At 45.2% G+C, this 144,179-nt stretch overlaps 3 protein-coding genes across 5 annotated transcripts; 2 read left to right on the forward strand and 1 right to left on the reverse strand.

Annotated features, from left to right (window-relative positions):
* The first annotated feature begins 19,839 nt into the window (after positions 1 to 19,839).
* LOC137543695 (all-trans-retinol 13,14-reductase-like) lies at positions 19,840 to 109,890 on the forward strand. Of its 3 annotated transcripts, none has more exons than XM_068264815.1 (12): positions 19,840 to 20,261; positions 27,284 to 27,466; positions 32,656 to 32,885; positions 35,547 to 35,742; positions 44,660 to 44,854; positions 54,652 to 54,771; positions 79,046 to 79,184; positions 81,154 to 81,260; positions 88,602 to 88,768; positions 92,813 to 92,972; positions 108,348 to 108,682; positions 109,771 to 109,890. In XM_068264815.1, the coding sequence occupies exons 1-12, from the start codon at positions 20,096 to 20,098 to the stop codon at positions 109,786 to 109,788; spliced, it is 2,016 nt and encodes a 671-aa protein (XP_068120916.1). In that variant the 5' UTR covers positions 19,840 to 20,095; the 3' UTR covers positions 109,789 to 109,890. The 3 variants fall into 3 exon arrangements, with proteins under 3 accessions (XP_068120916.1, XP_068120917.1, XP_068120918.1); XM_068264816.1 differs by having other exon boundaries at positions 108,348 to 108,531; XM_068264817.1 differs by lacking the exons at positions 108,348 to 108,682; positions 109,771 to 109,890 and adding an exon at positions 93,831 to 94,112.
* Positions 94,825 to 99,135, reverse strand: LOC137543697 (uncharacterized). Its single transcript, XM_068264819.1, has 3 exons — positions 98,733 to 99,135; positions 98,098 to 98,199; positions 94,825 to 96,504 (listed from the first exon to the last, which is right to left on the reverse strand). The coding sequence occupies exons 1-3, from the start codon at positions 98,918 to 98,920 to the stop codon at positions 95,652 to 95,654; spliced, it is 1,143 nt and encodes a 380-aa protein (XP_068120920.1). The 5' UTR covers positions 98,921 to 99,135; the 3' UTR covers positions 94,825 to 95,651.
* LOC137543696 (uncharacterized) lies at positions 94,948 to 98,595 on the forward strand. The gene is made up of 3 exons (XM_068264818.1): positions 94,948 to 95,297; positions 96,548 to 96,710; positions 97,215 to 98,595. Exons 1-3 carry the CDS (start codon positions 95,012 to 95,014, stop codon positions 98,026 to 98,028), a joined length of 1,263 nt encoding a protein of 420 aa, XP_068120919.1. The 5' UTR covers positions 94,948 to 95,011; the 3' UTR covers positions 98,029 to 98,595.
* Positions 109,891 to 144,179: the final 34,289 nt, after the last annotated feature.

A 144,179-nucleotide genomic window follows, 5' to 3' on the forward strand; every position in this document is an offset into this window, starting at 1 on the left:
AATCACCTGCTCCTCAGGTTGATAGCTGCAGTACACTCTTAATAACCTGCTCCTCAGGTTGATAGCTACAGTACTATATGAATCACCCGCACCTCGGGTGATAAGTTCCTTCTGTTCTACGGTGCACCACCCGCTCCTCGGGTGATCTGATCACTAATTCATCTGTGTCTCCAGCCTGCTGGAGTACTGATTCTAGTGTTCTATAGAGATACCTCACTCTACCAGCTCCTATGGGATAGTGGGTATCTCTATCCATATTTACTGTTGCACCAAACACTTGTCTTACACCTGGTTCAGAATCAGAATCAGAATCAGAATCATTTATTTCACCAAGCACGACTAGGTCGAACCTGGAATTGGTTTTGGCATGCACAGGGCTATGTGTAGAATAAAACATACAATAAAATACAGTACAAAAAACAATACAGTAAACAGTACAGATACAGCGATTAACCATACATGTTAACACAAGTTAGAGCTCAATTATGTAAGGTGTAAAGATGTGCGTCAGTGCAGTCATGTGCTACCGAATGCTGCTTGAAGTAAGAAAGTTCATAGAGTTCAAAGAGTTTACAGCTGAGGGAAAGAAGCTATTCCTGTGTCTTTCAGTCTTGGTGTAGATGCACAGCCGTCTCAGCCATTAGGCAGCTATAAATTTTTGCCTAGGGTGACAGGAGGAGGGAAGAGCGCTGTTGCACTGAGTAGTGAGATAAGAAATGCCTCTCAGCTCACTCAGGGGTCAGATTACAACAGCAGCTAAAAGCAGCGCCTGACTCCACTCATAGCTGATTTAGGGCCGGTTCACACGGACGGCAGGCGGCGTTGGGGCGGCCAGGAAGTCGCGTCGTCCTGTGACGTCCCATTCGGTGGCGGCAGTACAGAGATCGTCGCGATCGGCATTTCTCGTCCCCGCAGGGGGACATGAAGCCGCGCCGGCTAGCCGTCCCTGGACGTTGCATTTAGCTAAACTTCTAGGGACGGCCGAAACGATGCGTTAAATCGGGATCAGAACACCGCGTTTATGCAATCAACGGTAATCGACGGTAACCGCGCAATGCTAAACGCTCCTATTCACTTGAATGGGAGAGTTTAGCCGATGGGTCCTGAACGCTTGACGGTAGACGCCGCCAAGCATCCGTGTGAACCGGCCCTAATTCAGTTCCTTCAGCTCAATGATTCAAAGAACCACAGTAATGAATGAGTCAGTGAGAGAAGGCACTGGTCCCAGCTCACTCAGTTCCAGCTCACTCAGTCAGGGATCCATCGGAGTCCAGCATCAGCTTCTGAGTCCCGACTGATTAAGTCAGTTCCTCTCTCTCTCTCTCTCTCTCTTTCTGCTACTGGTAACTCCGTGGATTTAGAGAGACTTAGTGTAGCAGCCAGGCATGGACTGCCCCCCAGGTCGCCTTTCATTCAGTGATTTAGGGCTGGCCCAGTGCCTGGTGTATTCAGGTTTGTTGTTGTAAGGCAATGTCAAACACTAAGCTAGCAGATAAAAGTGCAATTAGAGGGCAGGCAAGCTGGTAAATATATATAACATAATGCAGAGCTTGCCTGGAGGGTCTGTGGGAAAACATCTGTCTGGTCTCTCACCATTGTTAAAATGACTGCCTGTGCAGATAAGGTGTTAAATAGAGTTGGGCCGAACCTCCGATTTTAGGTTCGCGAACCGGGTTCGCGAACTTTCGCGGAAGGTTCGGTTCACGTTAAAGTTTGCGAACCGCAATAGACTTCAATGGGGATGCGAACTTTGAAAAAAAAAAATTTATGCTGGCCACAAAAGTGATGGAAAAGATGTTTCAAGGGGTCTAACACCTGGAGGGGGGCATGGCGGAGTGGGATACACGCCAAAAGTCCCCGGGAAAAATCTGGATTTGACGCAAAGCAGCGTTTTAAGGGCCGAAATCATATTGGGCTTGATTCACAAAGCGGTGCTAACCTACTTAGCACGTCTAAAGTCTTTAGACGCGCTAACCAGCGTGCTAAGTAGGTTAGCACCGGATTTCTCAATCAGATCGCGCGCTAACTTTGCGCGCGTAAAGATTTACGCGCGCAAAGTTTTACGCGCGCTAAGTCCCATAGGCTTTAATGGGCACTTCGCGCAGTGCGCCCTGCGCTCTGTGCAGTACGCGCGTAAAGTTTTACGCGCATAAAGTTTTGCGCGCGTAAAGTTTTATGCGCGAGAAGCTTGTTTAGACGTGCTAAGGGGGTTTTCACAGGCGTGCTAACAGTTAGCCCTGCTTTGTGAATCAAGCCCATTGAATGCTAAATGACAGGCCTAAAGTGCTTTAAAACCTCTTGCATGTGTATACATCAATCAGGTAGTGTAATTAAGGTACTGCTTCACACTGACACACCAAACTGTTCACTGAACAGAACAGGTATACAGGTATACCTGAACAGAACAGGTATGCAGTGGCGGGTTCACTGAACAGAACAGGTATACAGTGGCGGGTTCACTGAACAGAACAGGTATGCAGTGGCGGGTTCACTGAACAGAACAGGTATACAGTGGCGGGTTCACTGAACAGAACAGGTATGCAGTGGCGGGTTCACTGAACAAAACAGGTATACAGTGGCGGGTTCACTGAACAGAACAGGTATGCAGTGGCGGGTTCACTGAACAGAACAGGTATACAGTGGCGGGTTCACTGAACAGAACAGGTATGCAGTGGCGGGTTCACTGAACAGTACAGGTATGCAGTGGCAGGTTCACTGAACAGGTATGCAGTGGTGGGTTCACAGTACAGGTATGCAGTGGTGGGTTCACAGAACAGGTATGCAGTGGTGGGTTCACAGTACAGGTATGCAGTGGTGGGTTCACAGAACAGGTATGCAGTGGTGTGTTCACAGAACAGAACAGGTATACAGTGGCGGGTTCACTGAACAGAACAGGTATGCAGTGGCGGGTTCACTGAACAAAACAGGTATACAGTGGCGGGTTCACTGAACAGAACAGGTATGCAGTGGCGGGTTCACTGAACAGAACAGGTATACAGTGGCGGGTTCACTGAACAGAACAGGTATGCAGTGGCGGGTTCACTGAACAGTACAGGTATGCAGTGGCAGGTTCACTGAACAGGTATGCAGTGGTGGGTTCACAGTACAGGTATGCAGTGGCGGGTTCACAGAACAGGTATGCAGTGGTGGGTTCACAGTACAGGTATGCAGTGGTGGGTTCACAGAACAGGTATGCAGTGGTGGGTTCACAGAACAGGTATGCAGTGGTGGGTTCACAGAACAGGTATGCAGTGGTGGGTTCACAGAACAGGTATGCAGTGGTGGGTTCACAGAACAGGTATGCAGTGGTGAGTTCACTGAACAGGTATGCAGTGGTGGGTTCACAGAACAGGTATGCAGTGGTGGGTTCACAGAACAGGTATGCAGTGGTGGGTTCACAGTACAGGTATGCAGTGGTGGGTTCACAGAACAGGTATGCAGCCAGGGACAAGCTAAGCCTAACTAATCTTTCCCTATGAGAGAGAGTGTGCAGCAGCTCGCCCTACTCTCACTAATGCAGGCACACGAGTGACCATAATGGTCGCCGCTGCCTGCCTTTTAGTAGGGGGGGAGTGGCTCCAGGGGCTAGTGTAGCCTAATTGGCTACACTGGGCCTGCTGACTGTGATGTAGAGGGTCAAATTTGACCCTCATGGTGCATTATGGGGCGAACCGAACTTCCGCAAAAGTTTGCCTGCGGGACGCGAACGCGAACCACGGAAGTTCGCATGGAACCGTTCGCAGGCGAACCGTTTGGCCCAACTCTAGTGTTAAACAAGTGGAAAAATGTTGACAGTCCCTGGACTCCAGGAGGGCTGCTTTCTGACTTGTGTGAGAGACCGCCAGGGACAGGAATCCTATTACAGGTAAGTAGTCTCTGTGTAATGTAGGACTGCAATACAGATAAGCTCTCTGCTCCATCTCAGGCTATTCTAAGTTTCTCCACTCCGCCTCTCTCTGGGCTAGTGCACGACAAAATCGCAATAGCAATCGCTAGCAGTTTGCGAATGCGACTTTGTGAAGCGATTTTTGAAAGAATCGCTCCAAAAAATTAGAAAAAATCCCAACGCTGCTGTGGGAACACCGTCATAGGGTAACAATAGCCCAGCGCTTTTCAAATCACTGTCGATTTGAAAAGCGCTCAGAAGCACTCTTGGGGCTTGATTCACAAAGCAGTGCAAACACTTTGCACGCCTGTGAAAACCCCTTTATGATAAGAAGAAACTCGCGCGAATTTTCCGCTTCGCGCGAAGCTCCCATTAAGCCCTATGGGACTTTGCGCGGAAACTTCGCGCGAGTTAGAGCACAAAGCGGTGATAACTTTGCTGGTGCAAAGGTTATCACGCCTAAAGTCTTTTAGGTGTGATAACTGAGTTATCACCGCTTTGTGAATCGAGCCCTTGGTGTGCACCAGCCTCCTTCATTCACCTTTGTTTCCCTCTTCCCCTAGTGCTGGCTGGCTGTGTCTTCTTGTCATACAGGAAAGCTAAATAAAAGTGCAATCCTGGTGAGGCAAACATCTTCTTCTCTCTCTTTCAGCTTTTCTCTCCTCATTATTTCTCTGCATAAGGGATCAGACACACTATAAGGTAGCAAAAGCAGGGATTAGTAGAGATGGTGGTGAAGGGGAGGACATAGGTAGGTGTGTGTGTGTGTGTGTGTGTGTGTGTGTGTGTGTGTGTGTGTGTGTGTGTGTGTGTGTGTGTGTGTGTGTGTGTGTGTGTGTGTGTGTGTGTGTGTGTGTGTGTGTGTGTGTGTGTGTGTGTGTGTGTGTGTGTGTGTGTGTGTGTGTGTGTGTGTGGTGTGTATAGTGTAGTGTGCAGTGTGTGTGTGTATAGTGTGTGTGTACTGCGCGTGTGTATAGTGTGTATATAGTGTGTACTGTGTGTGTACGTGTGTATAGTGCTGCGTAATATGTTGGCGCTTTATAAATACAATAAATAAATAATAAATAGTGTGTGTGTGTGTGTGTATGTATAGTGTGTGTGTGTTTGTATAGTGTGTGTATAGTGTGTGTGTATGTATAGTGTGTGTGCGCGTGTGTATAGTGTGTGTGCGTGTGTGTATAGTGTGTGTGTGTGTGTGTATAGTGTGTGTGGTGTGTGTGTATAGTGTGTGTGTGTGTGTGTGTGTGTGTGTGTGTGTGTGTGTGTGTGTGTGTGTGTGTGTGTGTGTGTGTGTGTGTGTGTGTGTGTGTGTGTGTGTGTGTGTGTGGTGTGTGTGTATAGTGTGTGTGTGTGTGTGTGTGTGTGTGTGTGTGTGTGGTGTGTGTGTATAGTGTGTGTGTGTGTGTGTGTGTGGTGTGTGTGTATAGTGTGTGTGTGTACTGTGTGTGTATAGTGTGTGTGTGTGTACTGTGTGTGGTGTGTGTGAGTGCATGCCGCAATAAGTATATTTTATGGTGAAACGCTCTGCTACATTACAACTATTTTCTGGTGAACCCATGCCGCAATAAGTGTATTTTCTGATTTTCTGTCCACAATCATCTCTACTGTTTTTGCAGTATTGAGGACTAGGCCATTTTCCCTGCACCAGAGGCAGATTCTGTCAACCTGCTTGCAGTATTCTTGCTCGTCATTTCCGGAGATGAGGCCCACTATTGTTGTATCATCAGCAAACTTGATGACTTTGACAGAGTTCCCCGTGGACCTGCAATTGTTGGTGTATAGGGAGAATAGGAATGGGGACAGAACACATCCTTGAGGGGCACCTGTAGTGGTGGTCCTTGGCGGCGAAATGATAGTGTCCAGCTTGACGGCCTGGGATCTGTTGCTCAAGAAATCTGTGATCCAATGGCGTGGTGTGGGGTGGACACCGAGGCCAACCAAGTTATCCTGGAGCATTTGGGGGCTGATGGTATTATACGCCGAGCTAAAGTCGAGTAGGAGGATCCTGGCGTAGGAGTTTGGTTTGTCAAGGTGTTCGTTAACGAGCTCCAGGCAGATGTTTATGGCGTCATCGGTGGACTTGTTCGCTCTGTATGCAAACTGGAATGGGTCCAGCTGTGCCTCAGTGGAACGTTTTGTGAGGGGCAGAACCAAGCTTTCAAAGGTTTTCATGATGACGGATGTGAGAGCCACTGGCCTGAAGTTGTTGAGGTCAGAGACACCCTGCTTTTTGGGGACAGGGATGATGGTGGACCTCTTGAAGCACGCTGGAACTTTGCCTTCCTGGATGGATTTGTTGAAGATGGAGGAGAGAATAGGGGCTAGCTGCCGTGCACAACTTTTCACACTGGTTGTCCTGTGTCTTGCTATACTTGAATTATTGGTGATTCTGCAGATCACCACATAATCAGGTATAACATCTGTATTATTGGTGATACTGCAGATCACCAATAATCAGAAAATCTGTTCTTGCTGACACCAATCGTTTCAGAACAGCAGACCAAACATTATGGATGCACTGCGTAGTCAGGTTGAAGCCCTGACCACCGCGGTAAACAATCTTACCGGGGTGATCAATATCCAACAGATTCAGATCTTTCAACTGTCTGGGACAGTTCAGGTACTTCAAACGACTATTGATGCAGTGCGATCCCCTTTAGTCACGGACCTTCGCATGTCCGTACCCAAAAAGTTTTCTGGACATAGATCTGACTTTCAGAATTTTAGAAATCGTGTGCTATCCTATTTTGAGTTGAGGCCTAATCTGTCAGGATCTGAGAACCAGAGGGTAACGTTTATAAAGACCCTTTTGTCAGTAGATTCACAAACATGGGCATATCGTCTGCATGCAGAGCATGAGGCTTTATCCTCAGTTCAGGAATTTTTTAAAGGGGTTCTGTGGGGGTTGTGGAAGAGAAAAGCGGACACTTACCTTGGGCTTCTATCAGCCCGGTGCAGCGGTAATGTCCCATGCCGTCCTCCTCCCATCTGCTGTTCTCCGCCGCCGGCCCCGGTCTAAGCGGCATGGGATCCAACTGCGGCTGCGCTAGAGTGGCCGCGCACCCGCTCGCTTCCGCCTGCGTCATTGGAAGCTTACTGCGCAAGCGCAGTACAAGGCTTCATTGTACTGCGCCTGTGCAGTAAGCCTCAGATGACGCAAGCGGAGGCACGGCAACGCGCATTATTCATTTGTATGTCAGACGAATAATAGCCCGTTGCCGGCTGCGGGGAACAGCGGATGGGAGCAGGACGTCGTGGGACATTACCGCTGCACGGGGCTGATAGAAGCCCAAGGTAAGTGTCCGTTTTTCTCTTCCACAACCCCCACAGAACCCCTTTAAGGCCATGGCCATTATTTACGATGATCCGGATGTTGCTATCACGGCTGAGAGGAAGCTAAAGACTCTCAGGCAGGGTCGTAATCCGGTGGAGATTTATGCCGCAGAGTTTAGGAGGTGGGTTGTGTCAGCTAGATGGGGAACGTATGCGTTATTAGATTGTTTCCTGTCAGGATTGTCCGATGTAGTTTTTGATCTGATGCTAGGGCATCCTGAGCCTAAATCCCTAGACGAGGCAATTTCATTAGCAGTGCGAGTTGATCGCCGCCTTCGCTATCAAAAACTAACCCGTGGGAAAGACACTGTAAGATCTATTTCCTACGCCTCTTCTCCACCCTCGTCACCTCAGGACGAACCGATGCAAATCGATCATTCTAGGTTAACGCAAGTGGAGAAAAATCGCAGAAGGTCAGAGAGACTCTGTCTATATTGTGCTGAGGAGGGTCACATTGTACAGAATTGCCCTAAAAAGTCGGGAAACGCTGCCGCCTAGGTGTAGTCAGAGGTAATGCCCTAGGCGAGCAATTGGTACCTCTAAATAATAACCGCTTGCTCCTCCCTTGCTCCATTACCTGGGAAAGCCGGGCCACACCCACAGAAGCATTTGTAGACTCAGGTTCTGCAGCCAATTTTATAGATTATGACTTTGTAAAAAAATTGGGGATTCCCTTACTCCCGTTAGACCGTTAGATTCTGAACACAGCGGTACATGACTCTCCGTTACAATGGAGACAGCCTCTTTCCCAGACTCCCTTGTTGTTGTGTGAAATAGGGGTTCTACATAAGGAGAATCTACAGTTCTTTGTCCTGCAAATGGCAACTTCTACCCTAATCCTCGGTATGCCCTGGTTGCAACTATACTCCCCTCAGATCGACTGGGCTTCAGGTCAGCTACAGAGCTGGTCAGCCCATTGTCATCATCATTGTTTGGAGAAAGTTGCTGTTTGCGCCAACAAGGTTCAGGTGAAAGGGTTGCCAGTGCAGTACGCAGAATTTTCTGACGTTTTGTCCCAAATCAGCAGAGAAACTCCCACCACACCGGAGTTTCGACTGTCCCATAGAGCTAAGATCAGGCTGTATGCCCCCAGAGGTCATCTTTATAATCTGTCGTGGCCAGAGAAGCTGGCGATGCAGGAATAAATTAAGGAAAACTTGGCCAAGGGCTTTATCCATCCTTCCCGGTCACCTGCAGGGGCTGGGTTCTTTTTTGTACAAAAAAAGGACGGTGGGCTTCGACCTTGTATTGACTATCGGGGGTTGAATAAGATCACCGTAAAGAATCATTATCCACTGCCGTTGATTGACGATTTGTTTGCTCAAGTGACCAATGCCAGTATTTTCTCTAAGTTGGACCTACGTGGGGCATACAACCTTGTACGCATTAGGGACGGTGACGAATGGAAGACGGCATTCAACACACCCGATGGGCACTACGAGTATCTGGTCATGCCCTTCGGGTTGTATAATGCCCCTGCCGTCTTCCAAGAGTTAATCAATTAAGTCTTTAGGGAAGTTCTAGGAAAATTTGTGCTAGTGTATCTGGATGATATACTGATTTTCTCACCCAATCTGACAGAACATCGGAAACACGTGAAGTTTGTTTTAAGAAAATTGAGGCAGAACTCATTGTATGCGAAGTTAGAGAAATGCCTGTTCGAAGTCACTAAAGTCCCTTTCTTGGGATATATTATTTCCACTTCAGGTCTCTCCATGGATCCTGAAAAAGTCTCTGCTGTATTGGAGTGGCCTCAACCTGTAGGATTGAAGGCACTCCAAAGGTTTCTGGGCTTTGCCAATCACTACAGGAAGTTCATCAAAGGGTTTTCTTCTGTAGTGTCACCCATCACCAACCTTACCAAGAAAGGGGCTGACACTTACCATTGGTCAGCAGAGGCACAGTCTGCCTTTGCTACATTGAAAAAGTTATTTTGTTCTGCTCCCATTTTGAGATACGTGGATGTCACCTTCCCCTTCATTGTTGAGGTGGATGCATCAGAGATTGGGGTTGGGGATGTGCTGTCTCAGCGCTCTGGCCTTCAAGGCAAACTACATCCCTGTGCCATCTTTTCTCGTAGGTTCTCTCCAGCTGAGAGGAACTACGATATCGGCAATCGGGAGCTCTTGGCCATTAAGTTAGCCTTTGAAGAATGGCGCCATTGGCTTGAAGGGGCAGAACATATGATTACAGTCTATACTGATCATAAAAATTTGGAGTACATCGAGGGGGCCAAAACACTTAGCCCCCGACAGGCTCGCTGGTCCTTGTTCTTTTCAAAGTTCAGATTTGTCATAACGTATACACCGGGAAGTAAGACTGTCAAAGCAGATGCATTATCTAGGTGTTTTGAGCCCGAGACAGTTCAGCCATCAACCCCTGAGATCATCTTTCCTCAAAGACTGGTGGTGGTAGCCACGGAAACCTGGCAGGATTGGGCGTTTACCCTAGGCAGGGCCGGCCCTAGACTTTTTGCCGCCTGAGGCAAATTTTTAAAAAATTGTCACCGCCGCCCCTCCCCCCCCCCCCTCGGGGGGGGCGCTCTGGGGGGCCGCCGCGCTGGAGGGGTAGCTGGCAGGACGGGGTATTGGGCCAGCGGCGGGGAGGGGGGTCGGACCCCCCCCTCCCTCGCCTGGGTCCCCCGTCCTCCGCTCCCCTCCAGCCTAAATAGAAGCAGCCGTATGTGTAAGAGGCACGGGCGGGGAGGACACTCACCTCTTCCCAGCGTGCGCTCCACTGACGTCACTTCCTGCAGCAGGAAGTGGTGTCAGTGGAACGCACGCTGGAGCGAGGAGGAGGTGAGTGTCTCCCCGCCCGTGCCTCTTACACATACGGCTGCTTCTATTTAGGCTGGAGGGGAGCGGAGGACGGGGGACCCAGGCGAGGGAGGGGGGGGTCCGACCCCCCTCCCCGCCGCTGGCCCAATACCCCCGTCCTGCCAGCTACCCCTCCAGCTCGGCGGGCCGGCTCCCCGCACCCACGGACGGGCGGGTGCCGCCCCTGGAAATTTGCCGCCTGAGGCAAAAGTTTCACCCCGCCTCATGAGCGGGCCGGCCCTGACCCTAGGGCCTTACCACCAGGATATCCCAGAAGGGAAGCCCGAGGGGGTTCTGTTTGTGCCACTTCCTTTTTGCTTGCAACTCCTACAGTTGTTTCACGCCCATAAGAATGCAGGGCATCCCAGGGCTGCTCGAACTCAGGACCTACTGGCCAGAGGTGTATGGTGGCCTTCCTTGGCACTTGATTGCAAAGAGTTTGTGAGAGAGTGCTCTGTGTGTGCCAGAAATAAGCCCTCTCGTCAAGCACCAGTAGGGACGCTACAACCGTTGCCAGTGCCAAGTGAACCATGGATTCATTTGTCTATGGACTTTGTAGGAGAACTCCCCAGGTCTGAGGGCAAGACGGTCATCTGGGTGGTAGTTGATAGGTTCAGTAAAATGGCTCATTTCGTCCCATTGAAAGGACTTCCCTCAGCCCAGCAATTGGTTGATCACTTCATTCAGCACATTTTCCGTCTGCATGGCATTCCGGAGAATGTGGTGTCAGATTGGGGAGTCCAGTTTGTGTCTAAACTCTGGAGAGCCTTTTGCCACCAGCTTGGTATGGACCTGTCATTTTCATCAGGCTACCACCCACAGACCAACGGACAGACCAAAAGGGTTAACCAGTCCCTGGAGAAATTTCTTAGGTGTTAAGTGGCAGATGTACAGTCAGATTGGGTAAAGTTCCTGCCATTTGCAGAATTTGCACATAATAACCTAAAGAGTTCCTCTTCAGGTTGTTCTCCTTTCCAGGTGGTTTCGGGGAGATCTCCCAAATGTTCTCCAATACCAGTGGCATCTTCTCCTTTTCCGGCTCTAGAGGATTGGCAAAGGGCATTAAAGGAGATTTGGGTGCTAGAGTGGAGGTTTTCCCCAGGAGACATGGTGTGGGTGTCTACTCGGCATCTGGCCTTAAAGCAACCATCACCTAAGTTAGGACCCAGATTTGTAGGCCCATATCCTTTGTCCAGAAAGATTAATGATGTGACATATGTGATTGATCTCCCAGCTAGCATGAAAGGTGTGAGATCATTTCATGTTTCTTTGCTGAAACCTGCCTTGCATGTGGATTCCTCTCCCCCCCCCCCCCTGTGATAATTGACGGCCAACCTGAGTATGAGATCGAGAAGATTTTAGATTCTCGGTGGGTGCAGAATTCTGTACAGTACCTGGTCCATTGTAAGGGGTATGGCCTGGAAGAGAGAATCTGGGTGCCAGATTGCCGCATGCATGCGGAGGAGCTAAAAAAGAGTTTCACGAGTTACACCCTGAGAAGCCGTGTAAGAAGTGTCCGGAGTCCACTCCTCAGGGGGGGTACTGTAATAGATAGCGGAGAGGCCGCTGCGGCAGTGAGCGGCATGGCGGCCATATCCGCGTCTCAGCCGGCAACCTCCGCCGCGCAGTTACATGTTGGAGTTTTGCCTGGTCCCTCAGTTGCACATAGACTGAGGGCTACGCGCGCGCGCCAGGCGACATGACCTTTATGCATGTAGAAGGGGAGTCAGCTGATCAGCCAGTCAGCTGACTCCAGTAGTGCTCCGGATTGGCTGTGTGACTGGGGCGACGCTGTGGAGCGCTCTGAGTATATATAGGATCTGCCTGTCAGTTGCTCTTTGTCTGCTGTTGCAAATGCTACATGTTAGCACTCAGACCGTAGTCAGATCCGAAAGTGTGCTAGAACCAGCAGGAGCTGGGGATAAACACTTAGCCAGATTCTGTTGATAGCTTAAAGTACTAATTGAATTTTATTATTTGTTATGACCCTCTGCTAGCCTTGACTACTCTTCTGCCTTCTGATTCTGTGCCTATGCCTATCTGATCTTGTTGCCGACTCAGCTTATACCTCACTCTGATTCAGTCTTCTGTCTTTATACCGTATCTGTCCATGTGTTGCCGATCCTGCTTGTCTGACTCTTCTACCCTCACCAGTGAGCTTAGTTCTGGTGAGGGAGAGCTTAGTTCTGGTGAGGGATTCTCAGTTTAGTAATCACCTGCTCCTCAGGTTTATAGCTGCAGTACAGTCTTAATCACCTGCTCCTCAGGTTGATAGCTGCAGTACAGTCTTAATCACCTGCTCCTCATATCGATAGCTGCAGTACAGTCTTAATCACCTGATCTTCAGGTTGATAGCTGCAGTACAGTCTTAATCACCTGCTCCTCAGGTTGATAGTTGCAGTACAGTCTTAATCACCCCTGATCCTCAGGTTGATAGCTACAGTACTATCTGAATCACCCGCTCCTCGGGTGATAAAGTACATTCCGTTCTACTGTGCATCACCCGCTCCTCGGGTGAACCGATCACTAATTCATCTATGTCTCCAGCCTGCTGAAGTACTGATTCCAGTGTCCTATAGAGATACCTCCCTCTACCAGCTCCTCTGGGATAGTGGGTATCTCTATCTATATCTACTGTTGCACCAAACACTTATCTTACACCTGGGTGTCCTGTGTCTTGCTATACTTGCATTATTGGTGATTCTGCAGATCACCACATAATCAGGTATAACATCCGTATTATTAATGCAGATCACCAATAATCAGAAAATCTGTTCTTGCTGACACCAATCGTTACACGCTTCTATTTTTCAACTACTCACTTTGCAATGCATTGATTTTTTTTTCCCCTTTTCACTAAAGTTTCTCTTTAAGCTTGGATTTCTGGATTAGATTGAACATTGTACTCCTAGTTACAGTACCCTTTGTGCACAGTGGCTGTCATTGTGGTGAAAGAGTGTAACACTATATATACTCCCTTTCAATTATGTGTGCAATGTCATCATACTTATTACAGTTGTGATGTGGGTTTTATATGTAGGAATTATTTGCCATGTGGTAGTGGATTTTAGCAATGCTTATTTGTAATGATTGGTTATATCATAATTATAGTACTAATTCCCTTCCTTTTTTTTGAATCAGCCCCGGACCAATGAACCTTTTGAGTTTTTCCTACTTAATGTGGGTTCGACAACAATCACTGACTGTATATGATTATTGATATCATAGCTCCCAACTGACTTTCTTTCAGAGGGACAGTCCCTCTTTGGGATCCCAGTCCCCCTGTTACCTTTTTTTTTTATTCATTTGTCCCTCTTTCAGGACTGATGTACAAACCCGTATATATATATATATATATATATATATATATATATATATATATATATATATATATATATATATATATATATATATATATATATATATATATATATATATATATATATATATATATATATATATATATATATATATATATATATATATATATATATATATATATATACAGGGAGTGCAGGATCATTGGGCAAGTTGTATTTTTGAGGAATAATTGTATTATTGAACAACAACCATGTTCTCAATGAACCCAAAAAACTCATTAATATCAAAGCTGAATATTTTTGAAAGTAGTTTTTAGTTTGTTTTTAGTTTTAGCTATTTAAGGGGATATCTGTGTGTGCAGGTGACTATTACTGTGCATAATTATTAGGCAACTTAACAAAAAACAAATATATACCCATTTCAATTATTTATTTTTACTAGTGAAACCAATATAATAATAATGGCAGTATTTGTATAGCGCCTTTCTCCTGTCGGACTCAAAGCGCTTGCGAGGCAGCCACTAGAGCGCACTCAGTGGGCAGTAGCAGTGTTAAGGAGACTTGCCCAAGAAACTCCTTACTGAAATAGGTGCTGGCTTACTGAACAGGCAGAGCCGAGATTTGAACCCTGGTCTCCTGTGTCAGAGGCAGAGCCCTTAACCATTACACTATCCAATCACAAATGTACATTTCTGACATTCAAAAACAAAACAAAAACAAATCAGTGACCAATATAGCCACCTTTCTTTGCAAGGACACTCAAAAGCCTGCCAGCCATGGATTCTGTCAGTGTTTTGATCTGTTCACCATCAACAATGCGTGCAGCAGCAACCACAGCCTCCCAGACACTGTTCAGAGAGGTGTACTGTTTTCCCTCCTTGTAAATCTCACATTTTCTCAATGGGGTTCAGATCAGGTGAACAAGGAGGCCATGCCATTAGTTTTTCTTCTTTTATACCCTTTCTTGCCAGCCACGCTGTGGAATACTTGGACGCGTGTGATGGAGCATTGTCCTGCATGAAAATCATGTTTTTCTTGAAGGATGCAGACTTCTTCCTGTACCACTGCTTGAAGAAGGCATCTTCCAGAAACTGGCAGTAGGACTGGAAGTTGAGCTTGACTCCATCCTCAACCCGAAAAGGCCCCACAAGCTCATCTTTGATGATACCAGCCCAAACCAGTACTCCACCTCCACCTTGCTGGCGTCTGAGTCGGACTGGAGCTCTCTGCCCTTTACCAATCCTGCCACGGGCCCATCCATCTGGCCCATCAAGACTCACTCTCATTTCATCAGTCCATAAAACCTTAGAAAAATCAGTCTTGAGATATTTCTTGGCTCAGTCTTGACGTTTCAGCTTGTGTGTCTTGTTCAGTGGTGGTCGTCTTTCAGCCTTTCTTACCTTAGCCATGTCTCTGAGTATTGCACACCATGTGCTTTTGGGCACTCCAGTGATGTTGCAGCTCTGAAATATGGCCAAACTGGTGGCAAGTGACATCTTGGCAGCTGCACGCTTGACTTTTCTCAGTTCATGGGCAGTTATTTTGCACCTTGGTTTTTCCACGCGCTTCTTGCGACCCTGTTGACTATTTTGAATGAAACGCTTGATTGTTCGATGATCACGCTTCAGAAGCTTTGCAATTTTAAGAGTGCTGCATCCCTCTGCAAGATATCTCACTATTTTTGACTTTTCTGAGCCTGTCAAGTCCTTCTTTTGACCCATTTTGCCAAAGGAAAGGAAGTTGCCAAATAATTATGCACACCTGATATAGGGTGTTGATGTCATTAGACCATACCCCTTCTCATTACAGAGATGTACATCACCTAATATGCTTAATTGGTAGTAGGCTTTCCAGCCTATACAGCTTGGAGTAAGACAACATGCATAAAGAGGATGATGTGGTCAAAATACTAATTTGCCTAATAATTGTGCACTCCCTATATATATATATATATATATATATATATATATATATATATATATCTATATATAGTGGGTTGCAAAAGTATTCTAACACATAGATATCTTTTGTTTTAAACCATTCCATTGTTGCCCTGGCTTTATGTTTAGGGTCATTGTCCAGCTGGAAGGTGAACCTCCACCCCAGTCTCAAGTCTTTTGCAGACTCCAAGAGTTTTTCTTCCAAGATTTCCCTGTATTTGGCTCCATCTATCTTCCCATCAACTCTGACCAGCTTCCCTGTCCCTGCTGAAGAGAAGCACCCCAGTGCATGATTCTGCCACCACCATATTTGACAGTGGGGATGATGTGTTCAGAGTGATGTGCAGTGTTAGTTTTCTACCACACATAGCGTTTTGCATTTTGGCCAAAACTTTCCATATTGGTCTCATCTGACCAGAGCACCTTCTTCCACATTTGCTGTGTCCCCCACATGGCTTGTGGCAAACTGCAAAAGGGACTTCTTATGTTTTCTGTTAACAATGCCTTTCTTCTTGCCACTCTTCCATAAAGGCCAACTTTGTACAGTGCATGACTAATAGTTGTCCTATGGACAGAGTCTCCCACCTGAGCTGTAGATCTCTGCAGTCCGTCCAGAGTCACCATGGACCTCTTGACTACATTTCTGATCAGCGTTCTCCTTGTTCGGCCTCTGAGTTTAGGTTAATGGCCTTGTCTTGGTAGGTCAAAAAGTAGGGATAATAAAAATTGCACCCTGCAGGAAGAAAACACAGAGACAACAGGAGCCCAAATGGTGCAGTATGTCACAGTACCAGAAGCCTGTAAAATATGCAAATGTATTATACTCACAAAGGTGGGTTGCAGAAGGGCAACCGACTACTAGAAGCAGGTGGAGATGTATAACCCCGACTCCACTCGGGTGACCAGACAGAGCTGGTGATGGTCGCACTCTTGATAAAAAGCAAACCTCAAATGACCTAAACTGGTCAAAGAGGGTTGATCCCCCTCCAAAAGGAGGGTGAAGGCACAAGGTAAAGGGGGAAGAGGCGCCCAGAGCAGATAAAATACGTTAAAAACAAATAAAATGAAAAAAGTGAGGTGGCTTACCTCAATGAAGACAAATTCACGTATTAATAGAATTTTATTGCACTGGCAACGCGTTCCGTGGGTGCATACCCACTTCCTCAGGCCAAATAGCAGTGCCTAATAGTGCTTGTGGCTACAAGCACTATTAGGCACTGCTATTTGGCTTGAGGAAGTGGGTATGCACCCACGAAACGCGTTGCCAGTGCAATAAAATTCTATTAATACGTGAATTTGTCTTCATTGAGGTAAGCCACCTCACTTTTTTCATTTTATTTGTTTTTAACGTATTTTATCTGCTCTGGGTGCCTCTTCCCCCTTTACCTTGTCTTGGTAGGTGTACAGTTGTGCCATACTCCTTCCATTTCTGAATGATCGCTTGAACAGTGCTCCGTGGGATGTTCAAGGCTTTGGAAATCTTTTTGTAGCCTAAGCCTGCTTTAAATTTCTCAATAACTTGATCCCTGACCTGTCTTGTGTGTTCTTTGGACTTCACTGTGTTGTTGCTCCCAATATTCTCTTAGAAGACAACCTCTGAGGCCCTCACAGAGCAGCTGTATTCGTACTGACATTAGATTACACACAGGTGCACTCTATTTAGTCATTAGCACTCATCAGGCAATGTCTATAGGCAACTGACTGCACTCAGATCAAAGAGGGACGAATAATTATGCACACACCACTTTGCAGTTATTGATTTGTAAAAAATGTTTGGAATCATGTATGATTTTCATTCCACTTCTCACGTGTACACCACTTTGTGTTGGTCTTTCATGTGGAGTTCCAATAAAATTGATTCATGTTTGTGGCAGTAATGTGACAAAATGTGGAAAACTTCAAGGGGGCCGAATACTTTTGCAACCCACTGTATATGAAAAAGTGTTTAATTCACTTTACCTCCATCCTTTACATTTATATTTTTTCTTATTTTAAATGAAATTTCTTATGAAATCTTTATGGTATGCGTGTCTGGAGGTGTGGTTAGGGGTGTGGCAAGGGCACGGATTAAGTGTCCTTCTTTTTTATTTCAAAAACTTGGGAGGTATGTGATATTGATTTATAAAGCGGCAGCGTATTCCATGGTGCGGTGCAAAGTAATAATAATAATCCAAACATTTATATAGTGCTTTTCTCCTGTCGGACTCAAAGCGCTCAAGAGCTGCAGCCACTGGGACGCGCTCAGGAGGCCACCCTGCAGTGTTAGGGAGTCTTGCCTTGGACTCCTTACTGAATAGGTACTGACCCTAGCCAGTGGCGTAGCTAAGGAGCTGTGGGCCCCGGTGCAAGTTTGACAATGGGGCCCCCCCAAGCACTCTATACATAACAATTGATACGGCGCACCAAAACCTGCCAATGGCAACTACAGGTGCAAGAAAAGCATGGGAAACAGTTTCTTAAGGATTACCAGTATTCAAAGTATCTATAGAAGTCATTATTATGGGCACAGGACCAATAGAGAGCTAATACTGTACTTGGGGGAGGTCCCTTCGGGGCCCCTCTGGCCCAAGGGCCCCGATGCGGTCGCTACCTCTGCAACCCCTATTGCTACGCCCCTGACCCTAGCCAAGATTCTGAACCCTGGTCTCCCATGTCAAAGGCAGTGCTCTTAACCAGTACTCTATCCAGCCACTTGTACTCTATTCAGCCACAAGTAAGAAACAAACATGGGGTACATAATAAATGATCATTACAGTGACAAATGTAACATAATAAAAGAAACTGTATAACAAATTGCAAGACACAAAAGGGGGAGAGAGCCCTGCCCTTGCAAGCTTACAAACTAAAGCAATGGGCAAGAGGTAGGGTATTATACAATATGCATTCCTAGAGGCAGTGTGTTTTTAGGTTATCTAGTAAGGAATACATTTTGGCCGGAGGTTGAATGGGGAATGGCCTAAGTTAGGGCCAGTGCACACCAAAAACGGCTAGCGTATCCGCAAACAGCAGCAGTTTTTGAAGCGTTTTTTTTCAGAGCGATTCTAGGCATGTTTGGGGTGATTTTCTAAACATGCCTAGCATTTTTTGGAGCGTTTCGGTGTAGCAGTTTTTATATTTTTGTTACAGTAAAGCTGTAACTGAACAACTTCTGTAAAAAACACGCTTGAAAAATAGCTCTGATCTAGCGCTTTTCGGGGCGATTTTTCACTTTCCTATACTTTACATTGAGGCGGAAACGCCTCAGAAAATCCACAAAAATGCTGCAGGACCCGGACAAGTTTGCGTTTGGGGAAGAAAATGAACTGCTCTGGTGTGCATCATCCCATTACAATACATTAGCTAGGCGGTGTGTGTTCCCCTCCCCCCCACTCCGCAAGCGTTTTTAAAAACCGCTCAGAACTGCTCTTGGTGTGCCCTATATGCGTGTCGGAAAAAGTGAGTTTTGAGGGAGTGGTTAAAGATTTTAAAGGTTGGAGAGTGACTGGTGTGTTGTGGAGGAGAATTTGAGAGAAGGGGTGAAGCACGTGAGAAATCTTGTATACCTGAATGCAAGGAGTTGATTCTAGAGGAGGACAGAAGAGGGTCATGTGCAGATCTGAGATTGCGATTGGGTTGGTAGCTAGACAGTAGTGAGGACTGCGGAGATGTACGGGGGAGAGAGATCGTGGAAAGCTTTGTAGATTAGAGTTAAGAAGCGTGTATAAATAAATATATATATTATTTTTTTTTAAGGGATTCTGACTGTTACATCTTTCTCTTTGCTAGTTTGAAGTGGATCAGAGATAAACTTTTACTCATTGCATAATTGTGTTCCTTTCATATAGTTTGTAGGGCATTCCTCAAGCCAAATACTTTTTCTGTTTTGTTTTAATACTCTAATTCTCTATAAACTAAACAAGCCTCGTCCACAGCTCCTTTTGTGCCTTGGCGCTGTAGCAAGGGCTTATGGGTACTCAGTCTGGGCAGGAGGAGGAGGAGGAGATTACTAGCCATTGGTTTCAGAGGCAGAGGGGAGGAGAGGAGACTGAATTTACACACAGGCAAGCTGATAGCATCTCCAGCCCTCAGCCTGTGACAACGTGACAAACAGAACATGGCTGCCCTCATTGTATCACATGAATAAATAATCATAAACTGTTGAAGCTGTTTGCAGCTAGATATGTTATCTAAACTTTAGATGAGATATATAGACAAGTTACTGTTTATAGTTAGTTTTTCATCTCGGATCCGCTTTAAGTTCCATTCTGTGAGGTTTTTTTTCTATATGTTCAGCTACTTTCAGGCTGCAAAGCAACACAAATGTTAATCTTACGATGGGGGGTGACTCCGTTCTGTACCCACACTGCACAGGGGCTTTCAGGCTCACTGGATTAGTTGTGGTAAGAAAGATCCTTTGTACTGTTTAATTCCCAATCATTTACAAGTGACAGGCATGTGCAGCCAGTGTGTGGCAATTTCCCTGCCCTCTCTACAGTACTTGGGTGTGAACATATCTGACGTTTGCCTGCTGCGTAGGGAAATATCAGTGTGGATCCAAAGTCTCTGTTCTGTAGGAACACTAACCTTTTGAGCCAAGTGTAAATAATATATTTGTGGCGAGCAGGGTTGATTTAATATGGTTTTGCTTTGGATCATGTGCATTTTTGAGTGATTGCTGCCTGTCTGTGAAGACTTTAGTCTGTGATCACATTTCTGTTTAGTCTTGTGTTGTCTGTGTTGTAGCTGAGCACTCCACATTTGCTGCCTGTGCTGCTGGTAGTGTGCAGTGTGTACGTAGCTGTTTGGTAGGTGCGCCCAGTAATGACACTGTGGACAGCGTGTGCCCTCCTGGCCGGAGCCGTGCTGCTGCTGTATCTCTACCTGCGCTTCTATTGCGGATGGGGCGCGCTGTTCCGGGAGGATTGCGTGAGGCCACCAAAGCCGCTGGTCACCGACAAGAGGACGAGAGACAGAGTGCTCAAACAAGGTGCGTACAGGATTGCCTTCCCCTCTCATAGAAGGCTGGATTTATACTTTTTGCCTCCAGGTCAGTAATCTTGTGGCAGCCCCTTTCCATCTGCAGTCTGAGTTAAATGTAAAGCATCAACCTTCATTTACAATAGGGGCGTCGCTAGCCCCAAAGATTGGTGGCACGTGCCCCGGATCTATTCTGGGGTGCCCTGGATGTCCCCCAGGCAGAGTCAGCTGTGGTGCTTCAATGGCGAGCATGCTGGGAGCTGTGGTGCATCAGTCGGGGGTATGCTGGGCACTGTGGTGCCTCCATGTAGGCATACTGGGTGCTGTGGTGCCATGCTGGGTGCTTTGATGCCTTTATAGGTGCACACAGGGAGCTGTGGTTCTTCTATGGGGCATGCTTGGAGTTGTGGTGGGGTGGGAGAATGGGAAGGGGTCCACCAGAAGGTCAGGGAATGCTATGGGGGAATTGCTAGATAACCTGGTGGCAGGCCAGCCCGCCCACCAGAAAGCCAGACTAGCCAGCACAGAGGCCAGGTAATTCTGCCTAGTTATATTTAAGTGACTGACTATTTATGTGATACGGTGCATTTTTTTTTATATTAATGGAGAAGGGGCTTCATCCAAAATTAAAATTGCTGGGCAGGCTTACTTAGACCGCTGTTAAGTTCATGTAGATTTGGCTCTACCCTTGACCACACCCACATTATGTTGTGTGGCCACACCCACATTATGGTGTGTGGCCACACCTATTTTCCGACAGTACCCAAAAGTGCCCTGGATCTCTTAGGATCCTAGCACCGCCCCTGATTTACAATATACTGCAGTCACCCCCTTCCATGGGCAACCCCCATTTCAGCACCGTTTCAGATGAGTCTGACAATCAGCATGTTGCTCTGTGCATAGAGAGGGAACGGGGAGGATAAGTGGGAGTGAAAGGCTGGCGTTGTCAGTGGTACATAACATTAGCGATCGGATGTCTATATTTATAGACTGCCTCCTACTTACAAACAGGGTCTGTTTTGGGAGATTGTAAATTAAATTTGTTTGTAAGTTGAGTCCTGTGCTAAACATGGTGAAACATGGATACATTACTTTCGGACAACTCTGGATTTGGATGTACAGGTAGAACGAAAGACTCGCCCTTCAGTGTTTCCATGGGAACATGCCCACATTTTTTTTTCAATTTAGACTTGTAGTTTTTGAAAAAAATGATTTTAACCACTTCACCCCAAAGCGTTTTTTACCCTAACGGACAACAGCGATTTTCACCTTTCAGTGCTCATCCCTTTCATTTGCCAATAGCTTAATCACTACTAATCACAATGAAATTATCTATATCTTGTTTTTTTCACCACCAATTGAGCTTTTTGGGGTTGATATTTGTTTACAGTAATTACTTTCTTCTATGCATTTTAAAGGGAAAAACATGAAAAAAATACACTATTTCTCCGATTTCATCCCTTATAGTTTTAATATAAACACTGCTACTATACATAAAACCCACACATTTTATCTGCCTATTTGTTTTGGTTATCACAAGATTTTAATTATGTTCCTAGTACAAAGTATGGTGACAATATAGTGTTTAGAAATAAAGGTGCATTTTTTGTTTGGTGTTTTTTTCCCATTATTTTCACATCCACGGGAATGCACATGCATGCGCGGGAGCGCGCACATGCACACGCGGGAGCGCGCACATGCACATGCGGGAGCGCACACATGCACACACGGGAGCGTGCACATGCACACGCACAGCGGCAGCAGCACTGTTTGACTTATGAAATGTTCTGGAGCCATTAAGAAGCTCTAGCAGGACATTTTTAAAAGTTAGCTTGTCATTAAGTGGTTCAAAAATTAAAAGAAAAAATGACTTTTAAACTTGTCTAAGCAGGCACAGAGGGCAGAAGTGACACAGAGGGGGACACTGGAGGCACAGGGGGGGGCACAGAGGAGGTACAGGGGATAGAGATAGCTAATTGACTTCCGACTTAAGAACAGATTCAGGTTAAGAATGAACCTACATTCCCTATCTCGTTTGTTAACCGGGGACTACCTGAATAGTATAGTTCTTTTAAAGTAAAACTGAGACAAGAATAAAGAAAGATTTGATACTTACCCGGGGCTTCCCCCAGCCTCATAAACACCGCGGAGCCCCTCGCCAGTCAGTCTCTTCTGCACATGCAGTGGCCCCTCCGCACATGTGTAGAAAAGCCCGACTGGCACGGCTGAGCCAGATTACCGGGACTGATAGACGAAGAACGCAAGCACTTGGGAGGACGGCGAGGGACTCAGCGGTACTCATGAGGCTGGAGGAAGCCCCGGGTAAGTATCAAATCTTTCTTTACTCGCGTCGCAGGTTTACTTCCAAGTGTTACTTATGACAGTTTATATAATAACATAATACGTAAGAACTAAAATTTGTAATAAAAATCAATTTTTCACATTTTGTACATGTAGACAACTTGGTTTGTATCTCTGAAATGTTGGAACTCGAGTCATTTGTAAGTAGGGGATTACCTGTACTTGGAAAAGAAAAATCTGCTTCAATTGGGCAACCTAAAGGTGGCCACTAACGGTCCAATCTCTAGCGAAAAATCGTTTGAATTGGTTGTAAATAATCTCTGTTAATAGACACAATGGATTACGAATGATTATAAAAACAATCGTCCGATTGAATTTTCGTCTAACCAAAATATGTATTTTCTTCTTGGTTGTGATAGATAGGAAGCAAAGATTGCTTTGTTGATGGTGTAGTGAACGATTTCACTTCCAATCAGAATTTCTGATCGTTCTAACAATTTTTCGCTAGAAATTGGATCGTTAGTGGCCACCTTAATGCTAAGTACACACATTACATGGAGTTATTGTGTAGAAATGATTACTGACAAATGATAATTAGCTGTGAACGATTTAATGTGCAAAGATTATGGGAAGTTAAAAACTCTGTACTAAGATAGACAATTTGGGTGCCAGCTGCTAGTGGACAAAATGGGTACTGTCATTGACATCAATACAAAGTAACAGCAAGCGGGCGCCCAAGTCGGAATTCGGGCAACTGATAACGTGTATCGTAATAAGTAGGAGATTCAGAGGTTGCGACCACACCAGGGCCTCTTGGCCTGAGGGATCCACCTAGGGTCTCTCTTTAACCACTTGCCGACCGCGTCGCGCTGATGGGTGTGGACGCGGTGGCAGCCCCAGGACCGCCTAACGCCGATCGGCGTAAGGTCCTTGTTACTAAATGAGGCACATGTGGTATCATTTTAACCGTGACAAGTTGTAGAATTCCTTTTGGTGTGTCTAAAAGCTGTGACCCACGTCACATGAAAAATAGGTAGGGACAAACTTAATCAAACGTAAAAAGTAATTTTCAGAATTTTGATCAAACTTGGGAAATTTTTTTTAGCAACATTACAAGAGACATATGTGGTATCATGTTAATCGTGATAGGTAGTAGAATAGAGTTTAAAGAGTTTTAGGGTTGAAGCACATGTCTCTTGTATTCTTTTAAGTCACAAACTGAATCAAAAGAAATTAAATTTTGCATATTCTGTACCAAAATAAAAGACTTGTAAAATGAAAACAATGTGACAGAATATAAAAAGAAAAAACATATATTGTTACCTTAGGAACCTGGCTTTTTTAAATATGTATACCATGAGGGTATATTACTATTATTTTTCAAAATAAGGCCTTGTAATCAAGGATAGTGTACAACGAGAAAACAAAAAAATAGAAAAAAAGACACCTTTATTTCCAAATACAATATTGTCACCTTACATTGTGCTAGGAACATAATCTAAATGTTGCAATAACCAGGATGGATGAGCAAATAAAATTAGTGGGTTTAACTTATAGTCAGCACTGTTTAATGTAAAGCTATAATGGATGTAATTGGAGAAATAGTTTTTTTCTTTTTTCCCCCTTATTTTCCCTTTAAAATGCATAGAAAACAAGGTGATTACTAAACAAAATTAACACACACTAAAAGCCTAATTTGTCCTGAAAAAAACAATATATAGACCATTTAGGTGTGATAAGTAGTAATAAAGTTATTGGCAAATGAATCGGAGCAGCGCCTATATGTGAAAATTGCTCTCGGGCTGAAGTAGTTAAGTAACTGTAATCTAGGAAAACACTGTTATCTTGGATTTCAGCTGTAGGCAGTGAGGAAATGAGTTAGGATCGCTCTCTGCTCTCACGCTCTGTCCTGATACGACCTAGGCGTGTCTCTCTGACAGAGATGGGGCAGATCAAACCTCTGTTTCCTAGTGGGGAAGAAATCACCACACAAACACACAGGTACACATAAAAGGTAACGGTTTTGCGAATAAGCTCTATTCTACCGAGAGGGGAAATGGAACAATGGGTAACAAACAGAAAACAATAGCCCTCATTCATTGCTTGTCCTTTACCCATTAGCCATGGAAGACTGCTAAATAGCATGATGTGTCAGCTATACACATGCTAGATTCACCCCAAATGACTTTCCTGGCCCAGAATTTCAAGCCTGTGTATGAGCCTTTAGGCAGAAGATGAGAAGGACTATCTCCAGCTGGGACAGAGATAGCAGTAAAAACCTATAGCAGGTCCCAATCAGTCTCTGCACTATCCAAAGTAAAAACAAAAGTTTCACTAAAACTCTCCTTTTAAAGTTTTCTTAGAGATAAGGTTGAGTTCACCCAAACACAATGGGCTTTACCAAAGTGTGCTAACGTAGTTAGCATGCCTAAAAGCATTGCACAAAGTAGGGTGTTAAGTAGTTTGCATGGGCAAAGCTGTTACTGATCGCGTGCTATTTGGTGCGTGTGAAACCACACACCGGTTTGCAAAGTACGCTTATCAGGCTATTTTGCACGCGGACGGTGCGACATTTTGCACACACCGTGCAGCGCTAAACTTTGCGTGCTTAAAAGTTTGCGTGCATATTAGTGCGTGCAAAGGCACTTTACACGTGCTAAGGGGTTTTTCACTGGCGTGCTAACACTTAGCACGCTTTAGTGAAACAAGTCCAATATGTTATTATAGATAAAAAGATGCCAAACTGCAGAGGCGTAGCAATAGAGGATGCAGAAGTTGTGACCGCAGCAGGGCCCTTGGGCCAGAGGGGTCCCTCTGGGCCTAACCATAACCACAGTATTTGAGGGGTTACTAAGAGATACTATACAAGGCTTCATAGCAGAGAATAATCTTATTTCTCAGCATCAACATGGGTTTACTAAAGACAGGTCCTGTTTGACTAACATGCTCAGCGTTTATGAGGTGGTGAACACTAATGTGGATATTGGGAATGCTGTAGATGTGATATACTTGGACTTTGCAAAGGCCTTCGACACTGTTCCCCACAGAAGTCTGGTGCAAAAGATGAGGATGCAGGACAGGGGAAGAGTCTGTGTGCATGGATAGGGAACTGGCTAATGGACAGAAAACAAAGAGTTGTGGTCAATGGATTTTATTCGAAATGGGTGACTGTTAGCAGTGGTGTCCCACAGGGGTCAGTACTGGGTCCAGTGCTCTTCAATGTATTTATTAATGACCAAGTAGATTAAGTAGAAAGTAATGTTGCTATTTTTGCAAATGATACAAAATTGTGCAGAATCATCAACTCTCAGGAAGATAGTGTCATATTGCAACAGGATCTGAATAGGATGGCTGTATGAGCCCATAAATGGCAGATTAAATTCAATGTAGAAAAATGTGCAGTCATGCATTTTGGTCGTACCAATGGTCTAGCACCATACAAAATAAATGGGATACAGTTGGGGACATCAAACTTGGAGAAGGACTTAGGAGTACTCATCGACAACAAGTTTAATAATCGTATTCAATGCCAAGCCAATGCAGCTAATGCAAATAAAAATTTGGGGATGCTTTAGTAGGGAAATAAAAACTCGGGATGCTTTCCAGAGCTCATGTTTTTGAGTGGCATCAAACAGCTGTTGTAGACACTAAAGGGTTATATCTGCCTGTACACCTTTGACAAATGTCAGACTAAAGAGTCAGATAAAAAGGACCCTTTTTATGTGCAATTAATTTATAATGTCCAAAGAAGTGACTGGCTGTTATTTTCAGGAATGGTAAGGTACCTCTTCTTTTACATAGTTACATAGTTATTTGGTTTGAAAAAAAGATATACAGTACATCCATCGAATTCAACCAGAAAACAAAGTACAACACCAGCCTGCTCCCTCACATATCCCTGTTTATCCAGAGGAAGGCGAAAAACCCTTACAAGGCATGGTCCAATTAGCCCCAAAAGGGCAAAAATTCCTTCCTGACTCCAGTTGGCAACCAGATAAAATCCTTGGATCAACACCACTGGGCATTACCTAGTAATTATAGTCATGGATGTCTTTCAATGCAAGGAAAGCATCTAAGCCCCCTTTAAATGCAGGTATAGAGTTTGCCATAACTACTTCCTGTGGCAATGCATTCCACATCTTAATCACTCTTACTGTAAAGAACCCTTTCCTAAATAAATGGCTAAAACGTTTTTCCTCCACGCGCAGATCATGTCCTCCAGTCCTTTGAGAAGGCCTAGGGACAAAAAGCTCATCCGCCAAGCTATTATATTGCCCTCTGATGTATTTATACATGTTAATTAGATCCCCTCTAAGGCGTCTTTTCTCTAGACTAAATAAACCCAGTTTATCTAACCTTTCTTGGTAAGTGAGACCTTCCATCCCACGTATCAATTTTGTTGCTCGTTTCTGCACCTGCTCTAAAACTGCAATATCTTTCCTGTAATGTGGTGCCCAGAACTGAATTCCATATTCCATATGTGGCCTTACTAGAGAGTTAAACAGGGGTAATATTATCCTAGCATCTCGAGTTTTTACTTCCCTTTATATCCGTTTTTTTATTGTTTTATTCACATTTTTGGGTGCCTCCTCCCAACAGTTTTCAACAGTCTGTGTTTGTTTATGTCATTTTAATAAAGTGTGTACTTTTAAGCGCACCTTTATATCAAATAATGTAATCTTACTTATAGATGTTTTGCCATGTTTGGCTCTTTCTCTTTATTGAGAACAGGTTTTTCCCAGGATAAGATCCCCCCAAACCTGGATGCCCTGGTCATTGGCAGTGGTATTGGGGGAATGTCGGCAGCCGTCCTGCTTGCCAAGGCTGGTAAGAAGGTCCTTGTGTTGGAGCAGCATGACCAAGCTGGAGGAAGCTGTCACACCTTCCAAGAACATGGATTTGAGTTTGATGTTGGTGAGTATGTGACTGTGCATGCGTAGGAAACTTATGTGATCAATATATACTGTATCTTTGGCATCTGTAGTGTGTCAGGCATTTCATCATGACAGTATGGCCTGATCACACAACGTAAAATAAGTAAAAAACTTGGATCCACCAGGTATCCATTAACAAAAATGTATTGATCCAAAACTAACTGGTGCCATTAAACGTTATATAAAGATATACTTTTTGCTGGTTTGATCCAGAGAGATCTCTACTCTAGTCCTTGGCCTGTAACATGGGACTGCGCTTCTTTGTTACAAGGTACATTTAAACCTATATTACATTTTTTTGGACTATACCTAGGAGTTCCTGTTTGAAACTATAACAAATTTCAATAATAAATATTCCAAGAAGTCCCAGTTTGTTATTATTTCTGTGTTTTTTAAAGAGACACTGAAGCGGAAAAAAAAATATGATACTGTATAGTGAATTGGTTGTGTACTATGAATAATTACTAGAAGATTAGCAGCAAGAAAATATTCTCATACTTTTATTTTCAGGTATATAGTGTTTTTTATAACATTGCATCATTCTATAATATGTGCAGATTACACAACACTCAGCATTCAAAATGATTCTTTCAGAGCAGTCTGTGAACTAATGATCTCTCCTCTAGCAGAGAAAAAGTAAACAGTTCACTTACAGTTGAGATAATAAAAGTCAGATAACAGCCCTCTCCACGACTAACTTAGTCGGAGAGCTTAATGGCTTGTTTGCATAGAGATAACAACTGGAGTTTCTCAACTCTTCCTGTACTGGAAACAATTAGACTGATGTATCTGATCTTAATGTTTTATTTCTTAGCTGTACTACACATACAAATCATAATATCATAATTTTTTTTTCGCTTCAGTGTCTCTTTAAGCCCTTATATTTTAATATATATATGTAATTAGGACCACTATTGCGAAAAATTGTAAAATGTAAAATGCATGTAAACACATACAAATAGAGTTGGGCCGAACGGTTCGCCGGCGAACGGTTCCCGGCGAACTCCGGTGGTTCGCGTTCGCCACCCGCAGGCGAACGTTTGTGGAAGTTCGCTTCGCCCAGTTCGCATCAAAAAACAAAATTTTTACCCTCCATTTCACTGTCAGCAGCCATGTTATGGTCAAACACACTGCTTGAGGACCCGCCCACCCTCCCTTCAAGCTAGGTCCTTTATACCATTTGACTCAGTTGTCTGCCTACACTAATTATGGGACAGCTGGTACACACTCTGCTAGAGAGTTTTAATTCCTCCCTCCTCCCTCCTCCCTCCTACCGGAGGGAGGAGGGTCTCTTCTGGCAGGGAATTATACTACTTTAAAAGCCAGTATACATCATACCATAGCTGGGAATCGAACCCAGATCTCACTGTGTAGTGGACACGTCACCCTAAGCACTGTACCACTACAGTAGTAAGTGAAGCTAGCCGAAAATGTACCATTAATGCTCAATGCAATAGAACCATTAGCTTGCTTAAAGGAGAACTGTAGTGAGAGGTATATGGAGGCTGCCATATTGATTTCCTTTTAAGCTATACCAGTTGCCTGGCAGCCCTGCTGATCTATTTGGCTGCAGTAATAATAATAATAATAATCCAAACATTTGTATAGCACTTTTCTCCTGTCAGACTCAAAGCGCTCAAGAGCTGCAGCCACAGGGACACGCTCAAGAGGCCACCCTGCAGTGTTAGGGAGTCTTGCCTTGAACTCCTTACTGAATAGGTACTTGACCTAGCCAGGATTCAAACCCTGGTCTCCCATGTCAAAGGCAGAGGCCTTAACCAGTACACTGTCCAGCCACTGTAGTGTGAATCCCACCAGAAACAAGCATGCAGCTAATCTTGTCAGATCTTACAAAAATGTCAAACTGTTGTTTGTTCAGGGTCTAGGGCTAAAAGTATTGGAGGCAGAGGATCTGCAGGATAGCCAGGTAACTGGTATTGCTTAAAAGGAAATCAATATGGTAGCCTCCATATACCTTTCACTACAGTTCTCCTTTAAAGGGAACCTTAACTGAGAGTGATATGGCTGTTTCCTGTAAACAATACCAGTTGCCTGGCAGTCCAGCTGATCTTTGTGACTGCAATAGTGGCTGAATCACACCCTGAAACAAGCATGCAGCTAATCCAGTCTGACTTCAGTCAGAGCACCTGATCTGCATGCTTGTTCAGGGGCTGTGGCTAAAAGTATTAGAGACACAGGATCAGCAGGCGATTCAGGCAACTGGTATTATTTTAAAAGGAAAAATCCATATCCTTCTCCGTTTAGGTTCCCTTTAAGGATTTGTAGCATAAAAGCCAACTCACATTGGCTGGGATTTGAACCTGGGTCTCAATGTATGGTGGACAAGCACACTATCCACTATACCAACTGAAGCTGGCCTGAAATTGCTGGCCTGAAATTGCTGGCCTGAAATTGCTGGCCTGAAATTGCTGGTTCAGGCCAGCAATTTCAGGCCAGCTTCAGTTGGTATAGGGAATAGGTTGAAGGGTTGAAGGGTTGAAGGGTTGGAGGTGGGAGGTGGGAGGTGGGAGGAGGGAGGTGGGAGGAGGGAGGTGGGAGGTGGGAGGAGGGAGGTGGGAGGTGGGAGGTGGGAGGAGGGAGGAGGGAGGAGGGAGGAGGGAGGAGGGAGGTGGGAGGAGGGAGGTGGGAGGTGGGAGGAGGGAGGAGGGAGGTGGGAGGTGGGAGGTGGGAGGAGGGAGGTGGGAGGAGGGAGGTGGGAGGTGGGAGGAGGGAGGTGGGAGGTGGGAGGAGGGAGATTAAAATCTTCCTAGCAGAGTGTGTAGCAGCTGTCCCATAACTAATTAGTGTAGATAGGCAAATGGTATAAAGGACCTTGCTTGGAGGAGGGAGGGGGGGGAGGGTCCTCCAGCAGAGATGTGTATTTCACTCAATTAGGTGTGGCTCCAGGTATTAGAGCTTTTGAAACATGTTTTCTATCATTTTTCCAGCTGATAGAAACTTTTAAACTTTGAAAGTTCGCCTCCCCATTGAAGTCTATTGCGGTTCGCGAACTTTTTCGCGAACCGAACCTTTTGCGAAAGTTCGCGAACAGGGTTCGCGAACTTAAAATCGGAGGTTCGGCCCAACTCTACATACAAATAAGAAGTTGGTTCCTTCCAGAATAACATGAGGCATACATTACTGTTCTTCTATGTCCCTGTTGCTTACAGAAGGTAGTAGAAATCTGACAGAACCGACAGGTTTTAACTAGTCCATCTCTTCATGAGGGATTCTCAGCATGGCCTTTATTCTTTATAAAGACATTCCCCAAAAATCATCTATACAAAGATGCTACCCAGCCTCTCTGCCCACCGTGCCCTTTTTTGGCAGTTGGATGGTGTAACTGCCATTCACCAAGTGCTTTTGAAAATAGAGAAAACCCTGAGAATACCCCATGAAGAGATGGGCCAGTCCAAAACCCCATGAGAACCCTGAGAATACCCCATGAGAAGATGAGTTCTGTCAGACTTTTACTACCTACTGCAAGTGCAGCAACATAGGAGAAAAGTAATTTATGGCTCATTTTACTCTGGAAGAAACCTACTTCTTATCTGTATGTTTTTATACGTATTCAAATTTTCGATTTTCTCGATAGTGGTTATTTAATCCACTACATCATTAGGAAGAGAGTATTTTTTTTTCTCTCCCCAGGAATAGGATATAAAATGGTGGCATACCTCTGTATGTCAGGATGTCATGTGAGTGTCTCGGGGGAAATATAATGAAGCATGGGATAAAAAGCCATGCTTTAGGAATACTTCAACAATTTAAAAAAATGTTAGTCAACCATAACAGTTAATCTACAGAAATAATCCCGATCTTGAAACCCAAAGTACTCAGACATGAAAAGTAACCTCACTCCAATGTCAGCATTCAACATTCCAGGGCTGATGCACACTACTAGGCAGTAGTATTGTTTTTCGAATTCGAGACCTCGTGGCCCAGAAAACAAACACCCACATTCAGCACCGAACAGATCCTTGATGAATGAGTGTATTTGGGTTCCAAATCATGAGGTCCCGAATTCGAATGACAATACTACCAGGCAATACATTGCTTCAGACAGAGGGTTGCTTCTCACATGATGACTCTGTAGACCTTTAAACCAGGCTTACTGTAACTGTTTAAAAACCAGTGGGAACATGGCGAGTAGCTGTTTGGGATTAATAAACAATAGTCAAAGTCTTATTCTTTCTACCGGTATTTGGAATTACATAGAGACTGGCATTTGTAGATCATCATCTACTGAGAATTTACAGAGCTCAAACAAACCTTCCCCAATATTATGTATTTAATCTCACATGATAACCATGGTATAGTAAAGGCCAACAACTATTTCAGGGGTTGCCTTGACAAAGGTGACCATCCCTGGCCCTAAAACGGGTATGTCAAACCGGTCCTACGAGGGCCAAGGTCCTCGCACATTTTTGACACAGCTCAAATGAAATGATGGGTCTGAATCAGTAAAGGTGTGGTCCTTCAGGTAGAACACATTCCTCTCTTTCTCAGTCCATCCTAAACACTGGCATGGATCTGGCCCTCCAGGCCTGGAGTTTGACACATGTGCCCTAAAACATTTGTTGGCTTCTGCAATACCATGCTTAACATGCGGTATTAAAGGCACTAGTTCTGGAATTCTGGAGTGATGGCTGATTTATGAACTGATTATTTGGACTAGAAAATATTCCATTATCAATCTAAAAGGAGACAGACAGGCACCATCTGTGGTCAACTGGCTTTATTTTAGCAACACTCCATAGTGAAATCGTACAATATTCGATCCAAGGACGTACTGCCAAACATAAGCCTTGTGCTGTAATGTGGTGAAGCAAAAGAGGCGAGTTTGGTGATAAAGGTTGGACAACACACATCACAAAGACGCTTGGTCATGTGGGGAATATTACATTATCTGTCTGTCAAGCAACCAGCAAAATTAGAAGGTGTGCAGTCTTATATTTCTGTACCATCTAACCTTGTATGACATGTCGTTCTTCAACGCAAAAAATGTCAATTGGTTCTCTAGAATATCATTAATATAGTATTGGATGTAATGTAAATAGTGGAAGTATGCTTTCTGTTATATTGAATTCTTAGGACTTTTAAAAACGTATAGAGAAATTGTACTGAGAAATGATTCTACTAATGATGTAATGGTCTGCCACTGGTCAGGTGTACACTATGTGGGGCAGATGCATGAAGGAGGCATGCTACGGGTTATCATGGACCAGTTAACAGAAGGACAACTTCAGTGGAACCTCTTGGCACCTCAATATGAGTCCATTAAGATAGGCCACAAGGTGTACCATCTCCACGCTGGTAAAAGAGAATTTCTGGACACGTTAAAGAAGCAGTTTCCAGGAGAAGAGGAAGCCATTGAGAAGTTTACAGCACTGATGAAGGTGACTGAATGATGACAAATTTAAAAGCAGAGATTTAAGCAGTGTTTAATGAAGATACGCACTGAACCAGTCAATGTATTCTCCATTCTGAAGTGCAACCAAACTGTGCATAATTATCACGTTATTGTTGTAGATTACTCTGTGTCATCCCCAGATTTAAAAAAAAAAAAAAAAGAATGCTGTGGCCCTTATTCAATTCACCTTTTCTCCTAGGTGAAATTCCTTTTTAGCTTCCAGCAAGCAAGAAAATACTCAGAATAATTTTGACAGTACTTTTCCACCTACCTGTTGGTACTTTTTGAATTGCAGAGTGTCGAAAAGTTATTTTAACCACTTCAGCCTACAGTGTTGTATTACCTTGTGCACCCGAGAAACGTTCACCTCCTATTCATTCGCCATTAACTCTATCGCTACTTATCACACTGAGATGATCTATATCTTGTTTTTTCCGCCACCATTTAGGCTTTCTTTGGGTGGTACATTTTGCTAAGAATTATTTTATTCTAAAGTGGAGGAAAAAAGACGCCCAGATGCATAAGTTAAAACCAGTAAAACTAATAAAAAAGAAGTGGCTTACCTCCAAGGATGACACTTTAAAAAAAAAAGTATAAAACACAATAATTTGTTTAGACAATGGTGATGCATTTCATGGGCTCAACCAACTTCATCAGGCCTAGTATTCATGGCAAAACAATAATGCAGCCAAGCTTTAAGAGTCTCTCTTTCACACCAAGACAATAATGCAGCAAAACTCTGAGGCACTCAAAGCTCGGCTGTAATATGTTTTTGCACTAATACTTGACCTGATGAAGTGGGGTGAGCCCAAGAAACACGTCACCGTTGTCTAAATCAATAATTGTGCTTTACACTTTTTTAAGTGAAAAATCTAATGAGGTAAACAATTGTATCTATCCTCCTATCACTAAAAATGACTTAGAGATCCCCTTGTTTTATGTTATGTTTAGAAAGTAGGTTTACTGTTTTGTCTCAGCTTAATTAAATATATGAACTATTCACCCTTTTTTCCCCTGCTCTCAGAAGCCCAGTTCTCTGCCAGGAAAGTATTTTATGGCTGGAATTTCTTATCAGTGAAGAATCTCTATAGTTAGACTGGGTCCCAACTGGAGAAAAACTGTCAGTTGCATAGCTGAATATTACTTATATATTACTACTTTCAGGCAGAGAAAGAAGAAAAGCAACACTGCATATGCGCTTGGCGCTGTACACATGTCTATTTCATCATGTCACACGTCACCATAAGGAATAGTGTAGGGGGGGTCGGGGGAAAATGATTTGAACTTACCCGGGGCTTCTAATGGTCCCCCGCAGACATCCTGCGGCCAACAAGTGCTAAGCATCTCTGGGAACTCCTTCAAGACTGTTGGGAGACCATTTCAGGTGACTACCTGTTGAAGCTCATCAAGAAAATGCAAAGAGTGTGCAAAGCAGTAATCAAATCAGAAGGTGGCTACTTTGAAAAACCTAGAATATGACATATTTTCAGTTGTTTCACACTTTTTGGTTATGTACTATACTTCCATACGTGTTAATTCATAGTTTGGATGCCTTCAGTGTGAATCTACAATGTTCATAGTCATGAAAATAAAGAAAACTCTTTGAATGAGAAGGTGTGTCCAAACTTTTGGTCTGTACTGTAGGTGGATTATTAGCTAGACTGTTGGCTGAAGGAGGTGGATTAATAGCTAGACTGTTGGCTGAGGTAGGTGGATTATTAGCTAGACTGTTGGCTGAAGGAGGTGGATTATTAGCTAGACTGTTGGCCGAGGTAGGTGGATTATTAGCTAGACTGTTGGCTGAGGTAGGTGGCTTATTAGCTAGACTGTTGGCTGAGGTAGGTGGATTATTAGCTAGACTGTTGGCTGAGGTAGGTGGATTATTAGCTAGACTGTTGGCCGAGGTAGGTGGATTATTAGCTAGACTGTTGGCTGAGGTAGGTTGCTTATTAGCTAGACTGTTGGCTGAGGTAGGTGGATTATTAGCTAGACTGTTGGCTGAGGTAGGTTGCTTATTAGCTAGACTGTTGGCTGAGGTAGGTGGATTATTAGCTAGACTGTTGGCTGAGGTAGGTGGATTATTAGCTAGACTGTTGGCTGAGGTAGGTGGATTATTAGCTAGACTGTTGGCTGAGGTAGGTGGATTATTAGCTAGACTGTTGGCTGAGGTAGGTGGATTATTAGCTAGACTGTTGGCTGAGGTAGGTGGATTATTAGCTAGACTGTTGGCTGAGGTAGGTGGATTATTAGCTAGACTGTTGACTGAGGTAGGTGGATTATTAGCTAGACTGTTGGTTGAGGGAGGTGGATTATTAGCTAGACTGTTGGCTGAGGTAGGTTGCTTATTAGCTAGACTGTTGGCTGAGGTAGGTGGATTGCCTGTACTTACAGGATGCCTTGGAATCTTCTGTACTTATTAGGGCAAAAGAAGTAACTTTTAGAGTGAGATGTTTCACATAAAAAACATCTGTTTTCTCCATAGCAACAGATCAGTTATCTAGTAAAGGTAATACATTATTGCTAACTGATTAAAGTAATGTTTTTAAATGACAAATTGTTGATAAATGATGTCTTACATGAGGTTATTATGACAACAAAGAATGATATTCAACTGGCTAACCGTTCTATATCATGTTTCTATGGACAGACAGTGGCTCGTCATGTGCCGTTCCTGGCAATACTGAAAATGATGCCTCAGTGGTTGTCCTTGCTTCTGGTGCGATTGGGTGTTCACCATTGGGTATCTCCAATATACCGGCTGGTAGAGACCAGTCATCAGCAGGTGATGGACAGCCTGACCAGCAATAAAGAACTACAGACTGTCTTCAGCTATCTCTTTTATGGTGAGTGATGGGAACTAGTGCATGTGGAAACTCAAACAACCTTGAGGGCCCGTTTCCACTTGCGCGGAAACCGGGCCGAATCCGCTGAGTTTCCCCGCAGGCAAATCACGCAGGCAAACTCTGCCATAGGGAGTAACGGAGCCGCCGGTCGACTCGCTTTCGCTAGCGATTCGGCCGGCTCTTCCATCTGAATCTGTGCGGTTACGCTGATGAATCAGGTGCCGCCACGGTTGCAGTGGAAACAGGCCCTGAGAGTGCCTCTATAAAGGCCAGTGAGGGCATGCCATCCCGTAAGGACCACGTTGATGATGCATTTCCCGACCTTTGGGGCCCATTACAGCTGCTAAAGCTGCTGTGACCATTGCTATGTATAGGGACATTTAGCTATCAGTATTTGTTTAGCTAACTTATCAGTTTCACTTTCAAGTGAACCTAAATTATTGCACAGGACAGAAGAAAAACACAGAGAAATGCACCCTGTATGTATTTAGAGAGTTTAGCCGTTCTAATTCTCCCTTATCTGTGACTAATCACAAGTTGTAATTTGATCCCTCAGCTATGTCAGCTGGCTGTCACAGCAAATCAGCAAATTGGTAAACACAGGTTGTTAACAATATGTCTGCTTAAAGGGGCACTATGGCCAAAAATTGTAAAATTTTAAATATGTGCAAACATAGACAAATAAGAAGTAAGTTTTTTCCAGAGTAAAATGAGCCATAAATTAATTTTCTCCTATGTTGTTGTCACTTACAGTAGGTGGTAGAAATCTTAAAGAAGCGACAGGTTTTGAACTAGTCATCTCTTCATGGGAGATTCTCTGGGATTTATTTATTTTCAAAAGCACTTAGTGAATGGCAGTTGCTCCGTCCAACTGCCAAAAAACTGTGTAGCGAGCAGGAGAGCTGGCCAGCATCATTGTTTAAATCCTTTTTTGGGAATATCTTTATTAGGGCCCGTTCACACTTAAAATCGCAGAACGCCGGCGATTACCGCCGGCGTTTTGCGGAGTGATTTTCCCGCGATTAGCGCGGAAAAATCACTGGACACTGCGGCGGTTTTAGAGTGATCGCGATTAGCGTGCTATGCACGCTAATCACGATCGCAAATCGCGGAACGCTCGTCGCCGGCAAACCGCTGCATGCAGCGCGGTTGCGGTTATCGCTAACCGCAACCTACTACATTGTGTAGCGGTTCTTGCAGCGGTTTGCCGTGAACGGGAATCGCGCGATTTCCGCTCTGGTGTGAACAGGCCCTAAAGAATAAAAGCCTTGCTGAGAATCCCCTATGAAGAGATGGACTAGTCCAAAACCTGTCACTTCTGTCAGATTTCTACTACCTTCTGAAAGTGACAGCAACATAGGAGAAAAGTCATTTAGGGATCATTTTACTCAGGAAAAAAAAGTACATATGCACATATTTCGCCATAGTGCCCCTTTAAATGAAAGCGGCCCTCCAATGATCTCCACCTGACTGCACCACGCATTTCTCACTCCCGTGCATGCCTACAGGACTTCTCAAAAGCCACCCCCACCCTTTTAACTCCCCCGCCTACCCCTCAGACTCGCTCCTTCCTTCAACACCTTCAAGCAAGCCCTCAAAACACACTTCTTTAAAATGGCCTACTCCCCATCTACCACCCTTCTGTAACTCTCTCAGCTGAGTGCCTTTTCCACAGCCTTACATTATGTGTTCACCCCCCTCCTTTATATTGTAAGTATTTGGCAGGGTCTTCTCCCCCCCTCCTTCCCACCTTAGTGTGTCTTTCTTGATCTTGCAACCCCAACTGTGACACCCTTCCCATGGACTACACTTGGACTTTAAAGCGGGATTGTCACCTTAAAAATAAAATTTCAGCAGCAACTGGTCTGAGTGTATTAAGTGATAGAGATGCTAATCCTGCATTTAAAACTTGCAAAACTTTTTCTGCTGTTATGGTTTGGAGTTATCACATACATTAGGAGCACTGGCCCTAGTGCCAAACAGTGCCAAAGAGTTGAATGCTGGGATTTCTTTTTTATCTATAATATATTCCTCCTCTTCCATTTATTTTCCTGTCTAGCTGCTTATCTGAAACACGATCCCCTGCTCACTTGTGTTTACAAGCAAGGATGAGGTGACTCAGCGATTGGAGGAGAAAAGAAAAAAAAAAATAAAGAGCAGAAATGACATCAGTATGTAGTCTAAACTGTGGGCAAAAGATATGGTTCCCACCAGGAACAGAATTATCTTCATTTACTATATAACATTCACTGAAATCAAAATGTGAATCTACTTACAGTATATATGTGTTTTTTTCCCTGGCATAATATGGCTAATCCTACTGCTTTAATTGCCGGGTCTCTGTTAAATTGCATGATCATGCATCTAAATGGGGCCCATACACTTAAGTGCCATTACATTACCTGCTCCGCCGATGTGTATCCCCGCCGTCACTGCAGTTCCTTCTCCGCTGGGCTCCAGCAGGCTTCACTTCTTCCTGTCCCGACAGGAAGTTTAAACAGTAGAGCGCCCTCCACTGTTTAAACTTCCCCCGGCAGGAAGTACAGTGAAGCCGGAGCCCAGAGCGGAGAAGAGACAGTGGAGACCGGGGGACTCGCGCCGGCCGGATCAGGTAATGTATGCGGGGGGAGGGGTGGCGGCGGCAGCTCCACAGATTGTGATCGGTTTCATAGTGAAATCGATTCACAATCTGTTTGCAGTAAAGGCAGCCATACGATCCCTCTCTGATCAGATTCGATCAGAGAGGGATCTATCTGTTGGTCGATCTGATGGCAAATCGACCAGTGTATGGCCACCTTTATACCCTGTTTGTATGAATAATCTTGTGCTGTGTTGTATAACTGCATGCTACCTCTCTGTCTGTCACCCCTTGTTTACATTGCATGTATCCCTATTTATTGTCCAGGTTATCCTTATCTTTAGTAACAGTGATAGATCTCACAGACACCACTTGCCTGATCTCTGCACTTTGGAATAAAGGTAGCTCAGGCCAATGTCGGCACTAATTGGTTTATCAGACAACTAATCAGAACATCAATAAATCAATTACAGAGTTCATGGTTTACTGCAATAAGTAGAATCGTAAAAAACAAATAGGGCGATAGAGGTCACGAATAGAAAAGGAATGGATGTACACTGAGCCGGATTTACAGCTCAGGAGCCTGTAGTCACAGGCGTTCTGGCGACCTTAAAGTGAACCAGAGACGAAGCACCTTCATGTATTTTACTATATATATCAGTGGGAACATTAGAGAAAACACCTACCCTGCTCTCTGTTTCATCCTTCTCTTCTCAGCCTGCTTGTTATCAGCCCTGATAAAATCCCCCACTGAGCATTTAGTCTGGCTTTGCTCAGGAATCATTATAGCTGAGTCATTATAGCAGAGCCAGAAGGGGGTAGACTTGGGCTTGAAAAGACATCAGAGAAGACAGTCTCAGCTATAGTGATTCCTGAGCAAAGCCAGACTGAATGCTCAGTCAGGGATTTTATCAGGGCTGATAACAAGTAGGCTGAGCAGTTAAGAATGAAACAGAGAGCAGGGTAGGTGTTTTCTCTAATGTTCCCACTGATATATATGGTAAAATACATGAGGGTGTTTTGTCTCTGGTTCACTTTAACTCCGCCCCTCAACTCAGGCCTCACTCCCATATTAGGTAGGCATCCCTCCTTTCCTGACTGGTATTAAATAGCTTCCCCAAAAGGTATGTGGACATTTGTATAGGTGAGCCGCCTCTCCTACATAAGGCGCCTGTAGGCACATGCCTACAGTGCCTTATGGTAAATCAAGACCTGGATGTACACTACTTGTATGCATATGCAGTCCTGTGCATAAAGGAAAGATAGAGAGAAACCAAACACCATTTAACCAGCACAATATTCCAGTCCATACTGTTAAAGCACACCTGACCTGAAGCAAAGCTACTTAAAGAGGAACTCCAGTGAAAATAATGTAATAAAAAAGTGCTTCATTTTTACAATAATTATGTATAAATGATTTAGTCAGTGTTTGCCGATTGTAAAATCTTTAGTCTCCCTGATTTACATTCTGACATTTATTACATGGTGACATTTTTACTGTGGGCAGGTTATGTAGCTGCTGCTAGCTGTTTTGGCTGTTAGAGACAGCTGGAAACAGCTATTTCCTGTCTGTGAACCGTGTTACATTGTGGCAAACTGTCAAAAGTACCGCGGTCCTCAGAGCTTCTTGTGGGAGGGGTTTCACCACAATATCAGTCATACGGCGCCCCCTGATGGTCTGTTTGTGAAAAGCAATAGATTTCTCATGTAAAAGTGGGTATCAGCTACTGATTGGGATAAAGTTAAATTCTTGGTTGGAGTTTCTCTGTAAGTTAAGCACAGAGGTATGTTCATGCTGGATCCACATACCTCTGTGCATTGTTCGCTTTAGTCCCATGGCTACAATTACTAGGTTATGCCTAAAGGTGCCCATACACTCGTCAGATTGGCAGCAGATAGATAAGAAATGCATCTGATGATCTATCTGATGCGTTTTTAGAACATTTTTTACCAGGATAGAATTCCAATAGATTTCAGTTTGAAATCTATTGAAATTCGGTCTGATGGCATTTTTTTGCCATCAGATTTCCATTAAGGCCAATGCAAACTGATAAGCAATCTCATCAGATCGACCTAAATTTTCCACCCTGCAAGTTCGATGGAAATCCATCGAAATCGATCGAAATCGGCCGTCGATCGGTCGATTGGCCAACCGATTTGCAATCGATCTATCGATCGATCGATCGGGATCGATCGGTCGGCCAGAAAATCGGCTGAGTGTATGGGCTGCTTTATGATGTTGATCCAGGGATTTTATCTGATTGCCATCTGGAGTCGGGAAGGAATTTTTCCCTTTTGGGGCTAATTGGACCATGCCTTGTAAGGATTTTTTCGCCTTCCTCTGGATCAACATGAATATGTGAGGGAGCAGGCTGGAGTTGTACTTTGTACTGGTTGAACTCGATGGACGTATGTCTTTTTTCAACCAAAATAACTATGTAACTATGTAACTAAGCACTCCTTGAAAAGTTTGACTTTTGGTTCAATTTTTAGGCAGGTTTGCTGCTATGTTCCCTCCTATTACCCTCCCAAATCACCTGTGCATAAGTATTCACAGCCTTTGCTCAATACTTTTTGGATGCAGCTTGGCAGCAATTGCAGCTTCAAGTCTTTTTGAATATGATGCCACAAGCTTGGCACACCTATTTTCGAGCATTTTTTCCCATTCCTCTTTGTTACACTTCTCAAGCTTCATCGGGTTGGATGAGAAGCGCCTGTGCACAGTTATTTTAATATCTCTTCAGAGATTTTCAATCAGATTCAAGTCTGGGCTCTGGCTGGCCACTCAAGGACAGAGTTGTCCTGAAGTCACTCCTTTGATGTCTTGGCTGTGTGCTTAGGGTTGTTGTCCTGCTGAAAGATGAACTGTTGCCCCAATCTGAGTTCAAGAGCGCTCTGGAGAAGGTTTTCATCCACGATGTCTCTTTACATTGCTGCAGTCCTTTTTCCCTTTAAACTGACTAGTCTCCCAGTTCCCGCCGCTGAAAAACATGCCCACAGAAAGATGCTGCCACAACCATGCTTTACTGTAGGGATGGCATTGGCCTAGTGATGAGCGCCGCTGTCCTTGGTTTCCTCCAAACTTGAAGACTGGCATTCACATCAAACAGTTCAATCTTTGTCTCATCAGACAATAGAATTTGGTTTTTCATAGTCTGAGAGTCTTTCAGATGCCTTTTTGGCAAACTCCAGGTGGGCTGCCATTTGCTTTTTACTAAAGAGTGGTTTCCGTCTGGCCACTCTACCATACAGGCTTGATTGGTGGATTGCTACAGGGATGGTTGTCCTTCTGGAGGAACATCTGCAGGAACATTTCAAGGACGATCAGGGGAAACAGGATGCACCTGAGCTCAATTTTGAGCGTCATGTCAAAGGCTGTGAATACTTACAGTATGTACATGTACTTTCACTTTGTTTTTTTTTGCTTTTTTTTTATAAATTTGCCCAAACCTTAAGTACATTTTTTTTCACATTGTCATTTGTGTTGTGTGTAGACAAGACAAATAACATTTATATCACGCTTTTCTCCTGGGGGGACTCAAAGCACCAGAGCTGCAGCCACTAGGGCATGCTCTATAGGCAGTAGCAGTGTTAGGAAGACTTGCCTAAGGTCTCCTACTGAATAGGTGCTGGCTTACTGTCTACTTTTTCTCTTGTATTGAGCATAAATGGTAAATGCTAGGCCAGCTTCAGTTAGTACTGTTGTGGTACAGCAGTTAGGGTACTTGCCCACCACACAGTGAGACCCGGGTTCAAATCCCAGCCAATGTGAGTTGGCTTTTATGCTACAAATCCTTAAAGGGAACCTAAATGGAGAAGGACTATGGATTTTTCCTTTTAAAATAATACCAGTTGCCTGAATCGCCTGCTGATCCTGTGTCTCTAATACTTTTAGCCACAGCCCCTGAACAAGCATGCAGATCAGGTGCTCTGACTGAAGTCAGACTGGATTAGCTGCATGCTTGTTTCAGGGTGTGATTCAGCCACTATTGCAGTCACAGAGATCAGCTGGACTGCCAGGCAACTGGTATTGTTTACAGGAAACAACCATATCACTCTCAGTTTAGGTTCCCTTTAAGCAACCTAATGTTTCTATTGCATTGAGCATAAATAGTAAATGCTAGGCCAGCTTCAGTTAGTACTGTTGTGGTACAGCGGTTAGGGTGCTTGCCCACCACACAGTTAGACCTGGGTTCAACTCCCAGCTATGGTATGTAAACTGGTTTTTGAAATAGTATAATTCCCTGGCAGATGAGACCCTCCTCCCTCTGGGAGGAGGGAGAAGGGGAGGGAGAAGGGGAGGTGGGAGGAAGCAGCTTTCCCTTAACTAATTAGTGTAGGCAGACAAGTGAGTGAAATGGCATAAGGACCTTGCTTGGAGGGAGGGAGGGAGGGGGGGCGGGCCTTCAGCAGCGAGAGCAATGTGTTTGGCAATAATGTGACTGCTGACTGTGATGTAGAGAGTCAAAGTTTTGCTCATTAGAGCATTATGGGGCGAATCGAACTTCCGCAAAAGTTTGCCTGGTGCAGGCGAACGTGAACCCCCAAAGTTCGCTGGCGAACAGTTCGCTACATCTCTAGTAATCAGTAACAAGCTGCTCCCCATCCCCTTCTTGCTCCTCTGACACTGTAGTTGCCATTGGCAGGATTTGCTATGTATAGAGTGCTTGGGGGTAATCAGTAACAAGCTGCTCCCCACCCCCTTCTTGCACCTCTGACACTGTAGTTGCCATTGGCAGGGATTGCTATGTATAGAGTGCTTGGGGGGTAATCAGTAACAAGCTGTTCCCCATCCCCTTCTTGCTCCTCTGACACTGTAGTTGCCATTGGCAGGGATTGCTATGTATAGAGTGCTTGGGGGTAATCAGTAACAAGCTGTTCCCCACTCCCTTCTTGCACCTCTGACACTGTAGTTGCCATTGGCAGGGATTGCTATGTATAGAGTGCTTGGGGGTAATCAGTAACAAGCTGTTCCCCATCCCCTTCTTGCTCCTCTGACACTGTAGTTGCCATTGGCAGGGATTGCTATGTATAGAGTGCTTGGGGGTAATCAGTAACAAGCTGTTCCCCACTCCCTTCTTGCACCTCTGACACTGTAGTTGCCATTGGCAGGGATTGCTATGTATAGAGTGCTTGGGGGTAATCAGTAACAAGCTGCTCCCCATCCCCTTCTTGCACCTCTGACACTGTAGTTGCCATTGGCAGGGATTGCTATGTATAGAGTGCTTGGGGGTAATCAGTAACAGGCTGTTCCCCATCCCCTTCTTGCACCTCTGACACTGTAGTTGCCATTGGCAGGGATTGCTATGTATAGAGTGCTTGGGGGTAATCAGTAACAAGCTGCTCCCCCTCCCCTTCTTGCACCTCTGACACTGTAGTTGCCATTGGCAGGGATTGCTATGTATAGAGTGCTTGGGGGTAATCAGTAACAAGCTGCTCCCCATCCCCTTCTTGCACCTCTGACACTGTAGTTACCATTGGCAGGGATTGCTATGTATAGAGTGCTTGGGGGTAATCAGTAACAAGCTGCTCCCCATCCCCTTCTTGCACCTCTGACACTGTAGTTACCATTGGCAGGTTTTGGTGCGCTGTATCAATAGCTATGTATAGAGTGCTTTGGGGGCCCCATTGTAAAACTTGCATCGGGGCCCACAGCTCTTTAGCTACGCCACTATGAATGGCTGTGCCTGTTGGTTGATTTAAAATATAATCCAAACCAATGGAACAATAAAGCTGCAGACCAACTTCAACTGAAATTTCACCTTTTTTACTCCGTCCTGAGCAAAAAAAAATGTTGAAAACAGAATGGGGTGTGCAGAATCAGATGGCCTGAAAACCGTATCACAGGTCTCCCTGTTTCGTCAGAGGCCACACAAACAAACACTGGCCTCTGACAAAGTGGGGAGACCCAATGGCTGCCAGGCTGTCTTTACACCTCATTCCGATTTTTGGCCGGATGTATGGTTCTATTGCTTTGGTTGTCATTTGAAAGACGCTTGAAGGAAGAATGTCCACTCATAAGTGCTAAATGTTCAGATGTGGGATCATGCAGCCTGCAGTGGAAATTGGCTAGTAAGGTTTACTTTGCATTAGCTCCTGAAAATGCACTTTGACTATTCTCTTATGATGGCCATTCATGGTACATTTTTTCATCCAATCTTACCATTTCTATGTAATATAAGGGAGCTGCCTAAATTATCCTTTCAGTATATTCACTTAATTTACTCTTATACTACATAGAAATGGTAAGATTGGATTAAAAAATTGTACCATGTATGGCCACCATAAGGCTGCTGTACACGTTGGTGTCTTTTGTATAATGATATCTTTCTCTCACAGGTGTTCCACCAAATGATTCCAGTTTTATGGTCAATGCTGTCCTTATGCATCACTTCAAAAGAGGAGCCTGGTACCCGCGAGGAGGAAGCAGTGAAATTGCCTTCCATATGATTCCCATCATCGAGCGTGCTGGAGGGAGAGTGCTCGTGCGAGCCCCAGTGTCGCGGGTCCTGCTGACCAATGGCAAGGCTACAGGTAAAAAACAGAAAGGATTATGGGAAAAATGACAAGAAGAGATTCTTAAAGGGAACTAAACTCAGAAGGATGTGGATTTTTCCTTTTAAAATAATACCAGTTGCCTGACTCTCCTCCTGATCCTGTGTCTCTAATACTTTTAGCCACAGCCCCTCAACAAGCATGCAGATCAGGTGCTCTGACTTAAGTCAGGCCTAGTGCACAACAAGCGGTTTTTGGAGCGATCCGCCGGCCGCATCCGCCTCTAAAAACGCTTGGCTAATGTATTGCAATGGGATGGTGCACACCGGCGGTTTGAGGTTTTTGCCCAGCCGCAAACGTGCCTCCTGCTGCACGTTTGCGGTTTTCTGAAGTGTTTCGTCCTCAATGTAAAGTATAGGAAAAACGCAAACGGCTCTGAAAAACGCTACTTCAGAGCAGTTTGCCAGGTGTTTTTGTTACACACTGTTCAGTAACAGCTTTTACTGTAACAATATGTGTAATCTGCTACACAAAAACACACCCAAAACCGCTAGGTATGTTTAGAAAACCTCTCTAAACCTACCTAGAATCGCTCTGAAATCAGCTCCCAAAACCGCTAGCATATTGCGCATCCGCTAGCGGTTTTGGTGTGCACTGGGCCTCAAACTGAATTAGCTGCATGCTTGTTTCAGGTGTGTGATTCAGCCACTACTGAACCAAAGAGATCAGCAGGGCTGCCAGGCAACTGGTATTGTTTAAAAAGAAACATCCATATCTCTCTCAGTTAAGGTTTCCTTTAAAGAGAACCCGAGGCGGGGTTCTCACAACAAAATCCCAATACAGAGGCTGGGTCTGCCTATCGAGCCCAGCCTCTGTTGCTAATCAGATCCCCCCTAAATCCCCCCTGTGCTCAGCGAGACCCCATAAATCACAGCCGCGCTGTGCTGGCTGTGTTTACCTTTGTAACGTCAGTCTCCGCTCTCCCCCACCTCCTGCATCACTCCGGTCCCCGCCTACGTCCCTTCCCTCCAATCAGCGGGGAGGGAAGGGACGCGGGCTGGGACCGGAGCGATGCCGGAGGCGGGTGAGAGTGAAGACTGACATTACAAAGGTATACACAGCCCGCTCTGACAAGCTGCGTGTCAGCAACGCATCTGTGTTTAATGGGGGGATTGCAGAGCGCAGGGGGGCTTAGGGGCAATCTAGATAGCAACAAAGGCTGGGCTCTATAGACAGACCCAGTCTCTGTATGGGGATTTTATTCTCAGAACCCCGCCTCGGGTTCTCTTTAACCACTTAAGCTCTCAGTCGTTTTCACTTTATGCATCCGAGCAATGTTCACCTCCCATTCATTCGCCTATAACTTTATCACTACTTATCACAATTAACTATATCTTGTTTTTTACGCCACCAATTAGGCTTTCTTTAGGGGGTACATTTTGCTAAGAGCTACCTTACTGTAAATGCATTTTAACAGTAAGAATAAGAAAAAAAACGGAAACAATTCATTATTTCTCAGTTTTCGGCCATTATAGTGTTAAAATAATACATGCCTCCATAATTAATTGATTGACTTCAGTAGAGGCAGAGCTACAGCACTAAGCTCTGCCTCCCCGGGCAGCAAAATCCACGACTCTGAAAGTGGTGGATGTTTGCCCTCGGGTTTGGGGGGTAAAAAGCCCTTGTTGTGCTGCAGGAGTGCAGCATTTCAGCACAGATAATATTGCTTTACATATGTAGCAGATACAAATAATTATTTTATTAGGCTTCAGACTCTCTTTAGGGCTCGTTTCCACTATCACGAATCTGCATGCGTCCAACGCATGCAGATTCGCACATGTAATGCAAGTGGGTGGGCCTGTTTCCACTGTAGCGTTGTTGAGGTGCGTTTTTTTCAGCGTTTAAAAAACGCACAAAAGAGCCAACGAATTCGCCTGCGAGTGGAATGCATGCGAATCGCCGCTAATGTATTTAATAGGGAATTCCCATGCGGCTATGGTATGCGAATTTTCATGCGAATTCGCATAGGTACCAATGTAACTTCAAACAGGCAGTGACATGGTTAAATTCGCATATACCCTCACCTATGCGAATTTGCATGCGAATTCGCGGCAAAAACCGCGAAAAAAATCGCATCCGCATGCTATTTCATCAGCGGTGGAATCCAGGCGATTCTGCACCGCCATAGTGGAAACGAGCCCTTAAGTTCTAATCAAATTCAAAAACTGCAAATCAATATTTTTTTTGGTACTTATCCGTTAGCCGGGCGCATCCGGCAGGTGGCGCTGTTGTAGCGAATTTCATTCATGCTTAGTTAACGTTAGTGCTGTGTGAATGGAAGCGCCGCAGGTGGCGCTAATTACATTGATACGGCACATAACAATAACAGTGTTAATGGGAACTAATATGTATTTCAAGTGGCCGGAACTGTTACTTAATGCAATTAAAATGAAGGCGGCGGCAATGTAACAGATGAAGCCACCGCCTTCGTCTGTTCTTCGTCTTCTTCTCCCCCTTTGCCCTCCTCTGGCTTTTATACAATGCTGGCAGCTGGGGGGGGACATGCGTCTCCCCCCAGAGTCGTTCGCTACAACAGCGCCACCTGCCGGATGCGCCCGGCTAACGGATAAGTACCTTTTTTAAAAACCACACTAGCTATGTTACTATGTTACCTGGTATAAAAAAAGAATCATCTATTTCAAAATATTACATTTTTGTTGCATCGCAGACTGTCACAAAATATCACAAAATAGTTTCCCTGCTCAATGTACTCAATACAACTCGTAACAGCCAAGTGAGAAATAATTTTTTTTTAAAAACCCAGAATCATAGAGATGCATAAAGTATCCCCACCCCTTCCAAAAAAAAAAAACCCGGTACCTGTGAACTCACTCAGGTGCGACTCGTCACTTTCTTTGCATGGTAAAGTAATTGGCCTCCACCTGTGATCAGCTGTAATCATTTAGATGATTTCAGCCTCAGGCCTGGAACCCACTGAAAAACGCAAACGCAAAACGCAACCGCTAGCGTTTTGTCTGAGCGGTTTGCAAGCGGATTCATGCGCGTTTTGGGTTGTGTTTTGCAACATTGTATTTTTTTCCCCAGCGGGTGCCTAGCGTTTTGCGTTTTGCGTTTTTATCCTGATTGGTCCTGTGAATTATTTTTCATTTTGTCACAGTGTGCTGAACCGCAAAACGCTAGCAAAACCGCTCAGTTTAGGTTTTGCTGAGCGTTTCTGCTAGCGGTTCAATACTTTACATTGAAGCGCTAACGCTCCCAAAATGCTGCAGGTCCTGCGTTTGCGTTTCTGAGAAACGCAAACGCTCCTGTGGAAGTTGCCCCATCCATTAACATTAGCCCAGCGTTTTGGCAAACTTTGCTAGCGTATCACAGTGCTGCCAAAACGCTGCCAAAAGCGCTCCAGTGGGTTCCAGCCCTAAGGCCACATACACACATCAGACTATAGTCTTTGGAAAATGAAAGATCACAGACCAATCTTACCACCCTGCCATGTAGTATGAGAGCCATACTCTACACAGTCTATTCTGTGGAGCTGAACTCCACATCAGACAGAAATCTTACCTCCTACCATGTAGTATGAGAGCCATACTCTACACAGTCTATTCTATGGAGCTGAACTCCCCATCAGATAGAAATCTTACCCCCTTCCATGTAGTATGAGAGCCACACCTACACAGTCTATTCTATGGAGCTGAACTCCCCATCAGAAAAAAAATCTTGGCAAGATGCTGCACACACAGATGCTGTACAGACACAAAAGATCAGTAGCTGCAAAAGATCTGTTCCTGCCAAAAATCCATTCCTGCAAATTGCAATGATAGTCTATGAGATCTGCAGATCATCATACACACATGATTTAACTGACATTCGTCTGCAGATCTGCAGATCTGAAAATCCATCCTGGTGGATCTGATCTGCAGATGAATGTCAGTTAAATCATGTGTGTATGATGATCTGCAGATCTCATATCTATCATTGCAATTTGCAGGAATGGATCTTTGGCAGGAACAGATCTTTTGCAGATACTGATCTTTTATGTCTGTACAGCATCTGTGTGTGCAGCATCTTGCAAAGATTTTTTTCTGATGGGGAGTTCAGCTCCATAGAAAAGACTGTGTAGAGTATGGCTCTCATACTACATGAAGGGTGGTAAGATTGGTCTGTGATCTTTCATTTTCCAAAGACTATAGTCTGATGTGTGTATGCACCTTTAGAATGGAGCATTCAATGCTTGGTAGTTCAACTGAAAGAAAATTAGATAGGGCTGGAACCCACTAGAGCGATTTTATGAGCATTTAGGGAGCGATTCAAACCGCTAGCGATTTTCCTAAACGCTCAGCTAATGTTAATGGATGGGCCAAATTCCACTGGAGCGCTTGCGATTACCAAATCGCAAAACGCAGGACATGCAGCATTTTTGGTGTGTAGCGTTAGTGATTAGAGTTAGCGTTTCTGCAATGTAAAGTATATAAACTCTGGTGTTATCGCTCATCAAAACCTGCACAGAGCGATTTTGTTAGCGTTTTGGAGTTACTGCACACTGTAACAAAATTAAAATTAATTGAAAGGACCAATCAGAATTAAAATGCTAATCGCTACACAACCGCTGACAAACAGAATACACTTTTTAAAATTGCTCCTAAAAACACTCATGAAATCGCTTACAAACCGCTGATACAAAACGCTAGCGATTGCGATTAGCGATCGCGTTTTGTAGTGGGTTCCAGGCCTAACTATGGATGACACAGATCTGACAGATTTGATAGATTTTGGACTAGTTTATCTTCCCAGAGGGGATTCTCAGGTATTTCTTTATTTACAAAAGGACTTACTGACTTAGTCCCACTGCCAAGGTAGAGTGCAAATGAGTAGAGAAGGCAGCAGGCATCTTTGCAGTGGCGTAACTAAGGAGCTGTGGGCCCTGATGCAAGTTTTACAATGGGGCCCCCCAAGCACTCCACACATAACAATTTATATGGCGCACCAAAACCTGCCAATGGCAACTACAGTGTCAGAGGTGCAAGAAGGGGATGGGTAACAGTTTGTTAATGATTACCACTATTCAAAGTATCTATAGAAGTGATTATTATAAGCACAGGACCAATAGAGAGCTAATACTGTAGTTGAGGAAGGGCCCTTTGGGGCCCCTCAGGCCCAAGGGCCCCGATGCGGTCGCTACCTCTGCACCCCCTATTGCTACGCCCCTGCATCTTTGTATAGATTCTAGTAGGATACAATGAAGATTGCAGAGTCGGCACTGCTGCATGATGTGCATTTATTTTCAGATGGTGGATTCATCACATGGTGTACAGCAGGGCTGCCCAATAGGTCGATCGCGATCTACCGGTAGATCGCGACCGCCTCCTTGGTAGATCGCGGCCTCTTGGCCGCGTCTCGTTAATGTTTGTTGCGGCCAGCAGCTCGTGTTTAGCTGCTGGCCGCTGGCCAATAGAATGCATGCAGGCAAGGAGAGAGGGAGGAGAGAGGCGGCGCGTCCGCTGCGTCATGGCTGGGGGCGGCGGAGGGCAGCCTGTGTAATGTGCGTGTGTAACGTGCCCGGCGCCGCCCCCAGCCATGACGTAGCGGCCGCGCCGCCTCTCTCTTCGCCGCCGCTTCTCTCCTACATCCCATTGGCCTGCCAGAGTCTCTCCTCGCCGCCTCTTCTCCTCCGCCTGCAGGTACATATACCTGGCTAACCTACACTGGGGGGCCCTATACCTGGCTAACCTACACTGGGGGGCCCTATACCTGGCTAACCTACACTGGGGGGCCCTATACCTGGCTAACCTACACTGGGGGGCCCTATACCTGGCTAACCTACACTGGGGGGCCCTATACCTGGCTAACCTACACTGAAGGGACCTATACCTGGCTAACCTACACTGGGGGGCCCTATACCTGGCTAACCTACACTGGGGGCCCTATACCTGGCTAACCTACACTGGGGGGCCCTATACCTGGCTAACCTACACTGGGGGGCCCTATACCTGGCTAACCTACACTGGGGGGCCCTATACCTGGCTAACCTACACTGAAGGGACCTATACCTGGCTAACCTACACTGGGGGGCCCTATACCTGGCTAACCTACACTGGGGGGACCTATACCTGGCTAACCTACACTGGGGGGACCTATACCTGGCTAACCTACACTGGGGGGCCCTATACCTGGCTAACCTACACTGGGGGGCCCTATACCTGGCTAACCTACACTGGGGGGCCCTATACCTGGCTTACCTACACTGGGGGGCCCTATACCTGGCTAACCTACACTGGGGGCCCCTATACCTGGCTAATCTACACTGAGGGCCCCTATACCTGGCAAACCTACACTGAGGGCCCATATACCTGGCAAACCTACACTGAGGGCCCATATACCTGGCAAACCTACACTGAGGGCCCATATACCTGGCTAACCTACACTGAGGGCCCATATACCTGGCTAACCTACACTGAGGGCACACAACCTATGCTGCAGGCACATATACCTGGCTAACCTACGCGGGGGGGGGGGGGGCGTGCTTAGCATTTGAGACGTTGGTAGATCTCCTGGCCTCGGCAAATTTAAAAGTAGCTCGCGAGCCGAAAAAGTGTGGACACCCCTGGTGTACAGTATATAAAAAAGGTTACACATACCGTGTAAAAATCTTGAAGTTGTGAGCTGGTGGTGGGTGCTGGGTGCAGGCTTAGCCTGACGGCCGTTTCGCGCTATCTGAGCGCTTCTACGGAGGCTGTATGGCGGGGATACACTGGCTGGGAAAATATACCCCCTGCTTCGGCGTACGGCGGACTTCCGCCCTCTGGTGCCGCCCCTACACTTCCCATTCAGCCTATCATGTAATTGGGCGCATCTGCGCTTCATGACAGGCTTACGTGGGGAAGGAGGAAACTTAACTACTGGTGCCGAGTCGGACCAAACTTAATTAGACGGTCACTGGAGCTATTGCTCCATACGGCAGCTAACAGATGGTGCTAAACTGCAGATAGATTCATAATAATTGTGTAGTGCATTATCTGTATAGATTCTTCCCAGGTACTGCTTTTGAAAAGAATTAAACTAGGTGCACACATAGCAGAAACGCTAGCGTTGCGGAAAACACTGCGTTTTTGCCGCTAATGGAAGTCTATGGGCCGCTGGAAAAGACGCATATCAAAAATGCATATGCGGTTTTGATACATACGTTTTCAAAAACGCTAGTTTTCTTGCATAATCTTTGAAAACGCAGCAAAAACGCATATAATGAAAGTCAATGGAAATGCAATGGTATGCATTTTCCGTGTGTTTTTCTATGTTTATTTGGTTAAAAAAAATGTTTTCTGATGTATTTCCTCTTCCTGTTGTCTTCCTAGTGATTTACATAAAACGTAAAAGAAAATGCATGAATAACGCATACAAAACGCATATGCGTTTTTTATATGCGAACCGCAAAACGCTTGAAAGACGCATCTGCGGTAAAAAAACGCTGATGCAAACACAACAAAAACGCAGCAAAAATGCACACAACATTAACATAAAACATGACATTAAACGCAGCTTTTCTTGTTATGTTATGTGTGTACCCAGCCTAAAGGTAATACAATACTGAGAATCCCCCATGCGTTGATAAACTAGCCCAAACTCTGTCAGATCTGTCAGCTTTTTGTTATTTACAGCAAGTGACAGCGCGGACATACAATTAAGCCACCAGGAGATTTGGGCGTAAGGTAAAGCCGAAAAACTGTTCACCTTGCTCCTGCAAAAGTCGCTGTGGAGCTAATTACTAATCCCCCCTCTAGAACTCAGTGGATAGCGGAGAAAAAATGTAATTCGGCTTCTAGCTATTGCTGGTGGATGAATGCAATGTTTTAATAGTAATTTGTACTCCATATTTTGACAGCGCCCAAATTACTCACTATAGCTGTAATTCGTATTACGGCCCAGGTAAGTGTTTTTACAGCGTTCTAGTGATAGCAAGATAGAAAAGTCATTTATAGTGTATTTTACTCAATATTTGTCCTTCAAGATAGAGATTAAACATTGGCTTATTGACATTCCAATCCTTGCACAATCTGGGCCCTGGATAACTGAAGGACTTGTTGCAATAACTTGGTCACTCTCAGAGTTGCACCTCAAAACTTTTCGAGACAGGCACCATACATTTTGAAACTCCGTCCCACACCCAATCAGGACAGCTCCATCCCAGGAGCTGTACGGTAGGGTTGGAAGAAAAAAGTCACTCCACCGAAAAGGCTACATTAAGACTAGATTGAGGTTTGCCAAAAATCACCTTGAAGTCTGAGGCCTGATGAAGGTAGTTGTTATGGTCACATAAGGCCAAAATCAAACTATTTATTTAGTCTCAACACAAAAAGATATTGCAGTTTTAGAGCAGGTGCAGAGACGAGCAACAAAATTGATACGTGGGATGGAAGGTCTCACTTATCAAGAAAGGTTAGATAAACTGGGTTTATTTAGTCTAGAGAAAAGACGCCTTAGAGGGGATCTAATTAACATGTATAAATACATCAGAGGGCAATATAATAGCTTGGCGGATGAGCTTTTTGTCCCTAGGCCTTCTCAAAGGACTAGAGGACATGATCTGCGTATGGAGGAAAAACGTTTTAGCCATTTATTTAGGAAAGGGTTCTTTACAGTAAGAGTGATTAAGATGTGGAATGCATTGCCACAGGAAGTCGTTATGGCAAACTCTATACTTGCATTTAAAGGGGGCTTAGATGCTTTCCTTGCATTGAAAGACATCCATGGCTACAATTACTAGGTAATGCCTAATGATGTTGATCCAGGGATTTTATCTGATTGCCATCTGAAGTCGGGAAGGAATTTTTGCCCTTAGGGGCTAATTGGGCCATGCATGGTGGGGGTTTTTTCGCCTTCCTCTGGATCAACAGGGATATGTGAGGGAGCAGGCTGGTGTTGTACTTTATACTGGTTGAACTCGATGGACGTATGTCTTTTTTCAACCAAAATAACTATGTAACTATGTAAAACATGTTCCTCTTTGCACTGGTAATGGCTCAGTACCTGATAGCCGTAAGAAAACGCTGTTTTTGGGTATCCCCCTTCATATATGCCCCTGGAGTGTACAGTGCTTGGAAGAACAAAGAGAAATCGAGAGCCCAATATAGTGTAGTATTGTTAAGTTGGTTGTGGTTAAAAGCAAAATATTTAGATATACTCACAAACATGGGTTACCCATAGGCAACCACTTCAAGTGCAGGTGGGGAGTATTAGAACCTGACCCCACTCAGGTTTTTAAGATGTCGCTCTCTGTAGATGGGAAACGGGGTAGCACCCCTCCACCGAGGATGGACTCAAGATTTCAGCAAGGCTTGGTGTACAGAGGCGCCAGAGTAGAATAAAAACGTTTAAAAACCGTCTAAAAGAGGGGGATGTTCAGGTGGACTTACCTCCCTCAAAAATAGAAGCAGGACCACACCTGCGAAACGCGTTGCACTAAGTGGAGTTCAAATAAAAAAAAATTTGTATTGATATATTGTGACTCAATTGAGTTTTATATTTTTGAGGGAGGTAAGTCCACCTGAACATCCCCCTCTTTTAGACGGTTTTTAAACATTTTTACTCTACTCTGGCGCCTCTGTACACCAAGCCTTGCTGAAATCTGGAGTGTACAGTGTAGGGGCTGCGTGCTTCTGGTACTCCAAGAAGACAACCCTCCTTTTTAGGCGATCAGCTGGCTTTTCTTTGTGATTAATAAAAAGCAACAACAAAATCGAATATGAGCCCTCTGGCCTTTTATGTACTAAACAACCTCCAATAAAGACGTCATAAACAATTCAATTCTGCTTCCTCATTAGGAGTAGCGGTACAGAGAAAAGAGGAAGAAGTACTTATCCATGCTCCCATCATCATATCTGATGCCGGCCTCTTCAACACCTATGAGCGACTTCTTCCCCCAGAGATCAAAGCTGCTCCAGGTAAGTGGACTTAATCTTTAAAGAAAACCTGTCACGACAAACAGTTCCCCTGGGAGGCACTCACCTCGGGTGGGGGAAGCATCCGGATCCTATCAAGGCTTCCCCCATCCTCCTGTGTCCCACGGCAGTCTCGCTGTGCCCCTCCGAATAGCGGGGATGTAAATATTTACCTTCCCGGCTCCAGTGCAGGCGCAGTATCGGCTCTCTGCTCGGAGAGGTGAGGGAACTTTTTTTTTTGTTACAGGTTCTCTTTAATGCGGACCTGAACTCACAACTTCCTCTCTGCTCTAAAAGAAAAGCAACAACATCAGTGGCGTAGCTAGAGATTATGGGGCCCTCAGATGCAGTGCCACCTGCCCCTACCTTATGGATGTAAGCTAATTGGGCAATTTACATTCTCATGCAACCCACACTGTACATAGTCCGCTGAGACAAAGTCAGAGGTTGGAGAAACACAAGAAAGTTAATGGTGAAAGCATTACCACCTGGGCCCCCTATGCTCCAGGGCCCCATAGCAGCTGCTATGGCTATTGCTACACCCCTGAACAGCATAATAACCTTGAGGCTACTTTCACACTTAGACATTGCGTTTTGATGCGTAGTTTTGACTACGTTAAAGTCACAACTCAAATTAACAACGCAACGTCCCAAAAATGTCACAACGCAACTCTATGCCCTGTTATCGTCACATACAGGCAATGAAAAGCATGCTTCCAGGTTACTACTGAGCATGTGCAAACAGTCCAACGCAGTTAATAACGTGTATAACGCACAGCATGCAGCACTGCCTAATAACGCTACACTTTACACACAAACGCAACGTGTGCACTGTGACTGTCGCACAGACTTAGTACTGCTGTGCGTTAGTTCCGCGTTAAATCATTTTCTAATGTGTGACTTTAACGTCCCACTGTGAAAGAGGCCTTAAAGAAAAAACATTTCTTTGTTACAGCTGATACAAATCTTGCAAAAAAAAAAAAAAATAAACCCTGAATTTTGTCGACTTCCTGCTTTCATGGAAGCAGACATAGGGACCTAAACGCTTGCACAGAACAGAACAAAAACAGTGATAAAATGAACCCGGGTACGTATATAGAGAGTTTAGCCTGTCTAATTATGCCTCATCTGTGACTAATCACAAGTGTGATTTGATCTCTCAGCTATGTCAGCTGGATGCTTTGGCAGAGCAGCTAATTTGTAAACACAGGATGTTAACCCTATGTGTGCCTCTGTTAAAGCAGGAAGTAGACACACTGTGGATTTATTGCAGGATTTGCATCAGTTGTAACAAAGAAATGTTTTTCTTTAAAGGTTATTATGCTATTGCTTATCTTTTGGAGCAGAGGGGAAGTTCGGAGTTCAGATCCTCATTAAAGCTATCACTGATCTTTGGCTGACATAAAGTAGAAGATCTACCATGTTTCCTCGAAAATAAGACACTGTCTTATACTCATTTTCAGAGGATGTCTTATTTTTGGGGGAAACACTGCTAGTATTCCTATACAAAATGTATTTCTTGCAGGCAGAGAACTCTGTCAGGCTCCCCAGAGCTATGATAGGATAAGCTGTGTGTCCTGGGAAGAGGGGAAGTGCTGCTGATGCTTATCACGGCAGACCAGGAGGGATGGCTCCAACAAAAACACAAATAACCTGACACATATACAGGAATGTAAAACTCACATTATACTGCTGCTCTCCTGTACCCAGGCTTTGTATTGAGCGTGACTTGCTGGTGTCATGTGGGCTGCTGCCAGGTAGGGCTTACATTCGGGGGATGTCTTATATTTCAAGCATGCTAGGAATTCCTGCTAGGGCTTATTCTCAGGGGATGTCTCACTTTATGGGAAACGCGGTACTAGTTAAGCATGTCAAAGACTAGAAACCAAGCAATTTTCTAAGATGGTAAGGAAAAAAAATAAAAGGAATGATGATGTCTGGGTTAAATGCTATAGAAAAAAAAACATCTGCTTGACTGAGGTGGCTGAAGACTCAGGGCATTAGGCTACACATATGGGACCTGAGCCTGGGGTGCCGTGTTCTAGTTACACCCACTGAAAACACAGTCTTAGGAAGAGGAAATAAGGGGTAAGAGCTCACTAATTCTCACAAATTGTAGTATTAAAACTCTTAAAGTGTACCTGAAGTGACATGTTACATGATGAGATAATTATACACATATAGCACTAGCCCTACTAGGAAATTATCTGAAGTATCTTTCTGTTTTCCAGTGCAGCAAGCGGTAAAAAAAACTATGCAAGAAAATGTATCCACAGCTTGTGGATGTCAGTCAGGGTTTCTAAAGAATAGAATAGAAACCAAAACTGCTGAAAAACAGTGGGATGAGGCCCTCTGAGGGAGGCTCCTGTGCTTCTTACCGCATGCACTTTTTATTGCATTACTGATACCACCACCATACCGCCCAACCACCTCTGCTGTGATAACAGCTGGACAGCACGGCAGCAGGATTTCCCCCCCTGGATCGAGTCCTTCGTTCAGCCCACATGTGAATGAAGTTCTGACCGTCCAGTCTGAACTGTGACACAAACGGCTACATTAACCACTTAAGCCAATCTGGACGGATATATTGGTCCAAAAATCGCCACTTAAAGGCAATCTGGACGAATATATCCATCCAGCAGTGTTGCTTAGTGATGGGAATTCCGGCTCTTCTCAGAGAATCGGCTCTTCTGAATCGGCTCCCATTAAAGAGCTGGCTCTTACGGCTCTCAATCGGCTCTTCATTAACTATCACTGGACACCACTCAGAATCAGAGTAAAAGCCCCGCCCCCGTCTCCATGACAACACTAGACTGCTTCGCTGACTGGGGCAATCCCTCCTGCTACTGCTCTGCTCTGCCCCATACACTCCTACAAGCTGCAACTACAGGACTACATCTCCCAGCATGCCTCAGCGCCCTTTATTACACAGCAAATCAGAGCTGTGTGGGGCGGCTGAGGCTCTTTTAAAACTGAGATCCGGCTCTTGTCGTTCACAGCAAAGAGCCGGCTCTTAGAGGTGGCTCGTTCGCGAACGACCCATCACTTTTGTTGCTGCTCTTGTGCATGTGTATTCGCATGCAGGCGGCGTGTTCCCCGGCTCATTCCACGCCTCGTTCCCCGCTGCTATTACCGCTGCTTGAACCAGAGGCTTATGCTACTGTGGCTTGCTACTCTTGTTGGATTTCCTTGCCTTACCTTTCTCTATTGGATAAGATGACCCTGGCCTATACATCTGCTGACTTAATGTCCCTATCTGTGGCTTATACACTAGGAATATATGAATCAACCTACCATCATTTGAAGATATTGCATCATTTTTGAACTATCCGCTTGTCCTACAATTGGAACTTTCATATATATTATTTTTTCTTTGCAGTGGGGCAGGTGCACATGCTTCACTTCATCTCCTTGATTACAGGTCCAATAGGGGCTAGTTATTGGATGAGGGTAATTGAAGGCTGTAGGGGAGGGGCTTTTTAGGTGGGGTGGGTGCTTCTTTGGGGAGGCTTGGGAGGCTCACATTTTTAAATTGTTTTTGATACAGTGATTAATAAAAGTTTGTGTAGATATTTTCTTAAAAATAGTCTGAGCTGTTTTTGTTTGATTTGGACCATACCCACCCATATATATCTCACAGTGTTTGATGTACAATGGCTGGGTGGGATGGCCCAGGTGATGCAAAATAAAATAGGACAGACCATACCCCTTTGAGATTAATACCCCGGTTTTGTAGGGTTGATTGTGACCTATAAGGTCAAGGGGTTGCTTTCTGGCTGTCCTAAGTGGCAACGGCTGTCTGGCGATGTTGCGGTGGGATGCCCTTTTGACACGGGTGGAGCAGGAATGTTCACAGACCCAGGGAGTGAGGGATGCTCAGCAGCTCATCAATGGTGGTTTTAGAAAACTGACCAGATTATATGAAAGAAAATCTAGAATTTGGTGGAATCTGAAGTACAATAAAACGTATCTTGATGACCAATTTGCCCCCCTTTGGTTACGCTTTCAGGTCTTTCCTCATAGATGTAATCTGAGTGAGGATTTTAAAAAACGTTGGGAGAGGAATTTTGAATGTTGCGCCAAGATATGTCTCACTCTTATGAATGAGTTGGACACGGATGACCTGGCCGCTCTGGAGGTAGAAATTACAAAGGTATCAGAAACCCTTGAGCCGTTTAAGAGCGACACACTATATAAAACTAGGAGTGAGGAGCTTGAGAAACACATCACCCAGTTTAATAAAAATTTAGTGATACAAAGGGACAAAAAAGTTTTGAGGGACAGGACAGCCTATAAAGTGGGCACCGCCTACAGGTGGAATAATCCATTTCCCAAATTTCCCAAAGGTAAACCTAAACCAAAAGTCCCTAGTGGAAATAAACCCATACTATCAGAAACTGAGGAATCGGACTCATCAGTGGCCCCTAGCAGCTCGGTTTCAGATAGCTCCGTCTCTGTAGGGGAGGGACTACGAAAACACGACACACGGTCAGGACGTGAACCCCCTAGAACAAGTAAACAGAGGGAGAAGGAGAGAAAACCTAAAAAACAGAATCCCTCATGCTCAGAGGATTCGGATGGGAGGGGGGTGGGGGGAGATGTCAGCCGGGGGCCCCATGGAAGCGATGGGGGCCCGGCCTGTGGCCCCTCATCTTCCTCTTATTCGGGGTCGGATTTTTTGGTCGGTGCCCAGTCGGGGAAATAGTCGAAGCGAGCCCTCCCCCGGGACAATCTGTGTCGAGTGGGGACTTACGGGTCATCAATTTAACAGGCGAAACCATTCCTCAATCTTATCTTAAATTATTGTCTAAGGGTTTGGGCTTCTGCCCTACGTATAATGCAGATATTTTTGAAACTGTGGTAGACCTGCACCTCTTTGGTCGCAGAATCCTGCTACAGTCGTTTTATGATAACTCTCAGAAACGGTCAATGCTAACTCAAGACGATAAGCCTTGGTCTGAGGAGGATTTGGCAGCTCTGCAGCACCTGCAGGAGCTGGCGTCTGAGAGTTCGGTTTACCCTGATGACACGGAATTGGTTCCCTTTGGGTTGGGTCCTCGCTTCTTCCTTCCCCGGCTGGAGGATGTCGGACTAAGAAATAGATCACGGAAATTTCCCCCGTTTAACTTAAGTCCAAATCTTAAAACATTTATTGATGTGGTAGAAAAAGATCTGGTGAAATTGAAGGGCGACAGGTCATCCGTTGATAACCTTGAATTGGAAGAACGTGAGACACTTAATGAATTAATAGAGAATAGGAGGTGGATTGTGAAACCTTCAGACAAGGGGGGCAACGTTGTCATTCTGTCTGTGGATCTGTACAGAAATATGTGTCTGGATATCCTCAGCAGACGTGAGTGTTATGTGAGGGTCCCGGCGTCCAGGGTCACCATGTGTAAACATAAACTTTTTTCAATCATTGACGAGGCAGTCATCAGGAATGTAATAGATGACAATACGGCGCAGTTTTTGAAGGTTATGAGTCCCATATGTCCCACCTTTTATGCGCTACCAAAGGTGCATAAGAGATTGGATAAACCTCCTGGTCGTCCAATTGTCTCGGGACGGGGTTCGTTGACTGAAAAGATCAGCGTTTATATAGATCGTTTTTTACAGCCGCATGTGCAGGCATTACCTTCATATATCCGGGACACATCTCATCTCTTGCGCGTCCTAGATGGATTGCAGCTGCCCATGGGGACGCTATTGGTGACCTTGGACGTGGAGGCCCTCTATTCAAGCATTCCGCATGAACTCGGAATACGGGCGGTGGGCATATTTTTGAGCGAGCTGGGTATACAGTGCACTGCGCACAGTGAGTTCCTACTGACTTTGCTGGAATTTTTGTTGACTAATAATATCTTTATTTTTGAGGGCTCCCACTACCTCCAGGTGCAGGGGGCAGCGATGGGGACGACCTGTGCCCCGTCGTATGCAAACCTGTACCTGGGGGAGTGGGAACGGTGGCTTTTTGCCAATGATGGTCTCTCGATGTACCTGTGCCACATTTTGGCGTGGCACAGGTACATAGATGACATCATCATGTTTTGGACAGGGGGTGGTCCCCTATTGGAGGAGTTTGTAGGGACGTTGAATGAAAATTCCAGCAATCTGAGATTTACTATGGAGTTTAGCACCTCGGAGGTCCCCTTCCTGGATATCTCCATCCGGATAGATGGGGATGGCCAGTTGGCAACACGCCTGTACAGAAAAGAAACCGCAACTAACTCACTTCTTAGGGCGGACAGTTTTCACCCCTCGCATACTTTAAGGGGTATCCCTACTGGCCAATATTTGCGAATAAGACGCAACTGTTCTGAAGATGCGACTTTTAGGGAAGAGGCCAACACCCTAAGGAGGAGATTCAGGGAAAGGGGATATCCGGAGGGCACCCTGAAGAAAGCTTTTAGAAGAGCGGATGCCAGTGCGCGGGCTTCTTTGCTCGCGACTGGCTCCCGTGTGAGGGACAGTGGTGAACAAACTGTGCGCTTTTGCACCAGATATTCAGCTCAACACTCCAAGATTGCCCACATAATTGAGAAACATTGGCACATTTTGACCAATGATTCCAGATTGAACAAAATCATTCCTACCAAACCTTTATTTTCTTTTAGACGGGCTCCTTCTTTGAGAGACAGGGTGGTTGGTAGCCACTTTTCGGATCCTTCTATTGGATCTAAACATTGTAAAGTGACAGGCACTTACACCTGTGGTGGCTGCACCATGTGCAGGTATATACAGGTGGGAAAAAGTGTCAGGCTGCCGGATGGTAGAAACTGGGAATTGGCACATTATGTTAATTGCAATACCACTTTGGTAGTGTACCTTCTCCTGTGCCCTTGCGGGGCATTTTATATAGGTAAAACCAAACGTGAACTATGTTCACGGATTTCTGAACATGTGACCAATGTAAAAAGTAAAAGCCTTTCCAGTTTCACTCCGGTAGCCAGACACTTTAAAACTATGCATGCGGGTAGCCCTACCGCAATGCGGTTCGTAGGCCTTGATCGGATCCATGCCTCCATTAGAGGTGGGGACATGGATCGCCTATTACTGCAAAAGGAGTCACGCTGGATTTTCGAACTTGAGGCTACCAGGCCCCCTGGTTTGAACGAGCATACTAGTTATGCTTCGTTTTTACCACTTTGATGGGCTTGTGGGATCTGTAGCTGATCTGGTATCTGTGGCACGTTTGGCCGACCCCGTGGATGGGGGGTTCTCCTGCCGCACATCGCCAGACATCTAGAAGTGTGATCGCTGTATAGGTATTTGCCATATTATGGGCTGATGTTTGCCCTTATACCAGGAATGTTTACATACGCGGCTGATGTTGATATGAGCCGCGATTTATGTTGAGCTCTTGGGTATTTGATTCAATATAAGCTGGACCTTTTCTGTTGTCACTATATAATGGGTTTTGGGTATTGTGTTATTGTAGAACCTAAGATTCAATGTTCTGTATGCTGCATTTGGGAGGATCTGAGATTTGTTTACCTGATGCCGCCCCTGTGCTGTTTCCCTTCCTGGTCTGGTGTGGGCTGGTGTTGTGCTCGTCCTCGCCCGCCCCCTCCGGCGGCATGTCTGGGCGTGGGGGCGGGGCTTGGCGGACGCGCCGTGTTGGTTGCTTGGCGACTTTCGCGTGGTGTCTGCCTGCCCCGCCCCGTCGCCCGGCGGGTGTTCGGGCGGGTGGGCGGTGCCGTGCTGACGCTTCGGTTGGATGATTGGTGCCTGCCCGTGGTGTCGGCCGGCTCCGCCCTCCCGCCCGGCATTGGCCGCCGGTGGGGGCGGGCGTGGTTTGGCCTCTCTGCCCTTGCCGAGACCTCGGGGGGAATAAATAGGAGGCGACACAGGAAGTGTCATACCTCCAGAGGAAGCCGGAAGTCCGGCGAAACCGGTCGAGGACGCATGTGCTGCGTCCCGGCCTCCCCGCACCACGCACCTGTGATTTGCCTGGCCAATGGCCGTACACCTGGGCATCTAGTCCACCCGGCAGCCTCATCCAGCATCCACTAGCCCCAGCCGAAGACCAGCCTGCAATGATTATCCAGCCACAGACTATTGAGGCCATCTGGCGGGCAACTTCTGGTTGATCCTGGAGAGGAGCTACAGCATATGTAAGAACAATCCATGTTACTTAAGGCTTGCTTGCTCTCTTCTTCTTTGTGCTGCTGCTGCTGCCAAACGGATTCCACTGTGCTGGTGGCCTGCTTGCTGTGTTGCTTGTGCTGCATTAACCTGATTGAACTGTGCTGAGGCAATGATAATTACATGCATTACCCTATGAGGGAGAATTTGTACGCATGGATGGTTATCTCTACTGCTTGAACCAGAGGCTTATGCTACTGTGGCTTGCTACTCTTGTTGGATTTCCTTGCCTTACCTTTCTCTATTGGATAAGATGACCCTGGCCTATACATCTGCTGACTTAATGTCCCTATCTGTGGCTTATACACTAGGAATATATGAATCAACCTACCATCATTTGAAGATATTGCATCATTTTTGAACTATCCGCTTGTCCTACAATTGGAACTTTCATATATATTATTTTTTCTTTGCAGTGGGGCAGGTGCACATGCTTCACTTCATCTCCTTGATTACAGGTCCAATAGGGGCTAGTTATTGGATGAGGGTAATTGAAGGCTGTAGGGGAGGGGCTTTTTAGGTGGGGTGGGTGCTTCTTTGGGGAGGCTTGGGAGGCTCACATTTTTAAATTGTTTTTGATACAGTGATTAATAAAAGTTTGTGTAGATATTTTCTTAAAAATAGTCTGAGCTGTTTTTGTTTGATTTGGACCATACCCACCCATATATATCTCACAGTGTTTGATGTACAATGGCTGGGTGGGATGGCCCAGGTGATGCAAAATAAAATAGGACAGACCATACCCCTTTGAGATTAATACCCCGGTTTTGTAGGGTTGATTGTGACCTATAAGGTCAAGGGGTTGCTTTCTGGCTGTCCTAAGTGGCAACGGCTGTCTGGCGATGTTGCGGTGGGATGCCCTTTTGACACGGGTGGAGCAGGAATGTTCACAGACCCAGGGAGTGAGGGATGCTCAGCAGCTCATCAATGGTGGTTTTAGAAAACTGACCAGATTATATGAAAGAAAATCTAGAATTTGGTGGAATCTGAAGTACAATAAAACGTATCTTGATGACCAATTTGCCCCCCTTTGGTTACGCTTTCAGGTCTTTCCTCATAGATGTAATCTGAGTGAGGATTTTAAAAAACGTTGGGAGAGGAATTTTGAATGTTGCGCCAAGATATGTCTCACTCTTATGAATGAGTTGGACACGGATGACCTGGCCGCTCTGGAGGTAGAAATTACAAAGGTATCAGAAACCCTTGAGCCGTTTAAGAGCGACACACTATATAAAACTAGGAGTGAGGAGCTTGAGAAACACATCACCCAGTTTAATAAAAATTTAGTGATACAAAGGGACAAAAAAGTTTTGAGGGACAGGACAGCCTATAAAGTGGGCACCGCCTACAGGTGGAATAATCCATTTCCCAAATTTCCCAAAGGTAAACCTAAACCAAAAGTCCCTAGTGGAAATAAACCCATACTATCAGAAACTGAGGAATCGGACTCATCAGTGGCCCCTAGCAGCTCGGTTTCAGATAGCTCCGTCTCTGTAGGGGAGGGACTACGAAAACACGACACACGGTCAGGACGTGAACCCCCTAGAACAAGTAAACAGAGGGAGAAGGAGAGAAAACCTAAAAAACAGAATCCCTCATGCTCAGAGGATTCGGATGGGAGGGGGGTGGGGGGAGACGTCAGCCGGGGGCCCCATGGAAGCGATGGGGGCCCGGCCTGTGGCCCCTCATCTTCCTCTTATTCGGGGTCGGATTTTTTGGTCGGTGCCCAGTCGGGGAAATAGTCGAAGCGAGCCCTCCCCCGGGACAATCTGTGTCGAGTGGGGACTTACGGGTCATCAATTTAACAGGCGAAACCATTCCTCAATCTTATCTTAAATTATTGTCTAAGGGTTTGGGCTTCTGCCCTACGTATAATGCAGATATTTTTGAAACTGTGGTAGACCTGCACCTCTTTGGTCGCAGAATCCTGCTACAGTCGTTTTATGATAACTCTCAGAAACGGTCAATGCTAACTCAAGACGATAAGCCTTGGTCTGAGGAGGATTTGGCAGCTCTGCAGCACCTGCAGGAGCTGGCGTCTGAGAGTTCGGTTTACCCTGATGACACGGAATTGGTTCCCTTTGGGTTGGGTCCTCGCTTCTTCCTTCCCCGGCTGGAGGATGTCGGACTAAGAAATAGATCACGGAAATTTCCCCCGTTTAACTTAAGTCCAAATCTTAAAACATTTATTGATGTGGTAGAAAAAGATCTGGTGAAATTGAAGGGCGACAGGTCATCCGTTGATAGCCTTGAATTGGAAGAACGTGAGACACTTAATGAATTAATAGAGAATAGGAGGTGGATTGTGAAACCTTCAGACAAGGGGGGCAACGTTGTCATTCTGTCTGTGGATCTGTACAGAAATATGTGTCTGGATATCCTCAGCAGACGTGAGTGTTATGTGAGGGTCCCGGCGTCCAGGGTCACCATGTGTAAACATAAACTTTTTTCAATCATTGACGAGGCAGTCATCAGGAATGTAATAGATGACAATACGGCGCAGTTTTTGAAGATTATGAGTCCCATATGTCCCACCTTTTATGCGCTACCAAAGGTGCATAAGAGATTGGATAAACCTCCTGGTCGTCCAATTGTCTCGGGACGGGGTTCGTTGACTGAAAAGATCAGCGTTTATATAGATCGTTTTTTACAGCCGCATGTGCAGGCATTACCTTCATATATCCGGGACACATCTCATCTCTTGCGCGTCCTAGATGGATTGCAGCTGCCCATGGGGACGCTATTGGTGACCTTGGACGTGGAGGCCCTCTATTCAAGCATTCCGCATGAACTCGGAATACGGGCGGTGGGCATATTTTTGAGCGAGCTGGGTATACAGTGCACTGCGCACAGTGAGTTCCTACTGACTTTGCTGGAATTTTTGTTGACTAATAATATCTTTATTTTTGAGGGCTCCCACTACCTCCAGGTGCAGGGGGCAGCGATGGGGACGACCTGTGCCCCGTCGTATGCAAACCTGTACCTGGGGGAGTGGGAACGGTGGCTTTTTGCCAATGATGGTCTCTCGATGTACCTGTGCCACATTTTGGCGTGGCACAGGTACATAGATGACATCATCATGTTTTGGACAGGGGGTGGTCCCCTATTGGAGGAGTTTGTAGGGACGTTGAATGAAAATTCCAGCAATCTGAGATTTACTATGGAGTTTAGCACCTCGGAGGTCCCCTTCCTGGATATCTCCATCCGGATAGATGGGGATGGCCAGTTGGCAACACGCCTGTACAGAAAAGAAACCGCAACTAACTCACTTCTTAGGGCGGACAGTTTTCACCCCTCGCATACTTTAAGGGGTATCCCTACTGGCCAATATTTGCGAATAAGACGCAACTGTTCTGAAGATGCGACTTTTAGGGAAGAGGCCAACACCCTAAGGAGGAGATTCAGGGAAAGGGGATATCCGGAGGGCACCCTGAAGAAAGCTTTTAGAAGAGCGGATGCCAGTGCGCGGGCTTCTTTGCTCGCGACTGGCTCCCGTGTGAGGGACAGTGGTGAACAAACTGTGCGCTTTTGCACCAGATATTCAGCTCAACACTCCAAGATTGCCCACATAATTGAGAAACATTGGCACATTTTGACCAATGATTCCAGATTGAACAAAATCATTCCTACCAAACCTTTATTTTCTTTTAGACGGGCTCCTTCTTTGAGAGACAGGGTGGTTGGTAGCCACTTTTCGGATCCTTCTATTGGATCTAAACATTGTAAAGTGACAGGCACTTACACCTGTGGTGGCTGCACCATGTGCAGGTATATACAGGTGGGAAAAAGTGTCAGGCTGCCGGATGGTAGAAACTGGGAATTGGCACATTATGTTAATTGCAATACCACTTTGGTAGTGTACCTTCTCCTGTGCCCTTGCGGGGCATTTTATATAGGTAAAACCAAACGTGAACTATGTTCACGGATTTCTGAACATGTGACCAATGTAAAAAGTAAAAGCCTTTCCAGTTTCACTCCGGTAGCCAGACACTTTAAAACTATGCATGCGGGTAGCCCTACCGCAATGCGGTTCGTAGGCCTTGATCGGATCCATGCCTCCATTAGAGGTGGGGACATGGATCGCCTATTACTGCAAAAGGAGTCACGCTGGATTTTCGAACTTGAGGCTACCAGGCCCCCTGGTTTGAACGAGCATACTAGTTATGCTTCGTTTTTACCACTTTGATGGGCTTGTGGGATCTGTAGCTGATCTGGTATCTGTGGCACGTTTGGCCGACCCCGTGGATGGGGGGTTCTCCTGCCGCACATCGCCAGACATCTAGAAGTGTGATCGCTGTATAGGTATTTGCCATATTATGGGCTGATGTTTGCCCTTATACCAGGAATGTTTACATACGCGGCTGATGTTGATATGAGCCGCGATTTATGTTGAGCTCTTGGGTATTTGATTCAATATAAGCTGGACCTTTTCTGTTGTCACTATATAATGGGTTTTGGGTATTGTGTTATTGTAGAACCTAAGATTCAATGTTCTGTATGCTGCATTTGGGAGGATCTGAGATTTGTTTACCTGATGCCGCCCCTGTGCTGTTTCCCTTCCTGGTCTGGTGTGGGCTGGTGTTGTGCTCGTCCTCGCCCGCCCCCTCCGGCGGCATGTCTGGGCGTGGGGGCGGGGCTTGGCGGACGCGCCGTGTTGGTTGCTTGGCGACTTTCGCGTGGTGTCTGCCTGCCCCGCCCCGTCGCCCGGCGGGTGTTCGGGCGGGTGGGCGGTGCCGTGCTGACGCTTCGGGTGGATGATTGGTGCCTGCCCGTGGTGTCGGCCGGCTCCGCCCTCCCGCCCGGCATTGGCCGCCGGTGGGGGCGGGCGTGGTTTGGCCTCTCTGCCCTTGCCGAGACCTCGGGGGGAATAAATAGGAGGCGACACAGGAAGTGTCATACCTCCAGAGGAAGCCGGAAGTCCGGCGAAACCGGTCGAGGACGCATGTGCTGCGTCCCGGCCTCCCCGCACCACGCACCTGTGATTTGCCTGGCCAATGGCCGTACACCTGGGCATCTAGTCCACCCGGCAGCCTCATCCAGCATCCACTAGCCCCAGCCGAAGACCAGCCTGCAATGATTATCCAGCCACAGACTATTGAGGCCATCTGGCGGGCAACTTCTGGTTGATCCTGGAGAGGAGCTACAGCATATGTAAGAACAATCCATGTTACTTAAGGCTTGCTTGCTCTCTTCTTCTTTGTGCTGCTGCTGCTGCCAAACGGATTCCACTGTGCTGGTGGCCTGCTTGCTGTGTTGCTTGTGCTGCATTAACCTGATTGAACTGTGCTGAGGCAATGATAATTACATGCATTACCCTATGAGGGAGAATTTGTACGCATGGATGGTTATCTCTACTGCTTGAACCAGAGGCTTATGCTACTGTGGCTTGCTACTCTTGTTGGATTTCCTTGCCTTACCTTTCTCTATTGGATAAGATGACCCTGGCCTATACATCTGCTGACTTAATGTCCCTATCTGTGGCTTATACACTAGGAATATATGAATCAACCTACCATCATTTGAAGATATTGCATCATTTTTGAACTATCCGCTTGTCCTACAATTGGAACTTTCATATATATTATTTTTTCTTTGCAGTGGGGCAGGTGCACATGCTTCACTTCATCTCCTTGATTACAGGTCCAATAGGGGCTAGTTATTGGATGAGGGTAATTGAAGGCTGTAGGGGAGGGGCTTTTTAGGTGGGGTGGGTGCTTCTTTGGGGAGGCTTGGGAGGCTCACATTTTTAAATTGTTTTTGATACAGTGATTAATAAAAGTTTGTGTAGATATTTTCTTAAAAATAGTCTGAGCTGTTTTTGTTTGATTTGGACCATACCCACCCATATATATCTCACAGTGTTTGATGTGCTATTACAAGGGATTGATTGCTGAAAAGGAACCAGTGTTCCCCTGAGGCAAACGATTCCCTGTGCTGTGAATGAATCAAGATGCCTGAAATCAGGAGGCATCTTAATTCATGAACCGAAATTAAAAAAAAAAAAAATCTCGTACTCCATGTTCTCTTCCAGTAGAGTGCCACCTAGTGGCCAAAAACTAAAATTAAAGTAAAAATGGAAAAAAAAAAAAAAGATACACACTAAATAAAAACTGATTGACTCCTCACCCTGCCCATTAACTAAGAAAATAAAAACACATGTTTAAAAAAAAAAAGTCAAAAATTACAGTTTTTTAAAAAAAAACATAAATCGTTACCTTTTTTTTCCCTTTTTTTTTTTCTTATTATTCCTGTTAAAATGCATTTAGAATAAAATAATTCTTCGCAAAATGTACCACCCAAAGAAAGCCTAATAGGTGGCAAAAAAACCCAAGATATAGAACATATAGGGTGTAATAAGTAGTGATAAAATTATTGGCAAATGAATGGAAGGAACGCTGACAGGGGAAAATTGCCTTCATCCTGGAGGTGAAAACACCTACGTGCTGAAGTGGTTAAATTACAACTTCTGCAGCAGTGGCTCCTGGGAGCTATAAATTCTTTGGAACCCACAGCCTTGAAGAAATACCTGCATATTGACCCGGTCCCTGCTCAAAGAGGGACACAAGCCTGCACGCTGTCAAAACCCTTGTCAGCCAAGACATCAGGGCCCATGTGCAATCAGGGCCGGTTTAAGCAACAATGGGGCCCCAGAGCAAAATAAACCTGGGGACCCCCCCAACAGATACCCCGGAACAAAAATTGGCATTAAGGGACCTTTTTTGCAGCTGGTATAGTCAGGGTGTGCAGCCCCAATCGGTCGGAGCTCCACATTCTGGCTACCCCAGCCTGCATGGGGGACAAGGGGTTAAAAAGATTCAGGAGGGGGGACCCCACATAATTAAAAAAAAAAAAAAAAACACACTCTAAACATAAAATTTTTGGGGGGAAAATAGGAAAAAATGCCAGGGATCTTCATACAGCCATATTGCGGCTGTATAGCGATCCCTGGCCAAAGCGCTGCAGCTGCGTATGGACCCCCTGGAAACCCCGTCAGGAAATGTATTGCTCTTTATTTTGATGAATGTAAAATGACACTACCGTTAGGTTTGCTACTAAAAGTGACATTTACCGCATTTAAAAGTATACTTTTTTCCTTCGAAATTTTAACATCGATTTTCTCAAAAACTATAATGTCTTTTTGAAAAATTGTTTTTTTTTCCTCTTATTCCCTGTCACAGGAGCCCCTTGTGGCTGACCGCACTTAGCCTTCTAAACGGTGCCAGCGCACAGATCGTGCGAACTCTGGTCGCAGTCAATGCGCAGGAACCGTTAAGAATTAGCCGCAGACAACTCAGAAGGGAGCCTGTGAGACACGGGTGATTACAACGTCACCTACTGGTTCAGAGTAAACTGCCACCACCGCGGTTACTATGGGACCGTGGGGCCCACTAACTGACTGACTAATCCTGCGAATAAAACGGTTAAACACACGATATTCTGTCTAGCCAACAACAAACAAACAGTAGCGTATCTTCAGAGACCCGGGATCATTTCTGTGTGTGCTGATAAGCAGGGTAGCGGAAAGTGAATGACTTGGAGAAAGTCGTTTATTCACGCAATATAAATAATTAATATATACAGACAATTATGAAAATCAACAATTATGAAAACAGCAATAGCCAGTATGAAAAATAAAAGAAGGGAGAAAAATACTTAGTTCTGGAAAGATGTCCTTATTGTGGGAAGAATCATAAAGTCCTTGGTTTCAAAGTCCAGAGTTCAGAGTTCAGACCAGGTGGATGCCAGCATATCCTCAAGCTGGCATCTGATGAGTGCAAGATGGTTCAGTGTGGAGGACAAACGCCCGCCTGCTGGCTCTGTGCTTTTGATGAAGCTGGTTTGGGGGTGTGGCAATGCCGGCCCCCTCTGAACTACCAGCAAATGACAGTTCATTCCCTCTCAGAGATTTTAGAGCTAAACTTATGAATTGCTGTAACTCCTGAACCATACACGTTACATTTAGGGGGGTAACAGCTTCATACTTGGAGGAAAATACAGATTAATATGATACCTGACATGGCTAGTGCATCAGATCAGGGTCCTGAGTAGATTCATACCTGGGTGGTAGGGGCCCCGGGCCCCTCTCGACTGGTATCAAGAGATCCAGCATGACCCTACGGATCCAATGATACCGCTCTCATAACCACCCTATTTATTGTATTCTGTAAATGGGCAAAAGATTATATTGTACATTCATTTCTTCCTGCTAAGGCTGGAGTCAGCCTGACTGGAGTCCAGCTGTGTCTGCTTCTTGTCTATGAAGGCCCTGTTGGCTCCTTCAATTAACATCTGAATGTGAAATCTGCTTAGACAACTCTGAGTTTACACCTCTGGCTTGATCAGCAGTCACAGGGCCAGTCTTCCTGCCAGCTGCTTGTCACCTTATACCTGATGGATGGGCCATCAGCACAGCTTGAAGCCAGGGACTCTCTGGGCCCAGGCTCATTAGCATATCAAAAGGGCCAACCAGCATTTGGAATGGTGCTCTCTTGCTAAGAAAAGGACTGCAGACCTCCTACACAATAAATCCAGAGTGTACCGATTTGACGCGCAATCGACGCAGGAATCGAGTGCGATCGTTCTTTTCTTCACGGGCGGTTCCAGGACGCGCCTGCGTCCCCGCAATCGTCCGTGACATTCCCAATGATCTCCTTAACATATCCTGCGAATTTAGGGTTTCTAGCATTTAAGGTGGATTTGCTATTAACCATTAAAGTCGGCGGGTTTTTAAATGTGTATTTTTTTTTCCTTTGAAACTTTAAAATCGTTTTTCTCAAAAACTATAAGGCCGATTTGAATTTTTTTTCCTCTTGTAGCCACTGGGGGCCCCTACAAGCTCTGGGGCCATGGGGCAATTGCCCCCTTTGCCTCTATGGTAGCGCCGGCCCTGTATGAAATTCACTTTTTACTCCTGAGTTTTCTCCTAGGTGTTAATTTCAAACTTGTCAATAAAAGGCCCTTTAACCTCCTTGGCGGTTATCCCCGAGATAGGGCCGGGGCGGAAAACCGCAGCTAAGAGCGGTAATCCCGACTTCTGCTTGGGTTAGCCGCCAGAGGCTGTATGCAGAGCAATGTGCACAGCGGGAGCGTTTCTACATACCTCCCGGGGATACCGACGTCGGGTGGCATTTTTCTTCCTCTCCTCCGGGGCTTGCTTCCTGCTGATGAGGTCGCCGGCTGTCATCATGACGACAGCTGGCAAATAATCTCACTTTAGAGTTGCAGCGCCACCCGGAGGATGGAGGTATAACTGCAGCACGGGAGCCAGGGAGGTGAGTGATTGCAGGTATTGGCTCCTTGGGCGAGCGCCTGGGTGAGTGGGTGGATGCACACCTCCAACCTCTGGTGTCTAGACTTCCGGGGTATCTTCAAGATACCCGTCATGTTCTTTCTAGTCTCGACAAGTTCAGGTGGGAGGGGAGGTTTCAGTGGGTGACTCTTGATGTCACTTCATCGTATTCCTTTATTCCCCATGCACTTGCCTTACAAGCATTGGAGTTTCACTTAACTACTTATTCATCATTTGATTTTTCACTACAATCTTTTTTGCTCATGGCAGTGGAGTACCTCCCTCACACATAACTTTTTTGATTTTGATTCACAGTTTTATCTCCAGAGGTGTGGAGCTTCTATGGGGGCAAAGTTTTCCCCCTCCCTGGCCAACCTGTATATGGGTTGGTGGGAGGAGCTCCGCATCTTTGGAGATGATAACCCTTTTTCCTCCCATATACAATGGTATGGGAGGTATATAGATGATTTGTTGTTGGTGTGGGGGGGGGGGGGGGGGCTTTTGGAGTCATTTTTGAATTATCTAAATGATAATAAACTGAATCTAAATTTTACAATGAACACCCATGCTACTATGATTGATTACCTAGATCTCACCTTGATGGGAGATCCCGTGTCACAATCTATTTTTACCCGTACTTTTCGCAAACCGACATCGGGTAATTCCATTTTACTGGCCAATTCTTGTCATCCCAAACACACCATCAATGCTATTCCCACAGGTGAATTTATTAGGGCAATGCGCAATTGCTCCACTTTGGAGGATACTAATAAGGAGTGCAGTCTGGTCAAATCCAGACTATGACAGAGGGGCTACGCAGATTGACAATTAAGAACCAGTCGAAACAAAATGGCCATAAAATCTTATGGGTGGGAGGAGTCGGTGTAGTCAAACGGGGACAGGGGCTGTTACTTTTGTAACAGAATATAGTTTGGAATATTCAAATATTGTTAATACAATTAAAAAGTATCTTCCGGTTTTATATTCAGACCCTAAGCTTAAGTTGGTCCTAGACAAAGGTTGCCGTTTTTCGGCCCGTAAGGCACCCACTTTCTAGACTGTCTCCTAGCCTCTTTGCATCCTCCGCCTTCAGACGCACTCCAACATGGCTTAACAAGTGGGTTCTTACCCCTGTGGTTTTTCTACTTGTCATTATTGTAGATGTCATCAAAAAGGTACTTCCATTTTTTCCTATTCAGCTAATAGGTCCTTTCCCATTGTACAGTATATCAATTGTGACACTAAATATACAATCTATGTGATTTCTTGCACCAGTTGTCGTATTCAGTATGTGGGGTGCACCACCCGTAATCTTCGGGCAAGAATTGGTGAACACTACTGTGGGGCTAACTGGAACACTTTTCAAAAGTCCGCTGTATCCAAACATTTTGAGAACTGTCACAAAGGGAATATGACCTCTTTTAAATATCAGGGAGTGGAAAGAGTGGTCTGTCCATCTAGGGGTGGAGATCTCCAGAGACTCCTTCTTAACCATTTCCCGACCGCCGTATATACAATTGGCGGCCGGGAAGTGGACCCCGCAAGGACCGCCGTATAGACAAATGGTGGCGGTCCTTTTACGGGCATGGGCGGCACGATCAAGTCATTCGTGACGCGATCGGTCGCCGGCGACTGGCTCCGCCCCCCTCGCACTGTAACCCACCGGCCGTTCGGAAGTGCCGGCGGGTTACTAGCACCCAGATCGCCGCATACAAAGTGTAAAATACACTTTGTAATGTATACAAAGTGTATTATACTGGCTGCCTCCTGCCCTGGTGGTCCCAGTGTCCGAGGGACCACCAGGGCAGGCTGCAGCCACCCTAGTCTGCACCCAAGCACACTGATTTCCCCCCCCCCCTGCCCCCTGATCGCCCACAGCACCCCTCAGACCCCCCCCTGCCCACCCCCCAGACCCCTGTTTGCACCCAATCACCCCCCTAATCACCCATCAATCACTCCCTGTCACTATCTGTCAACGCTATTTTTTTATGCCCTAAACTGCCCCCTGCTCCCTCCTGATCACCCCCCCCCACCCCTCAGATTCTCCCCAGACCCCCCCATGTACTGTATGCATCTATCCCCCTGATCACCTGTCAATCACCCATCAATCACCCCCTGTCACTGCCACCCATCAATCAGCCCCTAACCTGCCCCTTGCGGGCAATCTGATCACCCACCCACACCAATAGATCGCCCGCAGATCCGACGTCAGATCACCTCCCAAGTGCAGTGTTTACATCTGTTCTCTACCCTAAACACCCACTAATTACCCATCAATCACCCCCTATCACCACCTGTCACTGTTACCATCAGATCAGACCCTAATCTGCCCCTTGCGGGCACCCAATCACCCGTCTACACGCTCAGATTGCCCTCAGACCCCCCCTTATCAATTCGCCAGTGCAATATTTACATCTGTTCTTCCCTGTAATAACCCACTGATCACCTGTCAATCACCTGTCAATAACCCATCAATCACCCCCTGTCACTGCCACCCATCAATCACCCCCTGTCACTGCCACCCATCAATCAGCCCCTAACCTGCCCCTTGCGGGCAATCTGATCACCCACCCACACCAATAGATCGCCCGCAGATCCGACGTCAGATCACCTCCCAAGTGCATTGTTTACATCTGTTCTCTACCCTAAACACCCACTAATTACCCATCAATCACCCCCTGTCACTGCTACCTATCAGATTAGACCCCTATGCCACTCAATCACCCGCCCACACCCTCAGAACACCCTCAGACCCCAGCCCTGATCACCTCGCCAGTGCATTGCTTGCATCTATTCCCCCCTCTAATCACACCTTGAGACACCCATCAATCACCTCACCCCCTAGCACACCTACCCATCAGATCAGGCCCTAATTTACCCCGTGTGGGCTCCTGATCACTCGGCCAAACCCTCAGATCCCCCTCAGACCCTCTTCCGATCACCTCCCCAGTGTATTGATTGCATCTATTTTCCCCTCTAACCACCCCCTGAGACACCCATCAATCACCTCCTGTCACCCCCCTAGCACTCCTATCCATCAGATCAGGCCCAAAACTACCTGTCATCTAAAAGGCCACCCTGCTTATGACCGGTTCCACAAAATTCGCCCCCTCATACACCACCTGTCATCAAAATTTGCAGATGCTTATACCCCTGAACAGTCATTTTGAGACATTTGGTTTCCAGACTACTCACGGTTTTGGGCCCGTAAAATGCCAGGGCGGTATAGGAACCCCACAAGTGACCCCATTTTAGAAAAAAGACACCCCAAGGTATTCTGTTAAGTGTATGACGAGTTCATAGAAGATTTTATTTTTTGTCAAAAGTTAATGGAAATTGATTTTTGTTGTTTTTTTTTTCACAAAGTGTCATTTTTCACTAACTTGTGGCAAAAAAATAAAATCTTCTATGAACTCGCCATGCTCCTAACGGAATACCTTGGGGTGTTTTCTTTCTAAAATGGGGTCACTTGTGGGGTTCCTATACTGCCCTGGCATTTTAGGGGCCCTAAACCGTGAGGAGTAGTCTAGAAAACAAATGCCTCAAAATGACCTGCGAATAGGACGTTGGGCCCCTTAGTGCACCTAGGCTGCAAAAAAGTGTCACACATGTGGTACCGCCGTACTCAGGAAAAGTAGTATAATGTGTTTTGGGGTGTATTTTTACACATACCCATGCTGAGTGGGAGAAATATCTCTGTAAATGGACAATTGTGTGTAAAAAAAAAAATCAAACAATTGTCATTTACAGAGATATTTCTCCCACCCAGCATGGGTATGTGTAAAAATACACCCCAAAACAAATTATACTACTTCTCCTGAGTATGGCAATACCACATGTGTGGCACTTTTTTGCAGCCTAACTGCGCTAAGGGGCCCAAAGTCCAATGAGCACCTTTAGGCTTTACAGGGGTGCTTACAATTTAGCACCCCCCAAAATGTCAGGACAGTGAACACACCCCACAAATGACCCCATTTTGGAAAGTAGACACTTCAAGGTATTCAGAGAGGGGCATGGTGAGTCCGTGGCAGATTTCATATTTTTTTTGTCGCAAGTTAGAAGAAATGAAAACTTTTTTTTTTTTTTTGTCACAAAGTGTCATTTTCCGCTTACTTGTGACAAAAAATAATATCTTCTATGAACTCACTATGCCTCTCAGTGAATACTTTGGGATGTCTTCTTTCCAAAATGGGGTCATTTGAGGGGTATTTATACTATCCTGGAATTCTAGCCCCTCATGAAACATGACAGGTGGTCAGAAAAGTCAGAGATGCTGGAAAATGGGAAAATTCACTTTTTGCACCATAGTTTGTAAACGCTATAACTTTTACCCAAACCAATAAATATAGGCTGAATGGGTTTTTTTTTAATCAAAAACATGTTTGTCCACATTTTTCGTGCTGCATGTATACAGAAATTTTACTTTATTTGAAAAATGTCAGCACAGAAAGTTAACAAAATCATTTTTTTGACAAAAATCATGTCTTTTTTGATGAATATAATAAAAAGTAAAAATTGCAGCAGCAATCAAATAGCACCAAAAGAAAGCTGTATTAGTGACAAGAAAAGGAGCCAAAATTCATTTAGGTGGTAGGTTGTATGAGCGAGCAATAAACCGTGAAAGCTGCAGTGGTCTGAATGGAAAAAAAGTGCCTGGTCCTTAAGGGGGGTAAAGCCCACGGTCCTCAAGTGGTTAAACGAGAGGCCTTTTGGATCCATCGCATGGGCACTCGTTTCCCGGCGGGCTTAAATACCCGTTGGGATATAAATCTTATATACGATTTCTAAATTGTATTACTTTTTTGCTTTTTGCCAGGCAATATCTATTTTCTCCTCCTTTTTCTATTTGCATATTTTTGCACACTTTTTTTATGAATAGGTGTTTTTAGAATATTTTCTACATCTTTTGTATACATATTGTTGTTTAACTATGTTAATTATGAGATGTATTTGTATCTTTAAGAGGGATTTGTTCTTTGCTGGTGGGATGGGTGTGGAGTGGAGTTTTCTCCCTCCCCTCCCTCTCGGCTATAAAGTTCCCACCTCTTTCCAGGAACATTATGACTATGATTAAGGGCGAACTTTGAGCCCGATACGCGTTAGTCTTTCCTGTGGCTGTTTTTGTGTCATTTTACGTGGTTTGTCTAAATAAAGTATACCAGCTTTTACTGTCCTACTGAGTCTGCGGATCCTTCCTCATCTGATGTTACTCATGGCGTGGCCGACCTGATCCCGCATCGGTGGACAGTTTCTTTGTGGGGTTTTAGAGCGTTTGGCTTTCTACTCACATGATTGCTAAAACTGTTGATCTCCCTGGTAGCATGATTTTTTCCAGGTCTTAGGGTTTGAAAGGGTGCAAAAAAATTGTACCGCTTTTAGGCCCTAAAATCCGGAAAGAATCATAGCGCCAAGGGGGTTAAACCACCCGAGAGCAAAACAAATACTCCAAATAACTTTTCACCTACTTTCAGTGCTTTTTCCATTGCAATGTGCTAAAAAGATATAGTTATTGAAGATGAAAAATGATCTATTAGGAGAAAACTCAGGTGAGAAAATGAATTGCATATGGGCCCAGGTGAGATCATTTCACAGCCAGCTGGTCCGGTTCCTATTTCTAGCTGTCTGAGTGCGCTCTCTTACCTACTCCTTGTCCTTTGCAGATTTTAGCGCCACCAAGAGTGGACTACATAGAGCAGCACCGGCTATCATCCAAATCGACCTGTCATAACTCACACCACAGCTTTATCCAGATTGCTCCCCTTGCTCTGACTTGCATCAGAGCTAGTCATGAAAGCCCCTTTCTGTACATACATTTATTAGAGGCAGAGGATCAGCAGGACAGTCAGGCAATGTTCATTGTTTAAAAGGAAATAAATATGGCAGATTCCATATCCCTTTCACTTCATCTGTCTATTAAGGGGGTTTTAGGACTTGGGGAGACAGCCAGAAAGATTTCATCATGGGAATATAAAAGATTTAGGAAAATAACACTACTTGCAATTATAAAAACTGTAAGGATTGTTTGAATTGGGTGGACAGTGGGAGTGCTTGCACTGGTTAATTAAGAGAGATAGCAAGTGGGAGTGAGGGACTGCAGTGCCTCTTAAAGGGACTAGTCTCCGAGCAGTGCAGAAACTATGGAAAGATGCATATCATTTTAAAGATCTTTCTCCTCTTTCCAATGATATATAAACCGCCGCCCTACGCCTTTTAGTTTTCGCTATTTTTGCGATTGAAATTGAAGTGGCCGCGATTTCGATCGCGAAAATATAGAAAACTAAAAGGCGTAGGGTGATGATTTAGGTGTCGCCAGAAAGAGGAGAAAGAGAGCTTTAAAATGATATCCATCTTTCCATAGTTACATTGTATTACACTTTTTCCTAAAGTCAGCAGCTCCATTCTGCTGAATGCAGCTGCTGACACTGGAGAAAGTGTCATCCTGTGTAATACAATGTAACTATGGAAAGATGGATATCATTTTAAAGCTCTCTTTCTCCTCGTTCTGGCGACACCTAAATCATCGCCCTACGTCTTTTAGTTTTCTCTATTTTCACGATTGGAATTGCGGCAATTTAAAATAGCGAAAACTAAAAGGCGTAGAGCAGTGGTTTATCTATCATTGGAAAGAGGAGAAAGAGAGCTTTAAAATGATATGCATCTTTCCATAGTTTCCTTTAACCTCTCATCTTGCCTGGATCAGTTGCTAATGGAGGCCCGATAAATATCTAGTCTTTATGCATCTTAATGCATTGCACAGACATGTGACCTTTCTTTACTATACTTTAATGTTTAATATTCCATCTTCTGACAGTAACCTGACAAAGCTCTTTCTTTCCGATCTAGAAGTGGCATCACTACTTTCTAGGCTGGAATATGGGTTGGGATGCTTTTTAGTCTTTGTTGGCCTTCGTGGAACAAGTGAAGAACTTGGGCTGAAATCCACCAATCTCTGGATCTACCAAGAGAGTGACCTCAACATTGCGTGAGTCTTGGACACATAATGTATTTGATCAATGGCTACCTCCTGCTCACAACTACAAAACTTTTCTCAAGTGGTCCCAAATCAGTGAAATTATCTTCCTAGTAATGTAAGACTCCCCTACTTTTTTTTTTAACCAACGGCTGTTTATTGAGACAAAATAAAAGCAGTGTACATGGTACAGTAGGTAATCAAGTCAATGTAAAATACAAGAGCAGTAAAGCATCAGATACAAGAGTGTTCAAACTGTGAACAAAAGATAAATACAAGATCAGTAGGTGATCCACATATTAAACTACACGTGAGGACTAGAGAGCCATCTATTCCAGATATGGGAGAATTTAGTGGAACAGTTTCTGTGATTAAAAACTAGCTTTCTACATGGTTGAGACCTTTTACTTTAGTTTTCCAGTCCCCCAGAGAGGAACATAAGACAGTCATCTGAAAGCAATGCACTGTTTGAATGAAAATAGAGTTTGGATCAGTAAGCCTTGTCAAAGTTTGACAGGCTCTCTTCTGTGAGGTTTAGGATACACATCTTGATATCCAGAACCACGGGTTGTGTCACGCAGAAAGGCAACCACTTGTCTCCAGAAGGCCCCCCCACCGAGGGGCATTGCCATAGTAAGTGCATGAAGGTCGGATTAGGAAGGGCACATTTGGGACAACAGGGAGGATGCAGTAGTGGAGAAATTAAGTAATTAAGATGGGATTACATAAGTTTGGTGGCGAGTATAGACTTGGGTCAATCTGTCTCTGAGACAAGGAGATATACGTTTTACAGTTTGTAGACAGTCCTCCCATTCCTCCTCTTCTATCTGCACACGCAACTTTTATTAAGTTTAAACAATACAATAAAACAAATTTGTTTATAGAGATTTCATCATTTGATACTCCTATTTTTCTGTACTCCCTGAACTACTCTCTAGCTCCTTTATCCTACAGAAAATGGTAGCTTTCATACCTGCTGTATCTTGTGTGTTCCACCACCTCTTAAAGGAATACTCTAGGGAGGGGGGGGGGGGGGGGGTTGGGGGAAAATGAGTTGAACTTACCCGGGGCTTCTAATGGTCCCCCGCAGACATCCTGTGCCCGCGCAGCCACTCACCGTTGCTCCGGCCCCGCCTCTGGTTCACTTCTGGAATTTCAGACTTTCAATTCTGAAAACCACTACGCCTGCGTTGCCGTGTCCTCGCTGACGTCGCTAGGAGCGTACTGCACAGGCGCAGACCGTACTGGAACTGCGCAGTACACTCCTGGTGACATCAGCGTGAGTGAGGACATGGCAACCCAGGCGCAGTGGTTTTCAGAATTTAGAGAAAACTAAAAGGCGTAGGGCGACGATTTAGGTGTCGTCAGAAAGAGGAGAAAGAGAGCTTTAAAATGATATCCATCTTTCCATAGTTACTTGTATTACACAGGACGACACTTTCCCCAGTGTCAGCAGACACGGAAAAAGTCGCCCTGTGTAATACAAGAAACTATGGAAAGATGGATATAATTTTAAAGCTCTCTTTCTCCTCTTTCTGACGACACCTAAATAGTCGCCCTACGCCTTTTAGTTTCCTCTATTTTCGCGATTGAAATCGCGGCAGTGGCAATTTCATTCGCGAAAATAGCGAAAACTAAAAGGCGTAGGGCGGCGGTTTATATATCATTGGAAAGAGGAGAAAGAGAGCTTTATGCATCTTTCCATAGTTTCTGCACTGCTCGGAGTCCCTTTAAGTGTTCTTCTATATGGCTTTGCCCACTGCCTGTAGATAAAGCATGATGGGTTTTGCCAAGTGATAACCTGACAATATCCTCTGTTTTAGAAGCCAATTCTATACATGAGTATTTGAAATCTTCAAGAAACGTTTGACTTGCATACAGGTTCCCCACAGTCAGTAATAAAAGCAATTCTGGTTTTCCTTGATTTGTTCTGTGTTAGTATCGGTCCTTTTATTTACAAGGCTTATTTCCTCATACTCAGGTTGGGAAAATACGATTTGGAGCTAGAGCAAATATGTGAGAATCTGCCTTTGATGTTTATTACCTTCCCATCTGCCAAGGATCCAACTTACCAACAGCGCCACCCAGGTGAGAGACACCCCTGAAACATGAGCCCCAATAATCCTTCTGTGCCCCCATTGAGACGTCCTACTGCATTGTTTGTTATCTATGAATGATGAAGAATGACTAAGCAGCTGAGGATAAGGCTTAAAGTGAACCAGAGACGAGGCACCCTCATGTATTTGACCAAATATATCCGTGGGCGGATCAGTGAATAATGGCGCACAGCGCCTATGCATAAAAATGGCGCTGCATTAAAAACATATCACTATTTATCGTTAGTACTGCATAATAATGGCGCAAAGGGAAAAAAAGAAAAAAACGGCACACAGTAACGTTATTTATGAATAGCGCTGTTCATATGACAAAAAGGCAGACGATATTGCGCACAGTAACATTACTTATCAATAGCTAACCTACATAAGCCAAACTGCAGACGTTATTTGACTGCAAAACGGTGAATGAATTTAATGTAACACTGTCAAGGTTAGGGTTAGGCCCCACCAGGGGAGATTTAGGGTTAGGCCCCACCAGGGGAGATTTAGGGTTAGGCACCACCAGGGGGGTGCTTAGGGTAGGCACCTCCAGGGGAGTGGTTAAGGTTAGGCACCACCGGGGGGGGGTCTTAGGGTTCGGCACCACCAGGGGGGTCTTAGGGTTAGGCACCACCAGGGGGGTCTTAGGGTTAGGCACCACCAGGGAAGGGGTTAGGGTTAGGAACCACCAGGGGGGTCTTAGGGTTAGTCACCACCAGGGGAGTGGTTAAGGTTAGGCACCACCGGGGGGGTCTTAGGGTTCGGCACCACCAGGGGGATGGTTAGGGTTAGGCAGCACCAGGGGGGTGGTTAGGGTTTGGCACCACCAGGGGGGTGGTTAGGGTTAGGCACCACCAAAGGGGTCTTAGGGTTAGGCACCACCAGGGAAGGGGTTAGAGTTAGGCACCACCAGGGGGGTCTTAGGGTTAGTCACCACCAGGGAAGGGGTTAGGATTAGGCACCACCAGGGGGGGTCTTAGGGTTAGTCACCACCAGGGGGATGGTTAGGGTTTGGCACCACCAGGGGGGTGGTTAGGGTTAGGCACCACCAAAGGGGTCTTAGGGTTAGGCACCACCAGGGAAGGGGTTAGAGTTAGGCACCACCAGGGGGGTCTTAGGGTTAGTCACCACCAGGGAAGGGGTTAGGATTAGGCACCACCAGGGGGGTCTAGGGATTAGGGAAAGGCACAGAGAGGGTTATGTGTGTTATCACTAATTTTCAATAAAATAAACAGAGTCAAATAACGATAAGGCTATAACGTTAAATAGCGATAAGCGACAAACGGATTAGCGGCAACACCCTGCGTCATTATTCGCAGGCGCCATTTTCAGATGGATGCATCAGTGGGAACATTATAGAAAACACCTACCCTGCTTTCTGTTTCATTCTTCACTGCTCAGCCTGCTTGTTTTCAGCCCTGATAAAATCCCCGACTGAGCATTCAGTCTGGCTTTGCTCAGGAATCATTATAGCTGAGTCTGTCTTCTCTGATATATTTTCAAGCCCAAGCCTGCTTCCTTCTGGCTCTGCTATAATGACTTAGCAATAATGTTTCCTGAGCAAAGCCAGACTGAATGCTCAGTCGGGGATTTTATCAGGGCTGATAACAAGCAGGCTGAGCAGTGAAGGATGAAACAGAGAGCAAGGTAGGCATTTTCTCTAATGTCCCCACTGATATATATGGTAAAATACATGAGGGTGCGTCCTCTCTGGTTCACTGTAACCCTCATACACATGCTCGATAATCGTCCAAAATAATCATTTTCAGAGCATCTCGGGCATACTGGGTCTGCCTCACAACAGTGATGCAGCATAGCAGATCAGTAAATGACAAACAAGTACATTCATTGCGCCACTAGACTCCTTCCACTCATTCCCCACCAGTCCTACCTCCCCTTTGCTGCTCAGCTATTACCGAACAGCATGTCTGTACAGCACTTTACAACTTGGTCTGTACAGCAATCATTCCCTGAACTGTCCTCATAGTGACCGATCAAAAATCATTAAAGGAAACCTTAACTGAGAGAGATATGGATGTTTCCATTTAAATAATACCAGTTGCCTGGCAGTCCTGCTAATCTCTTTGGCCGCAGGAGTGGCTGAATCACGCACCTGGAACAAGCATGCAGCTAATCCAGTCTGATGTCAGTCAAATCACCTGATCTGCATGCTTGTTCAGGGGCTGTGGCTAAACGTATTGGAGACACAGGATCAGCAGGAGAGCCAGGCAACTGGTATTATTTTAAAAGGAAAAATCCATATCCTTCTCACTTTAGGTTCCCTTTAAAGTGACTCCGAGCTCATAAAAAAAAGAAAGTTGTACTCACCAGGGGCTTTCTCCAGCCCAGTGCTGGTCGGGAGGTCCCACGACGGCGTCCTGGCTCTTCTCCCCGCTCCGGAATGGCTGACAGGCCGCAGCCCGGGCGACACTCGCCCGAGTGTCGGGCTGCTCCTTCGGCGTATGACGCGGATTACGTCACACGCCGGCCGCCTCGCGTCATCACGGCAGCCGGCGTGGCAGTACGGCGCATGCGCGCTTTAATCGCGCATGCGCAGTACTTTCACGCCGGCCGCCGTGATGACGCGAGGCGGCCGGCGTGTGACGTAATCCGCGTCATATGCGGAAGGAGCAGCCCGACACTCTGCTGAGTGTCGCCCGGGCTGCGGCCTGTCAGCCATTCCGGAGCGGGGAGAAGAGCCAGGACGCCATCGTGGGACCTCCCGACCAGCACTGGGCTGGAGAAAGCCCCTGGTGAGTACAACTTTCTTTTTTTGGGTGAGCTCGGAGTCCCTTTAAGGATATCAGTAACTGGGTGTTTCTTTTTCTCTACTGCTGCATAAATGCCTGTCCATCTATGTAGAACTATCCGCCATCACTCTTCTTTTCCTGCTCCTCTGACTTCCCCTAGGCCCACACCATGCAGTCGCTCCACCACCTACACGTTGCTGCAGAAGGTGGGGGTAAAAGCACTAGAAGAGAGCCAGACTGTGTACATGAAATTAAGGCGCTGGGTAATTTGGGTGCAGGATGAAGCAAAAAAATGGCTCCCCCTGCTCCTATTACTATTTCCCCTCCAGGCCACCATGGACTCTGGGGTAAGACGTAATTCCGCTGCCATCTGTTGCTGGCGGCCAAATTACGCTGTTTTTACAGTCATTTGGGCTCTGTCTTTTAATGACGCCCAAATTACTGACTGAGCGCCGCTATAGCCATAAATGACCTATGGCAGCACATGGTATGCCCAATTTTCCTGCACCATTTTTGCCTGACTCAACCAGACTATCCAACGGGGGGTGGGGAAATGAATTCTCAGAGTTACTAAAAGGCATACAACAGTATCTTGCCAGTAAATGAGTAAAGCAGTTTTTAAAGGATACCCAGACGTGTGACATGATGAGATAGACATGGGTATGTACAGTGCCAAGCACACAAATAACTAGGCTGTGTTCCTTTTTTTCTTTCTCTGTCTGAAAGAGTTAAATATCAGGTATGTAAGTGGCTGACTCAGTCCTGACTCAGAGAGGAAGTGACTACATTGTGACCCTTACTGATAGGAAACGGAACGGAATTGCTATATCACTATGGCGTAATTTCTGCGGAATTTTACGGAATTCAAATTTTTTTCCCACCAAACTGATTTCTACCTACTAAGAAGAATTTCTACTGAACAGACTCCCTTCCTCCCTCCACACACTGTAAGGTGTAAGCTGGCTTTTGAAATCCTACAATTCCCTGGAAGACAAGTCCCTCCGGGAGGAAGGGAGGAGAAAAAGGATTAGGGGAACAGTCAATAGGGTCTATGGGCTACCATATAGCATAAACCAGGTTTTATTTGCAAATATTTTAATTCTTCCGACGGAATCCGGAATTCTGCGGAATTTTGCAAAAATCCGGCAGAATTTTGATAGCGACGGAATTCAGCGCTGGCGGAATCCGCGAATTCCCGGCAGAACGGAATTTGCTCTTTCCGATCATCCCTAACTGCCAGTAGACTACATTCAGCTTCCGTGGGAATCATACAACCAAGACACACACCGAACATTTATATTGCGCCTTTCTCCTGGCAGACTCAAAGCACCAGAGCTGCAGCCACTAGGGTGCGCTCTGTAGGCCACAGGGGCGTGGCTGGGATCCTAAGAGGTTGCTAGGATCCGGGGCACCTTTGGGCACTCCAGCTGAAAAATGGGTGTGGCCACACACCAGAATGTAGGTGTGGTCATGGGTGGGGCCAAATTTACATGAACTTAAAGCGGACCCAAACCAAACATTTTTTTAATTAAAAATATTTAGTTGCACCACTCTGACACATGCAAAGATAAATAAACTCTTCTTCAAACCTATGAGCATTTCAGTGCATGCTTTTCCCCTTTCTCTTTTCATAACTAGGGTTATACTGGGGGCAGCTATTAGCAATTCCTCCATTGCCGGACAACAACTACTCCACCAGTTTGCCGGATTTTGTCCCAGCAATTTGAAAGGAAGGGAGGGGTTCCTCCAATAAATGTAAAATATTTTAGATTTGTCATCATGCAGCTGAAAAAGGCTGCTATTTATTATTATAATTTAGAAAATAGATTTTATTTCTGAAATCTTGTATTTTTAATTTGGGTCCACTTTAACATCGGTCTAAGTAGGCCTGCCCAGCAAAATCTTGGATGAAGCCTCATCTCCAGTAAAAAAAAAAAAAAAAATACAGCATATCATGTAAATAGACAGTGCCACTTAAAGAAAACCTGAACTGAACATTAAAAGTCAAAATTAACATACACAAGTCATACTTCCCTCCTGTGTAGTCTACTCCTCAATCTATTTTTCCTCTCTTGCATCCTGTTTGTCCACTGTGATCAATGGAATTCTCCGTCCTCCATTTTGAAAATGGCCATTACCCATAACAGCTTCCTGGTCAGAACACTGTTAAACTGTAACATCACCCACTTGAGCCATAGGGAAACATGGACACATCAGTTCTCCTCTCAGCTGTAACTGACAGCAACTGATATATTTCAATTCTGACAAAATGTTGTCAGAACTGGAAGGGATCACTGTAAGAAGAAAATGGTGAGCTTCTGAGAGGAACTGATGGCAAGGTAACAATGTAATGTTCATTTGAAGTTATCTCATGTGTTTATTTTAAATAATTTTACTCAGTACAGGTTCTCTTTAAACATAACTAGGCAGAGTTACCTAGCTTCTGTGTAGGCTGGTCTGGCCTTCCACCAGGTTATCTGGCAGTTCCCGAAAGCATTCCCTGACTTTCTAGTGGACCCCCTCCCATACTACCATGGGCCTTCCATTGACAAGACAAGACAAATAACATTTATATTGCGCTTTTCTCCTTGCGGACTCAAAGCGCCAGAGCAGAGCAGCAGCCACTAGGGCGCGCTCTATTGGCAGTAGCAGTGTAAGGGAGACTTGCCAAAGGTCTCCTACTGAATTAGTGCTGGCTTACTGAACAGGCAGAGCCGAGATTCGAACCCTGGTCTCCTGTGTCAGAGGCAGAGCCCTTAACCATTACACCATCAGCCAACTGCTGAGGCACCACAACTCCCAGCATGCCCCCATAGGAAAACCACAGCTCCCTGCATGCCCTCATAAAGGCATCACAGTGCCTAGCACAGCACTACAGCACCCAGTATGCCCACATAGAGGCACCACTGCAACCAGCATAATCCTGATTGATGCACCACAGCACCCAGCATGCCCACCATTGAGGAACCACAGCGGACTCTGCCTGGGGGACATCCGGGGCATCCCAGAATAGATCCGGGGCACGGGCCACTGATCTTTGGGGCTAGCGACGCCCCTGGTAGGCCGTAGCAGTGTTAGGGGATCTTGCACAAGGTCTCCTTACTGAATAGCTGCTGGCACTATCCAGCCACAAAGACATGTTATGTTTGGAAACTTTATGCTGAAACTTTATGCTCTGGTCAGGTTACCTGCAAGGCCACTTTTGAAAATTCGTCATTCATCTTTTTGTACTAATGGAGAATAATTCAGTTAACATATTTGCAACCTATTCCTATACAACAAAGTCCCCTGTATCCAGCACTGGCGGGGATTGCCTGATGCCGGATACGTATGCATCTGGTTAGCTGCATGCAGAAAAAAAGGTGCATGCTGCATATTTCTGCAGAGTACATCCGAACCCCCATAGCCATGCATTACACTGCTATAGCAATTCGGATGCAAATTTGCATCAGCATGCGTGCTGCATCCGTTTCAGAAACTGACTCAGCATCCGTGTGGAAATTGGTACCACCACTCCATGGACCTCCACAGTTTCTTGCTTTGTGAGCAATGCTAAAAATACCCTGCCAAGTGTCCCATATCTGCACCCAAGCAGTGCCAGATTGGGATAGAAGTGCATGGTTGGGGGTCAGTGAGGTGAGTTATCAGGAGTAGAGAGGGTGAGTTTTTGTCACAGCTTACACTGGACATTTCTATATCTCTACTGGATGGGTCTGTGCACTTTACAATAAGGCCCAGTTCACATTAGCGTTTGGAGCCAAAAGGATCCGGTGAGCGGATCCGGTCTCCGGTTCACCGGATCCGGATGGCTCTGACCGCGGCCCGGTTCACATAGTGAAAACAGATCTGATCAATGATTGATTGTATCCGTTTTCACTCAGCAATACATACCTAATGTTACGTAGAAGCCAGCGGTTGAGGCTTCCTCTTCTTCCGCTGTGACTACACCATGCGTCATGTGACTAGTCACATGATGAGTCATGTAGTCACATGACGCGGAAGAAGACGGAAGCCTCTACCGCCGGCTGCTACAGAAGATTAGGTATGCATAAACCCTCCCTTACCCACCCGCCCGGCTGCTGCACCCTCCCCTCACCCTCCCGTCGCTCAGGTTCGCGTCGGCACATGCCCCCATCCCCCGCGGAACGGTCCGTTTCTACACTAGTGTGAAGAAACATTCCGTTTCCCATTGCCCCAATCCTACAGCATTTTTTGTCCGGATCCGTTCCGCTGGGCAGAATGGTCTGGAAAATTAGGGCCTGCAGCAATTTTTAGTTCCGGGGACCAGAACATGCGGAACGTATCCGTACTAACGGACGCATGTGAATGGATTCATAGGTTAACATTCAAATCCATTACGTTTGTACAGTATACGGTCCGGAAAAAAACGCTAATGTGAACTGGGCCTTAGAAGTTCAGGTTCACCCTAAACTCAGTGCAGTGAGTTTTGTTCCTGCTACATGAAAGACAAGTGTGGTTTCTGTGTAAAAATGATGGATGTAGCAGCATTTCATTCATCCTTATGTATTATGTTTTTACTACTTTATCCCACATTTTATACCCATGTACTATGTGTGCTGTAGGTCACTCCTGTATGACTCTGCTGACCATGGCTCCCTATAGGTGGTTTTCAGAGTGGAGTGGGCAGACGCCACGGCAACGCAGTGAGGAGTATCACAGCAAGAAGATGAAGCTGGCACAGTATATGCTTGACAGAGCCATCCAGGAATTCCCACACCTGGAAAGCAAGGTGAGATCCTAGCTGTCATGTTTCTGTGTAATTTGCTATTCAAAAAGCAAAATAAGCAGATTGACTGTTATGTAGCAGTTATTTAATCATACTCTTACTTGTAAGGGCCCATTTCCACTGCAAAACGCAACTGCAAACGTTTTACATTTGCGGTTTTCCCAATTATGATGTGTGTTTTTTATGCGTTTGCGTTTTCTGTTTTTCTGATTAGCAAGTGTTGTCTTGATTTTTGAAAACAGATACTAGTGGTTAAATCAATGCAAAACGCATTCAATGCATTTTTCATGCGTTCCTATACTTTACATTGAAACGCAAAATGCATCATAATCGCACAGACATGCGTTTGTGTTTTTTAAAAAGTTGGAACGCAGCAGTGGAAAAGGCCACCCAAGATTCTTATTTTAGACAGGCTGCACTTCAGAATCAGCAGACGCATGCATTTTGCTTTTTCGGCAAAAACGCAGCTAGTGGAAAAGGCCTAAGTCAGATAATTAAAGGGAACCTGAATGAGAGGCAAAAGGACGCAGCCATCTTTATTTTCTTATAAACAATGACAGTCTGACTTCTTAATTCTGTGCTGAAGCTCTGACTCTAATACTGACCCAGAATGTGACTCTGGTCTGACTCCACTGGATGCTTGTTTGTTGTAGATGTGTGACTGTATAAGGGAATTAAGATGGCAGCCTTCTTATTACTCTCACTTCAGGTTTCCTTTAAAGAGAACCGGAGACAGGCTATATGCCAGTATTTATACTTACACGGGGCTTCCTCCAGGACCATGAGGTCCGTGGGCTTTTTCTGCATATTCCCCAGTGGCTCTGTTTGTTCAGTAGCAATCCCCCCTGGAATTTTGGCCAGCCGTACCCAGTTGTGCCCCTTCAGCGCATGCACAACTTGGCCGCGCGTGCACTCCCGCCGTGCTCCCATCCTTGGGAGTGTTCTGCACCTGCGCAGTACTACTGAGCAGGCGCAGAACACTTCCGGCTGCGGGACGGGGGGGTTCGTGTACGGCTAAGCCGCGCATTCACAGGAGATCGCGGCCGGCCAAAATATCGAAGGGGATTGCTACTGAATGGAGCCACCAGAGAGGACGCAGAGAAAGCCCACGGACCTCGTTACACGGATATCCGGAATCAGGATGAGCAGCACTGTTCCTGGTGTCCCCCTCTGTAGTTGTGTCCTCCTCTATCCCCTAAACTCCTGTGTCCCATGTAACCGTAAATCTCCTGGTGTCCCCTGTGTCCTCTGATGTCCCCCTGCATCCTCCTCTTACCCCTAGCTCTGTGTCGCGCTGTCCCCTGTGTCCTGCAATGTCCTCCTAATCCTCTTCTTCACCCCCAGCTTAATGCTGCTGTGTCCTTGATCTTCAGCCTATCATGGGGAAGAAGTCCGTCAACTTGTGTTTCTACTGGAGCTGATGGTCTCACAGGCAGGACCATGGCTCCATTATTGGGCCGATCACTGCACTCGAGTAGCAATGGGTCCAGTGATTGGCCCAATGACAGAGCCTTGGTCCTGCATGTGAGACTATCAGCTCCAGTAGAAACACAAGTTGCCATACTTTTCCCCCTTATTGCCACTAGGGCTTACTTTCAGGGGATGTCTTAAAGCGGAATATAACCCGGCATTTCAACTTTGCTCTTAAACATTATTTACAGCATATTATATGCAAAAAGCATTTTTTTTATTTTACTAGACCAGCATTGGAAGGGTTAAACACAGAGGTTTAAAGTTCCGTGGAGAGATATGCAGAAGTTCAGATTGTTACATTCTATTTAGTTAAATGTATCTATTGAGAAATGTTACACACTCTTTGGCTGTCCTCCAGCTCCTTCTCAGTCAGAAAGAGTGAGTCACATTCAACACTTAGATACATTTATGTAAACAAAATGTATCTATGTCAGCTTCGGATGCATCTGCAGAAACCTCCAGGAACTTTAAAGCTCTGTGTAACCCTTCCAATGCTGGTCTAGTAAAAAAAAAAATGCTGGTTGTTTTGGAGCAAAGTTGAAATTCAGGGTTATATTCCGCTTTAATTACAGGGAAAGAGGGTACCTAGTGACAGGCTAAGCTCACACTAGGGCATTGGGTTGGGTACCCTGTAAGAACATAATCACAAAGCAACAGAGGGGGAAGACTTGTATTCTGTGTTACCAGCACATTGAGACACATACAGTACAAAGTACACTTTACTGCAATTGTTAATGCACACGTTATCTACAGTGGCGTAACTACAATTCATGGGGCCCCCAGCAAAACTTTGATGGGGCCTCTCCAATGTTCACACCCCTTCCCTTGCCTCCACTTAGTGCCCTTCATGGCCTCGGGGCCCTTCTTGCAAGGATCATAAAACAAGTGTAGCCATCGAGATCTTCACCCCAATATCAAGTGTCGCCATAAAAGCACCTTATTTAACCACCTCACCACAAAGCGGTTTTTCCCCCTAACGGACAAGAGCGATTTTCCCCTTTCAGTGCTCATCCCTTTCATTTGCCAATAGCTTATCCACTACTAATCACAATGAAATGATCTATATCTTGTTTTTTTCACCACCGATTAGGCTTTCTGCGGTTGATATCTGTTTTTAGTAATTACTTTATTTTCTATGCATTTTAAAGGGAAAAACCAGGAAAAAATGAAAAAATACACTATTTCTCCAATTTTATCCCCTATAGTTTTAAGGATCCATCTGAAAATGGCGCCTGTGAATAATGGCGCACAGTGTTGCCGCTAATCCGTTTGCCGCTTATCGCTATTTAACATTAAAGCCTTGTTGTTATTTAACTTTAAAGCCTTATTGTTATTTAGCGTTAAAGCCTTATCGTTATTTAGCGTTAACACACAGAACCCTCTCTGTACCTATCCCTAACCCCTAAACCCCCCCGGTGGTGCCTAACCCTAACCACCCCCCTGGTGATGCCTAACCCTAACCACCCCCCTGGTGGTGCCTAACCCTAATCACCCCCCTGGTGATGCCTAACCCTAGCCACCGCCCTGGTGGTGCCTAACCCTAAGACCCCCCTGGAGGTGCCTAACCCTAAGACCCCCCTGGAGGTGCCTAACCCTAAGACCCCCCTGGTGGTGCCAAACCCTAAGACCCCCCCCCCCCCCTGATGGTGCCTAACCCTAACCTTGACAGTGTTACATTAAATCCATTCACCGTTTTGCAGTTAAATAACGTCTGCTGTTTGGCAAATGAACGGCACTATTGATAAATAACGTTAGTGTGTGCCGTTTTTCTTCTATTTTCCCTGTGCGCCATTATTTTGCAGTACTAACGATAAATAGCAATAAGTGTATCTTTTTAATGCGGCGCCATTTTTATGCATAGGCGCTGTGCGCCATTATTCACTGTTCCGAGTTTTAATCTAAACACTGCTACTGTACATAAAACCCACACATTTTATCTGCCTGTTTGTTCTGGTTATCACAAGATTTGAATTATGTCCCTAGTACCACGTATGGTGACAATATAGTATTTGGAAATAAAGGTGTATTTTGTCTATGGTGTTTTTTTTTCTCACTACTCTCACGTGCACGCGCATGGGAACGCACGTGCTTGTGCACAGCGGCGGCAGCACTGTTTGACCTATAAAAACGCCCTGGAGCCATTAAGAGGCTCTAGCAGGACGTTTTTATAAGTCAGCTTGTCATTAAGTGGTTAAAGTATAGTCTATCCTGTATTGAAGCAAGGGAAGGTTAGTAGTTTGGGCCCCCTACAGCTTGAGGCCCTCTTGTCATAACAGTGGCTGCTCCCCTTTACTTACGCCCTGATTATCTAGTACAGCACAGCATGCACCTATCAGACCAATGGATTCTGTTGCACCGCATTGGTAACACCTGGATGTAAATGTACAGTTACAATATAATGACATGTTGTGTTATCGTCCAATGCACCACTATGCTCTAGTGTGAATACAGCCAAAAGCACAGTCAGCTCTTTTGCTAATCTGATGTATTCAGTGACTTCTACGAGCATGAATATTCATTTTTACTTTGAGCAATCTCCTAACCAATAATAGCATGTGTCTGTCTTGTACCCAGATTGCTTATGTAGAAGCTGCAACACCAGTGAGTAACGAGTATTATCTCCGGGCACCTCAGGGGTCAATGTATGGAGCAGAACAGAATAGTAGCAGATACCAGTGTGAGATTATCAGCAAGACGAGGGTGCAGATGGCAGTGCCTGGACTCTATCTAACAGGTGAGTAACCCACACACATTGGGGTCAATTCATAAAAGGCTGTGCGGGGAGAAAATCTTGTCGGGAAAATACCCCATCCGGTATTTTAGACTTTTGTGTGAAAATTCACAAAAATGTTTACAGTTGTGATAGAAGGTCGGGATTTCCCGAACTAATGCTGTCTGTAACATGAGAAGCTGCCCGAGTTGATACATTTTCTCTGTGCAGAGACAGCGTTACAAAAAAAGAGGCATCCCAAACTTCCCTTTAGATGTGCATTTTTTTTATAAACTGCCTCGCCTTGCCCTGAATCTGCGCTGAATCTGTCTATTAGTCTTTCTAAGCAATCTATTTAATTGCCACAGCTTAGAAGAACTTTAAGAAATTACTCATGCAGGCTTTCTGATGTAAAAAACATATGAAAAGAGGTACCCAAGAGATTAAAAAACACAGCCTGGGGTGTTCTGGGAAGCCTTTTTTGTTCTACTCTCCCCGCTGCACCTGGGAGATGTGTCTCCATTAAATTCATGTTATCCGCACCCTTATCGCCTCTTCAAAGCAGGCGGTATTCTCCGTCCCAATACCACCTGATCTAATCTTTATAAATTGACATTTAGTGACATGTGTTGAGATAATCACCGCACAAGGCGGTAATTTACCTCACTGCTCAGGAATTTCAGCTTTACATGCGGTAACAGCTCTTATGAATGGACACAAGTGCTCGGTAAAGTCAGCTGTTTTGAGCATTACTGCATGCGGGAATGCTTTATGAATTGACACCATAGAGCTTCTGCCAGTACATTATGGCTACAGTGAGGTCATATCAACTGCAGAGAAATCTATCCAAATGTGTTCATGTTCATCATTATTTCCTTACAGGGCAAGATGTGTTTAGCAGCGGAGTGGCGGGTGCTGTACATGGAGGATTGCTTTGCGCTTCTGCGGTGCTGAACAGCATCTTGCACATGGACTTACTGATGCTGAAGAAGCGGATAAAACGTCGCATGCGACAGAGGCTTTCATAAAGACTGACGCAGAAGCCACACCGTAGATTGCATCAATTATTAGCATGATTACAAGTGAAATTCAGCTGCCATTAAAGGGGCACTATGGCGAAAAATTTTAAAATGTCAAATACATGCAAACATATACAAATAAGAAGTAAGTTTTTTTCAGAGTAAAATGAGCCATAAATTACTTTTCTCCTAAGTTCCTGTCCCTTACAGTAGGTAGTAAAAATCTGACAGAAGCGGCAGGTTTTAAACGAGTCCATCTCTTCATAGGGGATTCTCAGGGATTTATTTATTTTCAAAAGCACTTAGTGAATGGCAGTTGCTCTGTACAACTGCCAAAAAACTGTGTAGCGAGCTGGGAAGCTGGCCAGCATCATTGTTTAAATCCTTTTTAGGGAATATCCGCTAATGATCAATGCAGAGGCTGTGGAGCAGGGGCGGACTGGCCTGGGGGGATGGGAGGCATTCTCCCCCCGGGCCGCCTCCTGCCTCTGTATTTTGGGCCGCTGCATGCTCGGCAAAAGAGGAAGGGGGCCGACTTCTTTCCTTCCTCCTGTGTCCCTCTAAGTACAGTGTGGCTGGCTGCGCTGGTCGGTCTCACCAGTACCGTGTGACAGAGGATCAGCCTGAGAAGCTACCTTGACAAATACTGTATGTATGCAGCCAGGCAATGCACACCTGGGGACAGAGACGGCTGTGCACACAGCAATGCTCTGCTTCCTGCACGGAGGTTGGGCTCCGCCCCCTGTGGGTTGACCATGGTAATTTCAAAGTCAAGAGACAGTCTGCGCTGCACCAGCATGACTGAGGCCTAGTGCACACCGGAGCGTTTCCGCTGCGGTTTGCGATCTGCTTGCGGGTGCGGATCTGCTAGGGTAATGCATTTCAATGGGGTGGTGCACACCAGAGCGGTAGGCGTTTTGCAGAAACGCATACTCCCGGGCTGCAGCAGATTTTGGATTGCGGATGCGTTTTTGCCTCAATGTTAAGTATAGGAAAAACGCAAACCGCCTGTCAAACCGCTTGGTATAGCGTTTTTGGAAGCGGATGCAGATGCGTTTTTTGTCAGAATCTGCTCTTCCAGGTCAAAGTGTACTTCCTGTTGTTCTGCTTTGCATGAGGGATTGCAGAGAAGGTTTGTGCAAGATGTCTGGCACGTGGTTTACCACAGAAAATTTAATAATTAAAATACAGAATAGTCCAGAGCTGTATGACAAGACATTGCCTGGACACAAAGATCATCAAAGGCTGCATGACATCTGGAGAAACATTGCCCATGAGTTCCTGGGTGAAAAATGGGAAAAATTGTCACCAAAGACTCAAGAAGCAAAAGGTGAGTGTATTTGTTAAACATGTGTTGTTAACTCTTTTAGGTTGACTCTTTTGGCACTGTGCTGACAATATGTGAAGACCCCTCCCCTGAAAGGTTAATTAGCTAATCCTAAGTGTCATTACCACATGTCTCTCTTGCAGTCTGTGTCTCTGTATAGGCATCTCTCAATCGGAACAGCACGTACATGTGTGTCTATGTATGCACATGTATTCTGCATGCGGTTGTGATATTACAGTAAAGAACATGATCATAGATTAACACATACAAAGAGGTTGACCTATTTTTTAATAGTAAAGTAAAGATCATAATGTAATCAAATTAAATGTCAACCTGTAATATTTACATACTTATCGGTTATGGCACAAAGTAATCTGCGAGTTTATCTCGCATTTGAATGGCAGAAATAGGCCCACGTAAGGTAGAAGGGGCAACATTTTGAAGAGCACAGGGTGGAATCTCCTCCTCCTCCTCTGTGTGCATGCCATCTAATGTTCTTACATAATTGTGTAAAACACATGTGGCCTTCACAACTGCTATTGCATACTGTGGTTGCATTTTTAGGGCAGTATGAAAAATGCGCCATTTGTTAGAAAGTATGCCAAAAGCACATTCCACCACTTGCCTGGCTTTGGTAAGGCGCTGATTAAACACTTTTTTTTTCAGAGACATATCTCTTTGGGCATAAGGCCGCATCACATGCTCGGATAGAGCAAATGCCTCATCAGCCACAAACACACACGGGTAAGGTGGATGTTGTGTGTCAGGCCAGGGTCGTGGTGCTGGTAAGGTCATTTGGCCAGTTAGGAGTTTCAAGCCAAATCTGCTGTGTTGGAAAACAGCAGAATCATGTGAACTGCCGTAAGCACCCACATCCACATATATAAATTTTAAATTCGGATCCACCACAGCCATGAGCACAAGAGAGAAATATTTTTTATAATTGTAATACACACTGCCAGTGGCTGCAGGCATAACAATACGGACATGTTTCCCATCCACTGCTCCTAGGCAGTTAGGGAATTGATGCTTTTCCCAGAAATGCTGAATATTAGCCTCCCACATAGGTAGATCAGGAGGTGGCATAAATTCGGGCTGCAGTGTTTTCCAAATCAGTTTGCATGTGTCCAAAACCAGGTAGCGGATAGTAGATCTTCCCATCAGGAACTGATAATGCAGAGCTGCATATGAATGTCCTGTTGCCAGAAATCTGAAAAGTAATACAGAAATGTTTATTTGTTTTTTGTTCGAAGTTGGTCTCCTGCGCAAAAGATGGAAGTCTGTGCGAGACAGTTATAAAAAGGAGCTGGAGAAACAATATCAAGAATCTAAAAGTGGGTGTGGAAGTTCCCAAAGAACAAGATATAAATTCTGTGGGATTCTGGAATTTATGAGAAAACATCATGAGTCGGCTGAGTAAGTATGGCGCAAATGTACACCTATTACACTTCTGAAAAAAGTATCCGCTACAGCTGTAATATAAATACAAGTCACACAATGCATTGCAGGAGTGTGATAGACTCAATGTGATTCACTGCAGGTCATTTTACAGTAGGCCTTTGCTTAATATGATTGTTTACTAAGCTATTTATAGTGCGATTATCTGTCAGGAATCTGGTAAGATTTTGTGGACAAATACCAGTTGCCTTACACTCATGTGGATCTATTTGGCTGCAGTAGTGTCTGAATCACACACCACGAACAAGCATGTGTAGATTATACATTAATACTTCACTACAAACATGTGATCTGCATGATGACTCAGGGGCTGTGCCTTAAAGTAATACTCACAACATTTCTGCAGGAGAGAAAGGCAACTATGATTGTTGTACAGTTACACATGTACATCAATGACATTTTCTATTTTACATCACTGGCCTCTATACCAGTACTCAATTCTTCTCTTCTTCTTTACATTAGAACTGAAGATAGCCTGCCACCTGATCCTGATCCTGAGGAGGCGGAAATAGATGCAGGCCACAACACTAGCAGTGATCTGGAAGTGGATGATTTAACTCCACAGGATGGTGACACAGCTACACTGGATGAGAGTGACTCAACAACTGCTGATCAAACACAACCCAGTACACTAACTACTAGGCCACGCACAACTCACAGATCTAGTAGAGGTGTGAGGGCATCAACCCAAGGCAGGAGAATAGCAAGAGGTATGAGCAGGGCTGAATATGATCACAAGCTCATTACTTCTATTGAAAAGGCTGTGGATCATATGGAGAAGCGAGAGGAGGAAATCAAACAATTAAAAGAGCCATGCACCCAGTATCTGCTAAGTTTAGTGCCATTGTTACAGAAAGTGCCACCAGATAAGCAATGGGCAGCCAGACATGCCATATCTGAGACCCTGGGCAAATTTTTGCAAACTCAGAGCCAGGCAGAAGAAAATAGCTCCAACTATGTCACTCAACAACACATGCCTCATGCCACTCATCAGTATCATTCATACCCACAACCATCTTACCAGAGTCACCGTATGTATGACCCACCTAGTTACCCACCTATGCATATGGCAACCCGGCCATATGGGCAGCAGCCACATTATCCTATGACAGGACCTATGCGTTTTGAGCAAGCTAATAGGTATCAAAGATCAGACACTCCAGTGTACACTGATTTATCAGCTCAGACCCAGCCACAAACTACTTCAGAATCAGCTACACAAGCTTTCATGCATGACACTGGAAGCATGTCTGATTATCTTGCACAACATGAGTAGGAAGTGGGCCTTATAGGTAGTGTAAATCGTTATATTTTATGTTAATATTTTAAAGTTAGTTTCACATACCTCAAAGTTATGAGGAGACGCTCCGTTGGAGTGATTGCACGGCGATAATTAGTATCTTGTCTTTGAAGGGCATCCTTCAATTTGGACAGTAGACAATCAAAACTGTCAAAAATACAGATGTATATGTAATTTGTTGATGATGTTTGTGATATAAAAGCATTCTTTTTTGAACATATACATTCTATGTTTGCAAAAATACCTTCATGACAACATGGCCTAAAGAATTATTTGGGCAACCACTACCAAAAACAAATAAAATAATGTCGCTGGCCACAACAAGTGTCTTTACTGAGTTTCTGCTGTTCATAGGTGCATGATATTGGTATAGGTATAAATGTGTGTTACGTGGGGTTATTACCTTAGGTTATTGTTCAAAAATGATGTATGCTTATATACTATAGTAGTTACTGGGTAGTCCAAAAAAGCAATAGGTGTTAGGCAGTGTATGCATAACACACCAGGAACAAGCATAATGGTAATCTTAGTCTTTTAATGCATATACATGATTGCTGAGTGTGTTGGTTTGTACATTGCAGTCCAACAGAGTGTTAAATAAGGCTCAGCAATGACTGCAACATTCATTATTTAAATAACAAGAATGCCAAATGGTACAGAACAAACAAAACAACTCTTACCTGCCCACAGACATTCTGGTGTAGCCAAAGAACTTGTCTGGATGCTGCCTCAAGTCACGATAGAGTGTCCAAAATTGACCCTTCCTGCGCCGCTGTTGCAGTATGGGATGCACCCAGTATCTCCGTGTCCTTGGCCTGCGTCTCATATATGCTGCTACACATATTAGTAATAGCAAATCAGGATACATTTTCTCTCTCCACAAAAACAACTCACTCTCAAACACTATGTCACCTCTCCTCAACTAACCCACAATGCTGTGAAGGACCACTCCCTTTTTATATTGGTACTTGCACTTTAATTCCTTCATTTGATCCACATGTCATCAATATATCTAATTTTTAGCCTTTGGTTCAACTCTTTCTACCTTTTTCCTTAAAAAACGCAAAACGCAAAACGCTAGAAAAACGCATGCTAAACGCCACCGCAAAACGCAAAACGCTAGCAAAACGCAGCTAAAAAAACAGACAAAGCGTTCAGAAAAACGCTAGCGTTTTGCGGATCTGCTTGCGGTTTTTGGTGTGCACCAGCCCTGAATGTTTCAAAAGTCTTGCCCTGTAACATGGATAATTCTGACTCGCTGGAAAAAATAATAGAAATCTCAGAATTTCAGTCCGGGTTAATGAGTGTTTCTGAAACCCAGCCCTGTATCCTGGAAAATTCTGGTTCTCTGGCCGGTGTGGCAGAAGTTCCTGAATCCCCTTCCTGTCCAGTGAGTTACTCAGTTTTGCCTAGTTCAGTGGGGATTGCTGCACTATTGACTTGTTTTGCAGCCCTTCATGAGCTCCAATCCAGTGTATTTGATGAGTCTCTGTCTAGTCCAGAAGAAGTTATGGGAACCCTGTCTAGTTCGGTGCATACATCAGAAGATTTGTCCTGTCTTGTAAATGCCCCTGAACATGATTTGTTAATAACTTTGCTGGAATCAGAGACATCTAAGTCTGATCCTGCATTTTTTAGTGAGAATCCAGTAACTGTGAAGTCTAGTCATGATGATTTTTTTTTGCCCAGTCCTGGTTTCGGTCCTACCTTGACTGACTTTGAGGTTTGCAGTTCCTTGACATGCCCAGAAGTCTCTCTTATGCCAGAGTGCCCAAGTGTGTCTGTGTTGGCGTGCTCACACGCTTCCCTAGTGGAGACATGTTCTGATGTTGCCGGTTGGCCTGCATGCCCGGAGATGGTTCTGGTCCCTAAAAACCCTGATCTTGATGTTTGTCCTTGTGACCCTGACTCTAGAGTTGCCCTGGGTTCCATAGGGGTTCTTGATGGTTCTCCATGTGAGCCTAAGGGGCGTTCTGACCTGTGGGGATCTCTTTGGAGCTTCCAAGTGTTCTGGGAGATCTCTGAGGAAACTTGTCCTGGTACCTTGGACTGGTTCAACGGTGGGTTTTGTGTTGGTGGGGACAGTTCCGGTGGGCATTGCAAAGGCTTTGGCGTTTTTGGACAGTCCCGGGAAGGCGATGGGTATCGCTCAGAGAGTTTCTGGGGGCTTTTCTCTGGAAGTCGTGTTTCTGATGGGTATCACACTGAGGCTTGTGGTGCTGACGGGCATGGTTCTGTAGGTTCTGGTTCTGATGGGTCCAGTCTTGTGGGGACTGATTCTGGAATTTGGTCTTGCGGGCTGTCCCGGTCATCATGAATTATCAGTCAGATTGTTTTGTTGGGAATTTCAGTTTCGAAAAGCGTCTGTTATCCGCCTTTAAGGGGGGGGGGGGTAATGTTATGATCATGTCTGCAGCGTTTACTGATGGCTGCAGTGGTATTGTAACCCAAGCAGTTCTGATGTCATTACATGCATTTTCTTGCATAGTTTGGTTTGCACTTAAACTAGTTGCTGATTCCATCTGCAGTCACTCTGAAATTGACAGTTTAACATGCTCTTGTGTAAACAAACATTGTCTGCTGCAGTGGAGGGGCAGTCCCTTTCCTGCAGGCTGCATATCATTGTCTGCCTTTTCCTGCTATCAGCCTGTGATTAATTACCATTCACTTGTGTGGGAATCTGCAGGTCTGCTCCCATTGGATGACCTCAGTATAAAGAACTGCTTCCTGCAATGTCTCATGGGCTACCATAGTCTCAGATTCTATCTGTTACTCTGCTCGTGCCCCACCTCGTTCCTGGTCCGTGTGGACTGCGCTGACTCCTGCGAAGGGGTCAGCGAGTCCTCCTAGTTCTGCTCTTGTTCTAGAAGTTGCTACTTGCTTGTCTTGTGTCATATATTGGTTCATCGCCAATATATACGCATACTTGCGCATTTTGTTATTTTCCTTGTATTTGTGTTACGTTGATATATCAGTGTCGCTGATATATACGTACACAAACTGTTTATTTCCTGTGTTCAGTTAGTCAGTTTTCCAGCACGTTTTGGTAGTTTGCGCGTACCGTGAACACCCGTGCTGAGCTAGTTATCCTGTTCCTGGTCCTGTTTGTGGATTGCGTTCATCTCTGCGAAGAGATAGCGAATCCTTCTGAGTCCTGTTCCCTGTATTACTCCAGTCCTAGTCAGCGTTCCTGCTTATGTCATATATCGGTTCATTGCCGATATATACATATGTTAGTCAGACCTTACAAAGAGTTTCATTGATAGCTGTAATTGTAATACGCTAGGAAAACATACTTATTGTATATTTATCTGTGTTACGTTCATCTATCTCGATCCTGCTATTTTCTGACTATTCCTGTCCTGTCTTTGTGAGGCACGCCATCGCCGCAACGCATTGGCTGCCTCATTCCAGTCTGTCTGGTTTTGGACGCTTGCTGTCGCTAAGTAGCCGCTAGCTAGCAAGCGTTCATTCTGTCTACTTGTTCTGATCTCCTCAGTCCTGGTTTATGCGCTCAGCGCTACTTTGCGCTGAGACGTTATTACGAAAGTGTTGTTTGTGGCTGTTCGGATCTGCACCGGCTCTGTGCACCACAATCTCCTATTGGAGTCAGTCCTCTCCTCCACTAAACTGGGGATATCCTGATCCCTTGTGCTGGTGTGTGTACCTCCTTCACGTCAGCTTATGTGTTGTATGCTGACTGTGGAGATTACACCTCCAAGCTTAACACTACGACATAGGCAACAGGGAGCTCCTGGCCATCAAATTGGCCTTCGAAGAGTGGCGTCATTGGCTAGAGGGGGCTGAGCACACTATCACGGTTTATACCGTCCACAAACACCTGGAATACATCGAGGGGGCTAAAAGGTTAAATCCAAGGCAGGCTCGATGGTCGCTATTTTTCTCAAGATTTACATTTTTGATCACGTATACGCCAGGTAGTAAGAATACCAAGGCAGACGCACTCTCTAGGTGTTTTGAGCCGGAGACAGCACAGCCCTCTGTTCCCGAGATGATTGTCCCACGAAGTGTGGTGTTAGCCGCCACCGAGACTTGGGAGGACTGGAAAGAGACCTTGAGTCCTTTTCAGCAGGATGTCCCGGAAGGGAAGCCAGACGGGGTATTATTTGTTCCGTTACCATTCCGTCTCCAGATCTTGGAGATGATTCACTCTCATAAGAACGTGGGACATCCTGGAGCATCTAGAACACAAGATCTCGTGGCCAGATGTGCATGTGGCCTTCTCTAGCCGCGGACTGCAAAGAGTTTGTCAGGGAATGTGCGGTGTGCGCGAAAAGCAAGCCCTCCCGGCTGGCATCTGTGGGTACTTTGCAGCCTTTGCCCACCCCGAGTGAACCATGGACCCACTTGTCCATGGATTTCGTGGGAGAGCTTCCGAGATCTGAAGGCATGTCAGTTATTTGGGTGGTGGTTGACCGTTTTAGTAAGATGGCCCACTTCGTGCCTCTGAAAGGACTCCCCTCGGCCCAGGAACTGGCCGATTTATTTATCACCCATGTCTTCAGACTGCATGGCATTCCAGAAGACATAGTTTCCGATCAGGGAGTCCAGTTTGTTTCGAAATTTTGGAGGGCATTCTGTCACCAAATGGGCATAAAATTGTCATTTTCCTCAGGGTACCACCCACAGACAAATGGCCAGACGGAGAGGGTCAACCAGTCGTTAGAACAATTTCTGAGATGCTACGTTGCCGAGGCACAGAGTGATTGGGTTAAATATTTACCGTATGCAGAATTTGCCCACAATAACTTAAAGAGTTCATCCTCAGGTTTCTGTCCATTTCAGATTGTGACAGGGAAACTGCCTAAATTCTCCCCATTGTCAGTTGCGGCCACTCCGTTCCCAGCCTTGGAGGCCTGGCAAAGGTCGTTTAAGGACATGTGGTGGACCATCAAGAATAATCTTGTGAAAGCATTCCAGAGTCAGAAAGGTCAGGCTGACAAAAGACGCTCGTTGGAGTGGAAATTCCAACCAGGGGATTTGGTTTGGGTCTCAACCCGTCACCTGACCCTAAAACAACCCTCTGATAAACTTGGTCCCAGGTTCGTGGGTCCATTACCAGTTACCAGGAAGATCAACGATGTCACATATACCGTTGATCTTCCCACCAGCATGCGCGGAGTAAGGTCTTTCCACGTATCACTTCTCAAACCCGCAGTCCAGGTGGGTCCCACTCCTCCTCCTCCTGTCTTAGTCGATGCCCAACCTGAGTATGAGGTGGAAAAGATCATAGATTCACGTACTGTACAGAACTCGGTACAGTATCTCGTACATTGGAAGGGGTACGGGATTGAGGAGAGGCAATGGGTACCTGGGAACCGCATGCATGCGGACGAGTTAGTGAAGGAATTTCATGCTGTACATCCAGGAAAACCTGGAGGGAGCTGTCCGGAGTCCACTCCTCGGGGGGGGGGGGGTACTGTGAGAACGCGGAAGAGCCGCCGCCATGAGCCAGTGGTCGGCGGCTCTTTCCGCGTCCAGTGGCCGCACACATGGGGAGGCAGCCGCCTCCTCCCAGCATGAGGCGGCTGTCCCCGTGGAGAGACAGGCTGAGCGCCGGGTCACCGCCGCATTGGACGCGGCGGTCGGCGCGCATGTCCCCGCTGCGGAGACTCCGCAGAGCGGGGCTGCTGGGGCTGGGACTCGTAGTCCCTCAAAGTTTAGAGTGACGCGCGCGCGCACTCAGGAAGTAGATATGCCTGACAAGATGAGTCAGCTGACCAGGCTGGTCAGCTGACTCTGGCTCCACTCCCCATTGGTCCAGCGCTTGGGGTGGAGCTGGAGAAGTATATGTGTATATATACTGCTGGCTGTTCACTTGCTCCTGGTCTGGCGTTGCGTTCACATATGTGGGAGCACCCAGATCCGTAGTTAGATCCGTTAGTGTGCCGGGACCAGCTGGAGCTGTAATCCTACACTAAGCTAGATTCTGTTGATAGCTTAAAGTACTAGTTTGATTGTGATTATCTGTTATGACCTTTGCCTGCCTCGACTATCCTCCTGAACTCTGACCTTGTACCTCGCTATATCTGATACCCCGTTGCTGAACCCTGCCTGTACTTTGACTCCGCCTCTGCCTCCTGATTTTGTACCCCGATATTTCTGACACCCCGTTGCTGAACCCTGCCTGTACTTTGACTCCGCCTTTGCCTACTGATATTGTTCTTATCTGTCCGTCTGTTTACGACCTGGCTTGTCCGACCTCGAGAACCGACCTCACGATTGGAGGCGGTTCCCCGTCCTGTTAGTGACACTCCCGCCTGAGTGTCACTTTCGGACTTCCCTTCCCTCTGTCAGTCTGACTCCTCCCGTCTTGGAGAGCTCAGACCTGCGGAAGGAATCTGTGCAGTGCTCCTTGCTGCACTGAGACTTGTCCTCTATATTACTGTTGCACCAATCACAACACTCTACTCAATTGACCAGAGGTTAGCTAGTATATTGGATTATCGGTGATACTGCAGATCACATATAATCTGGTATACGTCTGTATTTCCCGTGATACTGCAGATCACCGGTAATCAGACCTCTCTGTGCTTCACCGAGCGTTACACGTACGTACAAAAAGGGCGCCCGGACAAAAAGGGCACGGGGTGTAAACTCTAAATAATAATTAATCATTAATAGGGTTTATAAAAATAGTGTGCTATATTGCGTTTACAAATAAGGTTTAACAAAATTATAAATCATTAAATAATGTTAATGAAGTCGGAAATTGTGAAAACGTTAATCTTCCCTGTTTCTAAAGTTAAACTTATAATTACGTTTATGAAAAAAAACAATATATGTTTAATTGTTATAATTCTATATTATTGTGAATAACCTTCATTTACGGTTTGTTCTTATAATAAAATCTGAAAATATTCTTTATAACGATGATATAAATATAACTACGTTCGTAATAAGTGTTGTAAAAACATTAGTAATTATTACTAAAATTTTACTAAAACTATACCTAAGCCTACTCTTACACAGAACCCTCCCTGTACCTATCCCTAAACCCTAGACCCCCCTGTTGGTGCCTAAACCTAAGACCCCCCTGTTGGTGCCTAAACCTAAGACCCCCCTGTTGGTGCCTAAACCTAAGACCCCCCTGTTGGTGCCTAAACCTAAGACCCCCCTTTATTATGTGGATAATAATGTTTTACTAATTGTGGATGCAAAAAATATTTTGCAATTTACATTACGTACTGATCGCTTTATTTTGTGAATAATAATGTTTTACAAACAGTAAGGGATAAAACTTTAAATAATGTTTTAATTTGTTAAATAAGATAAATATGTTTAGTATTTTAATAAATGTTATTCGGCACGGGTGCATTTTATAAACGTAAATCACCACAAGCACACTTATAAATCATTAAAAATCTCCTGGCGCCGTTTGTAAACGTTATTTATGTCCTGCGCCCTTTTTTCCTGCTCGGCGCCCATTAAACGCTATTTATTATGAGAGTGAATGGCAGCGCCCTTTTTGTCCACTAGCGGCATGCGCCCTTTTTTCCCGCTTCCAGTTCGGTAAAAGTGCAGGAAAAGTGGGTGAAATGTGCGGGAAAAAAAATTACTTAACGCCAATTTGATATTCTCAATTGGAAACTTGTGCGGATAATTAGTCTAAAAGATTGTTTTTTTTTATCACCTATATAAGGCAGGTGAAAAGTAGCACTGGTTTGGTGGGGCAGTGAAACATGGAGCCCGTTGAAGGAGACAGAGAAGATGGGTGTGCTTAATTTCAACACAAACTTTTAGACGTCGCACAGTCCTGGACAATTTCAGTGATGCAGAAGTCATCCAAAAGTTTTGTCTCACCAGAGAAATGATCTATGCGTTGTACACAGATTTGTCCTGTCAACTTGAACCCAAAAGCCGCAGAAGCAAAGCAGTGCCAGGGCTGCTTAAGTTGCTAGTGACATTACATTTGCTTGGTAAAGCTTCTTATCAGATGCAGATATATCTGACATTTCTCAATCAGCATGCTCTAGAGTTACCACACAAGTTTTGAGGGCTCTCCGTTCAGTGGTTCATAAATATATAGTTTTCCCAACAGATCAGCAAGAAATGGATGTGGTAAGGCGAAAATGTTTCCGTATTGCTGGTATACCGAATGTCATTGGTGTTGTTGGCTGTACTCACGTACCTTTGTGTCCTCCGAGTGGTCAGGAGCCCATTTACCGTAATCGTAAGGCATATCATTCGACAAATATTCAGGTGATTTGTGATCTGGACCTGATAGTTCTGAATGTTGTCACCGGGTATCCAGGGTCATGTCACGACTCGCATATTCTACGGCAGTCAGCTTTGTTTGATGCGATTCAATCTGGTGACATTTCTGGTGCATTTATTGTTGGCGAGTAAAAATCTGTGTGTAAATATTATCACTTGTAATGTGTATAGTGTATGTCCAACCAATGTATGTTCAGGAAAAACAAATTGTAACCATCAGCTGTGGAGAAGTCACAGTCCATTGATGGGCCCAGTGGTTCTGTGGGTGCACCCCCTCCCCCAAGGAGCTGTAAGGTGTGGATGTTGGCTTTGTGGCTGTGGTTCATTTACCAGGCCAGCGCATTACAGCATTGTTACACTAGTGTCCATACATGGTGCAATAGTTGTAATGCAATGTTACCATGGTTATGTAGTTAGTACAGCTATCGTGTATGCCATCGTGTATGTGAGCATTACAGGGCAGAGAGTTTGGTTGGGACAGTCTTTTGACTTTGCGTTGTAAGGGTGATTGTCCATTTACACGTTGCATCAAAATTCTACGTCCCACTCTCAAAGTAGCCTATGAGTCACCTATTGTCTATCTGACTCATACGCTACTTTGAGAGTGGGACGTTGAGTTTTCATGCAACGTGTAAATGGACAATCACCCTTACAACACAAAGTCAAAAGACTGACACAACCAAACTCTCTGGCCTGTAATACTCACATACACGATGGCATAGAGGCAATTACATGTATGCTTCCATGTCATTAATGAGCATGTGCAAACAGTACAATGCAGCTAATACATGGTATAACGCACAGCATGCAGCACTGTATTATAACGCTACATGTTACCCAAAAATGCCAGGCCTGTGGTGTGAATTTTACAGACATAACATGGTTTTATTTGGGAGCTCCTTTTTATTTGCCAACTTTAGCATGGCACTGTGACCTAGGCCTGAGGGTACATTACATTATAATACTTTATGTAGTATTGAGTCATTCCCTGTGGATTTAATAGAAATGTGAATAGTCTTTTCATTGATGTAACCATATCTGCTCACCATTACAGTGACATCATTAATTATAAGTGATGTGGAATCCTGCTATAGGCAACTTTATATAGTGCTTCTCCACGTGTAGCCGATGACGTACAGTCTGTGAACCTATACCTGGGTACTTACAATACAGTCAGCTTTGGCTGGATAGCTGTAGTGACCTCACATATACCTGCTTGGTGCCGGTGTTGGAGGTGATTTGGAAGTGTACAGCAGCTAACACAGGGGGCAAAAAGACGTATAGGAACAAAACAGGGGTATCAAGATAAACTGGAAAGTTAAGTGAGAGCCATACGGAGTCTGCCATATTAATTCCTTTTTATGCCATAGCAGTTGCCTGCCAGCCCTGCTGATCCTCTGCCTCTAATAGTATTATCACTAGCCCCTGAAGAAGCATGCATCAGATGTGTTGCGTTTGACTGTAAAGTCACAACTGAGTACAGTAGCTGCATGCTTGCTTCGGGTGTTATTCAGATACTACTGCAGCACAATAGCACAGCAGGGCTGCCATGACAACTTGGCTTGATTAATGGGACTTACATAATGTCCGCATCAGAATAAGTATTGTTTCTTTTCCCCTTGCATGCCTAAAGTATAACAATAGTGCTACAAGTCCCTTTTTCTAATGTGGACATGGGTACTAATGTCCTTTGGTCCATATGTCTGGTCCACAGCCATCTGCGAGCATCATGTACACTTGAAGCTGCCTAAGGTTGTGCATGCTGCTGTGTTTACTGTTGTTGCCATGTCCATATATTAAACAACACCACTTAATGCATTCACATGGTGGTGCAGTAGGTAGTTGCCGTCACAGCAAGTACTGTGTGAGTCCATGGAGGGTGTTCCAGGATTGATGATGTGTGGGGGTCCCACTAATGTGTGATGTACAATCTAACTCTGAAACTTATAGTCAACCTAAAGGATGTTACAGACTTCATTGTTTACCATACGTATGACAGTACCAACTGGTTTTACTAGTAACATATGAGTTCCTTACTGTTGATGTTTGTTTTTTAGCATTTGTAGGCGAATCAGGGTATCCTTCCTTGCCATGGCTTTTGACGCCAGTGTTGCACCCAACTACAGCACCAGAGCAGGCTTATAACCTAGCCCATAAGAAGACACGTGTGGTGATGGAGAGAACATTTGGGGTCATTAAGTCCCGTTTCCGTGCTGTGTCTCTGTCTGGCGGGTTCAGCAGGTACTCTTCAGCTGAAGTTGGTGACATGTTTGTAGGCAGCTGTGTGCTGCATAACATAGCACGGAAGGGAGGATTAGAATTAGATGAAGAAATGCAGCCTGATGATGATGTCCCTGTGGATCCGGTGCAACACCAGGGCCGTGGAACAGCTGTGCGTGCACGCCTCATACATGCCTTCTTTTCTAGTATGTCAATTCTATACCCCCATTTTGAGTGGCTGTTTAAAAATGAACTATGTTTGTTGTTCCAGCATTGGTACAGTGATAAGTATTGTCTATTTGTATAGTAAAAAAGATTTTGTGTACTTGTTAGTTCTGTAGGGTACATTACAGGCATTACAATACAAAAGAGTGTGCATGCACTTCCAAGGCCAAATGTGTGTTGTAAACATTACTATGTTAATGAAAGCGACAGTAATGTATGCAGGAGAGGGATACCCCTTTGTGGTAAATGAAGCTCATGCATATGTTACAGTAGTCTTCATGACATGACCATTTTTGGCCATAAATAAGGTTAGCCATTGGTACTGACTGCACACTGTCTTATCTCCTGCAATGCATGTTTGTTGGTGGCACAAAATGTAATCAACACATACGTTTGCATGTGGATTTGGTATTAGGTGATATGGTTATAAATGTTACAATTGTTGGGTTGAGTTGTGACAAAGTCATAGATTTGCTACACATGTGTTGTGCCACATAGGTTATAAAACCAAGTTAGGAACGGAACAATCATTATACAGTAGTGGTGTTCCAAATTGTTGTGTGATTGTTTTAAACACCTTGCCAGAAGAACACACTCACATATAGTCAGCTGATGCTTTTGACAAATTGCTTCACTTTTCCACACATAGTAGTGTGTTCAAAATCTATTTACATCCAAACATTGTACCAAGGTATGTGGTGTGCAAGTACTAACACAACCAGTGCACTATGGAGCCAGATACACATATGTGTTTATAGACACCTAGGTTACACATGATAGTGCACTGTATGTTTGTATGTGATGGTAATTGTACAGCCTCCACATACAAACATATGATCCTAATGTTACACCATGCTAACATGTGTTCAAATAAATATCTGACCAAGTAGTGTACATACATTTTTTGGACAAACATAAAACATAGTCATGTAACTTTTGCATAATGATTTATTGTAATTTACAACATGTAACATAATAACTATATGCACATATTGTACCTTTTTCTAAATGTTTGTATGTGTGTTTTGTTTTCAGGATAACACGTCCACATGATGTTCTCTTATCAGCAGAAGCAGCTTTGTGGAGATACATATTTTTGTGTGGTCTTTATGTATCATTCTAATTGTTTCATGTAAATAAAACTTTAACACAAAACTTTTACTCTATTCATGGTATTTTGTTACACAGACAGCAGTCAATAGTAACAACTACATACCATGTATGTTAAGCTTATTGTTACATTACTAGATTGTAACGTGTTTGTGGAAATAGGCCCTTTTTCCTTTCATTCAAAAGTTGTGGTTTAATACTTCTATGCTGAATAACTGAAATCTTCAGAGCATTTTGTCATCGTGTTTTGTGGCTTCAACTACCAACATACCTTCACACGACAACTTGCACTCTAATTCCTTATAAATGTGCTGACATACACAGACAATTTGTAAATGAAATATTACCTTCATTGTTACATGTGTTAATAACAATCACTTTCAAGGAGAAGTGTAGTGAGAGGTATATGGAATGGTTTTTGAAATGTATGCAAGCAATAAGGCCTGGTGAATGTTGCACATACATTAATGTGAGGATAAGAAGGCCTGAATACGCATCTGTCGTAGAAAAGTATTGCTTATCATCCTAAATGTAAAGCTGATGTTGTGTGTGGTTGGTGCTGTTAATTGGAAACAATCAATTTCCAAAATATGTTAAACTTTTAGAGCTTTTAAGGTACATCCAAAAACCATGCTACAGATACATCTACTTAGACTTCACCTGATATTAAGTGAAAAGTTCTGATGTCACTCTAACAACACATACATTGTTGAATAACTATATTATTGTCTGGTCAATGCAGATGTTCCTATTCCTCAATGGCTACAAATGCCATAGTCATCCAGGAATTACAGTATAATGGTAACTAGTTTCACACTTTAAAAATTAAACGATTAATGGCACTTGGTGCTTTCAAATAACAGCAAAGGGTGTAGTAGGCAGGGAAGGTGAAGGTCAGCATTGATAATAGTTAGGGTTCAAATCTGTAACCTTTATAAAAAAAATTTTGAAACCTAGATTATTTTTGGAAATGCCCACAATCTTATTGTGAATGTCCGAAGGTGTCATAGACATCTCACCTGGATGACATATCAAATGTGCTATCACTCAATAAAGGTTTCCTGCATTCAAAATAAGATGAATTCCATGAGGTTAGGAATAAAAAGTTTCCTAACGTGTTTTGAAATAAGTACTGAATACAAGTCTTACTGTCCAAAATATCTATCAATTATTTATAGCCTTCAAGGGCCACAATTGCAAATGGCATCTTTTTCAGACCCTTTAACATACATGTGTTTTGGACCTAATGTTATGGCACAGTGTATATAGTAAAAACAAAATGTCAGTGTTCACTGGCAAGAATGATTTTTAGCCAGTCACCTCACTAGCTTTCACTTTTTAACACCAATGTAGACTATACCATTGCATACTAGGGAGGCATCTGTTAGTGAAGTTGGAGCTGCCGATATTTGATTCCCCTCTGGCCAGCTCTTGTTCATGTTTCCACCTTGTAACTGCACTAATGTAGTTACTCTGCTCACATCATCCGCTGTAAAGGCTACGACACACCCTCCTCCGTACAGCGTTGGTTGTGTGCGCTGTGTGTTAATTGGCTGCCCAGCCACCAAGGACTACGCAGTGCAGAAGCCGGGCGGGTTGCCATCGGAAGGTCCAACAATCAGAGTCCCTTTCATTGTCAGCTTAGCAAAAGGGGTCCCTGGCAGCTGGCAAGACAATCAACACACAGCGCACACAGCCAGCGCTCTATGGAGGAGGCTGTGTTGTCGAGTTTATGGCGGCTGCTGTGAGCAGAGTAACTGTACATTACTGCACTTACAAGGTGCAAACACGAAAATGAGGTGCCCAGAGGGAATTAAAAACACTGCAGCTGTAACATCAATAACAGATGCCTCCCTACTATCCAATGGGATAGTCTGCATTGGCCTTGGAAAGTGCAAGCTATTTACTTGACTGGCTGCCTAAAAATCCTTATTGCCAGTTACCAATGATCTTTCCATGTGACTATATACTGTGCAATAACATGACTCGCAAAACAAATATGTATGGTAAAGGCTCGGAAAAACATGCTATTCTCAATAGTGGACCTTTAAGTATAATGTTCGGGAAAAAAGGAGCTTACAGATTAAGGTTTATGCTCCATAATTCCTAATATGTACTGTCACTGAGTGCAACAGAAGTGCACACTTTATATAGTTGGTGTCCACTCTGGTGGCTGTGTATATGTTTTTTTACACCTACCATAGTAAGGGTTACGTGTAGGATATGGATAGGTGACTGTAGGTTGTGACTGAGCTCATTAAACATGGATTATAGGTGAAAGGTGTGTGTTCATTGAACTTTAATGAATGTCCAATGTTGACTGTATGTATGATAACAAATATGTAAACATCACTAACCACCCTGGTGAAATTACAACAGGGGGAGCCAGCTGGTTACATATGCCTAGGATGTGTTGGTTGATGGAAGTTGTTGGTGCTCTGTGTGGTCTACTTTCAGTGGAAGGGAATTCTGTAAAGGACATGGGGTAGGGGGGTGGGTGGCAGATAAACTATGATAAAAGGGAGAACATCCGTCTTACACAGATCTCACCTGATGTGGTGGCTGATCTACCCTTATGGGCATTATCAGCTTGTTGGTTTGTGTCCCTCTCACACCAGGGCCCATGTGTGAAGCAGCCTGTTTGTCCTATGGGATCCTGTGGCTTGAAGCTGGATATCCGGCCCAGCTGTGTGCTTTGTAGTGGTTGTTGTCCCAGCACTGGCTGCAACACCACAGCTGCACCCACCTGTGGCCTGTATGGGGCTCAATCCCTTAGCAGGGAGAGTCTCCTTCCTAAAAAGTGAACAATCCACACACTGCTCTTTTCAGATACACCACAGCAGTGTGTGGATTGTTACCTTTTGTGGCCGATGACTCTCCCTGCTAAGGGATTGAGCCCCATACAGGCCACAGGTGGGTGCAGCTGTGGTGTTGCAGCCAGTGCTGGGACAACAACCGCTACAAAGCAGACAGCTGGGCCAGATATCCAGCTTCAAGCCACAGGATCCCATAGGACAGACAGGCTGCTTCCGACCTGGGCCCTGGTGTGAGAGGGACAAAAACAAGCAAGCTGATAATACCCATAAGGGCATATCAGCCACCACATCAGCTGAGATGTGTCTAAGAGGGATGGTCTTCCTTTTTCCTTTTGTTTTATCCAATTAAACATCAACCACCCCATTTCCTTTATAGGTGTGAACAAATCTGTAAGACAGCTAGTAACATGTATCAATCACAACATGCAGCACACATTATTCTGCTGCTCATAATGTTACATTAACATTTGTTTATGAGCTTCTGTTACAAACACAGTGACCATATAATATGTCACACAAGTTAGCTGTAGTCAATGTCCATATGATGCCTAAATGTGCTCAACAAATGTCTGCAACAGCAAGTATTGTAACTGGAGCCATTACAAGGAAGTGGAAGATACTTTCCAACATATATGCTCTTATATTGAAGGCCAAGGACCTGTAACCACAAACACTCGTGATTCTCGGGTGCCTTTGGAGTCCTTACATGTTAATTGGCAACTGACATGGCCAACAATTTGAAGAGCAGTAATATACATGGCGCTATAATATATGCCAAACACTGTGTTGACTGTATCCAAGATCTGAACAAAACACACAATTAGCCAGAGAAGGATGTTTGTACAACATTAATCCAATAATAGGAACAGCCTTCATGGTTATATGTTGTGGGCAACAGGATGCCTAACCTCACCGTCAACCCTGTACATGGTGTGGTTTTAATGACAACAACCATATCATGATGGTAATATGACAGATGTGATCCTGATCCATTACCAATACACTCTGTACACACTGGAATCTGTCCTCAGTGAACAAAGTACTGTACATGTGACACAACGTTTGTTATGGATAGATTAAATATACCTAAGATAGTGTGTCGGATGCAATATTGCATTCGGGATTGTAATCCACAACACACAGGTTAGACATACCATAGGAAAAGTGCACCCTATGTTACTCCTAGGTGTAACCTGTATATATGTCGGTTGCAAAGAAAACATGTATTGTTGTAACCGGAGCACAATCTACTTCATTGTTAATCAATGTCGAAAAATTTCCAGCCGTATTAACCTAATATACATGTCATTCACACAGGACAGCATATTACCATGTGTGTATAAGTGTTTGTTATACACTTCGATAACACAGACTAACAGTGTGTGAATGCTACAGGCTATATAGTGGAGTCTGTACCCTAACTGTGTTAGCTGGACCAGCCAGGATCTTTCAAAATAATATACAATTGTACACATACACTGTTGAATATCTGTTGATGTGTTACTAGGTTTGTTTTTGATAAAAGCAAATTACCATGCTATAGTCTTTGCAACTAACGCTATGTTTTTCTGGAGCAAACTTTGGTGGCATCTTTGATATATTACATAGTAATACTGTTTTGAGGATAACCAACCCAACAGACAATAACCAGGTACTTATTAGGTGGATCAGTGAATAATGGCGCACAGCGCCTATGCATAAAAATGGCGCTGCATTAAAAAGATACGCTTATCGCTATTTATCGTTAGTACTGCATAATAATGGCGCACAGGGAAAAAAGAACAAAAACGGCACACACTAACGTTATTTATCAATAGTGGCACACACTAACGTTATTTATTAATAGTGCCGTTCATTTGCCAAACAGCAGACGTTATTGCCCACAGTAACATTATTTATCAATAGCGCCCTACATAAGTCAAACTGCAGACGTTATTTAACTGCAAAACGGTGAATGGATTTAATGTAACACTGGCAAGGTTAGGGTTAGGCACCATCAGGGGGGTCTTAAGGTTAGGCACCACCAGGGGGGTCTTACGGTTAGGCACCATCAGGGGGGTCTTAGGGTTAGGCACCATCAGGGGGGTCTTAAGGTTAGGCACCACCAGGGGGGTCTTAGGGTTAGGCACCACCAGGGAAGTCTTAGGGTTAGGCACCACCAGGAAGATCTTAGGGTTAGGCACCACCAGGGGGGGTCTTAGGGTTAGGCACCACCAGGGGGGTCTTAGGGTTAGGCACCACCAGGGGGGTCTTAGGGTTAGGCACCACCAGGGAGATCTTAGGGTTAGGCACCACCAGGGGGGTCTTAGGGTAAAAGATAACAATGAGGACCATATGGGCCAAACAGATATTGATGATTTTGATCTGATTGAGGGGATGGAGGATGAGGAGTTGGGTTCATTAGAATTACCATTACATACCGACATGCGCCCCAAGTCGATATATATGCCATCAATTCAACAAAACAAATATATATCAATTTTTAACGAATGTTTAATGAGCGAAATTACATCATGGGGGAAATGGCATTAAAACATGATAATCTTACCTTTAGGGAGAGACAGTCCTTAAAAAAGTTACAGAATCAGAAGGATATCATCATCAAACGCAGCGATAAAGGAGGAAATATGGTCCTTTGGCCACGGGAGATGTACTTAGATGAGGCTAGGCGCCAACTTAACGATAGCGAGTGTTACGAACGTGTGACAGCGAATCCGTTTATCCATTTAAAGGAAGATCTCAATAGAAAATTACAGTGGGGATATTTAGACAATGTCCTCACTAAACGAGAGTATAAAGCATTGTCTGTGGATCAATACGTAGTACCTATCCTGTACATGCAGCCAAAAATACATAAGAATGCTCAACGACCACCAGGCCGACCTATAATTGCTGCAATTAATGCGCCAACTGAAAAGTCAGCACAATATGTTGACCAAAAACTTAAACCTATGGTCGAACGCTTACCATCGTTTGTGCTCAATACAATGCAATTATTGGAGAAATTACAAAATGTTGTGGTTCCACAGGGAGCCTTATTGGTAGGTCTTGATGTAGAGTCACTGTTTACCTCTATACCAAATCAAGTCGGCTTGAGGGCAGTAGAAAAATATCTCTATAAATACTACCCATGTGAAGACACCCATAATGAGTTTGTGGGGCAATTGCTGAAATTTATTTTGAACAATAACTTTTTTTCCTTTGATGGTAGATACTATAGACAGGAGAGGTGTAGCCATGGAGGCAGCGTGCTCTCCGGCTTACGCGTGTCTCCATTTAGGCGCATGGGAGGAGGAGGTGGACTATGGGGACCCGCGTTGCCGGGAGCATGTTCCCCTATGGCACCGCTATGTGGATGACATATTTGTTATGGACAGGTACCCAAGCAGACTTAGAACTGTTCATAAAATCTTTGAATGTCAATGATTATAATATCTTCTTGACATACAAAGTACATCAGCAGGTAATTGAGTTTCTGGATGTGACTATTAAAAAAGAAGGTAATAAATTAATAACTTCAACATATAGAAAGCCGACGGCTGGGAACTTGTTGCTCCACTATGACAGTGCACATCTTGAGTCACAAAAAAGAGCAGTCCCAATAGGACAATTCCTAAGACTACGTAGAAACTGTAGTGATGTAGCACAATTTAAAATAGAGGCCTATGACCTTAAGGAGAGACTCAGGGCCAGGGGATATCCCCATAAATTGTTGAAATCGGCCCTATACAGAGCATTGAAAACAGATCAAAGTACACTTTTGATAAAGAAAAATTGACAGAATTACAACTCTTCCCCACGACTTATTACGACCTATGGACCACATTGGGGAAGGCTAAAAAATACCCTATATAGGTTTTGGCCAATACTACAAAAGGATAGGAGACTTGCTAAGGTGGTGGGGCCCAGACCTATAGTGACTGCGAGGCGTAATAAAAATTTAGCTGATTTGCTGACAGGTTCAGAATTAAAGCCCAATTATGCACAGAGGTTTTTTAAACGTAAAAATGGGATGTATAGATGCAATGATTGCTCTATATGTCCATTGATAGAGGTCACTGATAAATTCACCAATTCAGCAGGAACAAAAGAATATGATATTAGACTCGCAATGACCTGCAAAACTAAAAATGTGATATATCAGTTGACCTGTCCATGTGGTAAATTCTACATAGGAAAAACTAAAAGAGAGATGAGGTCACGTATTCAGGAACATGTGCGAAATATAACAGATGCAGGAAAAAAGGAAAATGCAGAAAAAGAAAAAATATCGGTAGCTCTCCATTTTTTGGAGCACCATAATGCTGATCCCTCTACTATGAGAGTAAAGGCTATATACCACCTTGATCCTGGAACTAGATATATGAATACTGATGTTCAGTTGTATAAGAAGGAGAGCTACTGGATATATGTGCTTGATACTTTAAGTCCAAAAAGTTTAAATATGGACCTCAATTTGAAGGTGTTTCTTTAAATAGAAATATACGTAGTTACTACGGAGCTGCCGGCTTCCTTTAGGGGACAATACCCCCCTTTTTTTGTTTTTGTTCCCCCCTCCCCTTCATTTCATTTAACCATGGCTGGAACTATGAAGATATATGTTATTGCTAATGGATTATGTGTAGTGAATAAATAAATAGAGATATATTATTACTAGAGGCCAGGGTTTAGCTACAGTGGAGGAAATTATTTGACCCCTCACTGATTTTGTAAGTTTGTCCAATGACAAAGAAATGAAAAGTCTTTGAACAGTATCATTTCAATGGTAGGTTTATTTTAACAGTGGCAGATAGCACATCAAAAGGAAAATCGAAAAAATAACCTTAAATAAAAGATAGCAACTGATTTGCCTTTCATTCAGTGAAATAAGTTTTTGAACCCCTACCAACCATTACGAGTTCTGGCTCCCACAGAGTGGTTAGACACTTCTACTCAATTAGTCACCCTCATTAAGGACACCTGTCTTAACTAGTCACCTGTATAAATGACACCTGTCCACAGAATGAATCAATCAAGGAGACTCCAAACTCTCCAACATGGGAAAGACCAAAGAGCTGTCCAAGTATGTCAGAGACAAAATTGTAGACCTGCACAAGGCTGAAATGGGCTACAAAACCATTAGCAAGAAGCTGGGAGAGAAGGTGACAACTGTTGGTGCGATTGTTCGAAAATGGAAGGAGCACAAAATTACCATCAATCGACCTCGCTCTGGGGCTCCACACAAGATCTCACCTCGTGGGGTGTCAATGGTTCTGAGAAAGGTGAAAAAGCATCCTAGAACTACACGGGAGGAGTTAGTGAATTACCTCAAATTAGCAGGGACCACAGTCACCAAGAAAACCATTGGAAACACATTACACCACAATGGATTAAAATCCTGCAGGGCTCGCAAGGTCCCCCTGCTCAAGAAGGCACATGTGCAGGCCCGTCTGAAGTTTGCCAATGAACACCTGAATGATTCTGTGAGTGACTGGGAGAAGGTGCTGTGGTTTGATGAGACCAAAATAGAGCTCTTTGGCATTAACTCAACTCGCTGTGTTTGGAGGAAGAAAAATGCTGCCTATGACCCCCAAAACACCGTCCCCACCGTCAAGCATGGGGGTGGAAACATTTTGCTTTGGGGGTGTTTTTCTGCTAAGGGCACAGGACAACTTAATCGCATTAACGGGAGAATGGACGGAGCCATGTGTCACTGGAGCCCTTGTGGCTGACCGCACTTAGCCTTCTAAACGGTGCCAGCGCACGGATCGTGTGAACTCTGGTCGCAGTCAATGCGCAGGAACCGTTAAGAATTAGCCGCAGACAACTCAGAAGGGAGCCTGTGAGACACGGGTGATTACCACTTCACCCACTGGTTCAGAGTAAACTGCCACCACCGCGGTTATCATGGGACCGTGGGGCCCACTAACTGACTGACTAATCCTGCGAATAAAACGGTTAAACACACGATATTCTGTCTAGCCAACAACAAACAAACAGTAGCGTATCTTCAGAGACCCGGGATCATTTCTGTGTGTGCTGATAAGCAGGGTAGCGGAAAGTGAATGACTTGGAGAAAGTCGTTTATTCACGCAATATAAATAATTAATATATACAGACAATTATTAAAAAACACAATTATTAAGACAGTAATAGCCAGTATGAAAAATAAAAGAAGGGAGAAAAATACTTAGTTCCTGGAAAGATGTCCTTATTGTGGGAAGAATCATAAAGTTCTTGGTTTCAAAGTCCAGAGTTCAGAGTTCAGACCAGGTGGATGCCAGCATATCCTCAAGCTGGCATCTGATGAGTGCAAGATGGTTCAGTGTGGAGGACACTGAGTTTGGGTCCTCAGCCATTCTTATGCCCCTGCTTCAGTAGGAGGGAGTGAGGGCGGGGAGCCATACACCCCCTTAGAAGATGAGATGAGCCCTCCCCTTATCCTGGGGGCTAGAAATCATATCTACCCATATATGGGCTCTATCTCACAGAACCGTACAGGTCAGGGCAGATTTATTAACATTTTCAGGTCTGTCTCGATTTACCCAGCACCCTGATACCAGACATGAGGGGTGGGACCCCTGTGGTATCATCAGGGCATTTTCAAACTGCCTAACTGGCAGTCCTTACCTCAGAATGTTCTGAAACTTCCTCAGAACCAGCACCGGGGCTCATGCTACACTTCCCCCACGTTTGGCGAAGCTGCCATCTCAGGAACCCCAGAAATATGACAGATCTGGGAAGTTATGGATTTGCTATGAGACTCAGGTTATTCCCAGGCAAAGGCTCTTTGAAGTTTGGAGCAGCCAGCGAGGTGTCGCCTCCCCTGCTGGGAATGAGCCAGTGGGTCTGGCTTTTAGCCCAACTAGATTGCTCCTGCCATGGTGCTTGTCACCTTATACCTGATGGATGGGCCATCAGCACAACTTGAAGCCAGGGACTCTCTGGGGCAGATTAGGCTCAGGCTCATTAGCATATCAAAAGAGCCATCCAGCCTTTGGAATGGTGCTCTCTTTGCTAAGAAAAGGACTTCAGCTGTCCCTACACACTCAACCCAGATTGTACCGTTTTGAAGCGCAATCGATGCAGGGAATCGAGTGCGATTGCTTTTTCTTCACGGGCGGTTCCAGGACGCGCCTGCGGCCCCGCAACCGTCCGTGACAGCCCTCCCTGGGGAGAAGGCAGATAGACATTCATCAGCAAGATGTGTGTCGTTGCCGCTAACCTGCGAGATCTGATCTAGTTCCCCGTTGCAACGGGATAGCCCGTCGGCGTTCTGGTGTCGGCTGCCTGCCTTGTGTTGAATCGTGAAGTCATACTGCTGTAATGACAGGCTCCAACATAAGAGCTTGCCATTGGTCCCGGCAGTGCGGTTCAGCCAACTCAGGGGATTATGGTCGGTAATGATCGTGAAGGAGCGGCCGTACAGATACGATTGTAGTTTCTGTAGGGCCCACACGATCGCTAGGCACTCCTTTTCAGTTGTGGAGTAGGCTACCTCTCGAGGCAGGAGCTTCCGGCTCAGGTAGAGGATAGGGTGTTCATCTCCTTTTCCATCCACCTGGCTGAGGACTGCGCCGAGACCGTAGTCAGAGGCATCGGTTTGCACAACAAACCGACGACTGAAGTCTGGGGCTTGAAGCACCGGGGCGCTTGCGAGTGCCTGCTTCAAGGCTTGGAAGGTGTTCTCGCAAGCGGGGGTCCAGCTAACAACCTTGGGGTGTTTCTTGCTAGTGGCATCGGTCAGGGGTTTCGCTAAGGTACTATAGGCTGGAACAAATTTCCTATAGTAGCCGGCGGTCCCCAGGAACGCCTGGACCTGCTTTTTCGTGATAGGCCGAGGCCATGCCAGGATGGCGTCAACCTTTCCCGTGTCAGGTTTCAGGGTGTTACCCCCCACCCGGTGACCTAAGTACTGCACCTCGGTCATACCAATCTGACACTTACTCGGCTTAACTGTCAGATTGGCTGCGGCCAGCCTCTCTAGTACCTGGGACAGGTGTTTGAGGTGTTCCTCCCAGGTGGGGCTGAACACCGCAATGTCATCCAAGTACGCTACAGCGAACCCTTGCAGCCCCTCCAGCAGGTCGTTTACGGCCCGCTGAAACGTGGCAGGAGCGTTCTTCATCCCAAAGGGCATCATCGTGAACTCGAAGAGGTCAAAAGGGGTGATGAAGGCCGACTTCTGCCTCGTGTCAGGTGCAAGTGGTATCTGCCAGTACCCCCGGCTCAGATCCATGATTGATAGGTACCTGGCGGACGCCAGCGTATCCAACAACTCATCGATGCGAGGCATGGGGTAGGCGTCTGTAGTGGTGATGGCGTTCAACTTCCTGTAGTCCACGCAGAACCGAGTTGTCTGGTCCTTCTTGGGGACCAGGACAACAGGGGCTGCCCAGGCACTACAGGACTTTTGAACCACCCCTAGCTCCAGCATCTCCCTCACCTCTTTCTGCATGTCCGCTTGCACCTCTGGGGAGACGCGGTAAGCGGATTGCCTGATGGGGGGATGGGTGCCCGTATCTACCCTATGCACTGCCAGACTGGTCCGCCCCGGGGCACAGGAGAAGGTGTGCTGGTACTGACCCAGCACCTTCTGCAACTGCTCTTGCTGGGACGAGGAGAGTTGTGGATTGACGCTTAGGTCGCTGTCCACATCTCGTATGTCAGCCAGCAGGTCTAACAGGGGGTCTGCCTCTCCTTGCTCTAACCGACTGCACACTGGCAGCACATACTTGGTCCTGTCATGGTGGGCCTTCAGCATGTTGACATGAAAGCTTTTCTGTTTCTTGCCTCCCATGTTCACCAGGTATGTCAGAGGGTTTAACCGTTGCACTATAGTGTAGGGTCCCTCCCAGGCTGCTTGCAGCTTGTTCTGCCTCACTGGAAGAAGGGCATACACTTTGTCACCTACTTCAAATGACCTCTCTCCAGCAGTGCGGTCATACCAGAGTTTTTGTTTGGCCTGAGCCTGGGCCATGTTTTCCGTTACCATTTCTGTGAGGGACTCCATCTTGTCCCTGAACTTGAGGACATAATCAACTACAGAGACATCTGTGGGGTCCCCCTTGCCCTCCCACGTCTCCCGCATCAATTGTAGGGGTCCTCGGACATTCCTACCATACAGGAGCTCGAACGGGGAGAACCCGGTAGATTCCTGCGGCACCTCCCGGTATGCAAACAACAGATGAGGCAGGTATCGTTCCCAGTCCCCACCTTGCGACTCAACAAACATGGTCAGCATTTGCTTCAGCGACCCGTTGAACCTTTCACACAGTCCATTGGTCTGCGGGTGGTAGGGACTGGAGACAATGTGCGTCATCTGTATCTTTTTGCACAGGGCCTCCATGAGTCCGGACATAAACTGGGTTCCCTGATCGGAGAGCATCTCCGCAGGGAACCCGACTCGGGAGAAAATGTTAAGTAGCGCGTCGGCTACCTTGTCCGCTCTCAGGGAGGAAAGTGCCATGGCCTCAGGATAGCGGGTGGCGTAATCCACCACCGTCAGGATGTACCTTTTGCCACTGCTGCTGGGAGTGGGCAATGGTCCAATTATGTCGACTGCCACTCTGTGAAAGGGCTCACCTATGATTGGCAGTGGACACAAGGGAGCTTTGCGGGGATTCCCAGCCCTTTTTACCTTTTGGCAAATGGTACATGAGCGGCAGTAGTTCGTCACATCTATCCGCATTTGAGGCCAGTAGAAATGTCCCCGGATACGATCAAGGGTCCTGTGGATCCCCAAGTGCCCGGCCAGGGGAATGTCATGTGCGGACTTCAGCACATGCCCCCGGAAGGCACTAGGTACCACAAGCAACTTGGTACCCATCCCCATTTCACCTTCGGTGGGGTGTACAGGCTCACTGTACAACTTCCCACCTTCCCAGTATACCTTGAACGTAGCCTCGTCTGTGAGGGGCTCAGAAGCCTGTTTTCTGAGGGCCTCGAGGTTAGGGTCAGTCTGGAGTGCTTGCACAAATGCAGCACTCTCACTCTCAGCCAGCTGGCCCGTGGCGTATGAGGCTAGTGGCTGAAGGGTACCATCCCTGTGGTCAGAGGAGGGGGAGGAGGCCGGGACCTCCTCTACCTGTTCTGAGCTCAGGGTCTGAGCAGTATGGCTGCGTGTTACCGCTAGCACAGGTATCCCTTCAGAGTGGCATATATTGGCATTACCTACATCATTGTCACAAGCATTAATAACAGTAACAGGAACATTTTCATCACAGACAGTTTGTACATCAACCACAGGTACCCGTGAACTGGGCACGTTCAACCCACCTCCCCCCTGTTCTTGCCCCTGGGTGCAAAGTACCTGGGTGTGGGCAGAGAGTCCGTCTCCGTCCTGGAATTCCACAGGGCTTGGTGCAGGTTCATAGTACGACACCAGCATGCCTAAGTCGGTCCCCAGCAAAACAGGGACCGGCAGTTGGTCCAGGATCCCAACAACCTTCTCGTGGACCCCCACCCCCCAGTCGATGGACACCCGGGCTTGGGGAATGTGAGAAAGAGTGCCCCCCACTCCAGTGAGGGTGAGGTACTGGTCAGGAATGATGGCCTCTGCGGGGACAAGGTGTGCACGTACCAGAGTGACATCTGCTCCGGTGTCACGGAAACCAGTGACAAGCTGGTCATTCACCGTAACCAGCTGGTGATTGCTTGTGATGGGGGAGTTCCCTGCCCCCTTGGCAAACATTAGGTTGGATGCGGCTCCTGGTTGGGGTACACTGGCGGGGGGTGTCTGCCGCGGGCGAGGTGCGTGTGGTCCAGGTGCTGGGGTGGTCTGCCTCCGCTCCGGACAGGTGAACTTCATGTGTCCCGTCTTGTGGCAGTAGTGACAGGTGACCTCTCCAGAGGCTGCAGGCCTGGGTGCAGCAGCTGCGCTGGGTGGCCTCTGTGGCGGACGGCTCACAGGGGCAGGAGGGTCTGCCGAGGTATTGGGCTGACCTCCTCTCCAGCTGGATGGGACAGTTCTGCGGTTATCAGCCACCCGGGTAGTTGCAAAAGTCTCAGCAAGGTCTGCAGCGACAGTTGCTGAAGCCGGCCTGCGTTCTAGCACAAACTGGCGTACATCAGCAGGGCAAATGTTCAGAAATTGTTCCAGGACTATCAAGTCCTCCAGGACATCATAAGACCCTTTGGTGAGGCCTAGTGTCCACTGGCGGAGTGTGGTGAGCAAGTTGCTGGCCACATCTCGGTACGAATCAGAAGGCTTTTTCTGCCAGGCCCTGAACTTTTTCCGATAGGCTTCTGGCGTCAGCTGGTACTTAGTAATGATAGCGTCTTTTATAGCAGCATAATCATTATCCTTCTCCGCAGGCAATTCTGCGAAGGCATCAAGCGCTTTGTAGCGCAGCAAAGGTGTCAGATGTCTGGCCCACTGGTCTTGGGACAGACGATACTGACGGCATGCTTTTTCAAAAGACCGCAAAAACAAGTCAATGTCTGTGTCTTTTTCAATATTAGCAAATTTAAATTTTGCACTTACGGGTGGTGCAGCTCCTTCAGCAGGGAGGCTGGGCGGTGAACTCCGGCTGGCCTGTTGCACTTTTGCCATGTTTAGCTCATGCTGTCGTTGGCGCTCCCGTTCTCGCTCAGCGGCATCTCTCTCCGCGTGGCGTTCTGCAGATTGGCGTTCCCGTTCCTCTCGTGCCTCTCGCTTTTGCTCCGCCATGTACTGCAGGTACTTGTCCAGGTCAGTCTCCATCAGCTTTTGTAATGCCTGCTGCATTACCGGGTCAGCACCCATGGACAGTCCAGTACTGGCCGGTTCCAGGCGAGTACTTTCAGAAACTCTGGGGTTGGGGTCCACACTGACATTCTCCTGCGTAACTGTTGATGCAGGGCCCTCAGGATGCACAACCTCTGTACGGTCAGGAGTCTCAGTCTCTGGTTCCCCTTGCCTTGAGTCAGATGGGTCAGCGTCTACCTCAGCAGACACATCCAGCTCCTGCAGTTGCTGGGTATCCCATTGAAACAATTCCGTTACCAGGTCCCCTTGTTTCTTGCGGCCGACATCAATGCCTCTCTCTTGGCAAAGATTTTGCAGGTCCGCCAGGCACATTTTCTTGTAGTTCCCGGACATTTCCACGCCAAATAAAATAAAACTTTTGGGGAGGGGTACTGGCTACACAGTCTCTCTGTATATATAAAAAATATATTGCCTTCCAGCTACACCAACGAATTAGTTCGTTTCTCGATAGCGCTAGCGCTATCGCAGATACTTTCAGCACAACACAGGTCCCAACCGCTGCCTAACACTGTCACTGGAGCCCTTGTGGCTGACCGCACTTAGCCTTCTAAACGATGCCAGCGCACGGATCGTGCGAACTCTGGTCGCAGTCAATGCGCAGGAACCGTTAAGAATTAGCCGCAGACAACTCAGAAGGGAGCCTGTGAGACACGGGTGATTACCACTTCACCCACTGGTTCAGAGTAAACTGCCACCACCGCGGTTATCATGGGACCGTGGGGCCCACTAACTGACTGACTAATCCTGCGAATAAAACTGTTAAACACACGATATTCTGTCTAGCCAACAACAAACAAACAGTAGCGTATCTTCAGAGACCCGGGATCATTTCTGTGTGTGCTGATAAGCAGGGTAGCGGAAAGTGAATGACTTGGAGAAAGTCGTTTATTCACGCAATATAAATAATTAATATATACAGACAATTATTACAAATCACAATTATTAAGACAGTAATAGCCAGTATGAAAAATAAAAGAAGGGAGAAAAATACTTAGTTCCTGGAAAGATGTCATTATTGTGGGAAGAATCATAAAGTTCTTGGTTTCAAAGTCCAGAGTTCAGAGTTCAGACCAGGTGGATGCCAGCATATCCTCAAGCTGGCATCTGATGAGTGCAAGATGGTTCAGTGTGGAGGACACTGAGTTTGGGTCCTCAGCCATTCTTATGCCCCTGCTTCAGTAGGAGGGAGTGAGGGCGGGGAGCCATACACCCCCTTAGAAGATGAGATGAGCCCTCCCCTTATCCTGGGGGCTAGAAATCATATCTACCCATATATGGGCTCTATCTCACAGAACCGTACAGGTCAGGGCAGATTTATTAACATTTTCAGGTCTGTCTCGATTTACCCAGCGCCCTGATACCAGACATGAGGGGTGGGACCCCTGTGGTATCATCAGGGCATTTTCAAACTGCCTAATTGGCAGTCCTTACCTCAGAATGTTCTGAAACTTCCTCAGAACCAGCACCGGGGCTCATGCTACACTTCCCCCACGTTTGGCGAAGCTGCCATCTCAGGAACCCCAGAAATATGACAGATCTGGGAAGTTATGGATTTGCTATGAGACTCAGGTTATTCCCAGGCAAAGGCTCTTTGAAGTTTGGAGCAGCCAGCGAGGTGTTGCCTCCCCTGCTGGGAATGAGCCAGTGGGTCTGGCTTTTAGCCCAACTAGATTGCTCCTGCCATGGTGCTTGTCACCTTATACCTGATGGATGGGCCATCAGCACAGCTTGAAGCCAGGGACTCTCTGGGGCAGATTAGGCTCAGGCTCATTAGCATATCAAAAGAGCCATCCAGCCTTCAGGATGGTGCTCTCTTTGCTAAGAAAAGGACTTCAGCTGTCCCTACACACTCAACCCAGATTGTACCGTTTTGAAGCGCAATCGATGCAGGGAATCGAGTGCGATTGCTTTTTCTTCACGGGCGGTTCCAGGACGCGCCTGCGGCCCCGCAACCGTCCGTGACACCATGTATCGTGAAATCCTGAACGACAACCTCCTTCCCTCTGCCAGGAAACTGAAAATGGGTCGTGGATGGGTGTTCCAGCACGACAATGACCCAAAACATACAGCAAAGGCAACAAAGGAGTGGCTCAAGAAGAAGCACACTAAGGTCATGGAGTGGCCTAGTCAGTTTCCGGACCTTAATTCAATAGAAAACCTATGGAGGGAGCTCAAGCTCAGAGTTGCACAGAGACAGCCTCGAAACCTTAGGGATTTAGAGATGATCTGCAAAGAGGAGTGGACCAACATTCCTCCTAAAATGTGTGCAAACTTGGTCATCAATTACAAGAAACGTTTGACCTCTGTGCTTGCAAACAAGGGTTTTTCCACTAAGTATTAAGTCTTTTATTGTTAGAAGGTTCAAAAACTTATTTCACTCAATGAAATGCAAATCAGTTGCTATCTTTTATTTAAGGTTATTTTTTCGATTTTCCTTTTGATGTGCTATCTGCCACTGTTAAAATAAACCTACCATTGAAATGATACTGTTCTGAGACTTTTCATTTCTTTGTCACTGGACAAACTTACAAAATCAGTGAGGGGTCAAATAATTATTTCCTCCACTGTACATATTAGATTTATAGATGTATTAATAAAAATGGCCACAAGATGGTGCAATAATTCAATGATAGCTATCCCAGCTAGAATTACGCCTGTATTACAGCAAAAAAATCTCTGCAAGAATAAACATGACCACAAGATGGTGCAATATCCTTACGTCATTTGTTCCGGCTATAAATACGAATGCAATGCGGATGTACGTGACATACGTTCTGACGAAGCTCTGGGGGCGGGGCGAAATGCATTAACGCAGTTCATCTATACATCCGGACGCCGAGCCGCCATACCAGCATGGACTAACTACTGCTGAATACCACACACAGCCTGGGCCCAGTGACTGTTACAGCAATGCACAAAGCAGCAAGGAAACTAATTGGGAGAATGATAAGTATATCTATATACATGTGATGGAAAATTCTATGCGGATACATATCTGTTGAGGAGTACATGTTGCGATTGGACAGGGAAATTAATCTATGGTTGAAAAAAGACACTATCTGCATAAGAGTACAAATTACCTTGCAACATAAATGGTGAATTAACAGGGTTTTTTTCCGTGTGCAAGTGCATGAAAAGGACATTACAGTCTATCAATACTATGAAGACTCGTATAGAGCATCTAAAGGTGGACTAACCATATGGATACTATGGCTTATCATCACTATTACAGCAAAGCTAAGAATATATGCTGAGGCTATTGGCAATATGGCTGAAATTTTGATATTATATATGATTGAACAATTTTTTGAAGCATGATACTTCTTTTGGTGACACCATAGTTTTTTTCAAGCTTTAGTCAGTATATTGGGCCACTGCTAGTCACAGTATCCAGAATTAAGAGCGCTAGTTTTGGGTTTACCATCTTTGTAGTACCAGGCTGATAGTGGGTTGGGCTATGGCGGCTGTTGTCCAGTTGGATCATGTTGGTCTTTGAATTTTTAACCTCTGTGAGAGTATATTTTTGAGATTATCTGACTACACCATTGCGTTGTGGTCTCGAATACCTCACGTTTCTTACTGGGGGTTTTTAGGTAATTCCAACATGATCACCTATATGTAGAGGGTTTTATGTGTGAAGGGATGGGGTATATTTTCTAGCGATCCTTTGGCCGATTACAGCCATCACTGATAGGTGCTAATTCAGCACAGTCAAGAATTTTTTCAATAAAGATTTATACATAATTTTTGAATTAATTCATTTGCAGTGTAATTACTTTACCTAATTGATAGTGTGCAGCAAGATACTGGTTGGTTGGTTGTGTGGTTTGGGGTCTTAGGGTTAGGCACCACCAGAGGGGTGGTTAGGGTTAGGCACCACCAGGGGGGGTTTAGGGGTTAGGGATAGGTACAGAGAGGGTTCTTTGTGTTAACGCTAAATAACAATAAGGCTTTAACGCTAAATAACAATAAGCCATAAAGGTAGAGCAAAAAGCATCCGGGCACCAGAAGCAGCAATAATGCTTAGTAAACCTTTATTCCTTCCCCATACCGCATGACATACAAAGTGCAATGCCTAACGTCATTTCACAGGATACACCTGCTTCCTCAGAGGCAACCAATAATAATAAGGCTTTAACGTTCAATAACAATAAAGCTTTAACGTTAAATAGCGATAAGCAGCAAACGGATTAGCGGCAACACCGTGCGCCATTATTCGCAGGCGCCATTTTCAGATGGATCCCTTATTAGGAGACCCATACATGGTATGACCTGTGCATATGGCACATAACATTATGACTACTTCAGTCTGTACACCTCCACGTGTCAGTATGATATTGAAATGACAATCTCCAGCTACTGTATGCTATTTTGACGGGTGAAATATGTTAAAGGAGTTCTTTAGCCAAAAAAGTAGGCAGTTATAAAATGTGACAGATGACAGGTTTTTGGCCAGTCCATCTTTTTAAGGGGCATTCGCATGGCTTTGTTTGTTTTCAACAGCATTTCCGGAACAGTAGAAAAATGTAAATAACATAATAGTGTGCAAGTGATTCGGGAGGCCAGCTGGTATATTGCTATTTTGATTGTTAAACTGTTGTTCAGGAAATGCTGTTTAAAAAAAAGAAAGCCCTGATAATCCCCCTTAAAAAGATGGCCTGGCCCAAAACCGGTCATCTGTCACATTTTGTAACTGCCTACTTTTTTTTTTTCAAAAAGAACCCCTTTAAGTAACATAGCATATCTAAAGCACCCGAAAGGGGGCGTGGCCAGCACGGAGACCAGGACGGACGTGCAGTAACTGAGCTCCGCACTCAGCAGGCCATAAGCGACAGAAAAGCTACCACCATACACACCCTTCTTCGCCCGATAGGATGGAGGACAACGCTATGGGCCTGGATCTCTCCAAAAAACGGAAGAAGTTGGGTCAGAAGCCACAGAAGCTGACCGACTTCTTTCCCCCTCGCTCAGATCCGCCATTCCAAGATGGCGCCGGACTGCCTGCAGCCTCACCGAGCGCCCAGACAGACAGCAGCGCAGCTTCCCAGCCAGACACAGCAGTGGCTACAGAGACTGCTCTCTCCTCACCAGACACAGCCTCTCCGTTTACCAGCCCAGCAAAATCGAGGCCCAGGAGAGACGAGGGTCAGGAAGCACCCACGCAGGTAGGCCCAGGATTGCCTCAGCGCACAGGGCACAAACACTCCCCAGCAGCTTTCTCGATCGAGGCATTCCCTGCTACTGACACGGCAGCTACACAAACCTACATTAAAAAAATCCTCCTCACTTTCAAATCTGCATTACTAACAGATCTGGCAGACTTTACAAAGGAACTGCGGCAAGATCTTACCTCAATGGGAGAAAGGGTGCATAGAGCTGAAAACAAGATCTCAGAACTCACCAAAGCACATAACGTCATGGTAGATTCCTCTGAGACACAATCCTCTGACATAATCTGGCTCAAGTCTAAAGCAGCAGATTTAGAGGACAGAAGCAGGAGGAATAATCTTAAATTTAGGGGCATCACTGAACAGATTTCCCCTGGGGAACTTTCTGCCTACTTAACCACTTAAGGACTGCAGTCATAAAACCCCTTAAGGACCAGAGCCTTTTTTTCCATTCGGACCACTGCAGCTTTCACGGTTTATTGCTCAGTCATACAACCTACCACCTAAATTAATTTACCTCCTTTTCTTGTCACTAATACAGCTTTCTTTTGGTGCTATTTGATTGCTGCTGCGAGTTTTACTTTTTATTATATTCATCAAAAAAGACATGCATTTTGTCAAAAAAATGACTTTTTTAACTTTCTGTGCTGACATTTTTCAAATAAAGTAAAATTTCCTATACATTTGAGCGCGAAAGTTATTCTGCTACATGTCTTTGATAAAAAAAAAAAAAAACATTCAGTGTATATTTATTGGATTGGGTAAAAGTTATAGCGTTTACAAACTATGGTGCCAAAAGTGAATTTTCCCATTTTCAAGCATCTCTGACTTTTCTGCACACCTGTCAGGTTTCATGAGGGGCTAAAATTCCAGGATAGTACAAATACCCCCCAAATGACCCCATTTTGGAAAGAAGACATCCCAAAGTATTCAGTGAGAGGCATGGTGAGTTCATAGAAGATTTTATTTTTTGTCACAAGTTAGCGGAAAATGACACTTTGTGACAGAAAAAAAAAAAAGTTTCCATTTCTTCTAACTTGCGACAAAAAAAAATGAAATCTGCCACGGACTCACTATGCTCCTCTCTGAATACCTTGAAGTGTCTACTTTCCAAAATGGGGTCATTTGTGGGGTGTGTTCACTGTCCTGGCATTTTGGGGGGTGCCTAATTGTAAGCACCCCTGTAAAGCCTAAAGATGCTCATTGGACTTTGGGCCCCTTAGCGCAGTTAGGCTGCAAAAAAGTGCCACAATTGTGGTATTGCCGTACTCAGGAGAAGTAGTATAATGTGTTTTGGGGTGTATTTTTACACATACCCATGCTGGGTGGGAGAAATATCTCCGTAAATGACAATTTTTTTATTTTTTTTACACACAATTGTCAATTTATAGAGATATTTCTCCCACTCAGCATGGGTATGTGGAAAAATACACCCCAAAACACATTATACTACTTCTCCTGAGTACGGCGATACCACATGTGTGGCACTTTTTTGCACCCTAACTGCGCTAAGGGGCCCAAAGTCCAATGAGTACCTTTAGGATTTCACAGGTCATTTTGAAAAATTTCGTTTCAAGACTGCTCCTCACGGTTTAGGGCCCCTAAAATGCCAGGACAGTATAGGAATCCCACAAATTACCCCATTTTAGAAAGAAGACACCCCAAGGTCAGAGCCGGGACAAGGTCCTCCAGCACCCAAGGCTGGGACACCAAAGTGCGCCCCTCCATCCCTGCCACCCCAGCCATCACACACTGATTGCTATTAGACTAAGAGGCGCCACAGGGCCCACAACCTCCCCAACACCTTAATATCTAGTTATCTGGCTTGCAGTCACTGCCATGTATCCCCTTGTCTTATTTATTTCTGCTTCAAACACAATTAGGAATGACAGCTGATTGAATTCTGCGCCCCCTCCTACACTGCGCCCTGAGGCTGGAGCCTCTCCAGCCTATGCCTCGGCCCGGCCCTGCCCTAGGTATTCCATTAGGAGTATGGTGAGTTCATAGAAGATTTTTTTTTTTTGTCACAAGTTAGCGGAAATTGATTTTAATTGTTTTTTTTCACAAAGTGTCATTTTCCGCTAACTTGTGACAAAAATAAAATCTTCTATGAACTCACCATACTCCTAACGGAATACCTTGGGGTGTCTTCTTTCTAAAATGGGGTCATTTGTGGGGTTCCTATACTGTCCTTGCATTTTAGGGGCCCTAAACCGTGAGGAGTAGTCTTGAAACCAAATGTCGCAAAATGACCTGTGAAATCCTAAAGGTACTCATTGGACTTTGGGCCCCTTAGCGCACTTAGGGTGCAAAAAAGTGCCACACATGTGGTACCGCCGTACTCAGGAGAAGTAGTATAATGTGTTTTGGGGTGTATTTTTACACATACAGATGCTAGGTGGGAGAAATATCTCTGTAAATGACAATTATTTGATTTTTTTTACACACAATTGTCCATTTACAGAGAGATTTCTCCCACCCAGCATGGGTATGTATAAAAATACACCCCAAAACACATTATACTACTTCTTCTGAGTACGGCAATACCACATGTGTGACACTTTTTTGCAACCTAGGTGCGCTAAGGGGCCTAACGTCCTATTCACAGGTCAATTTGAGGCATTTGGATTCTAGACTACTCCTCACGGTTTAGGGCCCCTAAAATGCCAGGGCAGTATAGGAACCCCACAAGTGACCCCATTTTAGAAAGAAGACACCCCAAGGTATTCCGTTAGGGGTATGGTGAGTTCATAGAAGATTTTATTTTTTGTCACAAGTTAGTGAAAAATGACACTTTGGGCTTGATTCACAAAGCGGTGCAAAGAGAATTCTCGCGCGCACCGGCAAAGCGCTATGCTCGCGCGCAGATATCTAGCCTCTGCGCGGAAAGCGTTGTGATCGCGCGCAAAACGCGGTACGCGCGTACTGCCATATGCTTCACGCGAAAAGCGGGATTCCACGCGAAGTACGGCTCAGTGCGCGATGTATATATAGAATTTGAGAAAGTAATTGCTAAACTGTGTATGCGCGCGCAAAGCGTACGCGCGCAAAGCACTATGCGCAGTGCTAATTAGGTCCAATTATTTGTCTTTCTGAATCCAATGGAGCTAATTACTGTGTGTATTAAAGGATTTGTTTGAGGGTGTTGTTTTGTGGGTAGACATGGAGCCAGGTAGGAGTCAGGAGGTTCGTCGTAGCGCACGTGTCCATGCAGCTGCGCAGTCACCCACAACTGGATATAGGCGCAGTGGACGATTACAGAGTCGTGAATCCAGCCATGGCCATGAGTATGGTGGTAGCCGCAGCCGCAGTCGCAGCCCCCATTCTCGCCGGAGTCCCAGCCAGAGTCCGAGAGGAGGCAGACAACGCCACCGCACCGATAGTCCCCGTCCTGGGACGTCCTCTACTCAAAGGGCCTCGCAGCAGGCATCAGCTGCCGAAGAAGCCCGTAAAAGGGGGTGCGCTTTTCTGAGGCTGAGAACCTGGTTCTTTGTGAGGAGGTGGCATTATATTTTCCCCAGTTATATGGGAGCCTGTCGAAAAAGACAGATGTGGCCTCATGAACAAGAATGTGGCGCAGGATTTCACGCAGTGTGAGCGACGTAGATCAACGGCCTCGGACTGAACAGCAGTGTCGCAAACGCTTTGCTGACATAAAATTGCGTTTGCGCAAGAAGTTGAGCAAGCAGCAGCAGTACGCGTGTTTAAATTGTTGTTTGTACGAAAATGAATGTTCTGACAAAATGCATGTGCAAAACAATACAAATGTGCAAGTCAATTGTTTGGATGTAAATGTTTTTTTTTTTTTTTTTGCTTAACCAATGTTTGTTTATGGTGGCATTTATGTTGATGCAATCTTACGATTTATATGTATTATAAGTGTAAAATCACAACAATACTGTGAAATCTTTATTTAGTCAGTTTCCTAAGGCCACATACACACATCAGACTGTAGTCTTTGGAAAATGAAAGATCACAGACCAATCTTACCACCCTTCCTGTAGTATGAGAGCCATACTCTACATAGGGTATCATTCATAAAGAGGCTGTCGGTAGTGCGGGAAAACACCGTTCTTCTCCGCAACCGGTACTTTAGACTTCTGGGTGGGCATTCATAAAGAAGTGTGTAGGTGCGGTGGCAGTGCGGAGATTCCCCGAACTAGGCTGGCGGTAGGCAGGCGGAGACACGGAAGCTGCCGAGTTGATACATTTCTCCGTGTTCCGCTCTGCTGCAGCTGCCTGGGAGGTCTGTGTGTCTCCATTCACTTGCATTGGTATCGCCACATCAGAGGGAGCGGGACTTTCCGACCTGACACCGCTGGCGGTATTCTTTATGAATTAACATTTTGCTACATTTGTTCCGTTAATCACCGCACAAGGCAGTGATTTATCACTCTGCTCGGTATGTCTTTTTTTCATGCGGAAAGAGCCTTTATGAATGCTGACTTTGCCGAGTGGTCGGTAAAGTCAGCTGTTTTTAGCATTTCCGCATGCGGAAATGCTTTATGAATGATACCCATAGTCTTTTCTATGGAGCTGAACTCCACATCAGGAAAAAATCTTGGCAAGATGCTGCACACACAGATGCTGTACAGGCACAAAAGATCAGTAGCTGCAAAATATCTGTTCCTGCCAAAAATCCATTCCTGCAAATTGCAATGATAGTCTATGAGATCTGCAGATCATCATACACACATGATTTAACTGACATTCATCTGCAGATCAGATCCACCAGGATGGATTTTCAGATCTGCGGATCTGCAGATGAATGTCAGTTAAATCATGTGTGTATGATGATCTGCAGATCTCATAGACTATGAATGCAATTTGCAGGAATGGATTTTTGGCAGGAACAGATCTTTTGCAGATACTGATCTTTTGTGTCTGTACAGCATCTGTGTGTGCAGCATCTTGCAAAGATTTTTTTCTGATGTGGAGTTCAGCTCCATAGAAAAGACTGTGTAGAGTATGGCTCTCATACTACATGAAGGGTGGTAAGATTGGTCTGAGATCTTTCATTTTCCAAAGACTATGGTCTGATGTGTGTATGTGGCCTTATACTACATACAATTGATAACTACACATGGCTAGATTGATAACTCACTGAATGCCATGTGGTCCATTTACTTTGTTTGTTGTATGGTTTCAATGCTTGTGTCTTCATGGGCAGAACCAGCATGCATGCATGCATGTGTGTGATTGTTTTGTGTGTTGAGTAGCTGCATGCTTGTTCCTGCTGTGAGTGTTAATATATTAGCATAAAGTTTGGACATAAACAGTCTCTAAGGCCTGTAACCCACTGAAATCAGCAAAGGCAAAACGCAACCACTAGCGTTTTGTCTGAGCGTTTTGCAAGCGGATTCATGTACATTTTTGGGTAGCCTTGTTCAACATTGTATTTTGTTGCTCAGCGGTTGCGGAGCGTTTTGCTGTACGCGTTTTTATCCTGATTTTTCCTGAGAATTATGTTTAATTTTGTTATTGTGGTGAATGGCAAAACGCTCTCAAAACTGCTCAGTGTAGTTTGTGCTGAGCTTTTCCGCTAGCGTTTCAATACTTTGCATTGAAGCGCTAACGCTCCCAAAATGCTGCACGTCCTGCGTTAGCGTTGGCGGGAAAGGCAAACGCTCCTGTGGAAGGTGCCCCATCCATTAACATTAGCCCACCGTTTTTGCAAAGTGCTAGCATATTGCGGTGCTGCCAAAAGCACTCCTGTGGGTTCAAGCCCTCTAGGGTTTGAAGGCACTGCAAAATGCTTTAAGTAATTGCAATTGCTTGCATTTTGTATGCCATTAGTAAAGCAATGTCATGAATGTTTTTGCTGAGCCATACTAAAAAGTGGATGTTTTTGCAAGTGGTTGTTAAGCAATTAGCTTTTTCAAGTGTGTTTGGTCCTTTAAAAGCATGTATATTTTGTTACAGTCTGCAGGAACGCTCAAACACTATCTATATTGCTCTGTGCAGGTTTACATTAACTACTTAACATTGAAGTGTGAAGGTTTTTTAATGCTGCATGTGCTGCGCCTGCAGTGTTCTGTGTTGCAATTGCTCCAGTGGAAGTTGGCCCATACATTATCAGTGGCTGTGGCTTGTTAACAAATGTGTGTGTGTGTTTGTAAAGCGGGAAAAAAAATGTGGTCAAAATAGGGCTTACTAAGGGCTCTTTTCCACTATGAAATGCAATTGCAATAGCGATTCCGATCTTGATCGCAATTGCGTTTCAATTTCCACTATGCGATTGCGATTGAGCTACTATACTCATTATAGTATAGCTCAACCGCATACAAAACGCGGCAGGACGACGATTGTGCTTTTACCAAAATCGCAATCGCATCGCACTAATGGAAATAGCTGCTGCAGTTTCCATTAGTTTCAGGTACCTTGCGATTTGCGATCAGAAGCAAATCGCAGGCTAGTGGAAAAAGGCCCTAAGGCTTTTTGCCACTAGGCTGCGATTTGCAATTTGCTTCTGATTGCAAATTGCAAGGTACATTAAAGTAATGGAAACTGCAGCAGCAATTTCCATTAGTGCGATCCGATTGCGATGCGATTGTGGAAAAAGCACAATCGTTGTCCTGCCGCGTTTTGTATGTGATTGAGCTGTACTATAATGAGTATAGTAGCTCAATCGCAATTGCATAGTGGAAATGGAAACGCAATGGCATTTCATAGTGGCAAAGAGGCCACCCAGAAGAGGTTTTTTTGTCTGCATTTCTTGTTGAATTGAGAACGCTTGCGTTTTGCCAAAACGCACAGCAAATGTAAATGGATGGTGAAAATTCTACTGGAGCAATTGCACTTTCAGAAATTGAAAAGGCAGGGCATGCAGCATTTTTGGAGCGTCCAGTTTCAATGTAAAGTCTAGAAATCGGATGGTAATTGCTAATTAAAACCTGGAAGGATGGATTTTGCTTGTGTTTCAAAGATACTGCACACTACCAATTTCAATTAATTGAAAGGAACAATCACACTTTAAAATGCAAATTGCTAATCGCTACCCAACTTCTGGCAAATTGATATAGTTTGTAACAAGCGTCCTGAAAATGCTCATGAATTGACTTTCAAAATGATTGTCCAAAAACTTAACTATTGCGATTAGCAAGTGCATTTTGAAGTGGGGTCCTGGCCTCATGGTGTAATTGTGACATTTCACAATTCTAACCTTTTTAGGGGTCGTGTCCACTATAGTAGAGAATCCACATGCGTGCACCACATGCGGATTTGCATAGCCAATAAAAGTGCATGGGATTGTTTGCACGTGTGCGTTTAGTTGTGCATGGAAATTTGCGTGTGGCTGGAGTAAGGCCAAATAGGCCAGAATCCTTTTAATAGGGAAATGTCATGCGGCTGTGGCATGCATTTTTTTCACGGCGATTTCCCCTGTAATGGTATGGAAATGTACCCAGGTAGGTTACATTTGCCTGATTCTTAGCCATGCAAAATCACATGCAAAAGAGCAGCCATAGCCGCATGTGGAAAGGCATCTGCCTGCGATTTTTCTGTGTGGCCAAATCCAGACAATTCCCCACTGCAACGTTGGAAATGAGCCCTTACCATTTTAACCTTCTGTGCAGTTTTCCTTGAAAGGACAGCTGAAGTGTGAGAGATGTGTAGTGGCCCGTATGTGTAGATTTGAAGGTATTTGAACTTGGCTTGCTCTGCTGCTGATGATGTTGTAGTTGTACACATTAGCCCCTGAGTAAGGTGTTTTTTTTTTTTTTTTTTTTTTTTTTTTTTTTGTTAAAATTTGTTTTAACAATTTTCTTTGGGTGTATGTTATTTATTTATTTATTTTTTTTGTAATGTGCTTCCTGTTTTATTAAAAGTATTGTACACATGCATTACCTGGACTGGTGTCCTGCTTCTATTGTTGAAAAATGAACATACCCCCGAAATAAACCTGTATGATAGTGCTGTCTCAATAGGGGGTGCCGAGGTAGCATGTGCATTTGGCCACTTGGCCTACAGGTGTCCTGTTGTAGCCACCATCATCCGCACTAGTAGATTTTTATTTCTTATGCTGAACAGTTAGGCTGCAGTAGTGTGTGAATCGCACACTGCAAATCCATAATCAGTATGTGTCCTGGATTGTCATTCAGAACATGTGTTTGAAAGTTTCATACAATAACCACTATGAAACATGCACGAGACACGATTAGCAGGCTAGTGAAGCAAATGTATTTGTTTGCATCTGTTTAAAAATGTTAATGCAAATTTTGTTTTTTTATTTTTGAGTTGTCATTTGTTTAATTGTTGTATCCCTTTATTATTGTAGTCTTGGTACAGGTGGTGGCCCAGCACGCTCTGTTGAATTTACTGATTATGAGCGAGTAGTGGAGCCTTTGTTGCAGACGGAGGCCCTGCATGGCATCAGGGGGGGCTATGATGCACAGGTGCCAAGCTCCGAAAGTTCAGAAGATGGTAATTGATTATTATGTTGTCTGTTTCCGGGAGTAGTTTAGTGGACAGGAAGTGTACTATTGTTACATTGATAATGTTCTAACTGACACTCTTGTAGGTAATGTTGTGTCTGTGGTTTCTGGTGATGCTGAAGTCAGTGACATCGTCCATGCGATATCAGAGGAAACTGATGCAGGCGACACTACTGGTGAGTTTGATGTGTTGTTGAACGAGATGCAAATGGAAAGGTCTGAAGGCAGATGTGCTGCATACATTTTTTGTCACCCTTTTTAACTATGACACTTTTGTCTAGGTGATGTTGCGGATGTGGGAACTGATGCTGCAGTGAGTGACATCTCACTATCTGGGGCCCAATCTGATGCAGACTACACTACTGGTGAGTTTGATGTGTTATTGAAAAGATGTAAGGCTACTTACTTGTAGACTGGGATATGCTGGACACCTTTGTTGATATAATTTTTTTTTTCAATTACAATTGTCTGTAGGTGATGTGTCTGCTGTTGATGCTGTAGTGGTTGAGGAAATAGCAGGGGTTCCGATGGCAACACATGCTTCAGAAACTACTGGTGAGTTTTATTTGTCCCAGGAAATCATGTAAATAAAGGGACATTAAGAGTAATATTGTGGATAGCATATTTTGTTTTGTGCAACACTAAACAGTTGTAATAGGTGGCCTGGCGAGATTTGTGTGGATAATGTGGTTGGAGTCAATTGCATGCACTTAATATACACAAACGTGCAAGATGTGACTAATGAATGTCATCTTATGCATGCTTATCGAGGGGGTGATGTTGAAGGGCCATCCAAACTGTTTGATTTTTGGATTGTTGAACTTTCCCATGGCTGAGTTTCATCATATGTCTTGTCAACAGACTACAACACATATAATGCGTTTCCGCTTTTGTCCCACCAACGTAGAATCAACATCCAGCAGGTGGTGATACTGTTCTGAGTGGATGTGGAATCAACGTTGGCGCCACTGAACTGTCCCCACATCATTGTGTGCACCGGAGAGGGGAGATTACGCTATCATGACACCTACCATCTCCCCTCAGTGATTAACAGCCATCGCGTATGGGTGCTGAGCAATACAATCGACATCACATTGTAGTGTGATGCCAGTGACAGGTGTGGACATAGGGGGTAAAAGCAGAGGATCCACGCACATCCCTGCTGTCCCAGCGCAGACTGGTGGTTGCCACCGGTCCGGCCACCATCCCCACTCTGTCTGACATCATGGCTGGTTCTGGCCTTGATGACGTCATTAGGGGCAAACCCAACGTGATTGTCATTTGAAGCCTAGGTGGTGGTTGGAGAAGAGGTGGCTACTGTGGTTCATCGCTGGAGGCTGGAAGGTGAGTGATGGCCAGGCCAGGGCCGAGCCATAGGCTGGAGAGGCTACCTACAGCCTCAGGGCGCAGTGTAGGAGGGGGCGCTGAATTCATTAATCTGTCATTCAAAATTGTGTTTGAAGCAGAAAGAAATCAGAAAAGGGGATACATGGCAGTGACTGCAAGCCAGATAACGAGATATTAAGGTGTTGGGGAGGTTGTGGGCCCTGTGGTGTCTCTTAGTCTAATAGCAATCAGTGTGTGATGTCTGGGGTGGCAGGGATGGAGGGCTGCACTTTGGTGTCTCAGGCTTGGGTGCTGGAGGACCTTGTCCTGCCTCTGGTGATGGGTGTTTCCGTAAAGGGGGGACATTGGTCTAAAGGGGAGGGACACATAGGGCAGCACACCACAGAGGGGATCCAGCTGCCTGCCCCCCCAAACGGGCCCCCCCCCCACTGCAAAAATGGCTGGCCCCAAAGGAAGGGGGGGGTGGAGTATGTGGCTGGTGAGGAATTAACTCAAAAACCAATAGGTTGTGCCCTTAGCTGTGCAAACCCACAACATTGCAATGACCAAAGGATCAAGGATGTTGTGGCTTCACACAGCCAAGGGCACAACCCAATGTTTTATTTTTTCCAATCTGTGTCCCATGGCGCTCTTAGGGCCCTTTTCCACTAGCAGTCACTAGCGTTCATGCTGAACGGGAGCGATTGCTGAGTGGCTAAAGTGCAGGCAACTTCCGGCAATTGCGTTCAGAATTTAGCTATGCTGTACTGCATACCCAAATAGGTGGAAATAGTGCTCCGCCGTGGAATTGGGTTTGAGGGAAACAAAAATTCCGGTAGTGGCAATAACCAACCGCAATTCCAATGTTAATCAAAGCATAGCGATTGTAAAATGGCTAGTGGTTTGCGATTCTTCTATTCATGTAGCGCAAAGGCACTAGTGGAAAAGGGCCCTTTGTGCAGGGCACAAAGTTACATCCAACAATGGTACTATATGTTCCATTGGGGGAGCTGTGGTACCTCTTCGGATGGACATTGGTGTCAATAGCCTTTTGCCATGTGGTTATCTGTACTGCGCAGCCCACTTGCGTGTGCGCAGTGGAGCTGACGGATGGAGATGCTTTTTGTCTCTTTTTGCATGCAGATAATTGGTACTGTGGGTGCACTTGAGCATGCTTGGTACATATTGAAATTGGTGGTGGTGTGGGAGGATAGTGTCAGCTGCCGTGGGATGGAGGGGGGGGGGATGCTCAATAGGCTGTGGATGTTTCCTACAGGTGAGGTAAGTACACCCCATGCTAAGTTTCTCAATACAGCTCTAATGTAACCACCATGTACCCTATCATTTTGTTTGATGGTGTTTGGTTAAGGTGGCCATACCCTATTTTGTCCCGCATTTTAGAAAAACAGATAATCCCTCTCTGACACATTTGGATCTGAGAGGGATCGTATGGCTGCCTTTACTGCAAACACTTTCACCGGATTTCAGCCTGAAACCGTTCCCAATCTGTGCTGCTGCTGTGGCCGCCAGGCCCGCATGTATTACCTGCTCCAGTTGGCGCCACTTCGCAGTCTCTGCTGTGTTTTCCGTCTCCCCTCTGGTGTCCGGCATGCTTCTCTTCTTCTTGCCCGGCAGGAAGTGTAAACCTTACATCGCCCTCTACTGATTACAGTTGCTGTCGGCCAGGAAGAAGTGCAGCATGCTGGAGACGAGATCAGAGAGGGAGCAGCGTTGACCGGGGGCAGTGGGGCTGGTGGAGCAGGTAATGTATTTTGCCTCAATAGCGTCAGGCAGTGTAATGCCGCTAGTGACTCCATCCCTTCCTGCGGGCGATTGATGTAATTTTGCCACACGCCGCCATCCACCTGAACTATCTATTTTGGGTCAAAATCAATGTACATTTCTCGTGTAGCATGAAGGATGTGACAACAGATTAGATGAGTGATCGATTCTGCTGTTGATCTGCGGGCAAAAGGGCTAGTGAATGGGCAGCTGAACAAAAAATATCATGTGTTACCCCTGAGAAATTCTTGGAAGTGATTGTATTTGTTTAGGTTGTGATTGTTGTTTAACCCTTTCTGGACCAGCACCCTCTGCCCCGGTAAGGACCATAGGGTGGTGGTCCACCAAGCCTCTGCTTCCCGACAAATAGCCAAAAGTGAACATTGCTCCCGGTGGACACGCCACTCTGTCCCCGCTGCAGGCAGCTCTCTCTGCCGTCGCTATGATGGCAGAGCGCTGTGCGCCGGGTGGGAGGCGCTTTCATTGCCTCATGACCCTGTCATTCCATGTAAGCCAATGGGAACGGCTTATAGTAATGACAGGGCAAGGAGCCAATGAAAAGGGCTCCTGCCCAGCTCAGTGGTCTGCTGTCATATAGGCGGCAGGCCATCACATTGTGGCAGGGGCAGAGCGGACCAAGCAACGTGGACGGGCGGGGGCGCGCGGTGAATGGTACATAGTTTATGTCCGGTCAGGAACACCGCATTCCCTGCTCGCCGTAGATTGAAACTTGCTTTGGCCCCCAGGTAGTTAAGAGGCCTACGCCATCATTTAGTAGTGTGAGATTGCAAGCTAAGACACACATCTGTAACGTCCATCCTAATCAATATGTAATGGAGTGTGTTTGTAAAAAAACCACTTTCAACATGTCAGATGTAATAGTTTCTGAATGGTACAAATAATTGTATTGTGTACATGCTGCTTACATACAGCCCCATGTACATGTCAATATTAATGGATGTAGAAATTGGTCATTAAACTATGTTGAATGTTATTAAAGGGACTCCGAGCAGTGTATAAACAATTGAAACATGCATACCATTTATAACCTCTTTTGCCTCTTTACAACGATGTATAAAACGCTGCACTACACCTTTTGTACTTTATGATGTTTTCATCAATGATAGCGTTTGTGGTGAGTTTCATAGCAAACATTTAGAAAGTTACAAGGGCTAGGGTGGCGCTTTACATATGTTTGGGAAGGCTATAAAGAGCTTAGAAATGGTATGCATTTGTCCATTGTATGCATTTGTCACGACTTTGTGCGCTGCTGAGTCCCTTTAAATACAACAACATGTCCTATACTTAGTTCTTTTTAGATTGATGACAAATGTGGCATGGAATTAAATTGATTCATGATGGGACATGTTTGACTACATTGAAGGCTTGATAGATGTGAGCACAATTATTTAATGCATTTGGATACTATTGATAGCTCTTCATAAAAGACTCACACTGTCCTGGAATGTTTAGAATTACAACCGAGCCCAGACGTGTATATTTGTTTCTTTCCTTTCTATTAATAGGTGACATTCAGTCGGAAGATGTGGTGCTGCTGCTGGAGCCGATACGGCTTGAAGAAAGCTTTGTTGGTGAGTGTATAAATGAGTAGGGTGCAGCTTGTTGTGCCCTGCAAAGATGTAGCTAAAATCTTTTTATATTGCCTTCCTAGCTGAAGAGACACCACTTGAACTAGATTATGATCTAGATCAGGACATTGAAGGGCATGAGTTTCACCTGCACCTCTCTTCCGACTCCAATGACACCATTAAAATTTCCTCACCAGGTTCGGAACAAGAAATTGCTGCTGGCGACTCACCACAGTCACATGAAGAAAGTGCTTTTGCAACAAGAGGGTCACTGGAAAGTGCAGATGGATCGGCAGCTTCACTGGCAGAAAGTCCAGGACCAACTACACCACCACATGGAGGTTCCCGGCCATATTCACGGGCCAGTTATAATGCTGACCAGTGGCACTCGAGGCAGTTTCTCCAGGCCCAAAATGAATATCGAGGCCTCATGGAGACCCAGATGAGGCAAATTCATCATGACTTGGCCAACATCAATGCCACTAGTCAGGAGCTGGGGGTCACGTTACAGCAGCTGGCCACTGTGGGTGCGGCCCAACAACAGTTATTGGCCCGACTGGTTGTCGGGCAAGACCGCCAAAATGTTGTTTTCAGCCGAATGGCACGAGTAGGCGAAAGCATTAATATAATTTTAGGGCGTTTGGCTGATGGCGTAGACCGCCACAATGTTACACATGGCAGAATGGCAGATGCCATAGAAAATAACAATGAATTGCTGCGGCAATTATTAAATAAATGATTTTTGTTGCTAACATTACAGTTTCGACTTGGTCTTTAATGGACCTTGTTATGAATGGTAATGAGACGTTACAACATCTTAATGTGATTTGTTTGAGCAAAGCTTAAGGCCCCTACACACACTACGGAATGATGGCTCTGTTGCTGGCTGGGGTTTCAGGCAACAGTAGTGCGTGTGTACGCACCTTTCCATACCTAATTTGTTGGCCAAACATTTCTGAGATTGGCCTCAATTTACAAAGCTTAACTCCTGTCTTTAATAACTCTTCCGAGCTGACAGGGCCGGCCTTTGACCTGAGCGACCGGAGCGATCGCTCAGGGCGCCGGCTTCAGGGGGGGCGCTCCTGCCTCTGGCAATAACAAGTAGGCGGACAACTAGGGCACAAACTGCGAGCAGAGCAGGCTGTTGTCCAGTGCAGAAGCGGGCACTAGGACCTGGAGGAGACATACTTCTCCAACGCTCGGACTTCCTTATCAGCCCCCCTCCCCGCCCCTTCAAGCACGCTGGATGGATAGAGGAGCAGTCCGAGGTGGCGAGGTAATCCTCTTGTGGGCTGTTAGAATTTGTGTCGTTCTCTTTCTGGAGCAAGCTCCTACAAACTGTCTTGTCCTGTCTGCCGCTGCTAGAATGTAGTGTGTGTAGCTGTGTGTATATATAGACTGTGTGTAGTATGTGTGTGTGTGTTTGTGTGTGTGTGTGTGTGTGTGTAGCTGTGTGTGTAGCTGTGTGTGTAGCTGTGTGTGTATATATAGAC

The sequence above is a fragment of the Hyperolius riggenbachi genome, unplaced genomic scaffold (assembly GCF_040937935.1).
Source record: "Hyperolius riggenbachi isolate aHypRig1 unplaced genomic scaffold, aHypRig1.pri scaffold_168, whole genome shotgun sequence".
Taxonomy (NCBI): domain Eukaryota; kingdom Metazoa; phylum Chordata; class Amphibia; order Anura; family Hyperoliidae; genus Hyperolius; species Hyperolius riggenbachi.

Excerpts from the sequence above, each read along its gene's own strand:
- LOC137543695 (XM_068264815.1), top strand. The coding sequence starts at position 20,096 with ATGACACTGTGGACAGCGTGTGCCCTCCTGGCCGGAGCCGTGCTGCTG. Across the intron at positions 20,262-27,283 it reads AGACAGAGTGCTCAAACAAG|GTTTTTCCCAGGATAAGATC; the intron begins GTGCGTACAGGA and ends TATTGAGAACAG. Across the intron at positions 44,855-54,651 it reads GACCAATGGCAAGGCTACAG|GAGTAGCGGTACAGAGAAAA; the intron begins GTAAAAAACAGA and ends CTTCCTCATTAG.
- LOC137543696 (XM_068264818.1), top strand. The coding sequence starts at position 95,012 with ATGCAGATGCGTTTTTTGTCAGAATCTGCTCTTCCAGGTCAAAGTGTA. Across the intron at positions 95,298-96,547 it reads AAAGACTCAAGAAGCAAAAG|TTGGTCTCCTGCGCAAAAGA; the intron begins GTGAGTGTATTT and ends TTTTGTTCGAAG. Across the intron at positions 96,711-97,214 it reads AAACATCATGAGTCGGCTGA|AACTGAAGATAGCCTGCCAC; the intron begins GTAAGTATGGCG and ends TCTTTACATTAG.
- LOC137543697 (XM_068264819.1), bottom strand. The coding sequence starts at position 98,920 with ATGTATCCTGATTTGCTATTACTAATATGTGTAGCAGCATATATGAGA. Across the intron at positions 98,200-98,732 it reads ACCAGAATGTCTGTGGGCAG|TTTTGATTGTCTACTGTCCA; the intron begins GTAAGAGTTGTT and ends TATTTTTGACAG. Across the intron at positions 96,505-98,097 it reads CGTCTCCTCATAACTTTGAG|ATTTCTGGCAACAGGACATT; the intron begins GTATGTGAAACT and ends ATTACTTTTCAG.